General features: G+C 44.3%; 16 protein-coding genes across 24 annotated transcripts; 7 read left to right on the top strand and 9 right to left on the bottom strand.

Moving 5' to 3' along the window:
* Positions 1–9,213: 9,213 nt before the first annotated feature.
* LOC127785398 (protein MEI2-like 6) lies at positions 9,214–10,912 on the top strand. Its single transcript, XM_052312836.1, has 4 exons — positions 9,214–9,758; positions 9,880–10,014; positions 10,105–10,246; positions 10,348–10,912. The coding sequence occupies exons 1-4, from the start codon at positions 9,214–9,216 to the stop codon at positions 10,495–10,497; spliced, it is 972 nt and encodes a 323-aa protein (XP_052168796.1). The 3' UTR covers positions 10,498–10,912.
* Positions 10,913–20,855: 9,943 nt separating this feature from the next.
* Positions 20,856–24,638, top strand: LOC127783639 (uncharacterized). Its single transcript, XM_052310829.1, has 12 exons — positions 20,856–21,035; positions 21,132–21,211; positions 21,783–21,888; positions 22,550–22,648; positions 22,759–22,824; positions 22,937–23,053; positions 23,303–23,377; positions 23,481–23,583; positions 23,673–23,720; positions 23,802–23,923; positions 24,053–24,261; positions 24,346–24,638. Exons 1-11 carry the CDS (start codon positions 20,964–20,966, stop codon positions 24,152–24,154), a joined length of 990 nt encoding a protein of 329 aa, XP_052166789.1. The 5' UTR covers positions 20,856–20,963; the 3' UTR covers positions 24,155–24,261; positions 24,346–24,638.
* A 558-nt stretch (positions 24,639–25,196) lies between these two features.
* LOC127784896 (branchpoint-bridging protein) lies at positions 25,197–25,889 on the top strand. Its single transcript, XM_052312309.1, has one exon. The coding sequence runs from the start codon at positions 25,287–25,289 to the stop codon at positions 25,632–25,634; it is 348 nt and encodes a 115-aa protein (XP_052168269.1). The 5' UTR covers positions 25,197–25,286; the 3' UTR covers positions 25,635–25,889.
* LOC127784894 (subtilisin-like protease SBT3.6) lies at positions 25,889–29,672 on the bottom strand. The gene is made up of 11 exons (XM_052312308.1): positions 29,277–29,672; positions 29,067–29,161; positions 28,867–28,964; positions 28,572–28,730; positions 28,359–28,470; positions 27,686–28,229; positions 27,499–27,596; positions 27,185–27,424; positions 26,988–27,102; positions 26,682–26,886; positions 25,889–26,609 (listed from the first exon to the last, which is right to left on the bottom strand). The coding sequence occupies exons 1-11, from the start codon at positions 29,349–29,351 to the stop codon at positions 26,041–26,043; spliced, it is 2,310 nt and encodes a 769-aa protein (XP_052168268.1). The 5' UTR covers positions 29,352–29,672; the 3' UTR covers positions 25,889–26,040.
* Positions 29,673–33,528: 3,856 nt separating this feature from the next.
* LOC127784912 (uncharacterized) lies at positions 33,529–36,297 on the bottom strand. The gene is made up of 5 exons (XM_052312325.1): positions 36,049–36,297; positions 35,684–35,856; positions 34,717–34,792; positions 34,038–34,102; positions 33,529–33,960 (listed from the first exon to the last, which is right to left on the bottom strand). Exons 1-5 carry the CDS (start codon positions 36,227–36,229, stop codon positions 33,838–33,840), a joined length of 618 nt encoding a protein of 205 aa, XP_052168285.1. The 5' UTR covers positions 36,230–36,297; the 3' UTR covers positions 33,529–33,837.
* Positions 36,298–37,011: 714 nt separating this feature from the next.
* Positions 37,012–45,632, bottom strand: LOC127784911 (zinc finger CCCH domain-containing protein 19-like). Its single transcript, XM_052312324.1, has 12 exons — positions 43,869–45,632; positions 43,694–43,773; positions 43,089–43,276; positions 41,216–42,251; positions 41,013–41,140; positions 40,683–40,742; positions 40,537–40,587; positions 40,374–40,444; positions 39,945–40,093; positions 38,744–39,853; positions 38,512–38,571; positions 37,012–38,353 (listed from the first exon to the last, which is right to left on the bottom strand). The coding sequence occupies exons 1-12, from the start codon at positions 45,338–45,340 to the stop codon at positions 37,281–37,283; spliced, it is 5,478 nt and encodes a 1,825-aa protein (XP_052168284.1). The 5' UTR covers positions 45,341–45,632; the 3' UTR covers positions 37,012–37,280.
* A 2,045-nt stretch (positions 45,633–47,677) lies between these two features.
* Positions 47,678–49,543, bottom strand: LOC127784129 (cytochrome P450 71A1-like). Its single transcript, XM_052311321.1, has 2 exons — positions 48,580–49,543; positions 47,678–48,481 (listed from the first exon to the last, which is right to left on the bottom strand). Exons 1-2 carry the CDS (start codon positions 49,477–49,479, stop codon positions 47,858–47,860), a joined length of 1,524 nt encoding a protein of 507 aa, XP_052167281.1. The 5' UTR covers positions 49,480–49,543; the 3' UTR covers positions 47,678–47,857.
* A 3,681-nt stretch (positions 49,544–53,224) lies between these two features.
* Positions 53,225–55,778, bottom strand: LOC127785441 (cytochrome P450 71A1-like). The gene is made up of 2 exons (XM_052312893.1): positions 54,667–55,778; positions 53,225–53,960 (listed from the first exon to the last, which is right to left on the bottom strand). The coding sequence occupies exons 1-2, from the start codon at positions 55,558–55,560 to the stop codon at positions 53,349–53,351; spliced, it is 1,506 nt and encodes a 501-aa protein (XP_052168853.1). The 5' UTR covers positions 55,561–55,778; the 3' UTR covers positions 53,225–53,348.
* Positions 55,779–55,970: 192 nt separating this feature from the next.
* LOC127785440 (endoglucanase 23) lies at positions 55,971–60,028 on the bottom strand. The gene is made up of 5 exons (XM_052312892.1): positions 59,533–60,028; positions 59,141–59,440; positions 57,423–57,584; positions 57,032–57,307; positions 55,971–56,697 (listed from the first exon to the last, which is right to left on the bottom strand). The coding sequence occupies exons 1-5, from the start codon at positions 59,977–59,979 to the stop codon at positions 56,347–56,349; spliced, it is 1,536 nt and encodes a 511-aa protein (XP_052168852.1). The 5' UTR covers positions 59,980–60,028; the 3' UTR covers positions 55,971–56,346.
* A 9,657-nt stretch (positions 60,029–69,685) lies between these two features.
* LOC127784036 (rhodanese-like domain-containing protein 14, chloroplastic) lies at positions 69,686–72,454 on the bottom strand. Its single transcript, XM_052311214.1, has 6 exons — positions 72,154–72,454; positions 72,008–72,054; positions 71,633–71,725; positions 71,107–71,245; positions 70,686–70,788; positions 69,686–70,067 (listed from the first exon to the last, which is right to left on the bottom strand). Exons 1-6 carry the CDS (start codon positions 72,341–72,343, stop codon positions 69,950–69,952), a joined length of 690 nt encoding a protein of 229 aa, XP_052167174.1. The 5' UTR covers positions 72,344–72,454; the 3' UTR covers positions 69,686–69,949.
* A 281-nt stretch (positions 72,455–72,735) lies between these two features.
* LOC127784035 (uncharacterized) lies at positions 72,736–74,191 on the bottom strand. The gene has a single exon (XM_052311213.1). It carries the CDS (start codon positions 74,014–74,016, stop codon positions 72,976–72,978), a length of 1,041 nt encoding a protein of 346 aa, XP_052167173.1. The 5' UTR covers positions 74,017–74,191; the 3' UTR covers positions 72,736–72,975.
* A 1,386-nt stretch (positions 74,192–75,577) lies between these two features.
* LOC127784038 (uncharacterized) lies at positions 75,578–79,238 on the bottom strand. 4 transcript variants are annotated; one of them, XM_052311216.1, is made up of 3 exons: positions 78,607–79,238; positions 78,347–78,498; positions 75,578–77,081 (listed from the first exon to the last, which is right to left on the bottom strand). In XM_052311216.1, exons 1-3 carry the CDS (start codon positions 78,805–78,807, stop codon positions 77,009–77,011), a joined length of 426 nt encoding a protein of 141 aa, XP_052167176.1. In that variant the 5' UTR covers positions 78,808–79,238; the 3' UTR covers positions 75,578–77,008. The 4 variants fall into 4 exon arrangements, with proteins under 4 accessions (XP_052167176.1, XP_052167175.1, XP_052167177.1 ...); XM_052311215.1 differs by having other exon boundaries at positions 78,586–79,237; XM_052311217.1 differs by having other exon boundaries at positions 75,578–75,722; positions 78,586–79,237.
* A 1,602-nt stretch (positions 79,239–80,840) lies between these two features.
* LOC127784933 (vacuolar protein sorting-associated protein 22 homolog 1-like) lies at positions 80,841–84,529 on the top strand. Its single transcript, XM_052312359.1, has 8 exons — positions 80,841–81,440; positions 81,975–82,044; positions 82,135–82,245; positions 82,801–82,936; positions 83,041–83,195; positions 83,360–83,467; positions 83,758–83,847; positions 84,137–84,529. Exons 2-8 carry the CDS (start codon positions 81,994–81,996, stop codon positions 84,242–84,244), a joined length of 759 nt encoding a protein of 252 aa, XP_052168319.1. The 5' UTR covers positions 80,841–81,440; positions 81,975–81,993; the 3' UTR covers positions 84,245–84,529.
* A 1,484-nt stretch (positions 84,530–86,013) lies between these two features.
* LOC127784932 (uncharacterized) lies at positions 86,014–89,577 on the top strand. 3 transcript variants are annotated; one of them, XR_008019621.1, is made up of 2 exons: positions 86,014–87,659; positions 89,151–89,430. XR_008019621.1 is itself a non-coding variant. In XM_052312358.1 (2 exons), exon 2 carries the CDS (start codon positions 86,467–86,469, stop codon positions 87,580–87,582), a length of 1,116 nt encoding a protein of 371 aa, XP_052168318.1. In that variant the 5' UTR covers positions 86,017–86,240; positions 86,360–86,466; the 3' UTR covers positions 87,583–89,144. The 3 variants fall into 3 exon arrangements, 1 of the variants encoding a protein (XP_052168318.1); XR_008019620.1 differs by lacking the exon at positions 89,151–89,430 and adding an exon at positions 89,439–89,577 and having other exon boundaries at positions 86,016–87,659; XM_052312358.1 differs by lacking the exon at positions 89,151–89,430 and having other exon boundaries at positions 86,017–86,240; positions 86,360–89,144.
* Positions 89,578–89,579: 2 nt separating this feature from the next.
* Positions 89,580–97,681, top strand: LOC127784931 (protein TILLER ANGLE CONTROL 1). Of its 4 annotated transcripts, XM_052312357.1 has the most exons (6): positions 92,067–92,560; positions 92,706–94,572; positions 94,740–94,806; positions 94,910–95,526; positions 95,757–95,846; positions 97,390–97,681. In XM_052312357.1, the coding sequence occupies exons 2-5, from the start codon at positions 94,561–94,563 to the stop codon at positions 95,838–95,840; spliced, it is 780 nt and encodes a 259-aa protein (XP_052168317.1). In that variant the 5' UTR covers positions 92,067–92,560; positions 92,706–94,560; the 3' UTR covers positions 95,841–95,846; positions 97,390–97,681. The 4 variants fall into 4 exon arrangements, with proteins under 4 accessions (XP_052168313.1, XP_052168316.1, XP_052168315.1 ...); XM_052312353.1 differs by lacking the exons at positions 92,067–92,560; positions 92,706–94,572 and adding an exon at positions 89,580–89,984; XM_052312356.1 differs by lacking the exons at positions 92,067–92,560; positions 94,740–94,806; positions 94,910–95,526; positions 95,757–95,846; positions 97,390–97,681 and adding exons at positions 89,580–89,984; positions 91,413–91,773; positions 91,863–92,060 and having other exon boundaries at positions 92,706–94,565.
* A 3,568-nt stretch (positions 97,682–101,249) lies between these two features.
* LOC127785308 (probable 6-phosphogluconolactonase 4, chloroplastic) lies at positions 101,250–104,359 on the top strand. The gene is made up of 3 exons (XM_052312745.1): positions 101,250–101,640; positions 101,758–101,893; positions 103,552–104,359. The coding sequence occupies exons 1-3, from the start codon at positions 101,285–101,287 to the stop codon at positions 104,029–104,031; spliced, it is 972 nt and encodes a 323-aa protein (XP_052168705.1). The 5' UTR covers positions 101,250–101,284; the 3' UTR covers positions 104,032–104,359.
* Positions 104,360–106,034: the final 1,675 nt, after the last annotated feature.

Below are 106,034 nucleotides of genomic sequence, written 5' to 3'. Positions count from 1 at the left end.
CTCTCTCACCTCTCCTTCAGTTGCAAGCATGTGCATGCAATCGAGGGGAAAAAAAATGAACAGTAGTAGTATCAGCAATAGCAAAGGATCCTGGTAGTGTAGTGTAGTGACTTTCACAGTTCGATCATGACCACATTGATCATGATCATGCTAGTGATCAAGCTAAGAAAGGTGGCTTTCTCATATGGACAAAGCTTCAGTTGGTTGGGGTGTGTAACGACATGAGAGAGCAGAGGCTGAGGCTGCAGAGAAGAAAGACATGGTCCGGTATGAATTGCAAACAAGATGGGCTTGACGGCCCATCTGATTTTACAAAGGCCATTTGTCTTAGACTTGTGGTTGGATGGACGTTATTGGACTGCATATTCCGGCCCATTACTGGAGCACACAATTTCAACTTGTTGGGTTCAGAATTATAGGCAGGCCCAAGTCTACACCCAGGAAAGATTGGCTTTGTGAATTTTTTATTCCTGACGCTTTGCTGGAAACAACATTTTGTGGCTTTTTCAAACGGTACAAAAGATACTAACAGAGCTGGCTAGACTCTTTTCGATTTAAGATGCATTTGATTCAAGATCCATTAATTTAGCACGGATGGATTGGCAAGGTAGAGAGAAATTGCATTTAGCACAAATGGAAATAGAGTACTTGGTAGAAAAGCTAAGATAGTTCATTCATGGGAATAAGCTAACAAAATTTATTGACATGCATATTGTTCACCCAAGAAGATCTAGGCAACATTTTTTCTTTTACCGGCCGGGTGAAGGCGGCGCGCCCCAGGATACAAGCATAGCACATCAGGTTTCTTGACCTTCCTCTCTACCGACTCCAATAATCGTCGTGCATGAATTCAACCGGTTATGCCTGGAAATCTGGAATAGATCCATCGGCTGTTCAAATCACTCCTCGAATTACAACAAAGCGATTGCTTATGTTTGTCACGAAAACATTGGGCATGTTCGGCTGCAGAGGTTGTATCAAGGCTGTGTTCGTTTGTAAGAGTTAGGAACATAGCTGCTACGCACGAAAAACGGGGTGGTTTATTAGCGCATGATTAATTAAGTATTACCTTTTTTAATTAAGTATTATCTTTTTTAAAAAAAAGGGATCAATATAATTTTTTTAAACAACTTTTGTATATAAATTTTTTAAAAAAACCGCACCGTTTAGTAATTTAAAAAACGTGCGTGTGGAATGCGAGAGAGATGTGTTGGGAACAGAGATAAAATGATAGTAGTATATCGCTTAAGAACTCAGCCTAGCTGCAGTACACCATACACCAGCGGTGTAAGAAACATAGTACTCCATCCGTCCGAAAATATAACAACATAGGACTAGATGAGTGCATCGTAACAGGTGATGTCTCATCAAACATAGGACTAGATGAGTGTATCATAATAGGTGATGTCTCATCAGTTCTAGATGCTATATTATGAGACGGAGGGAGTAGAAAGAAAGAAAACAAGCTCCAATCGTTTGGTCATTAACCGTTGGCTCTGTCACCGATTAGGATCCATCTAATAAACATGTCGTGCTTTTAGCTTCTTCAGGCGGTCGATCGATCGAACTGGACCGATCGGCACGAGGGATTCACAACACACGATCGTCGATCGGTCGGACGATCGTCAGGGAGAAGAGAAGAAACAGCGGGCGGTGTGGCTCCCGAGGCATACGTACTGCATCTTTCCTTTTTGTCCCCCTAGCTAGAACGCGTTTGCATGTGTCAGAGTAAGAGTAAGGATAATAATATAGCTCACTTCCTACTATTAACTAATTTTAAAGCCAACACATATAATAGATTAGCTATAAGGTTGGCTATAATTTTCTTCTCATCTCTCTATCTCTCACTTATATATTAATTGTATTTGTCTTAAAGCTTGTGTTAAGCTAGCTCTTGCATAAGAGCGAACACTCTTAACTTTTTGTTACATCTCTCCTCGTAAGCAGTATACTTATAGTTTACTATTATACTTGCTCTCATGTGTGGTTTCCTCATGGAAGACGACCCGCCGGGGAGACGGCCGGCGCGGAAGCCGCCTAGCTGGCCAAAGCGACGCGCGCGATCGACAGCTACCGTATTTGCTGTCGGCCGGTCGTCTGCCCTGAATTCTGATCGATCTGCAAGGGGAGGAAGTCGCCGTCACATCCGACATGTACACGACTTTTTTTTTTTTTTTTTTTTTTGTTGTTGTTGTTATTACGGAGTCCTCCCTCTCTAAAAGAACCTAATCCTAGATTTGAATTTGGTCATACACTATATCTAGATTTAAACTCATAATTAGGTTTTTTTTACGGAGGGAGTATCATAGTGTGAACGTTAAAAATGAGAAATTTAAGTTAGGAAGGAGGAGTAAAGAAACACTCCCCAACTCATCCCCTATGAGGCTGTGTGACCGTTCCATAGGAAAAGTGATGGAGTTTACGCTGCTGCCCAGTGTATGGCGGCTGCAATGCAAGATACTAGTACTTACTACGGTGGTGTCTAAATCTCCTTAAGATAAATATGAAGATGGAGATTAAGTATTTTATATAAAATGATGTGGTAATAACGTGTGATTAATTGATTTTTAATTATTATAAACTTAAAAAATAGATTAATCTGATATTTTAGAACAACTTTCATATAGAAAATTTTCGCATGAAACGTAGCGTTTAGCTATTTAAAAAGCGTGTCACTTTGATCCAAAATTTAATCCACCCTTTCATGACATTCGAATGGGGCCTACGAGTATCATGACGGTAGATTTTCCGGAGAGCTATGCACAGGCACAGCGCGATACTCCATCTACCATGCGACAGTGCAGGTGTTCAAAACGGTGTAGTACTAGTTGTACGAGAGGCTTGGAAGGGAAAGGAAACAAGCGTCGCACTCGATCCGACGCCCGAGATCGATCCCTCCCTGTACAACCCGATCCGACGCCCGAGATTGATCCCTGTACCAAAGGCTGATCGATGATCGATCTGTCGTCTCCATCCACAAAAAGGCTTCAGTATTTGGTACAGGGATCCACCCACAAAAGCGGGCGACATCCGATGCATATGCATGTCAATCCAGCCGGAGAGAAAGACTACTCCGATGCCTGACTCGCCAGCGGTGATGCACGGAAACAATTTGTTTCAACGGCTCCCATCGGTTGGATTAATCAGGAAAAAAAAAAGGCTAAATTTTAAATTTTTAAGCTTAATTTTGATATTGATTTTGAGATATTTTTTATGTAGTTTCTTTTTTAAGATTGGCTTTTAAGTCACAAAGAACACATTTATAAAAGTTTTACGTACAAAATTATTTTTATTTTCTAATAAGCCGTTTTGGTTTATTTTGCTATAATGCTATGCACTCCAGTTTATCCCAGAGCTACGAACTTGTATCCACCCCAAACGGAGCACCGCGCCACCGCCACAATACCACGAGAAATTTGGGATTATACTATCGCAAAAGAGTGGTTTAACTGGAATGCTATCCCTTCAAACTGATTCACTAAAATGCAATCCTAAACTGGAGGTGTTCACCAAAATATTATTTTCGCTCTTTTGGGTGAATATAAATGTTTTTCATTCATTTTAACTTTCCCCGGACCAAAATACCCCTGATGTGGGCCCACCTGTCATACTCTCTCCACTCTCTCTTTCTGCTCTTCCTCTCTCGAGGGAGCGCCGGTGGTCGGGAGGCGAGCAGTGGCCCGGCGTCGCGTCGCTGTCCCTGTCCCCCTCCCTGCTCACCGCCCTCCGCTCGCCCTGCCTGGCCACCTCCTTCGCTCCGCCGCGACGCGCTGCTGCCACCGTAGACGTGCGATGGCGGCCGTGAGGAGGACAGCGAGGGCGTTGCGGAGGATCGATGGTGGCGGCGACGCTAGCGCGATCGAGGATGGCGATGGCGTTGGAGAGGATCGATGGCAGCGGCGGCGACGCTGGCGCGACCGAGGATGTCGAGGGCGAGGCGGCGAGTGGGCGCAAGCAAAGGGGAGGATAGTGCAAGGCGTGAGGTGATGTATGCGGATGGGTGGTTGGAGCGGCCGTCTGTGGCGCCACCGCCACCGTAGAGAGGAAGAGGAGAAAGAGAGAGTGGAGAGAGTATGACAAGTGGGTCCACGTCAGGGGTATTTTGGTCTGGGAAAAAGTTAAAATTGAGAAAAAAACATTTATATTCACCCAAAAGAGCAAAAATAGCATTTTGGTGAACACTTCCCAGTTTAGAATAGCATTTTAGTAAATCACTTTAAAGCGATAACATTATAGCGAAACCACTCTTTTGCGATTGTATAATCCCAGTTTTCTCCGATACCACTGACGAGTACGTGTGCGATTCTACAGTAGTCAGTATGTGCCGCTGCAGTAGCAACCTGCTACATGACCTTAGCTGCCGCAGCATTTTTAAGATTGAAGGGGAATTGTTGCGGAGCTAGATGCGGGACCTGTGTCAGCCCACCACTGCACATTTGTTCATCATTCCACCTGCTTCTTCCGTCTCAAATTACTTATCTTTTAAGGTTGTTTTGTATATTCTGGTTTTAAACAAAAGACTACAGTACCCTTATAAAGTGATTTATAAATGAGGATAGATGGGTGGTTGAGGAGTAGAATTGGGAAAAATTTAAATAAGATATGATTGACGGGATAAGTAGTAGTACTTGGTAGTGATAAGTACGGAGTAGCATTGAGGAGCAAAATTTAAATGATAGGAAGATAACAAATTTGGGAAGGAGGGAGTAGTAAAATAAAATGGGAAAATTACGAATTACCCCCCTCCCGCCGAACCCGAAAACCAGACATGATTCACCCTAAACTTTCAATACCGAACGGATTACCCCCCTCGACCCAATCCATAGCAGTTTTGTCTTACGTGACGTACGCGTGGCATCCCAGTCAACATTTTCTTTTTTCAAAAAAGATGGTGGGGCCCACCTGTCATATACTCTCTCTCTCCTTCCCCTCTCTCACTCTTTCTCTCTCCCTCTCTCGGAGAGCACGGCACGTGTCGGCGTGGGATGGGAAGCAGCGGCAGCGGCAGCGTGGGATGCAGAGGCGGCGGCGGCTGCGGCGTGGGATGCGGCGGCGGTGACGGCGGCGCGGGACACCGAGGCTGCGTGGCAGTAGCGTGGGACGCGAGTTGCCCCACGCGAGCACCGTCACGCCCAGCATGCCGGCCGCCACGCCGATGGAGACCAGCAGGGAGACGAGCTCGCGCGTGAGCACGTACGACCAGAGCACCGGGAGGCGGGACGAGCGGCTCATGGGTGGGGAGGCGGCGTCCGTGGTGGCCGCGGCGGCGGCGGCGGCGAGGAGGAGGCCATCGAGCAAGGCGGTGAGGAGGACTGGAGGGTGGTTGCTGTGGTGAGGCGCGGTGATGGCGGCGAGGAGGAGTGGGGAGAGGAGTGCGGAGGCCACTGCGGTGTGCTTCGACCACCGGTGCGCCGTGATGTCCGAGATAGTGAGGCAGCGGGGGAGGTACAACAGTGAGTGGAGGAGGTCGATGAGGCGGTGCGCGAACATTCTTGGCACGGAGGTAGGCTTGGAGGAGGAGACGGGGAGTGGAGGCGGCGCGGGATGCGGAGGCCGTGGCGGTGCAGCATGCGGAGGTGGCTTCAGGCGTGAGACGCGGGACAACCCGGTCCCCTCAAGGCGGCGTCGGGATCCACCTGGACAGCCCGGTCCTCCTCCTTCTCCTTCCCCAAGCCGTCGCCGGCTGTATCCCACGCCGCAGCTGCCCCTGCCTCCGCATCCCATTTCCCACACTGCCGCCACCTCGGTGTCCCGCGGCGCCGCCGCCTCCCATCCCACGCCGCAGCCGCCGCCTGCCGTGCTCGCAGAGAGGGGGAGAGAGAGAGTGAGAGAGGGGAAGGAGAGAGAGAGAGTATATGACAGGTGGGCCCTACAATCTTTTAAAAAAGAAAGTACTGACTAGGATGCCACGCGTACGCCACGTAGGATAAAACCGCTTTGGATTGAGTCGAGGGGGGTTAATTCGTCCGGTATTGAAAGTTTAAGGTGAATAATGTCTAGTTTTAGGTTCGGGGGGAAATTCAGTCGACCGTGATAGTTCGAGGGGTAAGTGTTTCTTTAGTCCTTCTTCCTAACTTTGATTTCTCATTTTTCATGCACATGTTCCCATAGTACTAAGCGGTAAGTTTTTTAGAAAGTTTCTTTAAAAAAGTATATTAATCCATCTTTAAAGTCTTTTTAGTATTGCTCCGTTTTGTGTCAAAGAGAAGCTTAACGTAAAAATACTTCTGTACCACAGTACCAGAAGTATTGTACAGTAAAATATGAGATTTACAGGATGAATGTTGTAGATTTTACTATAGGCTGTGTTTAGTTTGATTTAAAGTTTGGAATTTGGTTGAAACTGGAGACGATGTGGCTAAAATATTATGTGCGTATGAAAGATTTGATGTGATAGAAAGTAAGAAGTTTGAAAAAAAACTTTAAAACTAAACAAGGCCATAATAAAAGATGAGATTTTACTATACTAGTACTACTAAGCACCATGGTTTTGACATGCGTCAGGACGCTTCAGGCGAGAAAATGAGTTATGCTAGACGATAAAAGATGGCAAATCAATAGTCACTGGCCTCACGAGCAAGCCAAAGATACTCCGGTAACAAGTGAGAGTAATAGAGTAGGAGTAAAAGGATGCGATGTCTATTCATCGAACGGGTATTATTAGAGAAACGTTCATCTGGATTTGAATAGTCATTCTTTAATTATATGATATTAGGTCATTACCTAATATTTATGTCTTTTTATTGGTCAGTATTGAAGAAAAAAGAAATGCCTTTCAAACATGAAGAGGAGTGTATTCCGGAAAGAATTTGCCACGCAAAGTTCAAATTTCCCGAACGTCCCAAGTTTGTATACCCCCAAGTACTACTACTCCCGAAACGGAGTATACATACATTGCGTTTATACGGTGCTCGGCAGTGGCACAGCATCTGTCATGTCCTGCAGGAGTAGCGCACAGGCCATTGGCATAGGTTCGAATGATTAGAGATCCAGCTCATTTAATACCCGAGATTTGGCTGTACTCTCTCCACCGGAGGGCATGGCCCAGCAACTACTCCTACGCCTGTACACCCTGCCACTTTCACTTCCAAGAGAGGGCTGTTTGCTGCTCCCCAGGCACTTGCTTCTTCCATCATCATTTGCATGGCTACCTGCGTTTTGGAAGGAATCTCATAAATGCAAAAGGTAAAATAAAATCCGTCTTGCAAAAGGTGATCAAATTCGAGCTTGACTGTTTGTGTTTGGTGATCAAATTCGTGCCGGTCGTTGTGGAGGCAAACTTCATTTACTACATTTCTGTAGCTAGAGAGGATGACTCGAAGTACTCCAGTTCAGGTGCTGGCATTCGCTCCTCTTTTGGCAATGTTTTCCCAGTCCTGGAGTATCCGTTTTTTTTTTTTTGACATTGACATTATGGAGTATCCGTTTTTCATCAGCTACGGACGTGTTTAGTTCACGAAAATAAAATTTTTGGATGTCACATCGGATGTTTGACCGGAGGTCGAAAGGGATTTTTGGACACGAATGAAAAAACTAATTTCATAACTCGCTGGAAACCGCGGGACAAATCTTCTGAGTCTAATTAAGCCGTTATTAGCATATGTGGGTTACTGTAGCACTTTATGGCTAATCATGGACTAATTAAGCTCAAAAGATTCGTCTAGCGATTTTCATGTAAATTGTGCAATTAGTTTTTGTTTTTATCTATATTTAGTCCTTTATGCATATGTTCAAAAAATCGGTGTGATGTTTTTATGAAAAAATTGGGAACTAAACCAGGCCTACCAGTAGTAAAGTAAACTGACCTGATGTTGTATTTGAAATAAAAAGTCTGTAAAGAATTTTTGTAGGATTACCATCGTTTTGAAAAAAAAAATAGGGAAAATGATTTACATTCTCGGTCTCTTCTGACAAGCTAGCACACAACTAAATCCTTTGGTATATTTAACTCTTTGGAACAAATGGTTGGAGATTTCAAAATTCCATTCGTATATTTTGGAGTAAAGTTAGCATAAAATCGTATTTCCATCTGGTCGATCTCTTCCATGCAAGTTTTGCATTTTCCCCATACGTTCAGTATTGTCAATACGAAGAATCATTCGTGTGTATTGAATCGCAGGCCCAAATTGAATTGAATCTCCAGACCCATTTAAATAGCAGGAACCAAAAAAAGGGGGAATAAAAAATATATAAAATTCTAACAAAAATACAAATGTAAAATAGATGACTGCAAAACGCGGAAAAAACATAAATGACCGTTTGATTGGATACATGAAAAACGCGAGAATCATATAAGAAAGATATACTTAAAAGAAATTTCTTCATACATTGAAGCTCTTGTTAAGTTTGAAACCTATAACATTGTCCATTCATAGGAATTTTAAACAATATGATACGATTCAATCCTTGGTTTCAAAGTTCTTCATAGAAAAAATTCTTATAAAATTAAAATCCTTTAGGGGCCCTTTGAATCAAAGGAATTGTGGAGGAATTTCGTAGGATTGAAATCCTACAGGAATTTTTCCTATGTAGCTCTTTGATTCAAAGGATTGAAGTTTTCCAAATCCTACAAAAATTCCTATGGAACAGCTTGTTGTATATAGGTTTTAGAGGAAACTTAGCAAGAGGTACAACCTCTTGGTAAAAATCCTTTGACTCTATCTCTCTCATCCGATTCCTGTGTTTTTCCTGTGGTCCAATCAAACGATCATTCCTATGTTTTTCCTGTGTTTTGCAATCCTCTGTTTTACACTTGTATTCTTGTCAGAATCCTATATTTTTCCTATTCTTCCGTTTTTTCATTCCTATGATTCAAAGGGGCCCCTAAAGTTTTTTTTTATGATTTTCATATAAATCAAATGGGACTTTAATTAATCATAGGTTTGAAATTGAAAGGGCCAAACAAACCATACTGCTGCTACAACTAGCACTCCTAACCTGACACGATAGTTTTGGGTTCCAAATGATCCCTTTTAGGCTATCCAATGGACCAGCTGTTTGCTTCTACTACTACTCCTTGCTTGACACGATTTGGAGGGAGTAGTGACCGTGTGTAGCCACGTGACATGTGCATGCCCACGGGGTGTTCGGCGAAAGGCCAGGGCCAAAGCACTAGTATTCCTCCTCTTGTATATAATGGCTTTCTCCCTCAACAATCGATCTCACCTCTCCCCATCCGAACCCCCAATTTTTCTTGGCTAGATTTGGCGCGAGATGTCTTGCCTCTCTCGCCTCAACGCCTCGGCGGCGCCATGGGAGCCGCCGGTGGCACGCGCCATGGCCGTCGAGCAGTACTGCCCGCCGCCACAGTCCTTGCTCCCGCCGCCGCCGCTGCCGCCGGTCGCCGTTCCCACCACCTGCGGTTGCGCCGCCTGCCTCCAGGGCTGCTTCGTTCCGGTGGGGGTTCAAGCTGCCTTCCCGCACGCCGCTGCTGGGTGGGCGCCGCCGCCGCCGGTGATGCCGGTGATGATAGTGTACCGCGTCGTGCAGCCTCCGCCGCCGGCAGCTCACGCCACGCGCTGCCAGATCACGGAGATCGAGGACGGCGGCGGCGTGGAGACCGCGAAATCTGTGGACGGCGACGAGCAGCAGCCGTTCATCCGCACGGTGCGCAGCACTCGTCGCAGAAAGGCGGCGGCGATCCGCCTTCCCAAGGCTTTTCGAGCGGCGCTTTTGCCGCCACCGCCGCCGCCATGCGCGTTGGGGTTCACAGCTACTACTACCTCCTTGATGATAAGGAACATCCCCAATAAGTTCCTGTAAGTTTCAACCAAAATCTTCCTCGATTCTAGCCACGACCCTTCTTTAATCTACTTGTTTTTACTCTTAGATTAAGAAAAGATCTAATCTAATCTCTTCTTTTTTTTTTGCATCGACCAGGAAGGCGAGGCTGATGGCTATCCTGGACCAGCACTGCGCCGACGAGAACGGCAAGTGTCACCGCCGCGGCGGCGGCGGCGGCCGCAGCGTCGTGAAGTCTGAATACGACTTCTTCTACGTACCCATCGACTTCAAGTTAGTATACTACTCAAATCTAGGGTTTCTTTCCTTTCATCTTGTTCTTCCTGACCTGACACGGTGGTTGTGCGCTTCTTCTTTCTATAGGACTGGGTTCAACAAGGGGTACGCCTTCGTCAACATGACGACGGCGACCGCGGCGCGGCGGCTCCGCGCGTTCCTCCAGGACCACCGCTGGGACGCCGCCATGTCCGGCAAGGTCTGCGACGTCGTGCCCGCCGCCATCCAGGTCCGTACGCGCGCTCGCGCTCTCGCTCGCCGCGCCGCGCGTTTGCTTGCTTGCCGATAGGTGTTTGATCTTGGCCCCCTTTCTTGGAAACCTACCTTCAGGGGCTCGACGCGTTCGTGGCGCACTTCTCGGCGTCGTGCTTCCCCTGCCGCACCAAGGAGTTCCTGCCGGTGTGGTTCGAGCCGCCGCGCGACGGCGAGCAGCAGACGAAGGCGCACGTGGTCGGCCGCCTCGTCGTGCGCCCCCGCTAGCTGGTCGTCGTCGTCGGCGTCGTCTCCGGCGACGGCGTGGGTTGCGCATGGTATCTATCTTGTATTCTATCCCTACCGGTTGTCCAAATCGATCAATGGATGCATGGAAGGATAGAATGGGAGATAGATTCATATAGAGAGGCTGGCTTGGCTTGGTTGTTCGTAGTCTTTCCTTGTTCGTTTCTACTGTAGTAGTAGCAGATAGAACTACTAGTTCTGCCGTTGTTGTGTTGTAAACATATGTGTAGTGGCTATTATGTTTGAGCCGATCGATAATCCTTCGTTGTTGTGTGTTGTTAACTTAACTCTACTAGTACTAAGTACTGCGTCCTCCGATCAATAATCCGAGTATTTGCTATAGCAATGCCCGGTTGATGTACTACTAACCACAACGAAAGTTGTGCTAAATGGAATGTGCGGCTTAAACTATGAAGGATTTGGTTTTAGATAATTTTTGGTTATGTATTTATTTTATTTTATTTGCTTCTGAAGGGCACAGTGGTTTACTACTCCATTATATGCATAACAGAATTGCCTTCCCATTAAAGAGCATAGAATTGCTTATACAGACTTCTAAAAAGAATTGTCGATAGTGCAGGTGCCAGGTACTACTAATCCAGAGTTACTAGTAGTGTGTAGGGTATCAGTAGTACATCACAGAATTAGTAATCCAGATTGTAATTGCTTCGAAGTACTCCCTCACTCTAAAAGAACCTTGGCTTACGGCTATGGCCGTGTTTAGATTCCAAATTTAACAAGAACCATTTAGACAGTTTGCACGTAAATTACGAGACGAATCTTTTAAACTAATTACGCTATGATTTGATAATATAGGGCATATTTAGATCCATTTGGAATGACAAATGGCAAAAGTTTTGATGGCAAAAAAGTTTTGGCATTGCAAAAGTACTAGTTGGTGTTTAGAAGCATGTTAAAGTTTTGCCATTCTAGCACTAAAGTGAGAGAGAAAGAGAGAGGGAGTGGTCCTAAAGCACTTTTTGGCACAATTTGCTACTATGGACTAGCAAATGCTAAATGCCAAATTGTCAACTTTTGCTACTAGTGTTTTAGATCCAAAATGGCAAAATGTGCTACAAAATGGCAAAACTTTTGCCATTGGAGGATCTAAACAGGGCCATAATGCTACAGTGAATCTTTTGAGGTTTAATAAATTCATCTCGCAGTTTATAGGGTGAAATTTGTAATTTATTTTATTATTAGACTACGTTTAATGCTTTAAATGTGTGTCCGTATACTTTGAAAAAAGTTTGGCCAACAAACTAAGCAGAGCCTATATACGAGCAGGTACAATAGCAGGCTATAAGCCAGCTGCAAACATATTTTAATAAGATAAAAGATGAGAGAGAAGAGCAAGCCTATATACGAGCAGGTACAATAGCAGGCTATAAACCAATTGCAAACATATTTTAATAAGATAGAAGATGAGAGATAAGAGCAGCGGGATTCAAATCTATAGCCAGCTGCAGCACGGACTCCAAGACGCAATGTGTGTATGACTGTGGGACCATATGCTAATAGTATAGTAAGTAATTATTGTATAAATTGGCTATAGATGAATTGGAGCTAGTAGTTGGCTATACTATTAACCTTGCTCTACTAAACCTTGATTTTATACTAGAATCTTTCAGCATTTTTCACATTCTGTACTGTTGTGTATGGCTAGTACTTATTAATAAATCCTGTTGCATTTAATCGTGCGCGCGGGCTGTGTTTCGCACATGTGTGTTGAACCCGTGTCACAAAATAGGAATGTCGGTCTTTGAACACTTCGCACGTTCGAATCGATCGTCCACGATAGATTCACCCGGATTTTAACCAAATTTCATGTGAAATTCGACATGCGAATTAAAATTAAAATATCCCTCTCCTGTCCCGTAGCTGGCGTCTTGTCGACGGGTCTCTGTAGCTGACATGTGGGGCCATGGCGCGACAATTCACGCTCGGTCATCATGCCCCTTGCCATTAATGGGATGTGAGGCCTTGGGGAAGAAAAGGTGCGATTATTCAATCTTTCTTTCTGCATGTCCCTCCTCCTTCTCCATCCCCTCCCCCGGTGGTGCAGCGTGCCATATCGTCAGAGAGAGACACTGCGGAGGGAGTTGTTGCCGGAGAAGTGACTGTGCATTCTGCAGATCGTTTCTGCGAATCCTCCTATGGTTGGGACGCGAGAGAGACAGAGAGATGCTACAGGATGAAGGCATCAGATCGGTTGGGACGAGAGAGAGAGCAAGGACGATGGACGAGACCGGCATTAGGAATGCATCGGGAAGTGGAGATGATCCGCGCGCGGTTGCGCCGGGGGGATTGATCGGGTGGTTTGGCAACACATCTCTCTGTACGAGCTCTGACCGCGTCTACTACTAGCCTGTAGTGCTACTAGTAGTAGGAGTATGCTTGGATTGTGCTGAATCCTGTTTGTCCTCAAGGCTCAATCAAATTAATGACCGTCCTTGGCAATATTTTTTAAAATTATTACTCCTACAGTGGTAGTAGTACATGCTGTGGAGTTGTGCCGTCCAGGCGTAAGCGTACGAGCAACAGTTCTCAACAGGTGAGAGTTGTGGTTCGGAGGCGAGACGAGCTTTGCTCTGTCAACAACATTTGGGTTGTTTTGGGATTAAAATTTGACCTCTTGCTGTATACACAGTCTCCCTCTCGATGGGCTGACGATTGGAATTTCACCAAATACGTCTATGATCCTGTTTAGATGGGACTAAAACTATTACTATCTCCTTCCTTAAATGTTTAACGCCGTTGACTTTTTTAAACATGTTTGACCGTTCGTCTTATTTAAAAACTTTTGTGAAATGTGTAAAACTATATGTATACATAAAAGTATATTTAACAATAAATCAATAGGAAAAGAATTAATAATTACTTAAATTTTTTGAATAAGACGAATGGTCAAACATTTTTAAAAAAGTCAACAGCGTCAAACATTTTGCGATGGAGGGAGTACATCGGATGTTTGATACTAATTATAAATATTAAACATAGACTATTAATAAAACCCATTTTATAACCCTGGACTAATTCACGAGATAAATCTATTGAGCCTAATTAATCCATAATTAGTCTATGTGATGCTACAATAAATATGCGCTAATTATGGATTAATTAGACTTAAAAAATTTGTCACGCGGATTAGCTCTCATTTATGTAATTAGTTTTATAAGTAGTATGTCGATGTTTGATGTCGCGATTCGGGTATTTGCATGTATGGGGATTGTTGGTACTAGGGTATATGCGAGACTGAGGTAAAAGAGACGGAGGCGAGGAATTTTATACAGGTTCGGGCCCCTGAATTGTCAGGTAAGAACCCTACATCCTGTTGGCCGAAGCCGATATTGCTCTTATTCACCGTAATCACACCAGTACAATATTTGGGGTAGCCTATCTAACTGTTGTCGACATGGCGGTCTGAAGCTCTGACTCGTAGTCGACAACATGGTAGTCTTCCTTCTCGAGTTCGTGCCCGGCGTCTTGTCTTGACATATGTTGGCTTGTATGTTGATCTTATGTCTTGATCTATTGTTCCGTGTATGTTGATTGTAGTGGGTGTCTCCCCTCTCCTCCTAGAGGGTCTTGTATCTATACCCATAGGTGTCCCCTTGTCCAAGTAGAAATAGGGAAACCAATATGGATACAATCCGAGTAGTTCTTGTCGTTTCCATGTAGAACTCTGGTTGCTTTTCCTTATCCGGAACTCCTCCCATATCCGCAGGTTGTTTCCGTATAGGACATGGTATGTGGTGGGTCCTGCCGAGATTTAGTCGACTACTATTAGGTATGTTGTATCCATAACCCTAACAGTAGCCCCCGACTTCAACGCAAATGAACGAATTCATATTCTCAGCCGCGCGCAGACTTTGGAGAAACTGTTATCGAGCTCATGTGACTATTCTCGGTGAGTTCAGAGATAACGTTAGGCTTCCTTTATCAGCCTCGTGCGGGCACCTAAAGGGTTTGTCTGAGTCAATCTCCGACGTCAACTAAGAAAGTACAGAGCATACGACTAAGTCTCCCATCTTGGTGTAATCGAGAATTTGGATTGAAATCGAGAATTTGGATTGAAGTCAAGAAATTTTATCTCGGCGGGTACACCATCTCTCCATTCCGTATTCCTGTCGAGATCCATCGACCGTTCTCGAGTGATCGAGAAGGCGCAGAGCCTGCGACGAAGCCTTGTCAACATTTGTCGTACTCGCCTTAGTCGATCTTGGTGTGTAGAACCATAGAGACATGGAGTCTTCGTTAATGTCGAATAGAATTTTCCTGAAATCAATACTCAGAAAATAATATTAGATAGAAATAGCCCCCAAGCGAACGCTCAAAGGGTGACATGTTATAATATGTATGGAAAACTGAAAATGAATTAAATTTACAGACCAATGTTTTGTATATGAGCGTCTACTCTTTTACCAACTTCGATCAGTCAGTTTGTTGAATTATACACTCTCCTTAGCCCCCAGCCTTGTCATCGGAGAATCGTTCTCGGGAGATAAGGCTCTTGGACCTTTGACCTGCCTCGGTTGAACAAGCACTGATCCTAGACCACAGCCGTGAAGTTGGAAAACCCAATTTCCGATTACACGGCTTGGTTAATACGCACGGCGAGAACTCTTACACGACCAGATCTTACATGGTCTTTTGTCTCTACAGGATCCGACAAGGCCTTATCGGCTCTGGGCGTCCTCAGCCGAAGTTACCTTAGATTCCTCGGAGGCCTTGTCAAGACGGCGTTAAGGAACACGAGGATAGGTTTCAATGCTAGGTGTCATCGTGGTAAGGGATCTCTGGGTAAAACACTTGGCGATATTGTGTACCTGATGTCAACTTTGTTGGAGTAGAGGTAGTGGGAGAATCGCTACACCTCTAGTCGAGGACCAGATAGTAGTCGCAACTCGACCACTTAAAGTGGAAAAAGTGGGAGAATCGCTACAACACTGGTCGAGGACCAGATAGTAGTCGTAACCCGACCACTTGAAGTGGAGATAGTGGGAGAATCGCTACACCGCTGGTCGAGGACCAGATAGTAGTCGTAACTCGACCACTTAAAGTAAGGCGAGAGAGATCACTATGTTTTACTGGTTCGAGAACCAGGAGCAGGAGTCTCTTAATCACCTATAGGGGTGCTAAAGTTGGTTTATGTGCATATCATGTGGCCAGTATGACTCACATACCCAACTTATAGCATATCCGGATGTCCGTTCGCAATCATGTCGGGTGATCAAGCCGACAATGTTCACGAGAAATTATCCGTTAACAACCTTTTCTCAAATAGTCCCGCCACGGCCGGTGCTATGAGATAGGTCGTCAGTCTTCGTTGGTAGGTTGGCGTGACGACTCTGCATTTGTCGAGATCGTTCTCGATAATGCGGTGTACTCGACCACAACCTACTCGAGTGCTCAATTGTTCCTGAAAAATATTTTCTAGAAGGCAAGATATATAGCATAGAATATCGAATATGAACTCAAAAAACTGCATGAATCTTCTAGTATTATCAGGATATAGAGAGCAGATTAAATATCAGGCATTATGTAATCCGTAAACAAGCATGATTTATACTGAAGAAAATAGGGCGAGCCCCCAATTTAAACCGTTGTCGATTTAACATCGGGGACACTTGCACAATAGATATTGTATAAAAAACATGCTCTAGGTAAATATAATAAATCATAGATCTGATAATATTGTATAGATTGGAAAAATAGGTACGATAAATTGTATATAAAATATTGCGTACTTCGTAGATACATGCCGGATGAATCTACGAAATTATTAGATTAATTTAAAAAATTAATATTACTAAATACCTCGTTTTGGGTGTTTGATGATTATTGCTTGTGGACAGCTACCTGGTAACTTTCCATATGCATGTATTGGTCCTATTCCGCGAGACGTGCGTACAGCGTACGCGTCATGCATGTCGGAGTACTGTACGACATCCGATGCATGTCCTCAGCTCTACGTGGCAGAGTCCAAATCAAGTTGAGCTTGAGGCTTCTCATGCATGTCGGTTGTTGTCTCTCCATGGCAACGCACGGTGTGCCCGGACAGAGGACCTCGGCCATGGCACAAAGAAAAATGGACCAATCAGGAAGCTGATTAGTGTAATTAATTAGGATGAGATTAAATCAACTACAAAGAGTTGGAACGACAAACCCGATATCGTGTTATAGGACGACGTTCTGGCTGGTGAGAGTCTCCGTAGTTGACCGGACCAGGCGAAGTTTTCGTGATCAACAATAGCGAACAGATATCTCCCGCAACGACGTCTCGAGGCTTGAGCGATCTTGATGGATCAAATTGCTGATGATGATGGTTCCGATCTCGTCAGGAGACGTACTCTGGTCGGGTTGGATCTCCCTGGTCCGAAGTCGTCGAGTAGCTCGTTGTCGGAGAATCCATCTCTTAAACCCATCTCGTCGAAATCCTGAAGCACCAAAATCCCCCTACCTGGCACGCCACTGTCGACGTTTGATGTCGTGATTCCGGTATTTGCATAGTATGAGGATTGTTAGTACTAGGGTATACGCGAGACTGAGGTAAAAGAGACGGAGACGAGGATTTTTATACAGGTTCGAGCCCCTGAATTGTCAGTTAATAACCCTACATCCTGTTGGCCGAAGCCGATATTGCTCTTATTCATCATAATCACACCAGTACAATATTTGGGGTAACCTATCTAACTGTTATCGACATGGCGGTCTGAAGCTCTGACTCGTAGTCGACAACAGGGTAGTCTTTCTCCTCGAGTACGTGCTAGCGTCTTGTCTTGACGTATGTTGGCTTGTATGTTGATCTTGTGTCTTGATCTATTGTTCCGTGTATGTTGATTGTGGTGCGTGTCTCCCCTCTCCTCCTAGGTGGTCTTGTATTTATACCCATAGGTGTCCCCTTATCCAAGTAGAACTAGGGAAACCAATATGAATACAATCCGAGTAGTCCTTTTCGTTTCCATGTAAAACTCTGGTTGTTTTTCCTTATCCGGAACTCCTCCTATATCCGCAGGTTGTTTCCGTATAGGACATGGTATGTGGTGGGTTCTGCCGAGATTTAATCGACTACTATTATGTATGTGGTATAAAGAGTAAATGTGCATTATTAAATGTGTTGCAATGACATGCAATATTTAAAAATGAGCAATCGATAGAACACGAAGCAATGAAACAACTTAACCGATGAGGATTACTTCGAGAATGATAAATATTTTGGTGTCCTTGATCTTAATGTCATTTGCTTAGGGTATATATGTTCAAACTTGGATGAAGAGAGTAATTTAGTAGGATCATTTTTATAAATTCTAAACAAGTAAAAAAACAAAAGCTACAATGATGTTTGTGAAAAAAGCTAGAGGGGTTAAAGCGATTCCACAGCCTCTCGTACATAGCTCCGCCACTGCCCTCGAGGGTGTGGCGAGACTCCGTTGTTGGGATGCATGAAATAACGTCGTACTCCTCCTACTGGTACTTGATCAATTCAAGCTGCATGCACGCCTGCTCGACGAAAATTACTCTACGTGCGGAATCAATGGGCAAAATTTTAGTCTTGGAACGACCATAAATATCTTCATTGATTTTCAGGTTATATTCGGTGCAGCTGTATTAACCCCTTCTCACAGGGCAGCAATTTTTTTTAAAAAAATAAAATGTGAAATTTGCCATTATTTGTTTGGAAAATGCAACGCTTTATCTATCTGAAATGATGATGCATCGATATACTGGAGACCGAACATGCATTTACTACAGCTAAGCAGTGCATTTACTCAAGCAGCCACGGCGCCGGCGCTGCTGCTTCCCCAGTATATTTCGCTTCCCAACTGCAGATACACCTATGATTTGGTCCTGCTAAGGTTATGTTTAGATTTAAAGTTTGGATACAAATTACGAAGTGACCACCAGTTCTACTCCTATAGTAGCAGCAGTGCAGCACTCCTGCTACTGTTGGATGCTTGAAACTGCAATCCACGGATGATCCTGGTCGACGTCAGCGTAGTAAATGCACCATCTCCTTGATTTGAACTTTTCAAGTTCGCAGAACGGTAAACGTACAAGGCATGTGCATACTAGTATATACACCGTACTCCTCCGTATGTACTGTACGTCTTGTACACCATAAATTAAATTGGAAAAAAAAGGTTTAGAAGGATACATCGAAATGAAAACTTTAGAAAGTCAGTCCAACGGGAGAAGTCATTAATAGGAGGATCCGGATCTCAGCTACAGTCACAATAGTAACGGCAACCTAAGCAAGATCAGTGCGCACCATTGGATACAAATCAGACAGTCTAGATCATACTCCTCTATCCCTAAATATAAGGGATTTTAGTTGGATGTGATACGTTTGGACAGGCTTCATATCCAAATTCATTGTACTAGAATAAATCGCATACAACCAAAATCCCTTATATTTAGGGATAGAGGGAGTACATCGTACTATTGATAGCATTGTACGAAAAAACTGTAGCACAAAGTACTATGCACAATTTTACATTAGCGTATACTTTCTCCGTAAAAAACGTATATAGAACTGGATGTGACACATTTTAATATAACGAATCTGCAGAGAGATAGTTTGAATGGGACGGAGGGAGTAGTTTGATCCATTCATCATAAAAATGAACAATCAAAATTATATGCAGTCGTTTAACTTAACGTTACAAGTATAAATAAGTTCACTTTAGGTCCCTCTATTTGTCGCTCAGTCCGATTTTCGTCCCTGAACCGCAAAACCGGGTATGACCCGTCCCCCAACTTACGAAAACTGGACAAGCGAGGTCCCTCGGCAGTATGGAGGGCGGTTTTGGCCGACGTGGCACTTATGTGGCTAATTTGATTCAGTCTTCATATGACGTGGCATTGACATGGCGCTGACATGGCAATCGATCTAGAAAAATATTAATCCACGTGGGACCCACATATCACTTTAACGCACAAATTAATAAAATGATGGGGCCCACGTGGGTCCCACATGTCATTATCACCCTTCTCTTCTTCCTCTCCTCCCTCCCTCTTCACGGCGTCACGAGGAGGTCCGGTGGTGGTGGCCGACGACGCGACAACGACGACACGGGAGAAGGCTGGGTGTCGGCGGCGAGAGCGTTGGGGGGAGGGGCTCCGCGTGGGGGGCGCCGCCCGCCCCGAGAAGCTACTCCTCGTCTTCGTCCGCGGCGCCGGCGCAGAGCCCGCGCGGGGGCTCGAGGAGTTCAGGGCTGTGCACGTGGGCGGAGGGGTGCAGCAGCAGTTCGGCGCCACGCGGTGGCGCCGGAGATGTCGCCACTCGCCGGCGGGAGGCAGCGGCGGGCGGATCTCCATGGCAGAAGCGGCATCGCCCATCAACAACCGGCTCGCCGCGGGCCGTCAGCGGCGGCGCCGCCATGGCTGAATTCTCGTCGGCGAAATGCTGCATGAAATCTCGGCGGACACCAGAAGCAACCTGGTGTGATTTTGGTTAGCTCTGTTAATTAATTACCGGCTAAATAAACACATCCTTTTCACTTTTTTCCTTAACCATCGTTCACGAGCACGGTGACAGCCGGGCCACCTCGGCCTACCACCAACGGCCTCGGCGGAGGAGCGCACCTCGCCTCCGCACGCCGGCTGCCGGGCTCTTCGCACCGGCGCGGACTCCAGCGTCATCGGAGCAGCTCACTGAACGGCCGCGGAGCTGCGCGAAGGGGGAGCAGGCAGGCGGTGAGGTCGTGGCGGTGGTGGAGGGCCGCTCCACCCCGCTCGTCGCCCGCTCCGCCGGCCGGTCGCTCCGGCCGCCGCCCGCCACGGAGGAAGACGGAGAGGAGAGCAACAATGGCGATGGGGAGCAGTGGGGGATAGAGAGAAGGAGAGAGAGGATAGAGAGAGGGGATAGAGATAAGGGGCAGTGAAGATGACAGGTGGGGTCCACGTGGGCCCCACCAATTATCTATTATTGTGGGTGTGAAACTGATATGTGGGTCTCATAGGATTTATTATTTTTTGGATTGAATTGCCACGTAATCGCCACGTCAATGTCTCGTCAGATAAAGACCGAGTCAATTAGCCATGTAGGCGCCACCTCAGCCAAAACCGGGGTCAAATACTACCGAGGGACCTTATTTAAACGGTTTCATAACTTGGACCTGTCGTACCCGTTTTGCGATCAAGGGACGAAAGTCAGACTGGGCGACAAATAGAGGGACCCAAAGTGAACTTACACGGCCCCACTGGTGCTTCGTTTCGCATGGGCCAAATGCAGCACCGCTTGCCAGCTCGTAATTGCGGCCCATTAACCTAAATGGGCCGATCGAGTGGTGGTGCAGCCCAACCACAAGGCCACGACAAAAAAACGTCCTCCGCTTCGAGTCGTCCGCTTCCACTCACGCCGGCTCATCCTCTCCTCTCCAAATCTGTGGACATTTCACGCGCGCTCTCCGCTCCAGCCTCCAGCCACCGCCCACCGGCCGGCGATGTCGACGGCGGCGGCGGCCGCGGCGTCCACCTCGCTCCGGCCGGCCTCCCAGTCCGCGCTCCGTCTCGCGGTTTCGCTCCCTCACCACCTTCGTCGTCTCTGATTCTGTGTAATTTATCATGCGCCTTCGTCTAACCGAGTAGTCTTCCCCGGTTAAATCGCGCAGGGTTCGCCGCGGCGGTGGTGCTGGGGAGCCCCGGCGCTCTCCCCTGCGAGGAGAGCATTCCACGCGGACACGCGGAGGCGGTTCGTGTTCTCTCCTTGGGCGTTTGCTTCTAGTATGGAATGGAGTTGATGGCCTTTTGTCCGAATTAGTTTTGCTTCCTGTGGTGTATTTGGGGGAAGTCATCGTGCGGTTTCAGACCTGTGGATTACCCTTCATGTTGCATTGTTGTCTCCTGTGGGATTAAGTGTTTCATGAGATTGGGGTATTTCGTTGTAGATTACTGTTCTATGCTTTTAAATTGCAATGCCGGTAATTTTGTTGCTACGAGTTATTGTTCAGAGTAGATTACTTCTATAACTCTCGCTGTTCCATTGGAGTTGCTTATACAGTGCGCTCTCTAACTGCCACCAGGACAGTTCAGATGTTCTTCAGGGTGTTTTAGTAACATGAGTTTCTACGGTCCTGATGCACATTTCTGATTCATGTGCAAATCTACATCTACCATTCATTCCTAGGATTTCATACTATTTGGTAGCTGCAATGCGGCAGGATCTGTGATTTGCCTTTCCGAATTCATTGTGATGGTGCAAATAGACAGATGAACAGTCTATTATTATTCTTAATTTAAGAACCTATGTTTGTATTAAACAGGAAGACTTTGTTATATGCAACTGATAAAGGCCCAGAAGAATCCTTGAAGAAGACAATTGAAGTTGACAGGTTGATCGAGATGCTGAGGGATGCAAATCCTAGAGAGGTAACTCTTCATATCTTCAATCTGACTGTTTATTCTACTACTCTCCATCCCATAATATAGCAATGTACTGCTGGATGCCCGTATCCAGATCCATAGTACTAGGGTACGTCCCATCCGGTCCTAGGTTGCTATATTATGGGACAGAGGAAGTATTTAGATAAGGTTACAGTCTCAGGTTTTACACCACACTAAAAGATCTCTCCATTCAATTGTACCAATTAAATCTGTTACCAAACCTCTATAGTATATAATTTTCTTTGCTTTGAGCATGCTTCCATTAGTTCTTGGTTCAAAATCTGTAGAACCAATCTAAGCAGTACTTGATGACTTGGTCGTGGGAGCATTAAGCCTCAAGTTCTGTGAACAACATGAACTGTTCAATTTTATTTACTTCGGAGTTTTCATATTTACCTTTAGTTTCTTATCAGGTTTATTTTACGCATTTAGAAATATTTGAAGTATGCTTATCCTTGTCAGTTTATCACTAGATTTTATTATTATGTCTATGGTAATTCTAAATACTGGAGCATTGCTGAACAGAATATATGCAGTTTGTTTTATTTTCATTTAATTGAATTAAGCCTTGCTTTGTTTTGAAATTACTTTTGACATGAAAATTACTTGATCAACTTACTAATTTACCCTTCCTTGCATGTGACAGCTTGATCAAATAGTGGTTGAAAACGTTCTGGCGTTCGATGAGGGTTTCTGGGTTCGGCTGGCAGCAAGAATTGATCTATGCAAATCGGATGATGATAAAGCATGGTTTTCACAATTGGATTTCTTTTTTGTTACTATGGAATGTCGATCCCGTTCTCTTAGCTCGATTAATCTAACTTTGTGAATGGTGTCTCTCTTCTGCCTTTTCAGAAAGACTATGAAGAATTGGCTGAAAATGTCATGAACATAGTTGACCGTCTTGTCCATAAGACTGATGTAAGAACAATATTGGGTCACATTATTTGTATTAATGGCAACACTTTTGGCATTTTTATCGTGATCAGAAAAGTTCCTTGAATGCTGCTAATATTTATCCTTATCTATTCAGGAAAAGATTGAACAGTCAACTGATGTGCTGAAGGCAATTATTAGTCCTGTGATGCACGAAGGTGAAAATGCCACGTGGCCACCGAGAGATCCGGAGGCTCTCAAATTGATGGAGAAAGTAAGAACGAACATAGCTATTTTTTCACTGTTATTCTTTACTGGGATATTTCATCGGTGCCTTCCTATGAATTTGGTTTATTTCACATTACCTCACACATAGCATTTAGTCGCTTTAGGCAAGTTACTGTTTTGGTTGGCTCTACTTCACATGAAACAGATTTATATTCCAATCTGTAGTGTAACTAGAAAGTGCCAGTTTTATACTCCAATCTTGTATTTGTTTTTTATGGTGTCCTGGTATCGCCAGGAAATTTCAAATAGAGAAAAAGAAGGACAGCTAGACGAAGGATTTCTGTCAGAGGTTAATGCTCAGTTGAGGCAGGTATGTGTCATTTTCTACATTGTGGATTAACTTTGTTGATGTATTACTCAGCATAGAGTAGTTTTGCTACTCATTTTACTATTACACCCTTACATGTGTTTAGGCTAAACAAGATGGAGATAAACCAGGACTTCAAGCTATGCTGCAGAAGGTGTTGCAGCTGTTTGCGTCCAATTTTCTCCAAAAGCGTAGTTACGCTTACAAAGGTAATCCTGTTCATTCGTTTTGGACTGTTGAACCACAACCACTGAGAATGATTACCCTTTAAATTGATTTGTCTATCTTTCATTTTCAGGGGGAGAAGTAATAGTGCCTGAAAGTTTTCTTGAATCTGTAATAAAGGGTATGTATCATTGTGCGGAGAGATTGTTTGTCTTCAATCAACTGATCTCAACCTTTAATATATCCAGATTGTGCCTTGCAGCTCCGGAAAACGAGTGGAACAAGCTGTTGCTTGATGGGTTAACAGTGGGGAAAGGAAATGTTTCACCAGAAGAATTTTATGCTGTTATAAAGAAGAGAATTGAGAGAGTCTTAATTCGCACAGTAATATCCCCAACCTTTGGAGTTATACAGAGAACGCAATCTCTTTTAGTTTGTCAGGACCTTGTCTTTAGTTTAGCATCCCCTCAGCACATTTTTCATTTTTCCTCTCGTTATCTTTTTGTTTGACAGGAAGGAGGTTCTTATCAGCAGCGCATACTCGTTGAATATCTAAAAGAGATACAGGCTAGAGCGGAGGAAGTTGTGAAGGTGCTTCAAGGACCAACCATATGATGATGTCTGGTGGTCGATTTTAAACAGTGCAGGTTATCCAGTTCGATCATGGTTTTGATGCATCACCTAGCAAAAGCTTAGAAGGCGACAACAGACAACCTAACTAGGTATGTTGTTCTTTGTTTGGTATGCCGTTGAGAACACTAGATTCTATTACTTGTCTGCACATTTTTACAGCCTCTGCCTCTCAGTTGTCTGATTCAGGAACCCGAGATAAGCATAGCGAGAAGAGAAACAGATCCAAATGTCCTAAAGGAGTGCGTGATTTTCATTCCCCACTTTGGTCTTCATCTCGAATGGCCGATTTTGCTGTTGGAATGTTTGATTTCTGTTCTGTCTGATTGACACTTGACACGAGTGAGCTTGACTAAGCTGTAGTAACATGTGAATCGGTTTTTGTTGTGTAAGGGAGAAGGTTCAATGGTGAGCTTGACTTGTTACTGAGGTGCTTGTTGAACTCATTTTAAGTTACTGATCCCTGCAACTGTTGATTATCCTGATCCTGATAGATCATTGACGATTCCTCGTATTCCCTCGTTACAACTTACAAGTCATTCCGCTCGTGACTCGCTCGCAACTCTGCAGTAAAATGTTTCAGAAGCCGAGCCTCGCACTATATATTTAATGATATATAGTGAAAATAAAAAAAACTATTGCTGGATCTAAAAATGAAAGTACGAGATTTATCCACGCAAAAACTATACTCCTAAAATAGTTTCTTACCCTATATCGTAGACAAGTCTTATACATCTATTTTTTTTAATCAACGATCATATAATTTGCGATGCTATAGGCCTCATCTTTTTAACTTACGCTTATGTTTATCAGCCAAAAATTGAATTTTCAATCTTAATAAGGTATTTTTATCGAAGTTTATTTTCTAGCCTTTGCTTCTAGATTACTAAAAACACGTATATAAAAATTTTATTCACAAATTAATTTTCGTTTACAAATATGCCGGTTCGCTGGGCTCCGGTAGTGTCTTCATAAGATACAAAGAGATGAGGCGACGTGCCGTGTATTAATTGGTTGGCTTCACCTTGTGGCAGTTGGACTCTGCCTTCCAAAATACTCTACCAAAAAACAGCCCAACAAGTGGGAGAATCGGCTTTTCTCTTCCCTTCTCTTCCGCATGCTGGTCGCCGCCCTCCGCGTCCCGGCGCCGATCCCCTCGTCGCTCCCCTCGCCGGCGCGCCCTCTCCTCCGCCGCCGCAGCAGCCACCGCCTGCCCCCTCCCCCGCCCCCCGCCGCGTCAATGGCCGACGCCGGCGGCGCCACCACGAACAAGCCCGCTCCGGCCCCGGCCCCGGAGCCGCCCGAGAAGCCGCTCCCCGGCGACTGCTGCGGCAGCGGCTGCGTCCGCTGCGTCTGGGACGTCTACTACGACGAGCTCGACGCCTACAACAAGGCTCTCGCCGCCCACTCCTCGTCGGCATCCTCCGGCAGCAAGCCCGCTACCAGCGACGGCGCCAAATCATGAGGCGAATCAGGATTCAGGAGTTCTGAGGACGACTTGCAGTATGCGTCCCTTCCTCTCTTTTCATTTTTTTCCCCTTCCCCAAATCGGGGTCTTGGTGTGGTACTCCTACCAGCTAGTAGTATTAAAATTACTCGTTTGATTATAGTGAAACATTTGTGTTATCTCATTGTGTATGCTGCAATTTGTACTAGAGTGGAATGGTTGTTGTTCCAACGAAAAATTCCCTGATTACATACAGAGAATTGTTCATGGATAGTTCTTGTGTAACAAACATTAGCATTTTGGCAGAATTCTTGTAAACAAACCCCCAACAAATCACCTATGCCATTAGAATCAGGAGAATTAGCGAGTTAACTTACATCTTGTCCCAATATCGATGGGGACTACAAGGAGTCACAAGACTTGTTCAAGCATTGACGTAGAACTTACTGATTATTATCCTAACCACCAAAGGGATCCTCACCGTGTGAGTGCCATCCTCCCATGTCAGGCTCCCGAAGGTGTACCTCCCTTGCACCTTCAATTTGGCCTGGAATGTCACCTTGAATGGCAACTTTCTGACGGTTGAGTTGAAGGTTAGGAGCGAGGGGCTAACGGTGACGTCCACGCCTGGAGGAGCTTCTACACGAGCTCTGTACTTCGACAAAGCAGGGCCGACGTTGGTGACCGTTCTTGACACCGTCAATTTTCCCCTCAGTTCAGGGATGGTGATGGATGGAACATTGAGGTTTAACTGCGATTTTGGCGTATGTTGACATGTTGTTTGCTGTTGAGTCATGGAGCTGATGGCTGAGGTGTTGTAACCCATGGAGCAAAGGAAGCGCATGTAGTCAGATACTCCCATGTCATACACAAGACCGGGGTGCGCAGCTCTGTTTGGATTGACATGGCCACCTCCATAATCAAATGGATTTGCGTCATTGTAGGGTGCTGCCTCTGATACCATTTCAAACCCATATGCATCATGAACATTGGCTGCAAAGATGTAGAGTTGTCAGGTGAAGGCAATCTTTGGTGTGGTGAAGCAGATAAGCATTATGGTATTACCTGTCGTGACCAATGCTGATTTCACTGCAGCAGGGCTCCAACTAGGATGCATTGATTTCAGAAGAGCAACTACACCTGAAATGTGTGGGCACGACATTGAAGTCCCGGAGTCGATCTTGAAGTTAACAGATCCAATGGCCGATGATATGGCAGCAGCAGGTGACCATGCAGCCAGAATGTTTACACCTGGGGCGGCAATATCTGGCTGCAAAAGAATTGATGGCACGGGAAGATTTGATTTTCCTGTCACATATTTGATCAAATCAAAGGATAAACTTAGTTCATCAACTAAAGGAGATGCCTTACCTTCAGGATAGAGGGGGACAAAGAACTTGGGCCCCTAGATGAGAAGTATGCAACTTCTGGGGCTACCAGCTCTCCAACAATTGTTTTTGGAAAGCTAAATTGGGCCACTGGGTTTCTGTATTTGCAAAACAACAGTTAATTGCATGAACCCATAATTTTCACACCTGGTGGATCATATCCAAGAAAGTTTTGTGTACCTCATGCTTGTCGTGTATGCAAGTATAGCTGTTCCAACTTGGTAATCCACTTGAACACAAGGAATATCAAGTGAAGATGCTATATCCTTGGTCAAGAATTGCGCAAAGATGACTCCAACACCTCGAGCCTTTTTTACAGTCTCTACGGCCACTGAGGCTGACCTCTGTGCTCTTGTTTGGAAGCAAAGCACTACATTTCCTTTTACTAGAGTAGCATTCAGAGATCCTGCAGTGCAGCTTCTGCAAAGACATCAGCCCAAATGGAAGTTGAAATTGTAGGATGGATCCAAAGTGAAGAGAATGACAAAGGTTACCTTGCATCAGTATCGTCGGCATTATCAGATGAAATGTCTTCAGCATAGACTATACGCACACTTTTTGAAGGATGCTTTCCAGAATACAGTGTTTGGCCCTGCATTATCATGCCATCAGAATAAAGAACAATGTGCCAACCATCTGCAACCATTAGTGTTTGAAGCTATAATTCAGATTACACCATACCACGTAAGTACTATTGTTGCCAAGAATGATCTTTGCAAGGAATATCCGATCAATGGTGCCCGCAGCAACAGTGACAATCCATGGGGCCGAGTTGATCACCGTCTCTGAATAAGGACCGGAGTTCCCTGCAGAACAAACGACGACGACTCCTTTTGCGACAGCATGGAAGGATCCAATTGACAAGACATCATCAACATAAGCAGGGAGAGGTGGTGCTTGTCCTAGGGACACCGAGATCACATCGACGCCATCGTGTATGGCATCGTCGAAAGCAGCAAGAATGTCTGCAGCGGTACAATCTCCAGTAGCCCAGCATACTTTGTAAACTGCCAGCCTTGCCCTCTGTGCCCCTCCCCTTGCTACACCTTTGGCAAGGCCCCTGAAGCTGGCATTGGCTACCAGAGCTCCAGCCGCTGTGGATGCCGTGTGTGTGCCATGCCCAACGGCGTCTCTTGCCGACATGAACTCATAGATATCACTGGTGTTCATCTTGCCGTACTCAGCTTCATACCCTTTGACGTACCATTTCGCGCCTATTATTTTCCTATCCTATCATGAATCTGAAGTCACCAACAGAATAACTAGTAGCAAAATTCTCTGTTCTCCTATTGCAGTGATAAAATTTCACAAGCAAAATACCAATGTGAAACTGAAGGCTCAAGAGCAGGCCAACCTGTTGCAGTTAGAGGCATTGAACTTCTCTCCGGCGACACATCGCCCCTTCCAGCGCCGCGGGACCTCGCCGATGCCGTCGTCTCTGAAACTGGCCGACTCCGGCCAGATTCCTGCAAACCAAGAGCATCTCAATCCTCACATTGTAATGTCAGCATCAATTGCAAACTGGCAATTGCCAGTTCTACACATGATGAAGAACAGGTGAGTTCACCTGTATCTAGCACACCGATGATGGAATCCTCCCCAAATCTGCTCTCCAAGAGGATTCCACCACCTGAAGGCGACGGATTCACCCCCATGAAATCCCAGCTCCTGGTGGTGTGCAGGTCAAGAACACGATTCCGAACAACCCGCACAACTCCAGGCCAATCTTGGTGACAAAAAAAATTCAATCCAGCAGAAGAGTACAAGAAAAACAGAGTGAGAGAGATAGAGAAACATAAAATCAAAATTTGGTTTGCCAAGAACAGCAGCAAGATGGCCGGCGGGGAATGCGGCGAGCTCACCGGAGAGCCGCGCCGCCTGGCCGCCGGTGAGCACGGCGGCGAAGCCGGAGAAGCCGTGCCTGTAGCTGTAGAGGATGGCATCCATGGCCGCCTGCTCGCTGCAAAGCGCAAGGCAACAGTAAACCACGCCACATCTAAGCAACCAATGCTCCAGCCATGGAGGAGAAGGAGGAGAAGAAGAAGAAGAAGAAGATTGCAACCTGCCAAGAACGGCGGCGAGCATGCCGTGGTGCGCCTCCTGGACCAGCTCCGGCCGCAGCCCGTGGTGCCTCTCCCCCATGTACACAATGTACACCTGCAGAGAGAGACGCCATGGGACCAAAACAGCGTAAGATTGACGCTGCCAGAAGCTTTCTTGGGGGGCAGAAATCATCAAAGCAAAGCTAAGAATGTCCCGGTTAATGGCTCACATTGCTGCGAGAAGATGAGCAGGGCTCGAGCAGCATGAGGAGGAAGACGATGAAGAGCAGGGGAGACATGGCCATGGCGTGTGATGAGTGAGCGTGAGCTCAAAGAGGGAAGCTGACGCTGATAAATTTTTCTCTCTGGAGTACTCGTAGAGGTGAAGTGGAGTGGTTTGAAAGGGAGGAGCTGAGCTGAGGATGAGGGGGGTTGGTCGGTGTGCAGGAGGCGGCCTCTCTTCTCTGTCTGCTTGGACTGGATTCAAATCTCCCACTAAATACTCCTATTGGAGCATTAGAGCAAGTTTAATAGTATAGACCACTACTAACTCCGAATCATCTATAGCCAATGTAATAGCCTATTTATACAATAGTTGCTTACTATAATATTAATATCTGGTCACACGTGTCATACACACATTACGTTTTGGAGTCCGTGCTGCTCTTCTCTCTTTTCCTTTATCTCTTTAAAATATATTTATAACTGGCTTATAGCCTGCTATTGTACCAAACTAGTATAGGGCAACAACAATGTATATAGCAAAAGTAGTCCATATAGATGGGACCCACACATATGGACTATAACTATTGTTATCTTCACAATGTATATAGATAGCAACTAGTATTAAGAGGAGAGAGGAAATAGAGAGAAATAACATATTTTATTCTATATGGGCAACCCATATGCTTATGGGTGGCTTTTGCTATTTTCTTGCTATAGACTGTTCCACAATGTTGTTAGGTGGCTAAATAGAATATTTTATTGCTTATAGATTAATTTTAGACTACATTATGGATGCCCTAATTACGACTCTGCAACTGCACTGTATGCACTGTGCGGCCGTGCCCCAGTGGATTGGTTTGTTTTCTGTTTGTTCTTCGTCCTGACCTGACGCAGCACAAACGCTCACTGGTTTGGTTTTTTTTAAAAAAAAAATGGGGCTGTGAGGTGCTCACTGGTGGAGTGGCGATCGGTGTCGTGCTCCCTCACCGCGCCGTATTGCTGGGTCTGCGTGCGATGCGTGTGTGAGCCGACGATGTTGCCGTTCGGCCGAACGCGTCTTGCCCGTTCTTTTGCTTGCTTTACTCGATACTCTCGTACTAGAACTACAAATCTATCTAAACATAAATTGTATCTGATTCTAAGTTATTATATTTTAGGACGAAATTAGTATTTGCTTGGTGCTCAGCTTGCTTGGCCATGCTCTTTCTAATTTATTCACAAAATAGTTATTTGCTCAAAGTTTTCTAAATACATTTTCTAAAAGGAAATTCCTACGATAGTTTGTTTTTAAGGTATTTATTAGGCGTGTTTCTTAAAAAAATGATGATAATTAAGTAGATAATTCGTGATATAATCCGTCAGAGGCATATGGTTGTTTCGTAGCTAGCGTAGTGGTTCTTCGGATGGAAAGAGATGGCCAGTTTGTTCTGTGCGGTGTTAGGTTTGCCACCGACGCGTACAGTGACCATTAGTCACAGGGATATACTGATATGTCCTCATTTGGCTTCACAACTTCACACGGATTTTGTTAATTTGATTTCACCAGTGAGCATTATGGCGTGTGCCGAGCAGTATCTTGCTTGTAACTTGTTTCAAACTCAGGTGTTCCTTAAAAATGAATTGTTGGATCGTCCTCCAATGGGTATGTGCTCGACATCTGTCTCGAATCTCCCTGGCTCAGGCACATGGGTATGGTTATTTTTTATGCAGAAGCAGACTATCATTTCTTATGCAGAATGCAGATAATGCTATTGTCCTAATCACTTCTCATTATTTTTTTCTATCCTGGATTAACTATTAGTACAAGTGGAAGTGGGAACCTCGTTTGTTCTCATTTGTGGACCAGAAGAAAGTGGCACAAATGGAACTGTATAAAACTGGGAAGTTCCATACAAAGGCCGTGTTTAGTTCACACTGAAGTTTGAAAGTTTGGTTGAAATTGGTACGATGTTATAGAAAAGTTGTGTGTATAAAAGGTTTGATGTAATGGAAAATTAAAAGTTAAAAAAAAACTTTGAAACTAAACAGGGCCAAACCCTACTCGATTCAGAATATTCTTGGTAGCTATACATAGAGCAAAAATATTATATCTTCATGCACTCATCATCTTTTACTTTGCGCTGCAATATGAAGTAGTAGTGACATCAAAATACCTTTATGGCAATCAAAAAGATTATTGATATCATATCATTTTATTAAGCTACTGATAGTGGCACTATGGACAGATGACAGGCAACTTGCGTTGACCCGGAGAGTGGACTTACTCCTCCGTCTTAAAATAAACCAATCTCGTATTAAGATGTGACACATCTCAGTACATCGAATCTGGATATAGACCGAGTTTAGTTCCAAAATTTTTCTTCAAACTTCTAACTTTTCCATCACATCAAAACTTTTCTACACACACAAACTTTCAACTTTTCGGTCACATCGTTCCAATTTCAACCAAAATTTCTATTTTGACGTGAACTAAACACACCCATACTCTATTTTTATGAGGTTGACTTATTTTAGGATGGAGTATGATTAGTGGGCTGTTTTGTTTTCAAGTTCCAACAGGGACGCTGCTTTCTCCTTCAGTGCTTGCACTTTAAACTTTTTATGTGAGAAGCTCAGGTCACTTTAATGGCGTCTGGTGTTGAGAGGTAGCAGTAGCATAGCAATAGCACCGTTGTTTGCAGCTTGCGTGGGTCCAGCAGAGCAGCTGCCATGAACCGGAGGACGAGATCACCACCTCACAATTTGGAAGGCCTGCCGCTTTGCATGGGGGCCGGGAAAAAGGCAAATAATTCCAACTTTTCGGCAAATCATTCGGAAAAGGCAGCGACCAAATTTGAAAACAGCACAGCAAACTGCTTAGGTTAAGTCAGAAATGTTCTTTTAGCAGTAGTCAATGCCTAGTAGCTGGTCAGACTTTAAATCTACCCTTAAATATTACACATGCGGATGCGCTTTTAATACTATCAATATTACTATATCCGTCCTAAAATATAAGCATTTTTAGCTATAAATCTAGACACGGGTAGTACACATGTGGATGTGCCTTTAATACTATACTCACCTCTTTACTCCGTCTCAAACAAGTGCTTGTCCATTTAAAAGTTGATTTTTTTAAAGTTGATTTTTTTAAAGAACAGATGAAGTACTACACTAATAAGTTCTATTGATATTTGTCCGTTTAAGCATATATGCATGTGATGTGTGTATTTTATGTAATTTTGAAAAAAAATATATGTTTATTGATGTGTTCAATACTCATTTGAAATGCAGGAATTAATTTAACTCCAATGAAATACTAGCAAAAAATTCTTTGTTCCGAAGGAGCTCTCAAGGTTGGGTAGGGGGCACTACTGCCGCTGAGTATTCCTCGAATGCTTCGTGAAATCTCTCTCGCATCATATTAGTGCTCCACTTGGAGCACATGATTTTTTACAAGAATTTCACCGGAATCTATACGGAATTTAAGAAAAAAAAAACTATAAAAACTTGGCGTTTTGAGTACTCCAGGCTAGCTAGAGTGCCGTTTGATCGGCAGGGAGAAGTGGGGGAGGTGCGACAGTGTGCTGCAGTAGGTACGACATTTACTCGGCACATTTGCTTTACATGCGATTGACGTGACGTCGACTTCACCATTCAATCACCGTCACCGTAAAGTTTGAACTCGGCTCGGCGACCATACGGATCACAACACAACGCCATCACGTGTGCTCCAATCAAATCTTTCCTCCTCATGCCTCTGCACAAGTGCAGACTGCTGTTCAATGTTCATCTCTGAAAGCATTCGAGGAGTAACTCAAGAGTCAGAAGTGCAGAACAACGGCAAGTATACAGTGTCAGGACTACAAGTACCTGCTACTCCATTCGTCCTTAAAAAAATAAATAATAGTTTTCCGTATATAACGTTTGACTGTTCATCTTAATATGAAATTTTTTTATAATTAGTATTTTCATTGTTGTTAGATAATAAAACATGACTAATACTTTATACGTGACTTATCTTTTTAATTTTTTCAAATAAAACGGACGGTCAAACGTTGGACACGGAAACCCAGTGTCTATCTTTTTTTTTGGGACGGAAGGAGTAGTATTTAGTACGAGAGAGCACAAGAACAGATTAACATACTCCTAATACTATTATGGCTTTTCCTGCATGGTGAAAACGATAACCATATGCTACTCTGTACGATAATAAGCGCACTATTGGATAGCACTCCTCTACTTATATCTATCAACCTTTTGCCCTCAAGGAGTTAACAGTTGACATCATTCAACATTTCACCGACCAGATCCGATTTTTGCTTCAATGAAGCAGGAAGGCTGTCGCATGTACAACATTAGTTTGTATCTGGCCATAACATTACAAAAACGATGCAAGTACAATGGAAAGAATTAAGAGCATCCAAGAAACCGTCCAATTTTGCTCAATGTGGCTCGGGCCACTCCTCAATAGGGATGTGGTTATTGTAATTTGTAAGGATATGGCGTCAGGTAGTCTTCTGTATCTCATGTCGGTAGCAATTTTCTTCAGATCTCCAACTGAACAACGACGGGCAAGCAGCATAGTTCCTATTTAGGTGGTCGACGGTCCGGGTAAAGTATGTCTGCGACGTTTTCCTTGATGTAAATAGCTGTCTTGTTTAGATTCTTTGCAACGCCTGAAGCGACCAATCCCGCGCTCTTCCTAAACCTGCAGCAGCCTCGTACTACATCAGTAAGACAATCACAAGAAAGGGACAGGAAGGGGAAATCTGAAAGCTAGCTTTCCTCGCATAGAAATCCTGTCCTGTAAGTTGCCCGGGTCTTTGTCCTTGTTGCCGAGAGCTGGTGGCCGCTGTAATAAGAAACGCAAATGTATTAAACATCAATCTAAACAATGAAGAAATGGTACACCCAAAGAGATGGGTCTTATTGTTGTAGAAGAACATTGGCCAACAAAACTGAACCAAACTCTCAACATGACTGATAATTTGACTTAACACTCCATTTTTCCCAGCTAATACCATACTATTAGCAAATATTTCTATAGCTGTCTGTGAACAAAAGAACAAGTTTGTACATGACTGAAACATATGGTTAAATGGAAATACCCAAGCTAAAGTTTACAGAAATGTGTAATTGCCACCGTCAAATGCACATGACCTACCTATGGACTTAATACTGAGAAAATGGAGCTTCAACCCACCTTTTGGTACTTACTACGTCCATCCCAAAATATAACAACCTTTGGCTATGAATCTGGACACACATAGCCAAAAATACTTATATTTTGGGACGGAGGGAGTATTAAGTTGTAACATATTGACAGAGTTTTAAAAAGTTTGATCATTCATAAATCATTTGAAAACAAAACTCCACAATTACCTGTACCAAGTCATCATAGAGTTTTATTCAACTGTAGACCAAATATGAAGAAGTTGTGGCATCAAGAGAAATACTTTAGCATACCTTCCTTTCTATAAGAGGCAGTAGCAGGCTCATTATTTGGTGATTTCTTCTCAACCAATCTGCTGTCCACCAATAGCTGTAGTGACATTTTTCATTGTCATTAGACAGAAGCAAAGCACAAAGGCTAGCACAAAAAAGATTTATAATAACTATAAAATATACACTTATACATGTATGTGTTTTCAATAAAAAACAGAAACTATTAGGAGGCATAAGTTTCATTCATGTCGTTCTCAGAGAGCAGTGTCAATAAGTGAACAGAGTCCAACCACCAAGCAGTCAGAAAAAGAACAAAATTACCAACCATTCTTCAGGTTGCACAAATGTGGTCCCACCTCAACCTTATAGGTTGATGATGCCAACCAATATCCTACACATGGAAATGCAAGAAAAGAAAATCCTTCTGGATGCTTATGAATGAAACTAGTGCTCAATTGCAGGATCATATTGTAGTTTACATAAAGAATCTTTGATACATGTAGATACCAAAATATGCCTAGCATGATTACTTCCAGTATTACACAATCAGATGTTTTACGTGTGAAATGTCGTATTATAGGTTTATGTAAAGAAGCTTTGATACACGAAAATCGTAAGATAGGTCTATCACATTTAGTTACAGTGCTTAGGCAAACATAGATTTTTGTCTGAAATAAAAAAAAATGTTGAGATTTGAGATAAGTCTTAAAACTAATGCAAAGATCATGGAAGATAGTATGATCAACATCTACTACTCTAATTCCTTCTTGTAGGAGATTCCTATGATCACGTGTTTTGTGATTCACTACCTACATAATAAGTCATTGCCTCATTGGCATTAATATGTTTGTGATTACCAATCAACATCAATGGAGAGAACTAAGGATTTCATACTGCAGCTACGAGATGGAAACCAACCTCATATCAACATCGACGAAAAGAATTGAGATTCCATACTGTAATTAGTAACTACGAGATGGAAACCAACCTCAAGCCCCTGGCAATATGGCAACAACGTCTTGCCCTCCTTCTCGCCGCTTCGGCCGTCTTTGTTATCCACCACAAACATGGAGTAACCAGCGCAGGCGTACTTGAACTGCCTCAAATCATGCCCCTGCGCCGCCGCCTCTTCTCTGGGCTCGTCCACCACGTAGCTTGGGACTGGAGCACCGAACCAAACAACAACAGTTTCGTGAGATTCTCCGATCAATCTGAACCCGAACCACCAGAAATCGATAGAGACAATTTTTGCCGATGGATTGAAAACCCGCACGCCGATCGATCGCGCGCTGCGATTTTTTTTTTTTTTGGGGGGGGGGGGGGGGGGGGAGATTAGGGTTCGTTTCGTTTTACCTTGGGGGATGGAGCGCGGGATCCCCACGCAGACGGGGTTGAACCCGCGGGATCTGAGCATGGACGAGTAGTAGAGGCAGCCCTTGCAGGATTTCCCCCTCCTCGGAAGCGCCGTGCCCGATGGTTTTCCGGCCGCCGCCGCCGCCGCGCCACCGCCGGCCGCCGGCGATTCCTCCCCCATGTCGCGCTCTCTTTTCCTCTCTCCTCTCCTCTCCTCTCCTCTCGACTCCCCGTGACGAAGAGATTTCGTCGTCAAATTGGGTTGTCCTCCCCTGCGCTGGCTGACATGTGGGCCCGCCAACCTCGGGGATTGGGTTCCCGAATCGTACCCGCCGACTAGAGGGCCCACCAGTCAGGTCAGAGGATCAAGACAATTCACGAGTAGTTACGTTACACCTTTGGATTTTAAAAATTTTGATTTGTACTGTAGGATTAATTTCAGGTTGCCGTGATACTTGTCACAATTGGGCTGTGTTTAGTTCACACCAAAATTAGAAGTTTGGTTAAAATTGGAACGATGTAACGAAAAAGTTAGAAATTTATGTGTATAGAAAAGTTTTGATGTGATAAAAAAGATGGAAGTTGAAGAATTATTTTAGTACTAAACACGGCGTTGGTTTCAATTGATCGAATCGGTACAAATAATTCATAAAAAAAATCAAATGGTTGTTACCAATTCTCAATTCTGGCAAAAGTCGAATTATGGTTTCCATTTATACTCCTTAACAAGACCATGTACATACACAGAAGTGAAAATTATATCAGAATCAAGACCTGATAAACAGCACCAAAAAAAAAATCTGAAACGCCAGGTTGCAAGCAGAACAAACAGAAGATTTGAAATGGCCTACAATCCCAGAACTGATACAAGAATCTCAATACAGAAAAGAAGCAGGACAATCAACAGGCTACATGAGACAGAATTACTGTGTACAACAAGCATACATCCAGCACAGTAAAAGGTTGGAGCATATCACCAGGGGGGGGTGCTTTAGTACCCATTTCCTACCTGACACCAGGATTTATTCAGAATGTATTACTGCTTGTTCCGAAGCAAGAAACAGAAGGGTAGGATGCACATGATTTATAACTACAACTGTTCTACATGACAATTCAGAGGAGATGCAACTCGCTACAATGCACCAAGTTCAGAAACATGCATATGTGATATGGATGTCTACTGAGGAACTACAACAAAAGGGAGGATACAACAGATGAAACTGAGAACGGATCTACTGCCTCTCTCTTGATTGTGACCTAGTATCAGTCAGCCTGTCATCATGCCTGTCACTATCCCTGCCGTTGTGCCTGTCATCACGCCTCTCGTTGCCTGACGATTGCCGATCAAACTGCCGATCAGTCCTCTCGTTTTGCCTGTCGTACCGTCTCTCGTTGCCTGAATTTTGCCTATCGAAGTGCCGACTGTTTCTTGATGGATATCCATCATTCGGTATTGAATGGGAAAAGTTGCAGTGCTCACCATTCTTGCAGTATCCCTTGTCGAGTATAGAATAGCAGACTCCCCTTTTAGGCCTCCACGACCCTCCATCACCACCTGACTGCGACCTCCAAGACCTCCCACCAGAGTCACCGCCATTAAAATCACCACCATGCCCAGAATGCCTGCCTCCATTGTCTCGCTGCTGGTTATTCCAATTTGGGTTCCCGCTTGGTGAATTCCAGTTCATATTGTTATTATCTTGGCCTGTCCCATTTCCAGTACTGGGACCTGGATTAACCTGCATGGGAGCACCCCATCCAACATTTTGGTTCATGTTTCCAACTTGGCCCCCCCAACCAGGATAAGAATTTGTATTTCCTTGTGCAATGGCCCCCCATGGAGCCATTGCAACTCCTTGCATCTGAGTTCCCACCATTGCTGCTGCATTTGGAGTGCCTTGGCCTTGAGTTGCCCACATCATATTCATATTGGTGTTTCCAGGATTTGGTGTAACCCAGCCCATGTTTGGAACTGCATTTGGCTGTGCTTGCATAGCCAAACCCATGTTGTAGCCTGTGGCACTTTGTGCTGTTCCTCCCCAAGACATGTTCATGTTGTTCTGTCCAACCATTCCCCAGCCCATGTTTGCATTACCCTGGAGAGTAGCTCCCCAGGTCATATTTCCAGCCGCCTGAGGCTGAGATTGGCCAGATGTGCTTGCCAATTGTGCCCAAGCAGTGTTTTGATTATCACCACCAGCCATGGCTGTGGACGAGGGCTGCACTGCTTCAGCAGATGGTGTTGATATCAGCTGAGATGGCTTTACCGAGTTGGAAGCATCAGTTTGTAACTGGTTCCTTGCATCTGCAGGTAATGCCATCAGTTTCATTAGGTATTTAAACCATAATTTTCATTGAACAAAAGTTGCTTCGGGATTAAAAGCTTCCTTTGTGAAACAACAGATGCTAATACAGTAAAAGAGAAGACAATGGCATAAACAATGAACAAGCATTGAGCAATACCTTCAAGTTGTTGAGTATTTGATTGCACCCCTCCAGGTTGTGCACCTGCTAGTCCAAGATCTGTGAAGAACCAAAAAAGAATGTTTAGGCCATATTGAAATACTTCTTCGCGGCGATTTTATAATTCTCAGCCTATTACCATTCATTAAAGAAACGGTGTACATTTTTTTTATATATTAAGTATTTGTTTCCTCAATACATTGAACGATATAAACCTTCGCAAAGAGCCTACCTTCACCCGATGACCTCATCCTTTCACGCGAAGCATCTTCCCCCAACTTTGAATCGTTTCCATCAGCTAATCTGCCATCACTTTGTGATAAAAAAGATGCTATCTGGTTCTGGGACTGCAACTGTGAATTAACTACTTCTGCACTCACTGTCGCAGGACCTGGTACAGGAGTTAGCTGACCTGCACTTCCTAAAGCTGCATTTTGTCCAACTACAAAGCTACCCATGGCAGGCTGAGAAAGTGTCACAGGATTTATTGCAGTTCCAAACTGACTTGAGGCGTTCCAACTTCCACTAAGAGATTGTTGGACTGCATACGCTGCTTGAGAGTTTTGCATTCCATAATAACCTTGTGTACTAGATTGGATAGTGGCTGGTCCAAGATTTGCCGCATCGTTTCCCTGACCAGCCCTTCCTGAGAAAGACTGTGTGCTACTTAGAACTGCTGATTTTGAAGGTTGTTCTCCAGCTCTTGTTCCTTCCTCAAGAAGGGAATCATTACGGGGCCTACCATCAACATCTGAACTGCTTCCAACTGGCGGTTCCCACGGCGGTAGGTCTTTCTCAAACCTCCCGAGCAAAGCATCTGTCAATAATATTGAATCATCTTGCTTCTCAGTAGACTTCCATATTTTTAAATTCGGAGGGAAGTACCCACTGCCATTCCATTTCCGCAACTGCACTATTGAGAAAGGACCCTGGATTTTACCGGTAGGATCCATGTACTGCCAGATTTTTTCAGACTCATTAATAACTGACTGTGATGCATGTGTTCCCCCTGACCCTATATTGGCTCCTAAAGTTTCAGATGAAACACCAGATAGACCATGTGGAGCATTACCTGCAGTAGCTCCCACTTTAACTGCGTGTGTACCGATGTTTGGGCTATCTGATTTACTTGTGTAACCAGCACTTTCACCGTGAGACGAAAATGCAGGTCTGCGTCCAAGGGGTGACTCGATATGTGTACTGGATTCGCCCCATGTGTTTCGATTAGACTCCCAGTTGGTTTTTAAATCTCTTTGTGCAGGACTCCTACCCTCTCCTTTACCTGGAGATACAGGATTATTATCTTTCTTAGAGAAAGATCCTCTTGACTTATTGAAGCTGCCTGTACAATAGAAAAAAGGGAGTGATGTCAGATGAGCACGCATGGATCGAAAATGAATATTATGGGGCGGAAGCAAAATAAAATCAAGTACTTCTTCCAGTATCCTGCTCTTGTTCCTCTGGAGATTCATAATCTGGATCCATGGTATGGTCAGCATGAACTTCAGGTTCTTCATTCAGCCTACGAACACGCTCTTCAGGGGTACTTAGAAGCTTCAGCTTCTCTACACATTCTCTAAGCGTAAATACTGGTTAAGACAAACAAGCTAAATTTTCATTTAACAAGGACTTGTCCACATAGATATAGGCCATTGCAAAATTAATTAAGTAATAATATGCATAAAAGTGCATGAACGAGTTTTATACAAAAATAATGCCACTGGATTTGTGAATACTTGCGTAATATAATATACTTATTTTTTGCCAGCACGATATGATTAAAATCCCATAGTGAAGACTTAAAGAAATATAAGGATAAATAAATATTGATAGATATAAAAGAATGACATGAAGAAGGATATTCTTTTCTACGGCCCATATCGCTTGCACGGTCACGAAGATGCCCAAGCCGCATTTTTTCACTTTCAATCCACTGCAATTTTTGCAATAGGCAATAATGAATTAAGAAATGATAGATGTACTATATAGAAAACTCTGAGCATCCATTCAGTGCTAATTGCTTACATCGTTGACTTTGAGAGATTGTAGAACCTTTGCTTTCTCATAAACCTCTCCCTGAATGGTAAGATAGTTTAGAAACAGCGAAACTGTGCACATATGCCAAAAAAACTGCACATATAACGTTGTGTAATAATAACTAATAACATTACCACTGTCAGCCTTGGAATGAATCCACACTTTATGCTTTGCCGTAAGCGTTTGCATTCCTCCTAGAACAAGAAAAGCAACAGTGAATCAGGAAATGAACATCATGTGAACAAAAGAAAGCAGCAGATTTGCTTGTTGAGAGAATGCTTGTACACATAATCTAAAGTGACATGATCAGGTTGTGTCAAATTTATTACTAACAGTATACAAAGTGAAAGGAAATAAAACTATAGACACAGTTAGAAAAATATAAGCTTGCAAGTGTTAACTCTACCAAGTTGCGGTAAACAGTAAGCAAACAGTAAAAGTGCCTGTGCTGAAAATGATAATACCTCAGTGAACTCTTGGTTTGAGGTTATATCAATAGTAATAACCTCTCTCTTGTCTAAGTTTAGAATCTCCAGTGTTATATCAGTCGACTTTTTCCCACATTTATATTGTTCTGGCGCTATTCCTGTGCCTGCACACAGATATGGGAAAGTCAGCATCATGAAGCTAAAACCAGCCAGATTAGCTTGAAAGTGTCTTATCTTACCAACAATTTGCACGAGCCGGTAGATGTCTTGCCTTTGACCTGTTCCAGATATTCTTATTCTCACAAATGACCCAAGAACTTTCTCATCAAATGTGTCAACTTCACTGATCAATTCTTCTAACAGGTTGCGACGCAGGTACATTAAACTGATGTTATGGTTATCTATTGCTGCGTAGTCGTCAAGGTTTGTTTGCAGAGCTTTCTGGTCATACTTGCGAGATTTTTTCCTTTTTTCTGAGCTCATCACCATTGATGCTTCACTGTTGCCATCAGCATCCAGACTAGGATCAGGGTCTACAACACCACCATGGTTGTCATCAATTTCAACTGGCGAGACCTCGCTCATGAGGAAATGGGATTCAAGAAGCTTCAGCATCTCAAAATGACCAACACGTGCTTTCCCAAAAAGGCTTTTGAGCATAGAATCACAAATTATCTGACTTTTCCTGCGAGGATCCCGGAGGTTTTCACGTTTAATATAATCAAGTAAAAGGGATTGGACTTCAAATTGGGACAGCACAGATTTGTCACCATTTTTCATATTTGCTACAAAATCCAAGAGCTCCTTCGAAGCCCAACTGGTCTCTTCAGCTGACGATGTAGATGTCCCTACGCTTTCAGATTCTCTTGGTCGATGGTCACTGCTCAAAGCACGCTTGGACAATTTTCTAACCTTTCTCCCTGTAGAACTTTTAGTATCACGGCCACCTGTCAGGCCTCGCTTTGTAGATTTCCTAGTGCTATCTTTAACTACAGAACTGTCATCGTTAGCAGCTTGCTTTGATCGCTTCCTTCCTTTCCTCTTTGAATTGCCTTCTAGATGGCGCACAGATGAGCTGTCTGAATTACCCTCTTCTTCATCATTTGTATCATGTGGTTCACTGAGATCATTGTCACGAATAACCAAAGAAGAACCATTCTTTTGAGACTTGGCTGCTGATATTTCTTCAAACGTCAATGGTAATTTTGTTTTCAAATTCAACCAATAATCCTTGAACAAATACCACCAGCTTGCTTTGTCGTCAAAATCTACATCCTGTTAAGCAAATTTGTACAAGTATACTAGGTTAACACTTTGGCAAGGTATTGAGCAAAGCACAAAGGGAAATGAGAAGACAAATTAAGAATATTGATGTTGATTAATAAGTAAGTGAGTACTGAAATCAGTACAACTCTGTATCTCAATAATGATCATAGGTGTGTACAACATAGACATAGCGCATAGAAGGTGTTGGTGGAAGTTATGGAAATGCCATTTTGTGAAAACAATTTAGCAAGCTGCAATGCTTGGACAACATCATTCAGAAAATAGTTCTTGTTACACCTTTTGAATCCTGCAGGCAGCAGGTTGGTTAGCTCATTTGAGTTTACTAATCAAATAGACAAATCAAGTGCAAATTAACAGTTCCAAGATACATAGGGCCTACATCTTAACAAAATGATTATTGAGCATGAATATCTCGAAAACTTGTTACGCCTTGCCCTGTTCTTTTCTTATGAATTAACATATTACCTCGATTTCCGTTAGCACGCTTTTCAAACTACTGAACGGTATGTTCCATGCGAAAACTTTCTATATGGAAGTTGCTTTAAAATATCACATATATCCATTTGTCAAGTTTGTAATAATCAAAACTTAATTAATCATGTGCTAATAGTTATCTCGTTTTACGTGCACCAACTTTATCTTCATCTTCATGAGTTTCAAACACCACCTAAGTTTCTTAGATGAGAGAGAATGAAAAAAGGATAAAATGGTGTCACAAATGATATACAGAAACTAAAAAATGATGAAAAGATCAAAGATACTGGATGATACTATAGAAATACAATAGATAGATTAAGGTAAGCCAAGAAACAGAGGAAATATTACCATTTGCTCAGTAGCCTCCTCCTTGTTCTCTATCAACATCACAGTATTCATGCATGTCTCACAGAAGCCTTTGTTTCCCCTAACAGAGACGAATTTTGTCTCTTTTATGCATTTTTTGCATAAGGAATAGGTACATGTGTAACACATATGGAAGGCAGGTTTCTGGCAGTTGCTACAAATATGCCACCCTGGGAAAATGATGCAGATTGAACAAAATCAAAAAAAAAAAGGAAGATATTATCTGTGGACTAAGCACAAATCTCATCATTATCAGAGAAACAGTCCAGCATCATTTATCTCCAGCAATTTTTACTCAGTATTACACAGATTTCACAAGCTTCAGTTTTCAAAGTAAAGAACAATAAATAAATAAATATGATATAACAGGACAAAATGGAAAAAAATTTAAATCAGCTATTATATTTATATTTTACCGGCATCCCACTATCTGCATGTAAAAAGAGTAGGTTCAATGCAAATATGACCCATAAAAATCATGGATTTTGATGAAATGAAGTATGAATACTCATATCCACATTCCAAAGTAAACCATCTAAGTAACTAAGCAAGGGCACTGCGAGTTGTTCAGACTAAGTCCCACATACCACAATTCCAACGACCCTTCGATTTGAAGAACTCATCATCCCGATTAACACAAGAAGGGTGGTAAGCCTTAGGACAACCCCTGAGTATGAGGACATAGAAATAACCATTAATAATTGTAACATAGCAATATACTTTGGGATATGGAAAGAATGAAATTCCATGTCATTAACAAACCTACGATCACACACAACAAGGTCACCACCATCAAAGCAAATGAAGCAAACTTCCTCATCATCCTTCTTCCTAACAGGTGGTTTCACCACAACCTGAGCCTTGGAAGATGCACGACCTCGCTTCCGGCGCCCCCCGCCTTTCCTTGTCAATGGTGGAGGCACGTCATCATCATCCTCGTCCTCATCTATCTGCACTGCATCTTCTTCAGGGATATCCTCACCAACTGTGTCAGCCACAGCTTCTTCTGAAACACCATCATCATCTTCAACAACATTTTCATCAGCCTTGCCATCTTCATCTTCAGCTCCAGTTGTGGTAACCACATCCATCTGCATGCCCTCCTCATCTGCACTATTGTTACCAGCTGGGGCAGCTTCTTTTTCCGCCTTATCATCTCCAGTCAGGCCTATAGTTTCCAGTTCTTCTGTACCATCAACATCATATTCAACAACATTTTGAGCAGCCTCATCATCTTCTTCACCCTCACCTCTAGTTGTGTTTAGCACATTCATCTGAATGCCCTCTTCATCTGCGCCATCATCACCAGCTGCAGCAGCCTCATTTTCCGCACTATTATCTCTACTAATGGCAACTACATTCACTTCCGGAACACCATCAGCATTGTCAGCCTTGCCATTTTCCACATCCTTATCTCCGGCGGTAATGACCCCATCCATCTTCAAGTCCTCATCATCTGCACCACCGGCAGCTGCGGCAGCAGCCTCATTTGCCACATTGTCATCACCAGATAGGCCAACTGTACCCAATCGCATGTCTTCATCTGTCTCATCAAGACCAGCTTCACCAACCACTTCCTCGTTGCGATCACTGGAGCTGGAAACTGCATCCACCTTCCTGCCCTCGTCATCTGTGGCCGCATCACAGGCTATTGTAACCATTTCCTTAATGTCCTCTCCCGGTTGGGCAAGTATATCCATCCCTGTGCCTTCCTCCGAGACACTATCACTAGCTTTGACAAGATCTATGCTCGCATCATTCAGCACAGTTGAGGAAACTACATCTATAAGCGCCCCCTCATCCTGCGCATTCTTGTCCGTCTGAGGACCATCATCAAAGCTAGCCACACCTCCAACGGGGAGCGTATTCATAACATCATCAATCAAGGAAGCACCCGCCTCATCCACAGCGGCACTAGTATCATCCAAACGCACCTGAACACGAGCATCTTCCTCAGGCTCATTACCTTCATCGCAAGCACCGCCGCCGCTAGTATCCTGACCATCTTGCTCAACAAAGCTATCGCCATCGCCACCTAATACGGACACCATAGCCGTCCCATCGTCAATCTGCGAAGCACGCACCTCCGTGGGATCATCCACTGCAACCCTAGTTTCATCCAAGTGCACTCCAGCACCACCACCTTCTTCCTTGGTCTCATCAGCCTTGCCAACATCAGCCAAACCAGGGTCTTCCGCAACTCCCACAGTCTCTTCTTCAGCTATATGGTCCATATCCTCACGACCAAGGGACAGACCAAACGTAGGGCATGGGGGTTCGGCTCAACCCCCCAAAAAGCTCGTCGGCGACGGAGAGGCCCGACGAGGAGGGGTGCCCTCGAGTCGGCGGGGACGCCGAGCGGAGCGGAGTGTGCGGCAGCGCGAATCCTGGAGCCGAGCGGACCTCGCGGGCTGGCGCCTAGTACGGCGGCGCGGGGCGGCGCGGCGTGACGGCGACCTGCCGCTAGGGGGGGAGGTTCGCCGGCGGCGGGATGGCGGCGCCGGCGAGGTCGCGAACGGGCGGCGGCTAGGGCTAGGTCGCGACGAGCCGCGCTATGGGGAATTGAGGACCGACGGGTTGAGGTAGGGGTAGGATGATGTGGTCTAGTTGGGCCGGGCCCTGACACCATCTCTAGCCCACCACCGACGAAGAAAAGTTGGGCCCGATTTTAGTTGGGCCAGGCCTCATTCCATGTCATCACCGAAGAAGAAAGATGGACCACGATAAACTGGCCCAATGTGCCTTTGAATATCAGTTCTGGCCCATTAACTTATATAGGCCCAATGTGCCTTCGAATCGACATCCCCTGGTAGTGGAGTTGAGAGTTTCAGACAAGCAAAGCGCCGTGACTGACTGACTGTCAAAGCTACTCCGTACCACATAAAAAAAAAAGAACTCAACGAACGGAGTGTTATGAGTCGACATTGAAACACCTACAATGATTTCAATCTCAATATATGTTAAAATATTTTTTTGGAGATGTTCAAAAAATAATATGCATATGTGTCTTTACATATGAGTGTGTGTACGTGTATATAAGTGTGTGTTTCTGTACTAAATTTTGAGAGAGAGAAAACTAAATTTGGCGCCACATTATGCAGCTCTCAAACAAAGACTACGTGCACATTATTGCCCAAGGCTACCAGCAGGAGCAAGGAAGACGGGGACATCAGAGCTCGGATCGACCAGACGTTGATCTACCGGACCTGATATTTCCTTGTCTGAAAAATCGCTGTCAAGCAGGCTCATGAGCCGACTTGTCTTCTCTGATCCCAATTCGCAGCTACCGATACCAAGTTACCAACACAGGAGCACACTACTTCTTCTGTCTCAAAATCAAAATGTTGTATTTAGGATGAGATTTAGATAAATCCTAAACAAATTCTGTCCAGATTTTTTTAGAATGTGTAAAATTCTTCCTCTGTTTTATATTGTAAGACTTTCTAACATTATCCATATTCATATGTGTCTAAATTCATTAGCATCTATATAAATGTAGTCAATGATAGAAAGATTTACATTGTGAAAAGGAGGAAATAAATTGCAACATTTTCTGACGGAGAAAGCATATCTACGCGATATCGTTGCAGCTCACAATTATCTGAATCATCAATTCTCGAGGTGGAGAAAAATCCAAATCCTTTTGCTTGAAGTAGTATGTATCACTACGTCTTCCTCGCCGCCGTTGCGCTCTTCGCCGTCGTCGGCTACGGGGTCAAGAACAGTCGCCGTCGGTTCCGTTTCTCGGCCACCTGCATCTCTTGGGCCCGCTCCGGCACCGCTCGTTGCACGAGCTGCACCTCCGGTACGGCACCGACGGCGGCCTGCTCCTACTCCTGCTCCGCCTGCAGCTCGGGCGGCGGCGGACGCTGGTCGTGTCCACGGCGGCGGACGCTGGTCGTGTCCACGGCGGCCGCGGCGGCGGATTTGTAACAACGGTCTTCAACGACAACAGTTCCAAAAATTTTGTGGTCATTTGTTCGTGTTCCATCCATCGACAAATTTGCTGACAATGAGGTCAGATACAACAATGGAGTAGGAGTACATTGCACCACTCTGATCAGAGCAGATGAGAAACACTCGTAGCAGCATACTACTACGACTGATCACCGTGTCACTGACCAGATACAATGCATCTACGACTAGCAGAACGGACGACGAGCCCACGACAACAAACTATCTTTTCGCGTAGGCTTATATTTATCAGTCAAATTTTTAATTTTTAACTTTAAATTTGGAACCGATTTTAAAGATTTTTCATCGAAGCTTATTTTTCCGCCTTTGTTTTTAAAAAAATTGGAACCATGCCATTATAATATTGTAAAATTTAAGATATGCCATCCTGACCCACATGTTATTGACTCATGTGGGTCCTACATGTCATTGAGATACCGATGGCATATTTCAAACTTCACAGAATTATAATGACATGGTTCCAATTTACCTTTCTTTTAATTGTTAAGAACACGTATATAAAAGTTTTATCGGAGTTGCTAGAAATATGGCGCCATATGCTACAGTCGATTTTTTTCAGCCACTTACACAGTAGTTACACCTCATTTACACCCCACTTACATATGTAATTAGTATGTAATTTTCGAATTTACATATGTAATTTTAGTACTTACATATGTAATTTAGGGACTTACAATGTAAATACATGTCGACTATTTTTTGATAAAAAATATGGCGCCATAAATATAGCTACACCCAAGTTTTATTCACCAAATACATTTCGTTTGTAAATATGTCTAGGCAAGCGGCGCCTTGCGCTTGGGGACAAGGCGGAGCGGGACGCGCAGCGGCGTGGTCAGCCCGGGCGCCTCGCTCATGTCCAGCTCCCCCGCGCGCATGCCGGCGGGGAGCTCCCAGTCGAAGTGGTGCAGGAGGGCGACCAGCGCCATCTCCAGCACCGGCACGGCGAAGCTGATGCCGGGGCAGATCCGCCGGCCGGCGCCGAACGGGACGAGCTGGTAGTCGTTCCCCCGGAAGTCCACCGCCGGTCCGCCGGCCAAGAACCGCTCCGGCCGGAACTCCTCCGGCGAGCCCCACGCCGCGGGGTCCCTCCCGATCGCCCACGCGTTGACGAACAGCGACGTCCTCGCCGGGATCTCGTACCCCTGCACGGCCGCCGCCGCCGTCGACTCGTGCGGGACGAGGATCGGGGCCGGCGGGTGCAGCCGGAGCACCTCCTTCACCACCGCCTTCATGTACTCCATGCCGCCCACCTCCGCCTCCGTGATGGCCGGCTTCCCGCCGGCCGCTCGAGCGATCTCGTCCTGCAGCTTCGCCATCACCCGCGGGTTCGCCGCGAGCTCCGCCATGGTCCATTCCAGCGTCACCGACGTCGTCTCGGTTGCGGCGGCGATCAAATCCTGCAGAATTTTAAACGCAAGAATCGAGAGATTAATTTGATGAAAATTTGTTGAGAGAGTAGTTTGGATGAGAATGATTTGATAGCTTAGATCATCACCACGACGCGGCTCTTGACGTGAGTGTCCGTGAGCTCGGTGTCTTCTTCTTTCAGACGCAGCAAGACGTCTATGAAATCCTCCTCACCTGCTCCGATGTCCTCTCGCTTCTTCTTCTTCTTCTCCGCGTGCTCCGCCATTATCGGCGAGAGGAACTTGTCCCACTCCTCCATCGAGGCGTCATACTGCTTCTCGAGCCCCGTAGCCCACCTCACCGCCTTCGCCGCCATGCCCGGCAGCAGGTCGTCGGCCTGGACCCCGGCCACCAGCGACGTGGCGTTCCCGAGCAGCTGCTTCAGCTTCTCCGCCGTCGTGCCCGCGGCGCCGGTCGCCGCGCGCGTCACCACCGCGTTGGTATAGCTGTACAGGAGGTCCCTCAGCTCCACGGCGCCCCCGTCCGCCGCGGCATCGGCGGCGCGGCGGGTCGCGGCGACGAGCGCCGCCGCCTCGGCGGCCCGCACGGGTGCGAACGCCTCGACGCGCCGCGGCGAGAGGGCGTGGACGACGGCCGTCTTCTTCGCCCGGCGCCACTGCTCCCCGAACGGCGCGAAGGTGATGTTCTTGGAGCCGTACGACAGCTTGTGCGCCGCCGCGACGAGCGGGCGGGAGGCGAAGGCGAGGTCGTGGTTCCTGTACAGGTCCGCCGCGGCGGCCGCCGTGGACACGACCAGCGTCCGGCGCCGCCCGAGCTGCAGGAGGAGCAGGCCGCCGTCGGTGCCGTACCGGAGGTGCAGCTCGTGCAACGAGCGGTGCAGGAGCGGGCCCAAGAGATGCAGGTGGCCGAGAAACGGGACCGACGGCGGCGATGGCGGGAGCTTGGCGCTTCGACGGCGTCGGTTCTTGACCCCGTAGCCGACGACGGCGAGGAGCGCAACGGCGGCGAGGAAGACGTAGTGGTACATCCTAATCCTACTCCAAGAAAAAAGATAGGAATTTTCTCCACCGCGATAATTGATGAGTCACTGGTTGTTGTATAAATATGGAGTATAATTAATGGGAGCGTATCCTATGCACACATGCCCTCGCGTGTACACACCGTATACACCAATTAAAAATTATCACAAAAAATTCTAGGAAAATTCATATATGTACTTTCAATAGTATTACATCTATGTGCAAAGTCGCATCTTCAAATTCATTCTACATAGAGAATAACAAAAAAGATAAAATTCTGACAAAATTACAACCTTAAAACTGTCAGATTTTTTGTTTTTTTTGTTACGGCTAAAATATAATGAATTTGACGTTAAGATTTTAACCTTAGGTGTAATACAATTGAAAGTATGTGTATGATTTTTTCTAGATTTTTTGGTGACATTTTTTAGTTGGTGTGCACGTGTGTATACGTGAGGGCCTGTGTGCATAGGATATGTTGCCATAATTAATAGTACTAAATTTCATCTAATTAAGGTATAATAGTCTACCTCTCCTTTCCAAAAAAAAAAGACATAATCCTTAATATGAATCTGATCATATATGTGTCTAAATTCGTAGCAAGAATCTGTCTTTTTAGATAGAGTTGTACTCTCTCCGTTCCAAAATAAGTATAATTTTAATGTATAACCGTTCGTCTTATTTAATTTTTTTATGATTAGTATTTTTGTTGTTATTAGATGATAAAACATAAATAGTAGTTTATACGTGACTATTTGTTTTTAAAATTTTCTCATAAAATTTTTAAATAAAATTTTTAAATAAGATAATGGGTAAATGTTGAACACAATCTATTATATTATTAAAGGAATAGAAAAGGAAGTCTCCACGTTCGCTCTCATGGCCTAGAAATTCTCACATTAATGGGAGAAAAAGAAAAAGTAGAGTCCATATAAAAATACAATTTAGAAATAGCTGAAATTCGGAATTAAAAAATAAGGAAAATTAGAAGAGGAGACTAGAGTCCATATAGAAATACAATTTAGAATATTAGAAGTAGAGTATAGAGTCCATATAGAAATACAATTAGGAAATAATAGAAATTCGGAATTAAAAATAAGAAATATTAGAAGTAGAGTATAGAGTCCATATAGAAATATAAATAAGAAAAAAAAATAGAAATTTGGAATTAAAAAATAAGGAATATTAGAAATAGAGTATAGAGTCCATATTGGAATTTAAAACTAACTAAAATTTAGAATAAAAAGGAGCCTCCACGTTCACTCTCATGGCCTAGAAATTCTCACATTAATCGGAGAAAAAGAAAAAGCAGAGTCTATAGAAATACAATTTAGAAATAGCGGAAATTTGGAATTAAAAAAATAAGGAATATTAGAAGAGGAGACTAGAGTGGTTATTACACATTAGTAGTTTCGTAAAGTTATTGTAAAATTTAAAATTACGTTGTCATTGTAATATATTTTAATAATATAATGAGAAAACATATATGTTATTATATGAGAGAAAATATAATAGTCTGACAAAGAATTAGGATCAAAAAAGTCGGCTAGTGAGATGGCCTGACAGCGATTTTTCTACAGAGCGAAATATCTTGTCAAGTTGTCGGTACTAGCTGTGAATTCGGCTCTGAAATTCCTCTTCTTGGCTGGTACAGTGGTAGAGTACTCCACTCCACTAGCTATGGGCAATAATGTGCACGGTAGTCAGCAACGGAGGAGATATTTAGAATTAGAGGTGAAAAGTTTTAACGTATCACATCAGATATTATAAAGGTTAGTGTATAAAATATTCAGGTACTAATAAAAAAACTAATTATAGAATCCATCGGTAAACCACGAGACGAATTTATTAAGCTTAATCAATCCGTCATTAGCACATGTTTACTGTAACAACACATTATCAAATCGTGGAGTAATTAGACTTAAAAGATTTGTCTCGTAAATTAGTCATAATCTATATAATAAATTATTTTTTAGACTATATTTAATATTTATATATGTGTTTAAATATTCGAGATATGACATGATGTAAAGTTTTAGCGTGGCAAAGTGCGAGGTGCATGCCCGCAAAATTGAGTAGGAGCATTTGTTTTTCCTCTTCTGATGTGGTACTACACAGGAGTAGCTTTGACAGTCATATTCTCACAGATGATTTGCTTGACTGAAGTTCTGCACGGTAAACGACACGACTGATGGTAGCGGCCCAGTTTGGGGAAAGTCCTACTTGAGCTGAGTTAGTCTACTTTACCTCCCTCATCTTTTGCCTTTGATCGAACCATATCCCTCAATCGTAAAATCGGGTATAACGTCTCTCCAACTTAAAAACTGGTGCGAACTGCCTTCTCTGCTGGTTTGGGAAACAGTTTCAGTTGACGTGATAGGTGGGACCCACATGTCAGCGACTTCCGCCTCATCATCTTCATCGCCTCTCTCTACTCTCTCCTCTCTTCCCAATTCCTCTTCCTCCTCTCTCACCTTCCAACCACTCGCAACCACCAGGATGTGTTGTCGTAGCCGCAACAACAGTCTATCGCCATAGAGTAGTGACCTAGTAGCAGCTCTCAGTGTCACAGCTACCATGTGCTAGGGATTCAAGACGATCTTATAATATAATAGATTATTACAAACTTGAAAATTGGTTATTTTTAAAGAACCTTCTACATAATTTTTTTATGAAAAAAACATTAACAGTTTGGGAAGTGTGATCATGGTAAAAACAAATTTTGCCAAAGCAAAACATGAGGCCTTAAGAGTGTCTACATTACTGCATAGCGTAATAGTTCTTCAGCTTTCACTTGGTTCTGTGATCTTCAGCTGTTGCTTTCACACATAGATTGCGTGTGTGGAATCACTCCGAACTTGAACTTTATAAGACGACATGTTTGATGAGTCATTTGATCATGAAGTTTTGGAGCATTTTCTGAATACCATCATCACTCATCAGAGAATCTACAGTTGGATGGCTACTTGCAGCTCGGTGCCTATTATGGTTATGTTGGATTTGTCTACATCAGGTCTGGTTCGTATGAGGCCATGCAGAAGCCCGTTTGGTTGCCGGCCTGCGCCAGCCCGAGAACCAGGACGAGACGATGCAAGATAGCCACCGAGTCAGGCTGTGCAGAAACTTAAGTGCTTGTCTGAATATCGGACATATCACCACCGGGGCATGTGCAACATCTACAAGAACCTATGATGTTGATGAAATCTCGCTATGTTCAGGGTTACTATAAAAAAAGCTTTTCATTGGCGGCCATATCATATTTTCGCTGACAGCCGGACCAACCGCCAACAACCAAATGCCAATAAAAATAGATAGAGTATTTTCACAAGCATGAATTAATCGCGTGCGAAAATATATATCCACTGTCAGATACCTAAAGAACACAACCAGTAAAAATCATCCTTCCTAGGCAGGACATTTAATCTACCCGCCATGAAAAAAAAACTTTTGGCACAAAAAAAATTCAGTAGATCCAAAATTGTTCGTCCCCAAAACAAAAATCCCTTGCCAAATTCATCACAAACATCATATAATCCATCCAACATATTCATTCGCAAAACTCATAACCCATTCACAAATTAAACTCTCAATTCATTAATAAATCACAATTTCATCACAAAGAGGGAGATCACATAGAGGAGCACGAAAAAAATCCATGACCAGTGAGAGCTGAGCTAGATATGGATCTAGATCGTCGAAGAAGGAGTGAGGGAGGTTGGTGGGGAGGGGGGGGGGGGGGGGGGGGGGGAGGGGCCGAAGCTTGATCTGGATCCTCCTTGTCGCCCTACATTAGGTGTGCAATAATCTACAACTTGTTGTTTTTTTATGCTTAATACACGTGAAATGAGAAGCTACCCATTGCAACCAGATCAACCAATCAAATTGTTCTGCATCTAGGGATGAGCCAAACCGGGTTCATCGGAGGAGTAGTAAGCCCCGGCGCCTCGGCCATATCTAGATCTTGCACGTCCATGCCATCAGGGAGCTCCCAATCGAAGTGGTACAACAAGCTAGCGATCGCCATCTCCAATCCTGGCAATGCTAAGATGATGCCAGGGCACAACCTCCGGCCAGCCCCAAACGGTATGAACTTATAGTCGTTGCCCCTGAAATCCACGGCACTGCCCATAAACCGCTCTGGTCTAAACTCATCCGGTGTGTCCCACGCCGCAGGGTCCCTCCCGATCGCCCACACGTTGATGAAGGCGATGGTCTTGGCCGGAATATGGTAGCCTTGGATGGTGGTCGGCACCGTTGAGTGGTGTGGGATGAGAAGCGGCGCTGGTGGGTGTAGCCGGAGTACCTCCTTGATGACTGCTTTTAGGTAGTCCAATTTGGTTAGGTCCTCTTCTGTGACGGTTGGTTTGGAGCCAGTGACTTGTATGATCTCGTTTTGTAGCTTGGACATCACCTGCGTGTTTCGAATCAGCTCCGTCATGATCCATTCTAGGGTCACGAATGAGGTATCGGTAGCTGCACCCATAATGTCCTGCAAAAAGATTAAAAAGAATTTTGTATTCAGTTTGAATTTAGAAAAAAAAAGACCCTTTTTTACCCATAAGGTATCGGAAGTAGATTCTCTCACGTTACTATTTACTGTGACTACCACATGTCAGCCACCAAATCAGTGGGAAGTTACGTCAGAGGATCTCAATCCTAAGGTATCAGCAGCTGCACCGAAACATCGGTTCCCAAACATTTGTTTTCCTTACCAATCGGGGAAAAATATGAGTTTTTTATTGTGCCCGTAAGTATCAACATCTACACCAAAAATTTGTAAACTAAATGAAAGTCTAAGATTTGCCACGTTATTATGATAAAGTTCTTACTCCTAGTAATAAAGAATTTACTCACGGTTAAATTTGAAAATAAAATTTTTACTTACAGTTTTATTACTCGTGCTGACGTAGATAATCTTATGCTTTCAAATTTTACGATAGTTTTCAGTTTTGCACTGTATATTTTCCCCCATAATCCTTTACCTGCCACGTGGGTTTATCGCCAGGTACAGTAGCGGAAAGAAACAACTCACTATATTGACTTTTAAAAATTTTAAATCTCAGTAAATTTTGTTCGGTCTTTCTCTCATCCCTACATATGGCATTCAAAACCCTGGGTTTTTGTAAAACAAAACTCGGACATTCGATGCTGGACAATGGATATATCTTCAAAAAATGGTGGATTTTTTTCGTTACCTTGATAATAGCCTTGACGTTATCCTCCGCGAGCTCGAGGCCGCCGGCGGCGGCGGCGCCTTGTCTCCTCAGTCGCAGGAGCACGTCGACGAAGTCCTCCTCCTCGCCCTCCGCCTTCTCGTCGTCGTGCGCCGCCAGGATCTCGCCCAGGAACCTGTCCGACTCGTCGGCCATGTCGTCTAGCTTCTTGTTCAGGCCCGTCAGCTTCCTCGCCGCCCACCCCGCCGCCTCCGGCAGCCGGTCCACCCACTGGAACCCGGCGAGCAGCTCCGACGTGTCCGCCATCATCTTCCTGAACCTCTCCGCCGTCGCGCCGCTGCCGCCGGCAGCCACGCGGGTGATGACCCCGTTCGTGTAGGCGTACAGGAGCTCCCTGAGCTGGACGGCCCGCGCCGCCTCCGCGGCGCGGCGAGCGCGGGCGACGAGCGCGGCGGCCTCGGCGGCGCGGGCGGGCGCGGCGAGCGCCGCGGCGCGGCGAGGGGAGAGGAGGTGCGCCACGGCCAGCTTCTTGGTGCGGCGCCACGCGTCGCCGAGCGGCGCGAAGGACATGTTGCGCCCGCCGTAGAAGAGCCTCTCGGCGCTGTGCGACGGCGGCCGGGAGGCGAAGGCGAGGTCGTGGCCCCTGTACAGGTCGGCGGCGGCGGCCGCCGTGGACACGACCAGCGCCCCCGCACGGCCCAGGCGGAGGAACATGAGGCCCCCGTCGCTGCCGTAGCGGCGGTGCAGGGCGTCCAACGAGCGGTGCGGGAGCTCCCCGACGAGGTGGAGGTGGCCAACGAACGGAAGCGACGGCGGCGACGGCGGAAGCTTCCCCTTTCCAAGATTCTTGATCGCGGCGACGACGACGACGACGAACACGAGCAACGCTGCAGCGACGACGACGTACGATGACATCTTGGTGGATTTTGCCACAAAGGTTTGGATTTTTACTCTGAATAGCTTGGTGCTTATAAATCAATCAGAGCACAATGCATTCCATGTCCTTGTAACCAATCAACACGGTGGCTGGTGGTGGCTATCAGATCGATTGCGAGTCTGGAATATTCTATGATAGATGTTTTTTTTTTCTCCAAATTGGATTTTTGTAGAACCACATGTTTGATGAACTCTTTTGCCATGTAGTTGGGGATATTTTCTGAAGATCATCATAAATCATCTCCAGTTGGATGGCTGCTTTCTGGCTATAGTGCACGTATGTTTGTGAGTTGTGTCAGGTTGATCTAGAATTACATTCAGAAATACTTCCTTTGCATTTTCCTGACGAATTGAAAAGCTATCGTAACCATACATGTCAAATATTTGCGTTATCAAGCACCAGCATTTTGTGCTGTGAAGTTCCAAAATACTCTGTACTGTTTACAGTCAAACACCTTTCTTATAATTTTTCAGGTAAGAGAACCTTTCATATAAAACACAAAGTACAGGTTTCTTCAATACCACCTGTATTAGTGCAGTAAAATTGCACTTTGACACACCCACACAAAATTCAGTGCAAACCCAAAAACAGAAGAGAAAAGAAGAGAACATGGGAAGAAGCTCTCATTATTGTATAGACCCCCATGCTTTTCAATCCAATCCTATGAATAGGCAGTGCCATCTTAACACAAACCTACTTCTTACATTTTCCCCTATTTATAACTTCTGTCCCTCATCTATATCTACATGCCAAATTATTCAATCTCAATGCCTGACATGGCCTTGGCCTGGATCAGGATTGCCAACAAGGTAAGCAAGAACTCCTACCAATGGAGCATTGATGTAGGTAGTTGGTTCAGATTTCCTGAAATCGGCACGGTCATCCTCATAAACATCATCCTCCCCAGGCCCCCCAACAACTGCGCCAATTAACGGGTTTGGGTTCGGGCTAGATGAATTGTAGTAAGGCGTGCCGTCGTTGCACGCAATGCGCTGGGGATGGCTCTTGATCGAAGGCAACGATGATCCTCGATGGTGTATCCGTTGAGGATACCGATCGCCGTACCCGACCATGTATGACATTTTCATCGGGTTATCTCCTAATATATAATCAGCCTGCAAATAAGTAAATAAGTACAATATAATGTTCAGAGTTTAGTTAGTCAATGTTCCTGCACTTCATATTTGGATGTTATGTAGGACAATTCAGTAGTCGCTCCCTCCAATATAATTACTTTTGGATCTTGACATAATCTTTGTGATGCTACTTTGACAAAAAGCTATTTTAAATAAAAAGAGTTGCATATTATGACAGTTTGTTTAATGATAAGTCTAGTAACATCATTCTTACATAATCAGTTTATAATCTTTTTTATTAATAATTAAAGTTTAACATGCTTGACTTAGCATTATTTCAAAAGTTAGTTATATTTTGGGATGGAGGTACTACCTGCTTTCTGGCTAGCTGCTGAAGAGTGGCAGGACCAACCGAAACATTTCCACAGTTGACAGTGCGCGAGGAATTGGAGAGGTACTTGGCATAAGTCAGGAGCAGGAACGAAATGGATGTAACATGCTGCATGTTGCTGCCTCCAGGCTTGTAGATCATGCCCCCGGGCGTGTACGTGATGTGCGGAGACGACGACTCCGGAATCAGTGTGCAGATGAATCCATCTGCAAACTCCTTGTAGGATTGCAGAGATAGCACCTCGCCATCTATGAACTCCTGTAACCAAATTTGGAACCCATTTTCTCTTTGTGTCAGCTACTGATGTTTCTCTGAATTTGTTGCAGCTGCAGAAGGTGTGTTCAGAAACTGGAGGAGATTGATGGAGGCAAACCTTGGAGACAAGGACATTGATGCCGGCATGCTTGTTGTCCCAGCCGAATTCGTTGGTGCTATCCTCTGCTCCAAGGGTCTTGCCGTTGTTCTGAATGTAGTCGAGGTAGGTGCCTTCCTTGGAGGCTCTCCGTAGCCATGCTGCTCCCCACAGCAGCTCATCCTGCCAAGAATTTTCAGTCGTGTGAACTTTGAGATTTTTATTCACCCCCCCCCCCCCCCCAAAAAAACAAAAAAAAAAACTATGTGATCAATTATGAGCTTCTGATGGTTGTGAAGTTCTAATTCTGGAGTTCGTAACAACAGCATTTGACGGGTTCAGTTTTTTTTTTTTTCCAGAAATACTAGAAAACGCTATTACCGTTGTAACGGTTTAGTTTATGTTTGATGGATAAGGTATCAGGTTTGATACCTCTGTGTATCATGTATTTGTGTACCAGATATGAAACGTAATAGATTATGATGACATCAGCATTGTACCTATATACTAGAACTCGAGTATCATTTTTTTTAGAGAAGGGTTTTTACCCAGCCTTTACATCCAATCGGATATATGCAACCGATTATGATGACATCAACATTGTAACTATTTACTAGAACTCGAGTATCATTTTTTTAGAGAAGGGTTTTTACTCGGCCTCTACATCCAATCGGATATATGCAGTCATTTTATATTAGAAACTTAGCCTATCAAATAGGAAACTTAGCCCTTAAATAACTCAATCTAAAATTCGTTCATATGGAGATTTGAACTCAAGACCTTGGGGTGTTACTCAGATCACTACAACCACTAAGCTACATGCCCTTTCGCAACTCGAGCATCATGTCACACTGTTCTCCGGCCAACTTGTTTTTCAGGTGAAATGACGGCTTCAGTTTCACATATGCCTATTCCATGAAACCATGTCGCAACAGTTGCTTTTGCCCCAAAGCTCATAAATAGATTAGCCCTGTGAACAACCTGAATTTGTGGAGTTTCAGAAATAGAAACTTTAATGTTCCCGGACTAGATAATTGTTTACCCCTTCATTTTGGAAAGAAATTATCGTGTATTCCTAGTTTAATATCCCTGTAAAATAGCATTTACATGTACAATGGTTGTCAATAGTGGTCTCTTAGCGTTGCTAATTAGGAATACTTGTTGATGTGGAAGAAAGAGAAAGAGGAGAGACAAAACATTGTTGTCATGCATAACAACGGCTTAACAACGATTCTTAATCACTACAATATGGAAATATGGTTGCATGAGGGTAAAAAAATAGAAAGAATATTAATAAATAAATATTTTTTGAGTTAATGATTAGAGTTTTTATCGTTTCAACTGTTGTAAAGATACAGTCTCTAAATAATCTTATATTGTTTAAGAAACCATACTCGTCTCTACCATTAAATATGCCCTTCTTTCTTTTTTTTTTCCTTGACCTTACCTACTGGAATTCTCATGCTAAACTTATAAAGACGTGCAATGTCAGCTGGTACTCCATGAAGCAAGGCACCAAAGCTGCTTTGTTTCTTCTGAACAGTTTATTTATCGTTTATTTTTATATGCGAGAGATATCTAAGCAGCGTTTCAGTTTTGATGCCAACTACTGAATTGCCAGAGCAGCAGCTAGCATTGCAGCAACAGCATGCAAAGCTTTTTGTTTCTAGTGACAAATTAAAGCAGCAAAACACAAAAAAACTGAAGAAATTTAAGAACAAGACAAGAATTACCCTGACCTGATATCCATCGAAGTCGCAGTAGAACGGGCAGCCGCCGGCCCTGAGCTCCGGGTCGTCGCTGTACGCGCCCTTGTGTTCGTCCGCGAACTCGAACCCTCTCCTGGCGCCGGCGAGCAGCCGCGCGGCGTACGCCGGGTCGTCGTCGCGGAACACCATCGACGCCGCGGCCAGCGCCGCCGCCGTCTCCCCGGCCACGTCCGACCCCGGCCTCGCCGCGCTGATGTTGTACACCGTCCTCGCTGTGTCCATGTCCTCCGGCCGCTCCCAGCACCCGTGGTCCTTCGTTGGGTCGCCCACCTGCATTGCCATCGACGCCGCGCTCACATGGTCGTCGCCGTCGACGAGGAAGACGACGGTGCGCAGTGCAATGTGTTTGTGTGTGTGCTTGCCTGAATGAAGATGACGCCGGGGTGGGAGATGGTCTTGAGGAGGTAGTCGGTGGCCCAGCGGACGGCGTCGGCGGCGTGGGCGCGCTCCGCGGGCGGCATGGCGTCGCCGAACTCGACGACGCCCCACGCCAGCATCGTGGCGGTGAACGCCATCGGGAAGCCGAACTTGACGTTGTCGCCGGCGTCGTAGTACCCGCCCTCCAGGTCGACGCCCGCCGCGCCGCCGTCCGACACCGCCGAGTCCCCTCGCCACGCCGCGCGCTGCCCCGCCGCCGGCAGCCGCCCCGACCGCTGCCCCTCGAAGAACAGGATCGACTTGGCCAGCGCGTCGCCGTAGTCATGCCCCGCCGCCGACGGCGCCACGAGCGCCACTAGCAAGCAGCAGCACACTAGCAGGACACGCACGCGCGAGCGGCGGCGGCGCACGGGAGCCGAGAGGAGCGCCATGTCGTCGAACACTCGCCGCCTCACTAGAGCATGCACGTGACGTGAGCACACTGAGATAGCTATAGCTCTCGTGGGCCTTCGTATTTATAGCACGCATTCTTCACTAGCCAGCAAACGGCAAGCTTAGCTCACGGCTGGATTATGGCTCCAGATATATACGTAATTAACACAGATACTATATTCTGATATGCAATTATGTACGGGATTTTTATATAGAGAAATAATAAATGCTTTACTAAATTCGTCTCAAAATATAAATTGGAAATATATGTATATGTCTAGATATATATATGACTAAAAGTTAGAAATATATATGTCTAAATACATAGTAAGAAATTATTACATTTCCAAATATATGTGTCCAGATACAGAACGAGAGGCAAAGTGAGTGTAACTCAACTGACTATGTTTCTAGAGGTGGAAACTGTCTATCCAACTGTTCAAATTTTAGACCTGACATAGGTGCTCGCATTTACAGCTATTTTTTAAAAAAAAATGGTAACTGACGTTTCTATTGACAACAAGTCGTCTGTAGTGAGTAGTGACTTCATGAATCTCAAAATTTATCGGACCAATATTTGAAAGCGCTCACAGGGATAGAGCGTGCGTGTTGTGTGCTCATATGAGTGGTGAGCGTGCACATGCTTATATAAGTGTATGCGTTTTGTACTTTGTTTTTTTAAAAAAATGGAACAAGAAGTAGTTGTATCTTCGGATGGGGGTACAAGTTATGCTGATATGTCCTAATTATTACTCCCTTCGTATTATAATGTATGACACCATTGATTTTTGAACAACGTTTGACCATTCGTCTTATTTAAATTTTTTGTGCAAATATAAAATATTTATGTCATGCTTAAAGAATAAATATGATAAATCAAGTCACGATAAAATAAATGATAATTACATAAATTTTTTAATAAGGCGAATGTTTAAGCATTGATAAAAAGTTAACGGTTTTGTACATTAGGAGGAAGTAGTACAATTTTGGAGGGTAATTAGAGAGAGGTTATGGTGGGACAAAATGTAGGGGTCACGGGAGTGGTGGTAAGACAGAGGTGAGGCCAAAGGTATGTTTTGATGGGTTACACGGGCAGGCAGACATTCAGAAACACCTTCTGTGCTCGGTGTGGTGTGGTCACATGCAGCGGTTACCCAAGAGCATGAGAGAAACAACAAGGCCACTAGAATGATACGTAGCACTAGGACCCAAGATGTAAGATCCACGAGTAGGCTGTGTTCTAAAGTTCTCATGGATGACTGAGTTTATCGCAATTATTTGAGGGCAGAGATGCAAAAGAATTAAATATTAGAAAGTTAAACAATCAATTTTATAAAGTTATCTAAGAAATACTCCCTTCGTACTCATAAAGGAAATCGTTTAGGACAATGTTTAAGTCAAACATTGGAAATATAAATCGTTGAGTTTAAAAATATAAAAATTATATGAATAGATTTGTCTTGAAAAATACTTTCATAAAAGTATAAATATATCATTTTTCAATAAATATTTTTATAGAAATAAGGAGTTAAAGTTGTGTTTAGAGACCGTATCGCTGTCCAAAACAACTTCCTTTCCTTTACTAGTACGAAGGGAGTACTCGTTTAGGAGTTTCAGTAAATGTGCCCGTGATGATTTATAATATGTAAAAAAAAAAAGGAATGTGTCCTGAATTCCCAGTTATTGATAGTGATTATGATTTTTCTACTAGTAAGAGAAACTGAACCGGTTGATCCCGGTTACTAATTATCTCGTCGGTTGATGAAAGCTGAGCAGAAAAAGGAAAGCATTGATAGTATTTATTCCGAAATGGTAACCAGATAGTGCTCCTTTTTTTGGGGAAACCAGATAATGCTCTTAACGCTGATACTTGCTGGTTGGATATCCCTTTTTGACAGATTTTAATACTCCGTCCATTTCAAAATAAGACACAATCACCTTACCTAAAGGCTAAAGACAATCTCCCTAGTTTAGATCACCCTAATAAATATTTTCTCTGTTTTAGTTTATAAGACTTTCTAGCATTGCCCATATTTATATAGATCAATAGATATCTAGATTCATTAACATCTATATGAATGTGGTCAACGCTAGAAAGTCTTATAACCTAAAACGGAGGTAGTATAATACATGCACCCAATATAATTAGAGATCTTAAAAGTAGAGAATTTTAAAAGATAATAATTTAGTGGAGAAGATGTCCTAATTAATTGCATTTATGTATGCACACCTTATATTATAAAATATCTTGAAAAAAAATTGAGTTGTGCATTATATTATGGAATTGAGGGAGTATTGTATAGGGAAATCATCTTTTTAAATGTGCACATCAAGAAATTTAAGACTAAATAAAAAAAATGCAAATACTTATTAGTCCAGTTATTACTTGGAGAAATGAGTATACCTCCAGATAAATTATTTAAGACTAAACCAATTTCAAGGATCAAAATCAGTGCATATACGTATCTGGCGACCGATACACTCAACTGCAACAACGCCCGCTTCATGCCAATCTAGCAAGAGGACAACACAAAATTCTCCTGTGATCTGCCTGAAAGACAGCATGTTCTCTTCATTTCTCTTTCTCTCTCATTGTTTGAGACATGTCAAAAAAAGCCAAAATGTGGCGAATCTATGTGATCGAGACCAGTGACTCTAAGTGAGAAGCTTGAGCACCGACCATACTGATGCGTACAGTTTGCTGTGTTTCCCTGGAAAAAAAGGAAGCTGTTATTGATTATCAACTTTTGGATTGGTGAGTCCCCTCCGGTTCAGAGTTTGAGGCTGGTGTAGAATGGAAATGTGAAGCAACAAATTTGAGAGAATTGCTGTGGATGGGGACTCCTGTCTGTTCCATTTAGGAATGTGATGTGAGCTTCCTGTGCAGCACGCAAACTGAATTTTGGGAGCATTCAGCAATTTTTTGTTCCAAATATAATTATGTGTAGTACTAAATAACTTCAAAATTATTTCCATATATATTACTCTTAACGAATTTGGTCCTTTGCTCCTGAGCTAATGGTAGTAAGATGCGCGCTTCCCGATGCAAAAAGCCAGATTTGCAATGCATGTCTTTTGGTTGATTCATCTAGGGGTGGAACTTCAACCAATATTGTGAAAAAAAAATGAAAGTTCCCACATTGTTTTGCCAATTTTAGGCGTACATTCGTAAATCAGTCAGATGAAGTGTACATTATTACTACTCAGCAGGGTTTACAAAAACCAATAAAAACCAGTCGGTTTCCCTAAAAACCAAATCTCCCTGGCTTGGCTCGGGAACACAAATTAAACCGCTTGGTTTTCCATTCAAGTTTAAAAAAAAAATATATATTCAAACTGGATTTTAAATATTTTACAAAATTTGATCACATTTCATCGGTAGTCAACAAATTTTAAACGGTTTTCACAAAATAATAATAATAATAAGCATTGATCCGGTTTTTGTGAGTGGTTTTCCCGCTACTCAATACTACTACTAGTAGTATAGACTTCAGAGACCTCGTACACCAAGTCCAACCTGCTTGAAACCTCCATTTTGCTCCTCCTGTAAGCTACCCAGTGAGCAGAGGAATCACATGATAGGTCTCCTTGGACGGATCAAATCAATCTTCCTCCTTTTCATTATACATTTGAGGCCACAGAAAAAGATGGCATGCAAAAGCAACGATCCGTTGCACTTTCTGCTGCATACTGTCCCTGTTCCATTCTTCAGTTACACTGATCTAAACCTTTTTGCAGAAGTGATGAAGTAGTAGTTTTTCAGAGTTGTGTCTCTGGCAAGTGACAAGACGATAATCTGTCGCTAAGTATCTGTGACCGTGGCTAGCTGTAGATGGTGAAGTTTCAACAAGTTCTCCTGATTTTAAAAAATGTTTTAGTTTTATAGATAATCTGACCCTTGATTTAAAAGATGCTATATCCACCTATTATAATAATTGTAAATCTTCATCTGAATTTGGCGAAAATTTGTGGATTAAAACTTGATGATACGAAGTGATTAATGTCTCACTCGGATTAACCTGAACAATAAATAAGATCCAAAGTTGAGCTTAGATACACTTCGGTGTGCACACTGCAGAAAGTCAGGAGGACCTGTAAATCGTTAGATTGCAGGATGCACTTTCTCAAGGAAGATCACACAATTTTGCGAGACATCATGCGTGGCCCGGATTTTTCTTTCTTCGACAAGTTGTGGGCTTGTGGCAGCTCTTTGCGTGCGAGAGTCCAAAGCTTAAGATCCCGATAATGATGATGATCAAGAGCAAAGCCGAAAAGAGGTTATGCGTTCTTCAGATATCTTCAGAGAGGAAAAAAAGGAATTGTGCATGTATTGGAAGGAATAGTGATCGATCGATTGATAGGTCCAGCAGATTAAAATGTTGAAAAGTTTTACACTGTCACAGATCATATAGTCGATGGCACCGACAGAGACATCACAGGTCCCCTTATTTTTTAAATTCTCTGGAGGGAAGGTTCTCTTATTATTTCCATATAATTTAAATAATTATATTTTTTGCAAGAATTTAATAACATAAACTAATCGTAATACACCACTCCATAAATATATAAATTTAATTATGACTTTTACAAGTCGAGAACAAAAGCAAATATGATTTTGAATATACACATATACTACTCCACGTTTAATTTGTTTTTTTTACAATATCAAGAGGTTGAATTTAAATTTACATGTTTGAGAGGTGAATTCATCATGGCATGCTGTGAATAGGGGTGAAAACGAGCCGAGCCTTGCAGTGGCTCGCAACAAACTAGGCTTGGATCGGCTCGACTCAGTTAGGGAAACAAGCTAAAACTTGAGCTCGGCTCGGGTCGTTTCTTGGCTCGAGCCAGCTCAAGCTGGCTTGCAAGTCTTCCTGTTGAAACACCTCTTCATATATATTTTGTAATTATTAAAAAATGCAAGAATAAATCATTAACATGTAAAATTTAAATAAGTTTATATATATTCAATTCTTCAAAATCTTAACGATAAATTTCAATTTGATAAACAATAATGCCACAAAAGGTAAAATAATCGATATAAATACATGATGGCCTAGGCTCGCGAGCCAAAACAAGCGGCTGGCGAGCTAGCTCGGCTCGGCTCATTTCAGCAACGAGCTGAAAAGGAGGCTTGGGCTTGGCTCGTTTGGCTTACGAGCCGAGCCGAGCCAACCAAGCTCGAGCCAAGCCCGAGCTGAGCTCACAAGCCTGAGTTTTTTTTTCCACCCCTAGCTTTGAACAAGACCGCATGTCCGCACCACGTGGTGCTGAAGGGGATCCAACGGCTGCGAGTGCGTCGCAAAGTCGAATGGGCCGCACCGCTGAAATCCCATTCCGGCCCAATTTAAGTAGGCCCACACGCAAGTAGGCCTAATTTAAGCTAGATGGGCCACATGTACATCGGAATCCCAATCCGTCCCAAACCGTAACGGGCCGCATGTACTTGGCAACCACGTTACAGCCCAATATGGATAGGTCGGGGTTCCACTGTGGCCCAAACGTATCGGTCCTGATGTGCGTGGCAATTTTTTTTCCCGGAATGACTGAAGGAGGTCATTCAATGTGATTAAGATTGAAAAAAAAAAGTTACCTGAAAAGTTTTACATCGGCAGCTGGCTGTCGATATAGGAAGTGCACCAGAGCACACACCCCGAACCATGTGCCAACCGCCCAAACACACGTTACAGAGAGGGAAGCCGAGTACTGAACTGATCGTCGCACTGTGCGTGGAAATTGTATTGACCCATTTTGTATTGGCCCGATTTTGATGTTAGAGTATTAAATTTTGGGGGTTTTGATGGTTTCACCATTCCGGCAGATGATGTCAATGAGGGTCGGAGTTTTAAACTCCAAACCCCTTGGGCCTTGGCTAATGTCTACTGCATGTCCGTTTGTTCCTACCTTTGGGGTCATGCAGGTTTCCCGTTCAATTCTCAATTAAGACACTCTGGAGTGAAGTGCTTGTATGAGACGATCATGCCAAAATCTTCACCTTGATTCTTTTGATGCATCCAAAAGAGTAACTAATTTGAGGTGAAATCCTCCTCCTGGAATGGCTTAAATTTACAGCACCGAAACCCATCTTGTTCAAAACATTATTCTCCGAATCCCCTTGATCAGTATTATTTGGGATGAAATTCTAATCTTCGACCACCCTTTGCTGCTGCTGTATCATCGTCATGCCAGCAGCAGAATCCGGTTGTCTGTCATGGCTAGCAGCTGTAGATCAGTAGGCAGTAGATGATACCAGCAGCAATCTTTGGAAGAGTTAACAGGATTAAAATCAGAAGAAATTGTTCGACCAGTAAATCAAAGTCAGTAACGAGGAGGAGTTTGCGAAGGAGACGAGCCTGTACGAGCCCTCTTTGCAGGAAGAGGGAATATGCTCTGAATCATCTCCTGCTAAATTTCATGGACAAACTATTTTGTTTCAGCAATCGCCTTCTCCATCAGAGAAGAAAAATGAATAATTACGCGTGCATGGGATGGGTGATCGATCGATTGATACGTCCAGCAGATTGAATGTTCAGTAATTTTCGTTCGTGTAATGTTTTTGTTTCAACAAATCGATTACACAATCATCGCAGCTTGCGCTCTTGTCGATTTTTTTAGATTTTTTTTGAGAAGGGTATTTTTGCCCAGCCTCTGTATCCAACCGGATATATACAACCTTTTTAAATTAAGAACTTATCCTATCGAACATGAAACTTAGCTCTCAAATAATCCAATCTGAAATTCGCTCTTATAAAGATTTGAACTTAGAACCTTGGGGTGCTACTGAGATCAACTTTCACTCTTGTCGATTATAAAGAAGGATTAGGCATGTAAAACATTGTAAATTTTGGCCTTTTAAACGGGAGGAAGCAGAGAGCGCTCGAGGACAATTCGCGCCTGCAACCTGCGCATCTTTCCCCGCCTCCGCTCGTACTCACAAACCATGGCTACCACTGCAGTCATCGCTAGCACGAGCAGGCCCCCAACCACCGCGTTCTTGCCGTCGCCGTGGTGGTGTTCGCCGGCGGAGAGGATGCCAGCCACGCCCAGGCACAGGAGCAGCGCGCCCACGACGACGTCGAACGCCGCGAACGCCATGGCACCCTTGGACCAGGCGAACCCCGAGCTCGGGCGGGACGTCGTCCCGGCGGCGGCGATGTCCGCCGCGATCTTGTCGACGCCGCGCTCGTCCAGCTGCCCCGACGCCACCAGCCTCCGCCGCCACTCCGGCGGCATCGCCCCGGCCGCGAACGCCGCCTCGATCTCGTCGTCCTCGAAGATGTTGCTGCTGCTCATGACGATGACGATGGTGAGAGATGCTGCTGCTAAGGTTTGGTTGCGATACCTCCGCCGCGACCGGGTTGGAATATATGATAACTCCGTGCTGCCAGATCGAACTCGGGCTCGGACTCGTTACAACTCAGAAAGGAAATGAGATACTTCTACTCCGGCAAGGCTAGTAGGCTACAGAGATTAATGGGCAAAATAAGGGCACGTTCAGACTCTAGCCAAAATAAATCTTATCAAGTTTTAACAATATCAAAATTTTGATAAGATGGCAATATTGCCTAAATTTTGGCTGAATTTTTTTATATATTGATCAAATTTGGCAACAAACTAAATGTAGAGCATGTTCACTTTGATGTTATTTTCAACCTTACCAGCTAAAATTTTGGCAAGAAACTAAATATAGCCACTTTTTTAGCAACTTTACCAAAATTTGGTAAGGTTGAAAATGGTATCAAAGTGAACAGGCTCTTAGACATTTTTTTTGCCAACTTTACCAAAAAAAAATGGTATAGTAGAAAATGGCATCAAAGTAAACATGCCCTAAACCTAACCAAAATTTGACAATGTCAAAATTTTGATAAGATAGCAATATTACCAAAACTTTAGCATGATTTCTTATGTAATTATCATATTTGGCAATAAACTAAACGTAGACATTTTTTTTAGCAAATTTGCTAAAAAAAATGGTATGGTTTAAAATGGTATCAAAGTGAATAGGCCCTAAATGCCACGAGAAATCTTGCACATCTTCATATAGAATTTCAGTCTTTCGCAGTGAATGATCCCTGACAATGTCATTTCCATTTCGAAGATGTCGAAATGTCGATCAATAGGATTTAGGCCCTATTTGATTCAGCTTAGAATTATTGTAATCTGAATTATTAGGAGTAAGCTGAAACAAATAGATAGCTTATTATGATAGATTATTACAATCTATAAGCCAGATTACTATAATCTGGTAAGCCACTGTAAAGGTGCTTTTTCTAGATTATTGGATGGCTAACAACTAACAAACAGCTAATAATCCAGATAAACAAACAGCTAGCAGCTTATTATATGTCGACTTATTATAATCCAGCTTATAGTAATCTAATTCTATAATCTAAATTATAATAATGTTAAGCTGAAACAAACAGGGCCTTGAATGCCAAACTCCCTTTGTTTGTGTTCGTCCAGTGATCGCGGGTGTAATCCGGAGTCTGACACTGATACAGCGTCATGGCCGTCAGAGCTCGACGAGGATGGCAATGGCGGAGGCAGCGGCAGAGCTGACGAACGCTTTGGAATATGGAGGGGTGGTGCCGTGGTAGGTTTCTCCGACGAGCACCGCACCGAGCACGTCGTGTCGTGGGTGACCGATCGAGACGGAGAAACTCCAATCGAGGAGCATATGTGCCCTCTTTGCACGAAGAGGGGAATATACTCTGAATCATCTTGCTAATTTTCATCGCCAAACTGTTCCATTTGAGCAATGGCTTCTCCATTGTCAAGATCAAAGTCGAAATTAAAGAGGTTATACGTTGTTCAGATATCTTCAGAGGAGCAAAAAGAATTGTGCGTGCATGGGAAGGGTGATTCACCCTTGCAAATTTACTCAGGGTGATCGATTAGCAGAATAAGTTTTTAGTAATTTTACATTGTTCACAGATCAGACAGGAGATCAGATCACAAGTTGCCGCTTCTAGCCTTCTAAACCACTGTTTTGTTTTGTTTCAGCAAGGCCGATTTCAGAGTTCAGAAGAGGTGCAGTGTGAAGGAGGTTTCAGAAATTCAGAGTTAAGCCTGATATAGCATTTGCACTTTGCTGTTCTACTCCTATTTTGCTATCGGTGGATTTCTGTAGTCGCTCGCTGTTCTGCTGTTATCTGTATCGGATATTTAGATGACGAGCTAGCACTGTGCACTCGGCAAATGGGACAAAGCTGTCCTTGGATTGATTTTTCCTTTTTAAGCAGCAGGTCTCTGCCATGTCCAACTTCGGCAGAATTGGAAATGCAAACTGCTACCTTCTGAAGAAAAGAGAAGTATTTCTTTGGAAGAGTTTACAGTATTAAATTCAGACAAAGTATTCGTTCATCAACGAGGAGGAATTTACAAGGAGATAGCCCTGCGCTCTTTGTAGGAACGAAGAGGGGGATAATCTGAACTGTCCTGCTAATTTTCATCGCTAAATTGTTTCGTTTCGTTTCGTTTCAACGACGGCTTATTCATATGAAGAGAGGTGCAATGCAACGTGGGGGAGGCTTCAGAGTTAAAGAGTGATATACTGCTTGGTAAGAGACAAAGACCGAGATTGGTTCCAACAAATAAGTATCTGGCATTGACTAAGTTTTACTGCTTGACATCACTGATGGCTGGATCACAACATCATGTTGTAAAATCATAGTGCATTCCAAGTCCAAGATCCGAGAGAATTGATGCTTGTTCTAACATACTTATCTATTTTGTCAAATGGGCATGCTCAAGTATCATACACCGACAAGTCGACAGCAGCAGGTCATGAGAAATCTAACACATCTTCATATAGGCAGGAGATCCAAGGAGGCATATCCTTTTGGGAAAGGAAGAAGAAAGGATCAAACTAGTGCACTATTTATCCGAGAAGATGCCTCATTACAACTCATCACACCTCCATGTTCATGAATACTGATGCACTAATTACAAGTAATATGTCCTAATTGCTTATTCTTCTCCTTCAACAGCCGGTAGGCCTTCCTTGAACCATGTGTAGAGTCCTCCATCCAGATGGAACACATTCTTGTAACCATTCAGGACCAACAAGTAAGCTGCTATCAGGGACCTGCCAAAATGAAACAGATGAGATGAGTTAGCTATGTTCCAGAGGCACAAACATAGTCACCTTTGTAAAACAACATAAAATTCAGAGCTAAGGTGAAGAAAGGAGTGTGGGCAGACAACAAGTTTATAGTTTTACATGAAATGAAACAATACAGATGTTGGGCAAACGGGGTAAATTGGAACTCAGATGAACGAATAGTATAATCCCCTTCTAGTTTGCATATGGCACTCGGATGAACTACCGCTCAGCAACATGGTAGAAATTTCAAGCTGGTTATATCATTCAACTGGGAAACATTGTTGACAAAAGAAATGTGAAACAAAACCACCAGTAGAAAGAAACGAAAGATATCCATACTACAAAATAAAATTCCACCAATTAAGAGATGATCATGACACTACAGAAATACCTTATGCAAATATTAGGAAGAATATCAATGCCACAATATGATAGACCCATTTCTGATTTCAAGGAATACAGAAAAGAAAAAAAACCTCATTTGCGACAGTGGTATTAAGAGACTGTATCAGCGCTTTCATGTCAGTTAGAACATGAATGTTAATTGGTAAAAATTGAATCAAGTTTACTGATAAAGAATACTAAGGTAACATGGCATACCTCGATTGCTTCCCATCAGGAAAGTTCTGTGTTGGTTTCAATGTTCCTCCTGTCGAACATGCCACAATAATCTTTGCATCTTTACCAAGTTTCTCATCAACACCTTCGTAAAGATAATATATGTCACTGATTGTAAACTCATACTCCCTCCGTTTTTTAATAGATGACGCCATTGACTTTTTCTCACATGTTTGACCATTCGTCTTATTCAAAAATTTTATGCAAATGTATAAGATATAAATCACACTTAAAGTACTATGAATGATAAAACAACTCATAACAAAATAAATTATAATTACGTAAATTTTTTGAATAAGACGAATGGTCAAACATGTGAGAAAAAGTCAACGGCGTCATCTATTAAAAAACGGAGGTAGTATATGAGTAACCATGAAGCAGAAAACAGAATAAACTACCATACTTTGTATGAACTCAGGATTCTCTTCTGTTCCAGAAAATATGCCAAAGAATGCAAATGCTGCCCGTCTTGCAATATCCCATGCTGTCCATTCCTTTATCAATCTATATATTTGCACATTAACGGCACCAGGTGGATGAGCCTGCATAAGAATGAACCCATATGATGCATTTGCAACAAAATCTAATGAATCTAAGTATCAAACACCACATAGTATGACAGCAACAAAGTTTGAGATACACTTGCACATCATTGGAAATAATTTTGTTAACAAAATTATATCCATTTTTCACCGACTGCAGGCCTTTTTTTCTCTTCCAAACAAAATTACTCCTATTTCTCAGACACTCTAAAATTGCGTAAAGTCAGAACCTTTGGTTCAATATACGATATTTCTAAGGGAATAAATGCCACAAAAGATTATAATTACATATTAATGTAAAGCGTAACCTCAAGTTATTGTGTTAAACCTAAGAGCTGCATTATGGTGCAAAAACCGAAGATAAGTGGAGAACAATTACAACATTACCTCTTTAAAGTCCGCTACTGGCCTGACATCAAGAATTGCAAAATTGTTTTCCTTCTGAAGACGCAGTGCTTCCTTCACATCAACACTACGGACCTGCAAAACCAAACAACAGAAGGAATTCTAATGTAAATGGAAGCTGCTTAGCAGAGAAGGCTCCCCACGGGTAATTAACATATGAAATCAACAAACCCAGGGAAAACAAGTCCATAATTCCAAAACAGAGCAATATGACATGGAATCTATGGCTTATCTACTCATATATGTGCAATACACACTCTCTGAAGAACTAAAACCAGGTATTCAGTAAGATACTTCATATATGGAGTTGATAACAAAATAGCTAACATTTGGAAATGGCAGGAAATTAGGAATTACCCGCTTTTCTACTAGCACTTGCCTCTTGATCTTCCATTCTTCTTCAGCTGTATATAAAAATAAAAAAAAATACAGCAAATTAATATCATGCCCACAGAATTACTAGCTGCTCCAAACCAAGAAAATGGAGAGCGTATTCGCAGTACCTGGTGACTTTGCAGGCTTTGTGGCAGTACAGGTTATCTGCAGCGAGCGCACAGCTCGTGTCCGGCAGAGTTTTGCAGCCTCTATAGGACGCCAGGAGTAGCCAGATGTGAAGTCTGAGCAGGAGGATATCCTTGATGAGCAAGGAAGGTTGCTGTTCACTACAGAGCTAGCTGCAAGCATTGTGGTCATGAGAAAAAAGGAGCAGAAAGAACTATGGAGGACTCTGAGAGAATTAGAAGAGGGGTTTGCCTCTAACACCTAAGGATGGATCCTGTAACTGAGAAGATTTTTTTTTCTGGATGGGGAAACGTCCAAAGAACTCAATGGTTTTGGATGGGAGGTGCCAGCATATCTGAACTGGTGGTGGAGGTTGAGCTAGTGTTGTGATAGACAATCTGGATTCTGAACTTGTAGCTTAGCCTGACCCCACAACACCAACAATCTAGACAGGAAAACTTAAGAGCTGCACTTTTTTTCCATGACATAATTTATGATGCTTGACTAAAAATAAATATACTAGGATGTGCAAATAAAGAAAAATAGAGGATACTACAGCGACATAATTTATGTAAAATCCAACCTTTTCTGAATGATATAAAAATCTGGCTTTTATTGGTACTCAGAAGTTACCACCTACAAATGGGAATCCTAAGATGCCCAAACATGATGTTCTCAAAATCGACCTGACAACTAAACAAGAGTACACCAGAGGCCCCTGGAAAATGGAACCACTTAGACCTCTCAATCTGAATTCAGAAGACAAACAAAAGACACCATCACCACAGTTCCTTGATCATCTTCAGCTCAACTCTGCTCAGTGCTCACTCACTCCAGTACCCGTCGTCTTCCTTGTCCTTCTTTTCATCGTCCTCCTCGCCTTCCTCCTCGCCGATTTCCATCACTGCCTCCTTGAACCGCTTGACATCCTCCAACGCCGCCTTCCGGAACATCCCAATGTCCACTGCACCAGACACCATGTGGTAACCCCTCAGCTTGAGCTGCTCTGCCGGGTCGTTCGGCATGGCGAATCCGCCTAGATATGCGACATTGCCATCTGAAGCTGTCACATTCTTCTTCCTGGCATCCAACACCTTCTTCTCGGCCTCCCTCAGCCTGGCTCGCACCTTCCTGTTCCCTGGGTCCCACAGGTACCCCATGCTGGCTGACAAGTCGAGCGGTCCCATCTGGACGACGTCGACGCCGTCGACGGCGGCAATGGCGTCGACCTCCGCAATGCCAGCGGCGGTCTCGACCTGGCAGATGATTAGCGTCTCGTCCTCGCAGCGGGAGAGGTAGGAGTCGTCGAGGCCGTACGCGGAGGCGCGGACGATGGGGTGGGCGGCGCCGCGAACGCCTCGGGGCGGGTAGCGGCAGTGCGACACGGCGGCGGCCGCGGCGGCGGGGGACTCGACGGCGGGGACCATGAGGCCCGCGGGGCCGAGGTCGAGGGCCTTCTTGGCCCAGATGGGGCCAGCCTCGGGGAGGCGGATGACGGCTGGGGTGCGGGTGGCGTCGAGGGCGCGGAGGCAGGCCAGCGCCTCGGGAACGCCGCCGGGGCCGTGCTCCATGTCGACGACGACGTAGTCGTAGCCGGCGAGGGCGGCGAGCTCGGCGAGCGTGGGGGAGAAGGAGAGGAGGAAGAGCCCGTACAGGGTCTCCCCGGCGGCGAGCCGGGACTTGAGGGAGGGTGCGGCGGAGAGGAGGTCGGAGGCGGCGGCGGCGGCGGAGATGGGCCGCTGCCCGCGCCGCCGCGGCAAGGGGAGCAGGGCGGGGGCGCGGCGGGAGGGGAGAGGCGCGGGGTCTGGCTTGCGCGCGAGGAGAAGGTGGGAGAGGGAGGCGGTGGCGGAGGCGGAGGCGGCCATGGCGCGCGAGGCGAGCCGGCGCGGCGGCGGAGAGGTTTGGGGATCTGCGGCGAGTGAGTCCCAGTCAGTGTGGGGGGACAGCGTGAGGCAGTGACGTGGCGTTGCTGCTTCACGTGTCGCTTTGCCACGGGCCTTATTGGGCCTCGCCCACTGACGTTGGTGGGCTCTGGCCCGTCTACTTTGTAAGGCCCAGGAATTGTATATAACTTAACTTTTAAATTGGAATAAGTTCACTTTAAATCACCACCGAGTTCGATTTTCGTTGTTGTCCTACAACCGTATAATACCAGATATAATGAGATTCAAAGAAGTATACTGTATGTTTTTGGCTCACGTGGCGAGTGGGTTATGTTTTTGGCTGACGTGGCGAGTGGGCCTCACGTCAGGCCTATTTATTCTTCCTCCAACCTCCTCTCTTTTTCCATCTCCTACTAGAACTTACGGCGCGCTTCGCGGCGCCCTAGCGTCCGCTTTGAAAGAAGAAAATAAATAAGGAGTATGGTGGGAGCATATTTTAGTTGAGCTGATAGTGGTGCAGGGTTTGTTTTAGAAGATAGGTTGACAATAAAATACATATTGGAGCTATAACAGGCAGAGAACACATTAATCAATTTTTCACATATTTGAAATAATATAGTTGGAAATAAGTATCACAACATTTACATCATTTCCGTTTATATTACCCACATATAGTTCTTCCAAAGGTCTTCGTTCCAACATAGGCTAACAACTTGAATTCTGAAGTTTGTGACCGTCACAAAACCTGAAATCTTACATCTATGTGACGATAAAAAAAGTGGTTGAATTCTGCGAGATAAAATCAGTTGATTGTAAATCCAGAAGCTATGAGAACTTATTATGCTTCATAGAGCAATTAACATCTTATATATAGAGTAAACTTGGCCTAAAATAATCCTAGTAAACTAAATGATCAGCCAAGATACAGGTGTAGAGAAAAACATCCCTGCTATTTTTGCCTGGTTACCATATAGAAGTTCAATTCTTTAATGAACTATAAAATGTCATTGAAATTGGTAAACCACCTGCGATTTCTTCCTCCTGTCAATTAATTTAAAGGGAAAGACTGACAATAAACAAAATAAAAGGATGAGATAATCTAATTCGTGTAGCAAGTTCTTATGTCAGTTGATTTGTTATTGTGTTGGCAACTAAGTAGCGATACCCGCACTATATTTATAAACATGCATTTGTCATGGAATTCAAAGAAAGGGATTATAAGAGAGCTGCTGAGAGCATCTAAAGTTAAAACAAATATTTGACCAGTGTTTCCTGTGAACTCCAAGATTAGTCTGGACAGTGAACATCACATTACCAACAGGCAAGTAGGCAAACATGAATATTACAGAATATTTCAGCAAACATTTGGCATGCTTCACAAAGTCTACTGAGATGATATAGGGCATGTTATCATATCTGTAATTGTATATATATAATTTCACTGTCATTCAAACCTTGAGAGAAGATAGACCATATCATGATAGCGTTTTCATATCCCATTTAGAGTTATATCAATATAAAGATAGTCATGTAGGTCAATTGATAGAGTTTATAATCGTTTTCAATTATATATTGTCAGTAAGATGTGTCACAGCATAAACAACGTATTTATATTAGTAAATTTGTTCTGAAGGCCTTCATTCTAACATAGGCTGCCACATAACTTGAATTATGTCATCACTTGATTTCTGCAAGATAAAATCACCTAATAAGTTTAAGTCTAAAAAACATGGTAACCTATCATACTTAAGAGAGGAAGTAAGAACAGAACAGGCCCCATCTTTTCATTTATGCATGCATATACTTACCCAAACTGCTTAATACCAATAAAAAAATAATTTATGGGTAAAACTCTTATGTACATGTTCTTTGTGATTGAAAAGCAAATGTTGTAAAAAAAACTTCGATGAAAAAGCCACCTAATAAACTTCAAAAATGAAGTTTTAAAATTTAAATTTGGCTTATAAACATAAGCATAGGCGAAAAGATGGGTCTGAACATATATCGCCGTATATAAAAATGGGTCTAGTCATTCAGTTTCTTAAAGAAAGGAGCTAGTTCAGTTTCATTATGCGGCAATGGCATCGTTATACGGAATGTATTACAAACCACGCAGCTAGAAGCATGAATACCAGAAGCATTCAATCATGTAAATGAAGCAAAGAGCCATTTACAGAGCAGTTTCCCCATAAAAGTGTCTAATAAACTAAATGATTTTTGGATATGGCAGCAGAAAAACCAGCTAATCAGCCAAGATACTCTTAAAAAAGGGCAAGCCAAGTAATGCGGTTACTGAAACCATCTATAATGAATATAGTGTTTCTAGATTTGGCAACAAAAGGATAGTTAATTAGCCATGATAATCTTTAGAAGAATATACCAGGCAAGTAACACCCTCGTATTCACTAAAATTCTAAGAAGTCAAAAATAATGCAGATACTGAAATGTAATGCAATAACTAATCACACTACTCATACATACAAGTGTCCTACAAAACATGTGACATGGGTTCTCAGTCTTTAAATTTCATTCGTACCAAAATTTCAAATTTCACATCGAAATACACACATAGCTGAGTGGATGACAATACTGTAACTCTAATGTTTGGAGAACATAAATCTAAACAAAAGAAGTCTTTGCACCCCTTAGAAATCTAAACCAAAAAAAACGTTCACCGCTTACCTATGCCATGTAAAAAGCAAAGGTCAAGCTTCAGCACACTGCTTTGAAACAAATGATTCAGGAAGTACTGCATATTGTATAAATAAGCATTCAAACATGGGATTTCATATGGAACCTTCGGTGGGTACAACTTAACTAACCAAGCGAACTTCATCACAAAATCATATGCAAAATCAAAACAATATAATGGCATTTGCCGAACTTGCATGAGTTTCTAGCTTGTAAAATAAAAATTCATCCTTATAATGAGAACCAAACCTCTAACTGAACATGGATTCACAGAGCAAGCAGCTCACAGCTCCAAAGTGTTAGCCTGCCTACCATGCTGCACCTTGCGGCTCCTAGCAGCCAGCTCTTTGATGTAACTAACACATAACATATGAAGCTTCAACACACGAAAACTAAGATAGTTTCTTTTAGAACATATATGTAATGTAAATCCACAAAGTAACTGTGTGCAAGTGAAAGAGTACATAACAATTATTATTTTACTTTCCAACAGTTAATTTACTTTCCACTTATCTTATCCCATTATTGTACCAAAATACAGAATTCCTTAGCAGAGCAGGACCATGGTATGGAATCTCTTGTAGATATCAGGGTAGGCCATAGAATTACTACTGCATTACGGATGGTTATAGGGGAACAATAGATAGTACTCAAAGCAGAGCTGTTGAGAGCATCTAAAATGTACAAACTACAAAATGAACAAATGGTTCAGGAAATATTTCATGTAATATAAATGAGCATTCAAATACGTGAGATCTGATATGGAAGCTTCAGTGGCTACAACTTAACTGACCAAGTGAACTTCACCTCAAAATCGCATGCAAAATAAGAAAAATATAACGGCATGTGCCAAACTCACTTGAGTTTGTAGCAAAAATCAATTCGTCCTTACAAAGCAAACCAAACCTCTGACTGCTCAGGATTATTTGCAGAGCAAAGTATATTGACCGGCCTACAACCTTGTGGCCTCGGGCATCCAGATCTTTTGATGTAACTAACACCTAACATATGAAATTTCAGCTAGGAAGAAACTGGAAGGTTCATTTTTCTTTCAAAGAACAATCAATAAATGTAATGTGAATCCCCGAATTAATTGTTAGATTTGACATATCCAAGATTTTAACATTTAGCTTCTCATCTTCTTACTCTATCCAAGATCAGCTAAACCCTTCTTCCAATTACTTGTGCTAGATTTTGAAAAGCAACAAACTAACACATATCAGACCAATTAAGCCCGTAGAAGATCCATGTAAAGACATGCTTCAATGAATTTGGATAATATAACACTTTGAATTTACAGAAATAATGTTTAGTATCATGCAATTGTACAGGAAATCTGCATAGTTAAATCATATATAAAGACGGAATCTAAGGTATTGAATCCTAAGCATTACTTTACAGGCTTCCTCATCACACATCAAACTGCAACAACCCTTAGTACGCTTTTGCTCCCAAATACCAATAAAACTGAGAAGGAAAGCTCAGTCAATTGCTTATGCTCTCAATTTCTAGGTTATAAATAGCCATACTTTTAAACAGGTGCACAACAAACACTTTAGGCAATTCTAGACAAAAAAACACATCTAACTCCAAATTCAAAAGAAAAGGGTTAAAGTCTTACCTTTCTGTAACTTCATTCAGCAAGCAGACATTAAGAAACAGAGTAGCCCACCAGGCAGCAAAAGAAATCACCAAACCTTGTTTGGATGAGACCGATGCACAATCCCAGAACCGGATATTGTTGATGATTGTTTGAGTGGAAGCCCCAGCCATCTAACATATGGGAAAAAAACAGATCAAGACTACCTCACGTTAGGCAAAGTGAGTAAAAATTGAAGAGAAGCAAGTAAAAAAGGGAACCTCCTCAATGGCGAACAAAACCTGATATCTCTGAGCTTGTTTCCCATCACAGATCGATAAACCTACCTCCCACTCGAGCCTTGGCTGGTTCTTGAGTGAGTGTGCCCTGGAGCCCATCACACAACAGGGCAACTGCTGCAATGGGTGGCGGGGTCCCCACCCAAGACAGGGAGAGGATGCGAGGAAGATGGGGAATGGGGACGCGACGAAGATGAACGGCATCGTGGGGGGAGCGAGAGAGGGCAGACCGGCGGCGGCCTCTGTGTGCTAGGGTTGACAGGGATTAAAGACCGCCAGGAGATGGGGGAGGATGGGGAGAGTGCGAGGGAGGCCGTCGTCGGCGAGGAGAACACATGGCGGCGGCGTCGCAAGGAGCGGTGGGGGGAGCGCGAGGGGGAGGCCATCGGCGGCGGAACTCCATCACCGTACCCCGAATCCAGCGCTGCGCCATCTACTCCCCCAATCCCTTTGCTTTCTTGGGAGGAGAGTGGTGGAGGGAGCGCCAGGAGATGGGCAGGACAAGGGAAAGCGCGATGGGCACGCCATCGTCGCCGGCGAGGAGAAGTGGGGAAGTGGGGGAGGGAAGGCAGAGCGGCGGCGGTGCAAGGGCAAGGGAAAGGAAGAGAAGGGATGGGGGGCACAGTAGTGGCTAGGGTTTCGGGGGAATGGGGGATTGGGTGTTTTTTTTTTTGCAAAAAACTCCCATACTTTCTCCTTTTCAGAGCGCGGCCCTATACTTGAAATTTTTTCTCCTTCACATAAGATATATTTGGATATAGAGGGCCTATACGTAAAAATACATAAGACAGTGAACTGACATTGAGGGACATAAGAAAGATTATCAAGTTAAGCGAGGACTTTTTTGCAAAACCGTCACTTCCAGCGCCGGGCGACGTGGACATCACCAGAAGCGAACACGCCGGCCGAAAAACCTCCGGAGCGCTGTGGTGCGAGCATTCTGCGGTCCCCTTTAATCCCTCCGATTCTCAAACCGCCTCTCTCTCATCCCTTCCACATCACTGATAGGAAGGGGCGGATGTGGCCAATGGCAGGCCGCCATCGTCCTAGACAACACTATATGCGCCGCATCGTCGTCATTGTCGATGCCCTCTGCATCGCCAACCTCCTCTTCACTGGACTTGCCCTGGATGCTGCCCCAACAACCCCGATTGCACAACCACTGGGCGGCATACGCCTAGCTATAGCTGAGGCAACATTAGCTCCATCAATTATCCCTGCGGCAAGGCTCCTCCGGCGATAAGGTGTCCTTCTCATCATCGTACCCCCCACCATGTAGAAGTCTTGGTGCATGTCAAACTCACTAAGCTTGAGCATGTGCTTCATGCCAAAACTATTTGCTGACATGTCGAGGCTGTTGGATCCATGCTCCACCATCGGGAAGAGGTTCAGTCATCCTAGGATAGGGATGACCGCTGACGAGTGCATCGACGCAACATTCCACTCCCAGTGGAGGAAGTCAGTGCTCCGATACACCAAAGTAGAGCCAGTGGCAATGACCTCGACATTTGTTCTTCGATCTACCCCAACGACCCCACATGGCGCCGCGCTTGGCTGACCATCATGGAGACCTCTGATGTCATTAGGCCTAGGGCAGTGACCGCACACTCAAGGCCACAAATGGCATGGGTGTAGGTGACGATGAGGTCAGAGAACATAGCAGTGAAGCGCGCGTATGTGTAGTCAATCGTCAGTGGCCCAACCAGAGCCATCTTAGATGGTGGTTGTCAACGTAGAAGATGACGGTGGTGCGGGTCCAAGAGATGTGTAGGAGTGCGTGGCGACGATGGGGTCGTCGAAGGGGAGGAGGTACCGAAGTAGTGTTCCTTGCAGCTGCGAGTGCGGTGCTGCCGTCGCCTCCGTCCCTCCCCTAGTCGATGATGGGAAATGGAGGAGAGAGATGGGAAATGGGGAATATAGGAGATATAGAGGGAGGGGAGGTTGGAGGAAGAAGATATATGCCTGACATATGGGGCCCACTCGCCGTGTGAGCCAAAACTGGGGATCCATACTGCTTGGGACCTTGGGTACACCAATTTTGCACATGTCATATCTGGTATTGCGGTTCAAGAAAAAAAAATCGAACTTGGCGAAAGACGATGGACCTTGAACTTATTCCTTTCAAATTTCGTTGTGGATCAGAAATTTGGTGGGCCTTATCCGGATTCCAGCCCAGCAAATGATGGGCCCCGCAGTGGAGAGACCGTGGCCCAAACATCATCGCCTCTCGCCGTCGTCTCGTCTCTTCCTCTGCGGCTGAACTAGTCGCCGATCCAGAGGCCGTCGTCCACTCGCGGTCCCACCGGCCACCGCCTCCGCCGCCTCTCACCGGCGCCACCGCTGCTCTGCCTCCACCGCGTTCCTCCTCTCCACAAGCCTCGGTCGCCCAGTACGCATCCCATCCGTCGCCGTCGACCTAGCTGCCTGGTGGAGGTGGAGGCGAGGGGGATTGACTCGGCTCCGGCGCTCCGATTGAGCCCGCAGCCGACCGATCCGGATACGATCCGCTCCGCTCCTCGCCGGAGCGGAGGCTGTCGCGAACCCAGGTAACATCCCCGCCCTAACCTCCCACGCCGCACGCACGCGAAGGCCGACGGCGGCAGCGCCATCCCCTGACGGCCGACTGCGCAGCGGCGCTCCGCCCCGCGCCCCGGCCTGGGCCTGCCCGCCTTCGGCCTTCCCCGACTCGCGCCGCTGCTGCGCCCCGCCGTGCAGCCGTTGCCTTCGCCCTTCGCGTCGGCGCTGCCGTGTCGTCGCTCCGTGCAGCGCCGTCGCGCGCGGCGCGCCCGCTGCCCGGCATCCGGCCCTCCCCCAAGCCCCAGCCCCCTTGGACTCCGGTGAGCACTGCCTCTCGCCCTCTCCGGCTCTCCCTCTACCTCAGTCCCTCTCCCCCTTCTAGTAGACCACAGTATTATCCCCTTCAATAATCAATTTCTTTGTATGATTGTATCTGTGATTAGCCAATTAGGGATATAGTAATTTGTATAGATTACTACAAAATTATGTGCAACAATGAACCTCAAATGAAATTTTTGACTTGTATTGTAATATCCTATTTATCTAAGATGTTATGTTATGTTTGAACAATTTACATTGTCCTTTAGGTAAGATTCAAACTTGTTTGTTATTTTCTACTTGTATTGAACCATTTAGAGTTATATACCGTATCACGGTATCGTTTATCATTTATCAGATATCTTATCGAATCATACCGTATTGCATTTAGATTTTTTTTTGCTAGGCCTACCCTGGGTTCAAATCCTGGGTCCGCCACTGTTAGAACACACGCAGAGAACTCTGGCCACATCGAATCGATCGCCGTTCACGAGATGTGCTAATTGATTCCATCGGATTTTTTTATGGAACTGCAGCCAATTTAGACTAGGAAGCATGAGGAGGCGACCGGGAATCGCGGGCTTGCAGAACGCAGCGGCTACTCGTGTATGTGGACATCTTGCTTGAATAGCTTATAATGTTTTTTTTTTCTTTTTCTGTGGATCCTGAGATGAGTGTGCTCTTGGAAAATTTAAGGACCAATTCCGGCTGGTTGGGGAAAATGTGGCCAAGGTCAGGACCGATGTCATGAAGGAGCAGCTTGCGACGTTTCGGACACAGCTCAAAGAATTTGCACGCAAGCATAAGGTGATTCCTACTCCTGTATTCTAGTTGAGTTTTACAGAAAATATTACCGACGCTATTCGTATGTCACAAATTGAATTACACATAGCATGCTTTCACGATCTTCTTAATCTTGGGGATCAGGATATATCAGTCATTCTTGCAGACTGACTGAATTCTTACATTTTTTTTCAACTGCACAGCGCAAATGAAATGAATGTTCTAACAAACATGAAAACAGTGAAGTTACTGCTATTCACTTGATTAAAGTTGTCTATCGAACTGGGAAATAGGGAACCTAAGTAGCATACTAGTCCATGGTCAAGTGCTCAACATATACTAAAACTGAGGAACGGTAGTTAAAGATGGAAAATGTACCAAAGAAAAGGTGTTGGAGTTACCAAGGTGCCAATTGATCTTGTTTCTTGTGATAGATTTCACTTGTCTCATGGCATCTAGTTCCAACTGGGTTGACATTTGCAATGTAACACTGATGTTCTAGGTGATCACAATAGAGCTCAAATGGCACAGCATATTCCAACTCTTAAGTAACTTTGTGTACATGGTGTGCTAGTGCAGAATGATATCCGTAAAAATCCACTATTTAGACAACAGTTCCATGAGATGTGTGCAAAAGTTGGAGTAGACCCGCTGGCTTCGAATAAAGGAGCTTGGGCAGAGCTTCTAGGGATTGGTGACTTCTACTATGAATTGGGTTGGTATACTTAATTTAAGCTACCTTGTATGTTTTGATCCTGGAATTTTCTGTTATTATTGGACCATTTACGTTCTGCTTGGCATCTGTGTCTATTGCACCAGGAGTTCAGATTGTTGACATATGCATAGCAACCAGAGCGACCAACGGTGGCTTGATTGACTTGCTAGATCTCCGTAAACTCCTCTGTCAGAAGAGGAAAGCTGATCTTGGATCGTTAACATCAGATGATTGTTTGCGTGCGATAAGTAAGCTGAAGGCAAGTATTTTAAGGAATTCTACAGCTACATTTTTTTGGGAATCCTGTAATTGCATTCATGCAAGTTTTACAAGATTGCATTCGAATCTATGGCCAATAAAATTTTATTTGATGTACTTGGACAGATCGTTAATTCTTCTGATCCTTTGCCTGTGAACTCTCAGGTCCTTGGTAGTGGTTTTGAAGTAATTTCTGTTGGGAAGAAAAAGCTTGTGCGTTCTGTTCCTACAGAACTGAATAAAGATCACAATGGGATACTTGAGCTAGCTCAGGTTTGTAATCAGCTTTTAATAGTGTATAATACCACAGTACACTTAACAAGTATGTGGATGCTGTCATAACCTTATCATGCTTACACTGAACAAGTATGTGGATGGTGTATAACCTTTGGTTGGAAGTCATAAAGCCCCCTATGTTCCACATAAACGCTTATTTCAGTCAACATAGAGACATAGTACAAAACTAAGTTAAACCGAAGCTTTCAAGTTGCTGCCTTGCTCAATCTGTCACCTTGCCACAATATAACCGTACCTGTCCAGTTATAACATTATTTCACATGCAGGCTGAAGGTTTTGTCACCGTAGAGCAAGTCGAGAGAAAGTTCTCGTGGTCAACTGGCCGTGCCATTGACGTCCTTGAAACTTTGCTCAAGGTAAATCCTGCTCCTGCATTTCCACTCTTTAAGCAACCTTTGTGCTTCATTTCTGTGCCCAAAGAAAAGAAAACCGGCTTCCTTTGATGCAAGTTATGTATTGGTGAATGGTGATTAGATCTCTCTGTTGAATCCACGCTTAAGCCATTGCAGGATTACCTTCTTTTTGAGCTATCCATAATCCATATATAAATAAAGTACTTTTCGTATGTGCATCTGTATTGACACTTTTATGAACGTCAAATTTTTTGGCATCTATATCCAACTCTGGTCTCTATTACATAAACAGGAAGGGCTTGCGATGATCGACGATGGGCACAGGGATGGCAAGCGCAGATACTGGTTCCCGTGCGTCACTCTCAGCTCTGACTCTACTGGTGCGGATGCCAAGTCATGACCTGTGCCGTGCCTGTTCCACTCCGTTGTTGTCACCTGTATCCTTTTCCATTGGTTCATTTCTGTAGGCACTGAAGCACATATGGCATGCCATTTACCAGTACAGCTCTGGAAGAATCATGAGATAGCAATACACTTTCAGGGCTGGGCTGCCGGCAAAATTTTTACATTGTGATTCGTGCATCAGGATTCTGGATGTATTTGTACTAGTGGTCTATACTATACTAGCTCTTCTTTCACGAAATTACTCGTAATCGTAAATGTTCAATGCTACTTCCATAGACTATATTCATTTATATCTACATGAATATAAGCAATGCTAGAAAGTCTTACATTATGAAACGGAGGGAGTAAGTTGCTAATGTGAGCAAGAGAAATGCTCGCAATAAATATGATAAAAAAAGAGAGATGCTAAGTAACGGTATCTTATTCGGATGAAATAATACCTTAAAGATTTCGTCTCTAATACCTAATAGCGGCTGATACCCTATTTGAAATAGGGTATCAAACGATACTTATGACTTATGAGATATTATTTCATGGAAAAAGTACACCGAAGGTCCCTCAACTTGTCATCGGGATAAAAAACATCCTCGAACCGCAAAACCAGATATGTGAGGTCCCTTAACTATACAAAACCAGTCACAATAGGTCTCACAATAGGTCTCTTAGCGGTTTTGATCCCGGTTTTGTCTTATGTGGCTGCTGAGACAGCGTGGGCCCCACATGTCGGCCTCCTCTTTCTTTCCCTTCTTCTCTCCCTTCCTCTTCTCTCTCTCTTCTCTGGCTCTGGGCAAGCCGGCGCCGGGGCGAGGCCGCGAGGCGGGGGAGGAGGTCCGGCGGGGCGAGGCGGGAGAGGAGGTCCGGCGGCCGGCGACGTGGCGGCGGCGGCAGCGGAGACGACGCGGGATCAGGGGAGCAAGGCGGCGGCGACGACGACAACGCGGGAGCAGGGGAGGGCATCGGCGGCGGCGAGGGTGAGGAGCCGCCTCCGCCACCATCAGCGACCTCAGGACGGCGCTCTGTTCCTCCTTCACTCTCGCGCTGGTTTCCCTTGACTTCCACCTCTTCCTCAAGGGCACCAAGCTCATGGCCGACGCCCGAGGTCGGAAACCTCCCCGTCGGCCCCGGCGAGTCCATCTCTTTCATCCCTGTCAACTCCGCTGCATCCTCCCGCTTGGAAGCCGACGTCGAGCTCGAGCACGCCGAATCCATGGAGAAAACGCAAGTTTTCTTGGCACGACGGCGGCGGCGAAGACGTCCAAGCCAAGAAGCCAACGAACCCAGCGCTGCCGCCGCCGCTCTCCTGCCATGGATGTGTAGTTCGGGGATGTGAATGGGAATCGTGTGGGATTGGATCTTGGGATTATGGTGTCCGCCGCTGTTGCCGATCTTGATGGCGCCAGGGTTGAGCTCACCAGTGGGAGGATGGTGAATGCCTGGATCGAGTACTCGCCCACCTTGTCGTCGCCGTCGAAGCCATCGCCACGTACGACGGCGCCTTTGCCGCCGCCGGAAGCGCCAGTTTCATCCGCCGTTCCGCCTCCCGTGAGTCTTAATCCAATGCTTCCCTCGCCTCCGCAGCTCCCCGGCGTAACCACGGCGCCGTCGCCGCCGGTGTCCACGGTTTCGATGCCTCCCACCAGCTCCGCCTTGCTCCCCTCGCCGCCGCCGACGCCCCTCACCTGCTCCCGCGTCGTCGTCGCCGCCGCCACAGCCGCCACGTCGCCGGCCGCCGGACCTCCTCTCCCGCCTCGCCCCGGTGCCGGCCTGCCCAGAGCCAGAGAAGAGAGAGAGAAGAGGAAGGGAGAGAAGAGGGGAAAGAAAGAGGAGGCTGACATGTGGGGCCCACGTGGGCCCACGCTGACTCAGCAGCCACGTAGGACAGAATCAGTATCAAAACCGTCGAGGGACATACTTTTACCGGTTTTGTATAGTTAAGGGACCTCGTATATCTGGTTTTGCATTTCGAGGATGTTTTTTATTCCGATGACAAGGTGAGGGACCTTTGGTGTACTTTTTCCTTATTTCATCCGAACGGAATATCGTCCTTAAGCATTCCAATTCGGCCCACGGGCCTCAAGGCTTCAACCCATGACAATTGACAACCGGACAGGTGTGGGCGTTGACTAGTCTTCTTTAGTTTTCCACCGGACAGGAGTAATTGGCAAGAAGAAACAAAAGGGAAAAAAAGTGGCGGAAAATTCATTTTTGGGAGGGGAAATGGCCACCGCAGAGGCGAAGCGCCGGCGCCACCACTCACCGCCGGCCTCCACCGCCGCCGGCGGCGATTCCTCCACCCCTACCTCGGCGGCGCCCGCCGACTCGTCGTCCCCGTCGCTGGATCTCATCCCCGACATAGCCCGCCGCCTGACGTCCCTGGAGGATTTCTTCTCCCTGCGCGCCTCCTGCCGCGCCTACCGCGCGCTCCTCCCGGCGTCGCGCCGCCTCCTCGCCTCGCAGTCCCCGCTCCTCCTCGTCTCCCTCTACCCCTCCTTCGCCGAGGCGCTCTTCCACCCGCGCCTCCGCCGCCTCCACCGCTTCCGCCTCCCATGGGGGCACCACCTGCCCCCCTCGCGCTACACCCTCCTCTACGCCCACGGCTTCCTCGTCACCGCCACCACCGCCGCCAACAACTACCCGCCAAGGCTCCTCCTCCTCCGCCTCTTCACCGGCGAGCAGCTCCGCCTCCCCAGGGTCTTCGCGCCCTTCTCCCGCGTCATCCTCACCGCGGACCTCCTCGTCGTCATCTTCTTGCCCGGCCGGGCCACCGTCCAGCACTGCCGCCCCGGGGACGCGCTCTGGCGCGTTGCCTCCGCCCCTGCACCCCACGTGTTCGACGATTTGATCTCTGTCAATGGCACCCTCTACGCGCTGGTTGGCCTCCGTCTTGCCACGCTCCAGCTGTCGGAAAGTTCGCTGGAGCTGTCATTTCTGGGAGGAGAGCATGATGACGCGAACAGGCCGGAGGGGGATCGGTTCATGCTCGGGGAGTGTGGAGGCGAGGTGTTGCTCATCAGCGTGGAGCATGAGGAGAGGGTTGTGTACCGCGTGTTCCGTTGGGCATCTGAGAAAAGGAAGTGGGAGATGATCACCAACTTGGGCGGGCGGTCGCTGTTTCTTGGCTTGGATGGATTCGCAGCTTGCGTTGATCAAGATCATCCAGGGGTTCGAGGGGATTGCTTATATGCAGCTGGGCGACGCTTGGGTGAGTGGCATGAGTATTCCTTGGCTGATGGAACCTGTGATGTCTGCAATGCTGACTATCCAGGCGCGCCACCCCTGAACAACAGTTCACTGATCAGACCATCAGTTTGGATCTTCCCCAGCTTGTGTTGATGCAAGCCTGAGTAGGGTTCATCCTAGATCAATGTTGAAGCCCTATTGCTCAGTTGCTCACATGAGAGAAAAGAATGGTAATGCTTGATCACTAGCTTGCTTACTAGGTCATTTATGTAAACAATATATTCATACGGCGATCAGTACTTGCATCTTATTCGACCAGTCAATTGTTGTTTTGGTTGATATAGTGAATACTTTTCCTTAGGATTTTGACCACAGGAGCAAAATAATTTTGTTCCCTAAATGCTGACAGCATTACTTTATGTGCTATGCAACTTGTTGAGATATTATGAAGCTTCTTTTGCGTTTATTTTCCTCTGATACTGCAGTAATAGTGAGTAAAGCACATAATACATCAAGGAATATGCTAGTACCATAATGTTAATTGGTTATATTTGACTATGTCCCTGAAGTTGCATGGTTGTAACTTGTGTAGGGTAGGCAGTAGCAGAATTCTTAACCCTGTTTGCTTTGTGATTTATACAATGCTGCAAATCCTGCGGAGTTGTCACAGTTAGTCCAGTGATGGTGATAAACAAGACCAGGAATGACACACATGTCCAATGGATGATATCATAAATTATAGCTGATCATGTTTATGATTTGTACTCCTAAAAATATGACATATGCCAGGTCTTAGAACCACTTATTTATATGATTTTCCACTCCTATAACTGTAACTTTCATTCCTGAATCCTGATAGAACCTGTGGTGTATGACCTCCAAATGGTCTACCCAATCAGTAGTTGGCAGCAAGCAGATGTGAAGGGGTTGGGCATGCTCTTTTCTGGTCCATCAGTTTAGGCTTTATATTTAAAGTGTTCTTCAGTTCCGTGTTTTTGGACTACCCTTCAGTTTATTCTTTTTTCGGGTCTCCTGTCTCTCCCTTCCTTGTTCTTGCTGAGTGCTGACACGAGACACAACTTGGTTCTCTTGCGGTTGTCCGTTTTGCTTGGTCCGTTGTTGTTTCTCTGTCTTAATACAAAGTTAAGCCAGGCTTTTGTGTGCTTCCTGTGTTTCAGAACTCCTCTTATTATCTCAAAAAAGAAAAACTCTTCTTATTGACTTCAGAGGGATTGGAACAATTTCAAGTTTGAAAGCATGATTCGCTGACATATGGACCTCAAACTTATGTCTGTGCAATGTTACCTGGCATCTCATTTTGTTAGCACTCGTAAACATGAAGTCTGGTTACCTGCAATTCTGAAGAACACTGTCTTATAACCTCTGACTTGTGTGCAGGTTTTCAAGTTTATTTTTTGACCTTTGGATGGTATTTGCAATGAGATTCAGTCATATTTCCTTATACATGTTTCCTTATTACTTGAAAGTTGAAACTAACTTTGAGAATGTTCAACCCTTCAAACACTTGCTCTACCTACTTGGTGTATTGATATTTGCATGTGTTCCCAAGAATGTTCAAGTGCTGCATCACTTTGTGCCAGGATGCCAGCTTAGCGAGTGCATATTTGCGATCTCAAGTCTGTCGATGACATACGCACATTATTCATTTTGGATGCCTACTGAATTTGTTCTGTAATCGCAAATACCGTACTCAATTTCAGGTTGCATCACTGGCTTTCAGGTGCTCTCTTTCTTCTGACATGTTGCTACTTGCTTGCAAATGGATCGCTGAATACCAACCGTCCATTCTGGATTCTGCCACTTGCAGTTCTTGCTGATAGCCTTGCAGTTCTTTCTCTGTGTAGCTCTTTTGTTGATGTCTGAATTCTGATGCTTCAAAAATTCAGAAATGCAGTAATAAACAGTAGTAGTAGCACTATTTATTTATTGACACCTGGAAGAGAGGTCCTGTGCCTCTCCAGTCACTGACATGTGGGCCCACTTTGCAGTCATTGACCACCCTACTGCTACGGAGGTCCACAGGCGGTCTATTGTGGGGTCCACCTGCAGTGGGTCAAACGGGCCTTCGCTAACTCCTAGCCGTCCTCTTCCCATCCAAACCTCCGCAGCAGAGCTCGCTGCCGCGGCGAACGCACACAATGCAACACCTCGCCCTCCTCCGTCCGCTCATCCATCCCTCTCCCCTTCCGGCCGCGAGTCCCCTCGCTGCGCGATGCCGCGGCGGCCGGGGCCGAGGCCGAGGCCGAGGCGTCCGCTGGAGATGCGCGACGGGGGGAGGCGCGGGCGGCGGCGAGGTTGAGGAGGGGGAGGGGGAGGGGAAGCGGGAGGCGGCGGCGTGGCTGAGCTCGGCGGTGGGGGAGAAGGTGGACGAGCTGCTGCTGCGCGAGGAGAACCGCGCGCTGGTGGAAGGGGTCGAGGCCGCCGAGCGGCGGGGGGAGCGGGCGCGCGCCGCGCTCGCCGACATCGAGCGCCAGGAGGCCGCCGCCCGCCTCGCCAGCGAGGAGGTCCGCCGCCTAGAGAGGCGCCGCGACGAGGTATGGTGACTGCTGCCCGCGTTCAACCTGTTTGATGCTTTGCCTGCTCTGCATTCGCCTCAATCAACGAGCAGAGTGCCTGCCCTAGCGAGTAGTGGGTCTCTCATGGCCTCATGGTGGAGAGCGACGTGGCCTCACCTAGCTATAGTGCTGTACAGTGTACACACGCGCGGTCCAATCCCCACCCCGACGCGGTGATGCACGCATCTGGTGGCCATAGACGTAGCATGAACCAGCAATATGGCACCACCAGGGTGTTGCGGTGCAATGGCGTGCTAGTATGGTTGTGGTTGTACTGTACTACTGTGTCGGTGTGGCCCTAGATGTTCTGTGACTGCCGCCTTTGTGTTTGAGTTAATGTGGCACCGACGAGCTTGAGGAATGCTCTTTAATTAGCCGAACAGTAGTACCTCACCACGGGTGCATGTGATTTACGAAATGTAAATATGTAATGCACGGAAACAGAAAATTGCGTATTGAAGACTATTGTCAGAGAATATGAAAAAGCTCCAGTTATTTTCTCCTATCTATATACTGCCTAACCTATTACTCCTTGAGCGTTTTCTACAAGCAGGCAAAAAATGCTATTTCTGAAAGCAAACCCTGATATGCATTGCACCGCCTTACATTGAACTGACTTTTCCATGCCATTTCGCTGGATTCGATTCTTTGAAATGCCTTTTGGATAGAAGTGCCAAGCACAATATCCCTACAGTCGATAAATTGTAGTTTATATATTCTTGCTTTGTCATGGCTTGTTATGCATATCCAGTTGGAGATGTACTGTAGAAATCAGCTCATTTGATCTATGCTGAACAGTTTGTTAGATTTAGAAAACTAGATGAATTTCCCCTACAAACGCTTAGCTGGATACTGAAACAAATATGAAATATCCTTATGTTTGAAGCTGGTCGCGTTAATATATCAATCTAGTACCTGAGGCTGAAAATAACTGTATTTGTACACTAATGTAGTCTGTAAAGGTGCAATATCTGTCCACAGTTTTGCTAATTCTATGCCATTATAATCTGACCTTAGCAAATCATCTGTGTAGTTTCCATCATTTTTTCTCTAGGATTTTTTTATTTTACAAATTAACAATTGAATATCTTGCCTTCTTAGCATATCAGATGCTTTGAATCCTTCCAACTGTTTATATTCTCCATTTCTGTATAGGAGATGGTTCCATGTCTTTTGAGAAAACATAAAGTACTAGCAGCATGTGTCAGATTCATGTGGTCCCATGACGATAAAGGCAGAATGATTATTAGTTGTGATATCAATTGTATGACAATTCATTTCTGTAATCATCAAATTATCTTTCCTTCAATATACATGGGAAGGACATGAATTATTTGTAGCTTGGTGTTTCCTATGTGCTATTTCCTCTTAATAATGTTGTTTACAATGCTGCATTACATAAACAAGATCACAGAGTCCCAACGTGAATTGCTACAAGCAAGAGAAATGATTGATGAAGCACAACGTTCCTTGTCTTCTAGTCTTCAGGATCAAAGCTTTGGAGATGTACCAAGTGGAGATATTGATGAAGATAGTGAAAGACTGGAATCTGTAAAAGCTGCAGCAGTTTCCTCTGTAGTTGGTGTTCTAGCTAGTTTACCCATATCTTTTTATGAAGCCCATGATTTTCCACAATTATTTGTTCAGTTGTCAGTTATTTTCATAAGTTGTGCTTTGTTTGGAGTAACATTCCGGTATGCCATTAGGAGAGATCTGGACAATGTCCAACTAAAAACAGGGGCTGCTGCTGCATTTGCTTTTGTAAGAGGTAAAACTCGATAATGCTATTTCATAAAACTTCTCAGCACATATTCAAGCACATTGTCATTTTGTTTATTTGAACTAAATTATTTGCAGGCCTTGCTATGGTGGAATCTGGGAGGCCCTTTGAGCTGAGCACTGATGCCTTAATATCACTTGCCCTTGATGGTGCAGTTAGTGTGGTTGAGAACATTTTGACATTTCTACCTGCTGCAATTGCACTGGACTATTGTTTTAAGATGAGATTTTTGAGTCCATTTCCTACAAGAAAACAGTAGTTCCTGCAAATAATCTGTAAGGTCCATAATGCCATTTGTTGGTCCAATGATTGTAGTAAATATACCATACTGCTTATGTCTTATATTCATCATGCCAAATACTCGTGGAATCAAAAAATCATGTTGTTTATCAAATAGTTGCTTTAATGTAACAGCTGGATCTTGTCCTGTTTCTCAGATATTCTGAGATCGATAACTCATAGCTCCACTATGTGCTTGAATAGACATCCTTCTTAAGTGCCCTACACTTTGCCAGGACTGAGGCATATGGACTTATCTGTTTGTGTTTCTCCTGTACTATTGATGTTCACTCCCAGGAATTTTTTATTTCCACTTGAATCAATGCTTTGGGCTATCTGTTTCATATCAGCTTTTGGTGAAATGCTGCAATCTGCGTAAACTGATATGTGCTTCATCAGTCCTTGCCCTTATGCAAAGAGAATTCTTTACTCTTCATGACCATCCATTCTTTCTACACAATAATCTATATTCTAATGTGCAAGCACAAGAAACATGGTACATATCTTTCTTTGGTATGTTGTATCTGTCATCTACATTGATTTATGCCTGCTGTACCTTGCTTGTCTATTAGTGTTCTTCCCTTTATTTCAGTATTGCTGTGAAGCAACTAGCTGCTGAACTGTGCTATAACCTGATACAGTATTATTCTGGTCATTCATAATGCGCCAAACCGGATGGAACTGGATGACATATCATTGCATCACAAATATGGGTCCGCTGGAAGGTCGGTACTGTTGAGAGGTGGATGCAGAGCATGTATTTCTGTTCTTGTGAGCCTCAGCTGTCATTCTTCATCCGTCAAGCCAGATGGAACTGGACACAGCTTGATCTGTTGAAGCTTTCGGTGTCATGAAGAAGATGAAGTGCACAGGTCTTTTTTGCATACTGAATGATGGTGGTGGGGGATTGTGCAGTGAAAGAGCTTCATGAACCATCATCTGGACAAGGTTACCTTCTCAATAGTCTATTTTTATTAGGTTATTGAGATGATTACATGATCAGCCCAGCATTATTTTGCTCATCCCCACTGGTTTGTTGGTGTTGGCTGGTGCTTTAGTTCTGGCACAAACAACTGCACGAGGTCTGTCATAGCAACATCTTTGGATACGTTGTATGTAGGGAGCTAATCAAGGATGAGAGAACTAATGAAAACCACTTCTATGTTTGCATCCTGTTATTATATCTAGAACATATTTTGTTCCAAAGCAGTCCGCTAGAATTTTCCAAGCTATTTCAGCCAGCTGTCTTTACTGATGTGTTGAATTGCTCGTCTGGATTTGCTTGCTTGAGTAAGAAAGAATGTAGTTTTGAACATCTTAGTTCCTAAACAATATTTTGAACATATTAGGAATATGTGATGAAGGTCTAGAAATCATTAACAAATTCTTGTGGTTCATTAGTCTAGGACGTAGGGATGGAGTGTCAAGCTTGTGATTCTGACTCAGTATCATCCAGTTGGCCTACAAAATTGATTCGAAGTAATCAAATGAGAAACTTTTATACAAATAAAACAGGATTGAACTAATGGTCTTTGGTGTAGACAACATGGTCTAATGATATAGGCATCTAAAAGTTTAAATATTAGTAAGCAGATACAGGGAACCTTCAACTGAACTTTTGCTACTACAGGATTAAATTGCATGCCTGTCCCTCTGCCAGCTAATAGTTACTCTGTACACCTGGAGTCACTACTTGCTGATGGCATTAGATACCATAATACATTGCTGTTAATTGCAAACATGCAGGCTACTGCCTGTTGCCAGCTGCTACTGGCCTATGAAATCGCAGCCCACTGTCAGTGACTAGTCTGCTATGGATAATGTGCAAGATCACTAGACACCAAGAGCAAATAAGCATGTTCAACTTACTGTTGAATGATAAACTTGGTGGTACAGGCCTGCAGTGCTCAAGAATCTTTAGAGCAAGAACAGATTGAGAATTCCATCTCTTTGGAAAGCTGGAATAATGACCATATTTGCACAGATGTCGAGTATCTCATAAAGTAATGGCTTTCAATTTAAGCCTGAGTCTTGATACTTGCTTAATCTGGAACAAATCTTGGCACTCGGTCTAATCATGTCTATATGGGAATGCACATACTCTTCCATGCTATTTGATATAAGTTTGCCCAATATTACACACCAATTTGACCTGATCCGTTCTGTCAGTGGGGCCCCAACTTGCACATGTAATAGGCCACATTTCGGTGGTTGGAATTTTTCTGAATCATTCCCTACCTGGTGTGATTAGTGACTGATGTTTGCTGACTTTGAACAGAATGTAGCATATGACTGTCGAAAGTGTGCTTATCTACCTTGGTGAAAGAATTTACTTCAGTGAGTCAGGCCAAGCCAGTTGCAACCAAAAGTCCATTCTTCTGTCTCCTGGACCATTCAATCATGAGACTAGTGTCTTTTTATAAAACCATGCCATGCATTTGAGGATCTGAGCTACTGTCTGGCTTTCTCTTCTGGTTTCATATTGGTTCTAGAGAGATGGCTCTAAAGGTACACAGTTAGTTCATGCTGATACACCATTTGTCCGTGTATAGTGTATGCTGTAAAGTACAGGTCTTTGCAGTTTCTGTCTCTCTTAAACAAGTGCGTTGGATTCAACTCACTGTTCTTATATCTAATGAGATTACTGGTGATTTATGTTTTTATGGCACTACCAGGTGTTCAATTGGCTGAATCGGAAGAAGCATTCTAATGTCGAGTATTGCACCATCAATGAGAACAAGGGTAAGGATACCAGGATATCTCTCTTTTATGTACCACATGTTTTGTTGTTCTCATGTTGTCAACTCTTGTTTCTTCTCTTCTATTTTTTTTCCTGATGGAGTAGCCATGGAAGAGAAGGAAGACTCTCTGCGTGCAAGTGTGACTGAGCAAGACACTGAGGCCCTGCTGCTCCGTGATGTGCTTATTAATGGTATACTTGCAATTGGCACGCTGGGCCACAATGTAAACTCACTCTGTCCTGAGTCCTGTATTGAACAAGATGAGCCCATCATCATGTGTGATGAGAAAGTGGAACAAGAGAAGTGCGAAGAAGAAAAGGCTGAGGCTAAACAGGACACACCAGTTACAGCACCAAGTGAACCGGCATCTGCTCTTGAGCCTGCCAAGATGCACTCATCATCGATGAAAGAAGACAACTTCATGTGCTTTGTGAAGGAGGAAATCCTAATGCATGGCATGGAAGTGGAAGATGTTCCTAACATCCAGGAACGACCACTTCTGATGTTAGAGAAGGTGGAGAAAGTGAGAACTACACTTGCCGATCTATTTGCTGCAGAAGCATTCTCATCAAGTGATGCAGAGGATAAGTGTTACCCGAAAATCGTCATTGTTGCTGGGGCATCCACTTCAAAGCCTACGTCGTGCATGGAGAAGATGCATCACAAGAAGCCAACAAAACCAACGTCAAAGCCGCTGAAGGCTACGAGAAAATTAAGTCGAGTATGGTTTTCTTCGTCTCTGCTTTATTTGTTAAGCCTTGTTACATTATATTTTACTAGTCTGGAATTTATAACACTTTGTTCCATGGTCAGTGCGCCACATCTTACACATATGTTTTACCATATAGCTACAACTGGAGTAAGCATTATGCATCTAGCCAGTCTTTAGTGGTAAATGATCACTGACCTGGAATGCACCTTTTTGGTTTTTGTCATCTGTAAAATAAGTAGGTCATGAGGAAGATGTTGGGGAAGAAGATCCACCCAGAGCAGCTCAATGGACGTAGCAATGCAGAGGGCCCTGTCACTGCATAATGCTAGGTTTGTGGACAAAAGTTTCCTTTCTCTATCTGGCAATTTATTACCTAGAGTTTTTTTAAAGCTGTCTGTTGAACTATACAGGGCTCAAGGCCCTTGTGTTTTGCATACGATTTTGTACCTTTCCAAATTTTCTTGATTTTTACTTGGATTCCATTGTTTGTAATAAAATTAGGTTAATATCTGAGGTAGTATTTGCATAGAATGGATACCTTCTACCAAAGTTATATTTGTTTGTGGGTCCTAGAGCTAGCATGACCCACGAATCACATTCAAGAATATAGTAATTCGTTTAGGCTACATTTCACTAGGAATAGAACATATGAATATTCTCAGGTTTAATAAGGCAGATGCAAAAAAGAACTGAATAGCACAGGAAAGTAATTTTTCCATTTCAAGCTTCTCACAGTCAAAAACAAGTAATGGTTCAAAAATTGAATATTCTATCACCTGTTGCCTCCATTTATGTGGAACTCACAAGAGGGTCTAAGTGCTGCTTGACCTGTATTTAAATAAAATGTTATCACCTATTGCCTCTGCTTATTATTGGGATCTCAAAACACAATCTATTACTGTGTATGCCTTGGCATTTTTTAAAATCTGAGCTGCCCCCTTATTCTTCACATTTTCTCAGAAAACCATATAAACTTTTAGATAAATGAAGCTTTTATTGATCTCAGACAATTACATCAAGTTGATAGAACCAAACTAAGAACACTTCTGGCCTCTGATAATGGAACTGCTGTTTGTTTAAGTAGAAAGAATGGTGTGTGTATTTTAACGGTTGGTGATTGGGAATTGGGATGCAGTGACCATGGAGACTGTGTTCTTCAGAATATTTTTAAGAAATAGTGTTTTCGGTGGATCCTATCATGGAACTGCCTATGGTGGAAAGAGCAATACGAGTTGAAACATATAGGGATTAGGAAGCATGGGTTCGGACTAAAATGCATTCGTTCCTGCCATGATGCAAAGCTTCATTCGAAGCAAAATGAGCACATGCCATGGTACGGTGGCGTGCAACGAGCACTGCAATTGCACACGACGTGCATGTTCTGAAAAAGGCCAGTGGACACTAGACATGCAGCTAATCCTCTTTTGATGAATTCTATCATGAAACCAATGGATTCGTTGAAAATCTGAACAAATTGATGGATTTGGTCCCAGCTGTAGAAAGGTTGGCAAACTCTTCTCGCTCCTGTATTATTGTAGGCTGGAGCTATGATGGACCAAATCATCAGAAGCAAATTTCACCATATATAAGCATCTACTTTTATCTTTTTCTCTATTTTAAAATGTGATCATAGTGAAGTTATATACATTCTATCTGCTTAACGCTCCACATTATCTAAAAAAATGCATCACACTCCATATTGGGAACACGTTGGTGGTTCTGAACCAAAGTCGATCTCTTGATGCCAATTTTTTTTTGAGCTGGTTGAGTAGTCGAACTGGGAACAATTACTGCTTGAGGCTACAAAATTTCTGGCCGACAATACGTCTTGATCAGGAACTGACTAAAGAAATTCCCTTTCACCTTTTGCAGGATTTGTTGGATCCATCCTCACGCTTCGGATTCCTTGCTCAAGAGAAACATCCATGCATATCGTCGACAGCGTTCGTTCAGTCCTCTTCCTTTTGTTGTTGTTGCTGTTGTTATTATTGTTATTGTTATTGCTGCCTATTCGCTCGCCAGTGATGAAGAATAGTCCTGCCTATATTTGCCTGTAGTACATTGTAAAGCTACAGTTGACGTGTCTTGTAAGACCCTTATTATTATTGTCCATACCACGACGTCTCATCATCGTGTTCCTGTCGAGATTAATAAACCTCTATCCTATCCGTTCTGCTACCTCTCCTACCCTTTAACTGTGTACTCGTTTACTAATCCACTCAATCCCTGTCTCGTCCATGGTCCATGGCTGGATTGGCTGCAGCAGCTGCAACTGCTGTGAATAAATAAATAAACTAGACGAGTGGTTGCAGTGGTGCTCTGCACCAAAGCAGTTCAGTGTTTATACAACAAAACAAGGCGAAACTGCCAAAGCAGCAGCTTAGCTAGCGGAATGGCAGCTGATGATTGTAAGCGTAAAGGTAAGCATCGGCGCGTGAAGCTCATACCCTCATGCTTGCTTGCTGCTGCTGCACGTTGCTGTTCCCGTCTCGCCATCGGTTCGATCTAGACGGGTCGACGGCGAGACGGGAGGCGATCGATTATCGATACCACCAGCAGCAATACTGGTGCTCTCCATCGGTGGGCGCCGTGTCGGACTTCGGTTGGTCGCCCTCATCATGCCGGATCTGAAACCTGACGCCCACGCCTTCTTCTTCCTCGTCTCCTCTTCTTCTTCTTTAGGGGGGCCTTCTTATGTCGGCCTAGTCTGACAGAGATGGAGAATTTCAGTTGAGATGCGCTTGATATTACAGTGATAACTGACAAGAGTATGTGATTTCAACCTTAAGATCGTGTTTAATTCTTAAGACGCTCACAATTTCTTCTTATTTATTTGACAACTAAGTTTCATGCGAAGTAGTTTAATTTTTGTTGTCTAACAAAGGCGGATAATTTCATATAACACGTTCTTGTAGTGATCAAAAGTTACCTCTTCTTGAAGGCGCAAAGGGGTGCAGCCGATGGCAGTGGAGGCTGGTAAGGAGTGAGAGGCGCGGCCGACGGCGGGAGGCCGGACTGCACGATAGACGTGTCCGGTGGTGGAGAAGGCCGACGTGGCGCGATGAGGCACAACCAGCAGTAAAGGTGGCGACCACGGTGTGAGGAGGAGCTGTCGGTGAGTGTGGCGCGGTCTTCGACGCACGAAGGCTAGCCGGCGGGGGGCGTTCCCACATGTCGGCAGAGGATGAGTGGTGGTGGAGCATCAGTGCGACAGCCGTGGACTCGCAGGTGATGAGCAACGGGTGAAAACCTAGCCCGGCCTTGGCCGGACCGACAACGATGGTTCTTTCCCCTCTCCTAAGGGCGTTGTCATGCCGTCTCGTCCTTCAAGGGTGGTTGCCGGGTAAAAACCCAGTCGTGGCTCCTTTGAGTTCCTGACGGACGGCGCGGCAGTTTTCCGTCGCTTCTATCCTTGGAGACGTCGTTTAGGCATCCTCTTGCTGAAACCACTCGAACGATTGGTGCAAGCACGCTCTAGATAGAGTTGGGCTTTGTGTTGGTTGTAAGGGCGTTTTTTGGCATTCCCGGCTGTGTTCCTTTATTGGCCTAGCGGCAATTGGTCCGTTGCTAGCTTTCTCCTGGACCTGTGTGTTGACGTTGTCTGTGTGTGTGGTGGTTTATTTTTGTCCTTTTTCCTGGTTACGACCTTTCAGGGTTATACTCTTGTAATTTTTTTCGCTTTATTAATAGAACTTTGCACCATCTCGTGCAAGTCGTTAAAAAAAAAGTTACCTCCTCATATTTCACGTGAAACAATTCAATTCTCGTAGCGATCGAAAGTTAGTTCCGTTGCAAACGGAGATTTGTGAGTTGTATGTTGAGTGCCGCACTGATCGACAGTCACTGCCACTAAACTGATTGATGATGGGGTGTCTTCTCAAATTCTGGGTGTTGTGCTCATAGCCTTTGCGACGCACTGATGATGGATTCTGTTTCTATGGTAACAGAGGGGTGACGATGATGCAGCACTGCTTTGTGCGCTTCCCAAAAGCAAAGATACACTCTGTCACGAAACAGATTAAAATCTCTTCATGTGTTATCTCTCTTATGTGCGAAATCTCTCCATGTTTATCTAATTTATGTGCCAGTAGTGCCTGAACGTTCATAGTTTTCGAGCAAACGGTTCAGAACTTCATATCGACTTCTCCTAAGAAATTGTTCAAAACTGTACTACGTTCTTCGCATACAGTAGAGTTGAGCTAAGTGTTAGTTGGGCTGCATATAAGCCCAATTACATCAAACAAATTGCTGGGCTGGGCCAATCTTAAATTGGAGCAGAAGAACATGAACCTAAGGTTGAATGCACGGATTATGGGGATTTTTCGTCTCTCTCTCTCCTCATTTGTCTTTTGATTTATCGACTACAGTTAAATTTAAATTTTAAAACTTAATTTTAGAGCTGATTTTGAGGGGTTTTTTTAATATATTTTTCTTGCCTTTGGCTTTTAGACCACGAATGATATAGATATAAAGTTCTGGCTATAAATTAGTTTTTGTGTTGCTTGACTTGCTTGCTTTGTTCATATTTCTACACTTCATCAGTCGTAACTCAGATGATCAGAGCCATACTAACCCCTTCAAACATATATCTTGAGTGAATTTTATATTATAAAGTACCTGAATTTTCCTCTTCCATTAGTACACATGTTGACCCGCCCATATAGAGTAAAAAAAATCATGAGCATATAAGGGATGAGGAAAGACTCAAAAAATATCGAAGGTTCGTCAAAGTCAAGGACTGGGGTCCAAACCGTTTAATCCTCTTTTTTTTTGGGAGACTGCTATACAGCAGAATCCCGTTTAGATGAGACAATACCGATTAGGTATCATGTTCTGATACCTCTGAGGTATCATGTTCTGGTATTAGTACCAGATTCTAGATGTTAATACCTGTTGATATCACCTGATACTTGTTGATATCATAGCGATACCTACCCGATATAAGGAGTCGAGCACCGAAGCGTCATCGCCGGTGGCCGTATCTTCTGCGTTGACCAGATCCTTCACTGTCACGCCTTACGCCGAAGCTCGTCACCGGCGGCCCTACTATTCACACCCCACGTCGGAGCTCGTTGCCAGCGGCCGCGTCCTCCTTTCACTGAGTAGGTCCTCTTCCCCGACACACGACGGAGGTCCTCACAAGCGGCCACCTCCTCCTCGCTGCTCAGCTTGTCGGGACAAGGGGATCCCGTCTCGCCGAAGCTCGTCGCCGATGGCCATGTCCTCCTCCCGCTGAGCAAGCCCTCTTCCTTGGCCCGCGTTGAAAGTCTTCGCAGGTGGCCACCTTCTCCTCGCTGCTCAGCTCGTCGGGACAAGGGGATCTCGTCCCGATAGGATCTCGGCATGTAGCATTTCCAAGTGCTAATTTTTTCCCTTATATTTACCTGAATTAAATTGATTCTTATAAAAAAAATCTACAGGATTATATAAAATCACTGTATTTCAAACGATGGCTGAAATTGAAAGCCTTTTTAAGAAATTCAAGGATCAAAATTGCCGTCCCGCGAAAATTGTAAATGCAATTACTTAGTTGAAAAATCCACAGCAATGTTGTGCTAAATATTCATTTCATTCTTGAACAAGAAGCCTATTATATTATTCTTGGAAGCTTTGGTATATTTACACTTTCTCGAGATCCCCGCATCCAAGCCGTCCATCTCGATCTGGACGGTACAGAAACGTGTCACGCCTCTCCATCCACCTGTCGCATCTACCATTAGCCCCCACCTCCTCCCCCCCTCTTATAACGCGTCGCCTTCCCTTCGCCATGTCCGTCTCCGCCGCCGTCGCCGCCGCCTCCACCTCCCGTACCCTCGTCCTCGCCCGCCGCCGCTCGCCGCCGGCGTCTAGGGTCGCGGCGACAAGCCGCGGGCGTCCGTTCTCCTCCGGCCCCCATCCCCTCGCCGTCTCTCCCGCCACCCGCGCCCCCGCCATGGCCACCGACGGCGCCGCCGCCGCCGCCGCGGCAGGGACGAAGAAGAAGGAGGTGCTCATCTTCGACGCCGAGGAGGACCTCGCGGTGTCCCTGGCGAAGTACACGGCGGAGCTGTCCGCGAAGCTCGCCGCCGAGAGGGGCGCCTTCACCGTCGTGCTCTCCGGCGGATCCCTCATCAAGAACATCAGGTGATTTTGATTGCTTGGACCCCAGAGATCGCGCGTTTCTTGGGTTGCTTCCTCTTCCTCCGGGTGTTCTCGGATCGCGTAAGGAATCTCTCGCCGTTTTGGTTGGTGGTGGCGCAGGAAGCTCGCGGAGCCACCGTACCTGGATTCGGTGGATTGGAGCAAGTGGCATGTGTTCTGGGTGGACGAGAGGGTGGTGCCCAAGGACCATGAGGATAGCAACTACAAGCTCGCCTTGGATGGGTTTCTCTCCAAGGTATTCCCTCGCGAGCTCTGGATTTCTTCTTTCCGAAACTGCTTGTCCTAGTCGTCGTTTCGGCCTGGATGCATGATCTGCTCGGGGCATGATCAGGCTATTTAGGGATCATAATATTTTTGTGGTTTAGAGTGATGGAAATTCATTCAGGAATAGAATTCTGGTAATGCTTGGGTTAACTGAAGATGAAAACAAAGAACCGTGATGAAGAACAGATTCAGGTTTTCAGACTTAGAGCATCTCCAATAGCCTCTTTATCCCACTCTCCAAGCCAAATGTTAGCAACTTTGGACAAAAAATACACTCCAACTTAGGGCCTGCTTGGCAACTTCGAAAAATTTTGCACCGGTAAAGATATTACACTTGTATTTTCGGGGTCCCGAAAATTCCCTTTTGGTTACGGAGGAAAAGTTTTTCCAGGCAAATGATGTTTGGGCAAAGAGCAATGGGTATATCACAATATTTCCATTACTGCAGCAATAGGTACCCATTCTGAAACATCTTTTTCTATAAACTGAAATTAAATAGAAAACCAACTGATTATAAAGAATTTTCATTACAAATCAGGAAGAACTGCAATCGATACTTGCAATTTATAAAAGAAATAAGAGGCAACAAATTTGAATGAGAAAACAATGATCTTGAGGAATTTCAATCTTGCCTGCTAAGATCTGAAATAACAAAGAAACTCAAAAGCTGACAAACCAGAACTCAATCTATCATCTTGTGAAAATAACACCAAGCTTCTCCTTCCAATCCCTCGGTGTGCACCGGGCGTAGCGCTGTGAAACGAGCTTGAGGCTGACCTTGCCCATCACCGGATAGGAGAGAAGCAGGGGGAACTGTTGCGCCAGCCTCCGAAGAGGGCTAGGTGAGGGTGCAGAGTGCTGCTAGAGCTAGAGGAAAGCCTGCTGGCCACTGGTAAGAAGCTGATCGAGCTAGAGGCGGCGGCCATGGGATAGAGGGAAGAGGAGCGCAGCACGAGCACAAGGAGAGGCGAAGCGGCGAGCCTGACTTCTATCATTTTATTTGTGTGGGCTGAGGAGGTGTTTCTGTTCTTCCGGGTGTAATGGGCATTTTCCGGCGGATTTTAATCCGATAACAGCCCATCCAAGCAGTCCTTTCCAGCCTGTCCAGTAAAAACTCATGGACCGGTATTTTACACCGGTTTTGAACCAAAAACCGGGCTTCCAAGCAGGCCCTTATGGGAAGCAGTTGATTGATATGTTTTCTGCAGTGTACTAGATCTGTAACAAAAACACTTGTGCTTCTCATCCAGTTTACAGAACCTCTACTGCTCTCTGTGAGTTATCGGCATAAGCATTTTGATTGACCAATGATGAAACGCTTTATTCGACTGTGGGCAGTGGGATTTTATAATCTGCTTGCCTGTATCCATGCTCAATTGTTTGAAATTGTGCCAACCATTTGAAATATACCGTGAAATGAACTATAGTGGTTTTTTGTGGATAATGGGTAATGAATCATTAGTATCCGCAACTATGAATATTTAGGGCATAAGTTGTTGAAGTGGTGATCCAAGATGCATTCTTGTGTCTACTTATTGCATTTTCATCAGTTTTCTGGTGTGCGTGTAAATTTCTTTGCTGTGTATTCAGAAGTACTCCTTAACTAGGTTCTTCCTTTCGAATTTCTAGGTCCCAATTCCTACTGGCCAAGTTTATGCTATAAATGATGCCTTGTCAGCTGAGGGAGCAGCGGATGACTATGAAACTTGCTTGAAGCAACTTGTCAAGAATGGTGTGATTGCAATGTCGCAATCGACTGGTTTTCCTAGGTTTGATGTCATGCTCCTGGGAATGGGCCCTGATGGCCATATTGCATCTCTTTTCCCAGGCCACCCTCTTGTTAATGAAAACAAGAAGTGGGTCACCTACATCAAGGATTCTCCAAAGCCACCACCTGAGAGAATTACGTTTACATTTCCTGTGATCAACTCATCTGCGTATGTCGCAATGGTGGTCACTGGAGCTGGGAAAGCTGGTGCAGTGCAGAAAGCACTTTCAGATAAGCAGACTTCGTCTGATTTGCTGCCTGTAGAAATGGCTGTACTTCAAGATGGGGAATTCACTTGGTTCACTGACAAGCCAGCAGTGTCAATGTTACAGAACAAATGAGGTCCATGCCTGGATATTATTTAAGCTTTCATCTTAAATAAAGATCCAGGGGCTAATCCCAGCCTGGATACTGTTTAAGCTTTCAATCCAAAGCTGGGTTGTAATGATCTTCAGTCTAAAAAAGGATCCAGGTGACTGCATAGTTGCATTCCTCTTTTATGCATCACTTGTAAGGAAAACATGAGCATGTATGTTGTATGTTGTTCAGAGTGATGTATCTGAGACACTCCTGGTTTCGGCTTAGTAAATAACCTTTCCTGGCCCTTGCTCAAGTGTCTATGTTTGTTAAATTTGCGCTGTTAATAAACCGGCGATCAACTTATCTACATATTTTGCAAATTCAGATAGAGAACTCATTTTGTGCATGTTATTCAAATGGTTTCAATTCAAGACACAATTCTTTTTGTTTACTGATTGAAGTGATGCCAATGCTGCTTGACAAAGTGAGGTAAACTGTGATACAAGCTTGGAGACCTGCATGATTCTGCATTATTCACTATTAAGAGGAGTCTTATTCAGAGTGTATTGCGAGTACCTTCAGTTTCCAGTTTAGTAAATCACCTCTTTTGGGCGTTGCATTGGAAATATTTAGATGTTCAGCTGCCACTTGTCAATACCTGTAATTGTTAGTTTATTGTGTATACTGTTCCATCCACAGACAATCCATATCTTTTTACTGCATTTGCACTTCAGAACGGCGCCAATTTCGCTCGCTTTCAGCTGCCTGTACATCGCAAGGGGCTAGTGATTATTCAATTTTTAGAGCCATGCATAGGTAGTGTACAGGTTGATCTGTAAGATTTATATTTTCAGGCAGTACTGCACGAGGATGAATTTACTTAGGCAGCAGCCTAAATGGCTGTACGTTCAAGGCAGGGAACTCAGAACTGATTAGCAACATGGCCTTTCTACCCAACATAAATCGCGCATTAGTTGTGCTGTCTGACACTGACCTCGGTACATTTCTGGCATCTAAATTTTCATAGACATTCACATTTTGGGCAATAATAGCATGTTGACCCGTTGAAAAATTATTTCACATATTTAACCGTAAGGAATTTTGGAGGAATTTCATAAGAATCGAACTACTCGTTAATAATATTTGACGTTAGGAGTACTAGTACTCTTAGCATATTTTGAAGTTGGGAGCACTAATTGTAATACTGGAAGTAGTGAATTTTATGAAAAATTCTATAAATTCCATACTCCTATGTTCCAAAGAAGCCTTAACCATATGATAATTGAACTTATTCCTAAGGCCGAGTTTAGTTCTAAAGTTTTTCTTCAAACTTCCAATTTTTTCATCACATCAAAACTGTCCTACACACACAAACTTTCAACTTTTCCATCACATCGTTCTAATTTCAACCAAACTTTCAATTTTTGCGTGAACTAAACACGCCCTAAAAGAAATTATAAATTCCATCCATTTCAAAGAAGCCTTAATTGGATAATTGAACACCACGTTTTCGACATGATTTGGCAGGCCAACCGTGGTGGACACATCCAGAGTGAATGCAGGGAGACGAGACGATGGACCATGGCTGCATTCCCCTCGTACTGCCACGGGCTCTCGGCCGGCCAAGCCAAGCCGCCGCACCGCCCATTTCGGCCATTTGCACCGGCATTTGCAGCCATGGTCCTCCATCCATCTGCAACGCACTCCAAAAATCCCAACAAACAAGCAGCAGCAACACATGATTCCATGAGCTGCTCCAGTGAAAGCTTCTGCTGCCACTCGATCTCCAGTTTGCAGCAAGATATTACTAATCCAGTACCTAACCTCTCACCCAGGTTCATGTGAGGTGTGACCCTATCTCCTCTCAAGACTCACATGAGCTTTGGAGCAAAAGAACATGGCCTAGAATCTAGGGCACTCTTAAAAATCTAACCTATTAGTTTCAAAAGAAAAAAAAAAATCTAACCTTGGCCATGTTAGAGGCTCATCATGGTGTGGCATGGAATTCTTTTTTTGTTCGGATAAATAAAACTGAAAGATTCAG

This window comes from Oryza glaberrima, chromosome 9 (assembly GCF_000147395.1).
Source record: "Oryza glaberrima chromosome 9, OglaRS2, whole genome shotgun sequence".
NCBI classification, from domain to species: Eukaryota; Viridiplantae; Streptophyta; class Magnoliopsida; order Poales; family Poaceae; genus Oryza; species Oryza glaberrima.
This window is presented reverse-complemented; position numbering and strand designations above follow the sequence as displayed.

What these genes read in the sequence shown, in the direction of transcription:
- LOC127784932 (XM_052312358.1), top strand. Translation starts at nt 86,467, where the DNA reads ATGGCCACCGCAGAGGCGAAGCGCCGGCGCCACCACTCACCGCCGGCC.
- LOC127784912 (XM_052312325.1), bottom strand. Translation starts at nt 36,229, where the DNA reads ATGGGGGAGGAATCGCCGGCGGCCGGCGGTGGCGCGGCGGCGGCGGCG. An exon ending in TGCCTCTTATAGAAAGGAAG is followed by an intron (nt 34,103 to 34,716) that starts GTATGCTAAAGT and finishes TTCTTATTACAG; the next exon opens with CGGCCACCAGCTCTCGGCAA. An exon ending in CAGGACAGGATTTCTATGCG is followed by an intron (nt 33,961 to 34,037) that starts AGGAAAGCTAGC and finishes CGAGGCTGCTGC; the next exon opens with AGGTTTAGGAAGAGCGCGGG.
- LOC127785398 (XM_052312836.1), top strand. Translation starts at nt 9,214, where the DNA reads ATGTCTTGCCTCTCTCGCCTCAACGCCTCGGCGGCGCCATGGGAGCCG. An exon ending in AACATCCCCAATAAGTTCCT is followed by an intron (nt 9,759 to 9,879) that starts GTAAGTTTCAAC and finishes TGCATCGACCAG; the next exon opens with GAAGGCGAGGCTGATGGCTA. An exon ending in TACGTACCCATCGACTTCAA is followed by an intron (nt 10,015 to 10,104) that starts GTTAGTATACTA and finishes TTCTTTCTATAG; the next exon opens with GACTGGGTTCAACAAGGGGT.
- LOC127783639 (XM_052310829.1), top strand. Translation starts at nt 20,964, where the DNA reads ATGTCGACGGCGGCGGCGGCCGCGGCGTCCACCTCGCTCCGGCCGGCC. An exon ending in AGTCCGCGCTCCGTCTCGCG is followed by an intron (nt 21,036 to 21,131) that starts GTTTCGCTCCCT and finishes TAAATCGCGCAG; the next exon opens with GGTTCGCCGCGGCGGTGGTG. An exon ending in GTCTTGTCCATAAGACTGAT is followed by an intron (nt 22,825 to 22,936) that starts GTAAGAACAATA and finishes TTATCTATTCAG; the next exon opens with GAAAAGATTGAACAGTCAAC.
- LOC127784896 (XM_052312309.1), top strand. Translation starts at nt 25,287, where the DNA reads ATGCTGGTCGCCGCCCTCCGCGTCCCGGCGCCGATCCCCTCGTCGCTC.
- LOC127784036 (XM_052311214.1), bottom strand. Translation starts at nt 72,343, where the DNA reads ATGACCACAATGCTTGCAGCTAGCTCTGTAGTGAACAGCAACCTTCCT. An exon ending in AAGTGCTAGTAGAAAAGCGG is followed by an intron (nt 71,726 to 72,007) that starts GTAATTCCTAAT and finishes TTGGTTTTGCAG; the next exon opens with GTCCGTAGTGTTGATGTGAA. An exon ending in GAATCCTGAGTTCATACAAA is followed by an intron (nt 70,789 to 71,106) that starts GTATGGTAGTTT and finishes ATCTTTACGAAG; the next exon opens with GTGTTGATGAGAAACTTGGT.
- LOC127785441 (XM_052312893.1), bottom strand. Translation starts at nt 55,560, where the DNA reads ATGTCATCGTACGTCGTCGTCGCTGCAGCGTTGCTCGTGTTCGTCGTC. An exon ending in ACGTCAAGGCTATTATCAAG is followed by an intron (nt 53,961 to 54,666) that starts GTAACGAAAAAA and finishes ATCTTTTTGCAG; the next exon opens with GACATTATGGGTGCAGCTAC.
- LOC127784894 (XM_052312308.1), bottom strand. Translation starts at nt 29,351, where the DNA reads ATGGCCATGTCTCCCCTGCTCTTCATCGTCTTCCTCCTCATGCTGCTC. An exon ending in CTCGCCGCCGTTCTTGGCAG is followed by an intron (nt 28,965 to 29,066) that starts GTTGCAATCTTC and finishes TGCGCTTTGCAG; the next exon opens with CGAGCAGGCGGCCATGGATG. An exon ending in GCAACAATAGTACTTACGTG is followed by an intron (nt 27,597 to 27,685) that starts GTATGGTGTAAT and finishes ATGATAATGCAG; the next exon opens with GGCCAAACACTGTATTCTGG.
- LOC127784911 (XM_052312324.1), bottom strand. Translation starts at nt 45,340, where the DNA reads ATGGACCATATAGCTGAAGAAGAGACTGTGGGAGTTGCGGAAGACCCT. An exon ending in TCATTCCAAGGCTGACAGTG is followed by an intron (nt 40,588 to 40,682) that starts GTAATGTTATTA and finishes CTTACCATTCAG; the next exon opens with GGAGAGGTTTATGAGAAAGC. An exon ending in GATGAGGTCATCGGGTGAAG is followed by an intron (nt 38,572 to 38,743) that starts GTAGGCTCTTTG and finishes GGTTCTTCACAG; the next exon opens with ATCTTGGACTAGCAGGTGCA.
- LOC127785308 (XM_052312745.1), top strand. Translation starts at nt 101,285, where the DNA reads ATGTCCGTCTCCGCCGCCGTCGCCGCCGCCTCCACCTCCCGTACCCTC. An exon ending in TCCCTCATCAAGAACATCAG is followed by an intron (nt 101,641 to 101,757) that starts GTGATTTTGATT and finishes GTGGTGGCGCAG; the next exon opens with GAAGCTCGCGGAGCCACCGT. An exon ending in TGGATGGGTTTCTCTCCAAG is followed by an intron (nt 101,894 to 103,551) that starts GTATTCCCTCGC and finishes TCGAATTTCTAG; the next exon opens with GTCCCAATTCCTACTGGCCA.
- LOC127785440 (XM_052312892.1), bottom strand. Translation starts at nt 59,979, where the DNA reads ATGGCGCTCCTCTCGGCTCCCGTGCGCCGCCGCCGCTCGCGCGTGCGT. An exon ending in CCGGCGTCATCTTCATTCAG is followed by an intron (nt 59,441 to 59,532) that starts GCAAGCACACAC and finishes ATGGCAATGCAG; the next exon opens with GTGGGCGACCCAACGAAGGA. An exon ending in GCGACTTCGATGGATATCAG is followed by an intron (nt 57,585 to 59,140) that starts GTCAGGGTAATT and finishes AATTCTTGGCAG; the next exon opens with GATGAGCTGCTGTGGGGAGC.
- LOC127784933 (XM_052312359.1), top strand. Translation starts at nt 81,994, where the DNA reads ATGAGGAGGCGACCGGGAATCGCGGGCTTGCAGAACGCAGCGGCTACT. An exon ending in GTGCGATAAGTAAGCTGAAG is followed by an intron (nt 83,196 to 83,359) that starts GCAAGTATTTTA and finishes GTGAACTCTCAG; the next exon opens with GTCCTTGGTAGTGGTTTTGA. An exon ending in GGATACTTGAGCTAGCTCAG is followed by an intron (nt 83,468 to 83,757) that starts GTTTGTAATCAG and finishes TTTCACATGCAG; the next exon opens with GCTGAAGGTTTTGTCACCGT.
- LOC127784931 (XM_052312353.1), top strand. Translation starts at nt 89,589, where the DNA reads ATGCAACACCTCGCCCTCCTCCGTCCGCTCATCCATCCCTCTCCCCTT. An exon ending in TAGAGAGGCGCCGCGACGAG is followed by an intron (nt 89,985 to 94,739) that starts GTATGGTGACTG and finishes TGGCACTACCAG; the next exon opens with GTGTTCAATTGGCTGAATCG. An exon ending in CACCATCAATGAGAACAAGG is followed by an intron (nt 94,807 to 94,909) that starts GTAAGGATACCA and finishes CTGATGGAGTAG; the next exon opens with CCATGGAAGAGAAGGAAGAC.
- LOC127784129 (XM_052311321.1), bottom strand. Translation starts at nt 49,479, where the DNA reads ATGTACCACTACGTCTTCCTCGCCGCCGTTGCGCTCCTCGCCGTCGTC. An exon ending in ACGTCAAGAGCCGCGTCGTG is followed by an intron (nt 48,482 to 48,579) that starts GTGATGATCTAA and finishes AAAATTCTGCAG; the next exon opens with GATTTGATCGCCGCCGCAAC.
- LOC127784035 (XM_052311213.1), bottom strand. Translation starts at nt 74,016, where the DNA reads ATGGCCGCCTCCGCCTCCGCCACCGCCTCCCTCTCCCACCTTCTCCTC.
- LOC127784038 (XM_052311215.1), bottom strand. Translation starts at nt 78,807, where the DNA reads ATGCCGTTCATCTTCGTCGCGTCCCCATTCCCCATCTTCCTCGCATCC. An exon ending in TTTTGTTCGCCATTGAGGAG is followed by an intron (nt 78,499 to 78,585) that starts GTTCCCTTTTTT and finishes CCCATATGTTAG; the next exon opens with ATGGCTGGGGCTTCCACTCA. An exon ending in CTGAATGAAGTTACAGAAAG is followed by an intron (nt 77,082 to 78,346) that starts GTAAGACTTTAA and finishes GTTATGTGTTAG; the next exon opens with TTACATCAAAGAGCTGGCTG.